At 41.6% G+C, this 120358-nt stretch overlaps 4 protein-coding genes, 1 long non-coding RNA gene and 24 other non-coding genes across 30 annotated transcripts; 6 read left to right on the forward strand and 23 right to left on the reverse strand.

The window, feature by feature from the left end:
• The first annotated feature begins 1003 nt into the window (after nucleotides 1–1003).
• Nucleotides 1004–22607, forward strand: ap2b1 (adaptor related protein complex 2 subunit beta 1). The gene is made up of 22 exons (XM_049593048.1): nucleotides 1004–1136; nucleotides 4440–4495; nucleotides 4643–4748; nucleotides 5326–5461; nucleotides 5956–6201; nucleotides 6715–6905; nucleotides 8027–8248; nucleotides 8353–8473; nucleotides 9300–9395; nucleotides 9553–9668; nucleotides 9796–9961; nucleotides 10249–10347; nucleotides 10543–10802; nucleotides 10989–11181; nucleotides 12730–12771; nucleotides 13812–13964; nucleotides 14128–14273; nucleotides 15715–15844; nucleotides 16032–16116; nucleotides 17154–17240; nucleotides 19347–19501; nucleotides 19859–22607. The coding sequence occupies exons 2-22, from the start codon at nucleotides 4459–4461 to the stop codon at nucleotides 19931–19933; spliced, it is 2862 nt and encodes a 953-aa protein (XP_049449005.1). The 5' UTR covers nucleotides 1004–1136; nucleotides 4440–4458; the 3' UTR covers nucleotides 19934–22607.
• Nucleotides 22608–25271: 2664 nt separating this feature from the next.
• On the reverse strand, nucleotides 25272–26303 carry LOC125898986 (uncharacterized). The gene is made up of 3 exons (XR_007450697.1): nucleotides 26195–26303; nucleotides 25462–25573; nucleotides 25272–25358 (listed from the first exon to the last, which is right to left on the reverse strand). It is a non-coding gene; the product is annotated as an uncharacterized LOC125898986 (long non-coding RNA).
• Nucleotides 26304–27371: 1068 nt separating this feature from the next.
• trnay-gua (transfer RNA tyrosine (anticodon GUA)) lies at nucleotides 27372–27460 on the reverse strand. The gene is given in 2 exon segments: nucleotides 27372–27407; nucleotides 27424–27460. It is a non-coding gene; the product is annotated as a tRNA-Tyr (tRNA).
• A 1146-nt stretch (nucleotides 27461–28606) lies between these two features.
• trnay-gua (transfer RNA tyrosine (anticodon GUA)) lies at nucleotides 28607–28695 on the reverse strand. Its single transcript is given in 2 exon segments — nucleotides 28607–28642; nucleotides 28659–28695. It is a non-coding gene; the product is annotated as a tRNA-Tyr (tRNA).
• A 323-nt stretch (nucleotides 28696–29018) lies between these two features.
• trnay-gua (transfer RNA tyrosine (anticodon GUA)) lies at nucleotides 29019–29107 on the reverse strand. The gene is given in 2 exon segments: nucleotides 29019–29054; nucleotides 29071–29107. It is a non-coding gene; the product is annotated as a tRNA-Tyr (tRNA).
• A 741-nt stretch (nucleotides 29108–29848) lies between these two features.
• On the reverse strand, nucleotides 29849–29937 carry trnay-gua (transfer RNA tyrosine (anticodon GUA)). Its single transcript is given in 2 exon segments — nucleotides 29849–29884; nucleotides 29901–29937. It is a non-coding gene; the product is annotated as a tRNA-Tyr (tRNA).
• Nucleotides 29938–30263: 326 nt separating this feature from the next.
• trnay-gua (transfer RNA tyrosine (anticodon GUA)) lies at nucleotides 30264–30352 on the reverse strand. Its single transcript is given in 2 exon segments — nucleotides 30264–30299; nucleotides 30316–30352. It is a non-coding gene; the product is annotated as a tRNA-Tyr (tRNA).
• Nucleotides 30353–31095: 743 nt separating this feature from the next.
• On the reverse strand, nucleotides 31096–31184 carry trnay-gua (transfer RNA tyrosine (anticodon GUA)). The gene is given in 2 exon segments: nucleotides 31096–31131; nucleotides 31148–31184. It is a non-coding gene; the product is annotated as a tRNA-Tyr (tRNA).
• Nucleotides 31185–31508: 324 nt separating this feature from the next.
• Nucleotides 31509–31597, reverse strand: trnay-gua (transfer RNA tyrosine (anticodon GUA)). Its single transcript is given in 2 exon segments — nucleotides 31509–31544; nucleotides 31561–31597. It is a non-coding gene; the product is annotated as a tRNA-Tyr (tRNA).
• Nucleotides 31598–31923: 326 nt separating this feature from the next.
• On the reverse strand, nucleotides 31924–32012 carry trnay-gua (transfer RNA tyrosine (anticodon GUA)). Its single transcript is given in 2 exon segments — nucleotides 31924–31959; nucleotides 31976–32012. It is a non-coding gene; the product is annotated as a tRNA-Tyr (tRNA).
• Nucleotides 32013–32335: 323 nt separating this feature from the next.
• trnay-gua (transfer RNA tyrosine (anticodon GUA)) lies at nucleotides 32336–32424 on the reverse strand. Its single transcript is given in 2 exon segments — nucleotides 32336–32371; nucleotides 32388–32424. It is a non-coding gene; the product is annotated as a tRNA-Tyr (tRNA).
• A 326-nt stretch (nucleotides 32425–32750) lies between these two features.
• On the reverse strand, nucleotides 32751–32839 carry trnay-gua (transfer RNA tyrosine (anticodon GUA)). Its single transcript is given in 2 exon segments — nucleotides 32751–32786; nucleotides 32803–32839. It is a non-coding gene; the product is annotated as a tRNA-Tyr (tRNA).
• A 322-nt stretch (nucleotides 32840–33161) lies between these two features.
• On the reverse strand, nucleotides 33162–33250 carry trnay-gua (transfer RNA tyrosine (anticodon GUA)). The gene is given in 2 exon segments: nucleotides 33162–33197; nucleotides 33214–33250. It is a non-coding gene; the product is annotated as a tRNA-Tyr (tRNA).
• Nucleotides 33251–33574: 324 nt separating this feature from the next.
• Nucleotides 33575–33663, reverse strand: trnay-gua (transfer RNA tyrosine (anticodon GUA)). Its single transcript is given in 2 exon segments — nucleotides 33575–33610; nucleotides 33627–33663. It is a non-coding gene; the product is annotated as a tRNA-Tyr (tRNA).
• A 738-nt stretch (nucleotides 33664–34401) lies between these two features.
• Nucleotides 34402–34490, reverse strand: trnay-gua (transfer RNA tyrosine (anticodon GUA)). The gene is given in 2 exon segments: nucleotides 34402–34437; nucleotides 34454–34490. It is a non-coding gene; the product is annotated as a tRNA-Tyr (tRNA).
• Nucleotides 34491–34816: 326 nt separating this feature from the next.
• trnay-gua (transfer RNA tyrosine (anticodon GUA)) lies at nucleotides 34817–34905 on the reverse strand. Its single transcript is given in 2 exon segments — nucleotides 34817–34852; nucleotides 34869–34905. It is a non-coding gene; the product is annotated as a tRNA-Tyr (tRNA).
• Nucleotides 34906–35231: 326 nt separating this feature from the next.
• On the reverse strand, nucleotides 35232–35320 carry trnay-gua (transfer RNA tyrosine (anticodon GUA)). Its single transcript is given in 2 exon segments — nucleotides 35232–35267; nucleotides 35284–35320. It is a non-coding gene; the product is annotated as a tRNA-Tyr (tRNA).
• A 322-nt stretch (nucleotides 35321–35642) lies between these two features.
• trnay-gua (transfer RNA tyrosine (anticodon GUA)) lies at nucleotides 35643–35731 on the reverse strand. Its single transcript is given in 2 exon segments — nucleotides 35643–35678; nucleotides 35695–35731. It is a non-coding gene; the product is annotated as a tRNA-Tyr (tRNA).
• A 326-nt stretch (nucleotides 35732–36057) lies between these two features.
• On the reverse strand, nucleotides 36058–36146 carry trnay-gua (transfer RNA tyrosine (anticodon GUA)). The gene is given in 2 exon segments: nucleotides 36058–36093; nucleotides 36110–36146. It is a non-coding gene; the product is annotated as a tRNA-Tyr (tRNA).
• A 326-nt stretch (nucleotides 36147–36472) lies between these two features.
• On the reverse strand, nucleotides 36473–36561 carry trnay-gua (transfer RNA tyrosine (anticodon GUA)). Its single transcript is given in 2 exon segments — nucleotides 36473–36508; nucleotides 36525–36561. It is a non-coding gene; the product is annotated as a tRNA-Tyr (tRNA).
• A 324-nt stretch (nucleotides 36562–36885) lies between these two features.
• trnay-gua (transfer RNA tyrosine (anticodon GUA)) lies at nucleotides 36886–36974 on the reverse strand. The gene is given in 2 exon segments: nucleotides 36886–36921; nucleotides 36938–36974. It is a non-coding gene; the product is annotated as a tRNA-Tyr (tRNA).
• A 327-nt stretch (nucleotides 36975–37301) lies between these two features.
• Nucleotides 37302–37390, reverse strand: trnay-gua (transfer RNA tyrosine (anticodon GUA)). The gene is given in 2 exon segments: nucleotides 37302–37337; nucleotides 37354–37390. It is a non-coding gene; the product is annotated as a tRNA-Tyr (tRNA).
• A 321-nt stretch (nucleotides 37391–37711) lies between these two features.
• Nucleotides 37712–37800, reverse strand: trnay-gua (transfer RNA tyrosine (anticodon GUA)). The gene is given in 2 exon segments: nucleotides 37712–37747; nucleotides 37764–37800. It is a non-coding gene; the product is annotated as a tRNA-Tyr (tRNA).
• A 4472-nt stretch (nucleotides 37801–42272) lies between these two features.
• hepacamb (hepatic and glial cell adhesion molecule b) lies at nucleotides 42273–59047 on the reverse strand. The gene is made up of 7 exons (XM_049593078.1): nucleotides 58878–59047; nucleotides 53068–53409; nucleotides 47142–47423; nucleotides 44704–44797; nucleotides 44499–44572; nucleotides 43825–43898; nucleotides 42273–43114 (listed from the first exon to the last, which is right to left on the reverse strand). The coding sequence occupies exons 1-7, from the start codon at nucleotides 59038–59040 to the stop codon at nucleotides 42965–42967; spliced, it is 1179 nt and encodes a 392-aa protein (XP_049449035.1). The 5' UTR covers nucleotides 59041–59047; the 3' UTR covers nucleotides 42273–42964.
• Nucleotides 59048–64777: 5730 nt separating this feature from the next.
• Nucleotides 64778–73765, forward strand: styxl1 (serine/threonine/tyrosine interacting-like 1). The gene is made up of 8 exons (XM_049593088.1): nucleotides 64778–65381; nucleotides 65516–65577; nucleotides 66975–67074; nucleotides 67262–67395; nucleotides 68690–68835; nucleotides 68920–69023; nucleotides 69331–69443; nucleotides 73582–73765. Exons 1-8 carry the CDS (start codon nucleotides 65279–65281, stop codon nucleotides 73711–73713), a joined length of 894 nt encoding a protein of 297 aa, XP_049449045.1. The 5' UTR covers nucleotides 64778–65278; the 3' UTR covers nucleotides 73714–73765.
• On the forward strand, nucleotides 71675–71763 carry trnay-gua (transfer RNA tyrosine (anticodon GUA)). The gene is given in 2 exon segments: nucleotides 71675–71711; nucleotides 71728–71763. It is a non-coding gene; the product is annotated as a tRNA-Tyr (tRNA).
• On the forward strand, nucleotides 72088–72176 carry trnay-gua (transfer RNA tyrosine (anticodon GUA)). The gene is given in 2 exon segments: nucleotides 72088–72124; nucleotides 72141–72176. It is a non-coding gene; the product is annotated as a tRNA-Tyr (tRNA).
• Nucleotides 72501–72589, forward strand: trnay-gua (transfer RNA tyrosine (anticodon GUA)). Its single transcript is given in 2 exon segments — nucleotides 72501–72537; nucleotides 72554–72589. It is a non-coding gene; the product is annotated as a tRNA-Tyr (tRNA).
• A 3193-nt stretch (nucleotides 73766–76958) lies between the features above and the next one.
• Nucleotides 76959–92947, forward strand: tmem120aa (transmembrane protein 120Aa). 2 transcript variants are annotated; one of them, XM_049593080.1, is made up of 12 exons: nucleotides 76959–77129; nucleotides 83572–83690; nucleotides 85682–85813; nucleotides 86029–86088; nucleotides 86182–86277; nucleotides 86810–86899; nucleotides 87931–87996; nucleotides 88160–88221; nucleotides 88921–89016; nucleotides 89712–89776; nucleotides 89971–90039; nucleotides 92418–92947. In XM_049593080.1, exons 1-12 carry the CDS (start codon nucleotides 77052–77054, stop codon nucleotides 92529–92531), a joined length of 1047 nt encoding a protein of 348 aa, XP_049449037.1. In that variant the 5' UTR covers nucleotides 76959–77051; the 3' UTR covers nucleotides 92532–92947. The 2 variants fall into 2 exon arrangements, with proteins under 2 accessions (XP_049449037.1, XP_049449038.1); XM_049593081.1 differs by having other exon boundaries at nucleotides 88924–89016.
• Nucleotides 92948–120358: the final 27411 nt, after the last annotated feature.

Consider the following 120358-nt stretch of genomic DNA (forward strand, 5'->3'; position numbering starts at 1 on the left):
AAGAGGCTTAGTTAGTTAGCTTAGCTTAGTTTAAAGTTAATTCAAACTTTTATTTCCTTGGTTTTCTACACCAAAGTGTTCATTTCTTTTAAGTTGTTTTCACGTCTTGTCTGTTTAAATTGTTGACATGTAAAGCACTTTGTGACTCAACGGAAACGACACTAGAGATGTCTTAAAATGGTGAAATGAACATTCAGTTCAAGGGCAACAGCTCTAGCTGACATTCCTGCAGCCAGCATACCAACAGCAACCTCCCTCAAAACTTGTGACATCTGTGGACGTGTATTGTGTGATCAAACTGCACATTTTAAAGCAGCCTTTTATTGTGACCATCCCAAGGCACACCTGTGTAGTAATGATGCTGTTTGATCAGCATCTTGATATGCCACACCTGTCAAGTGGATGGATTATCTTGGAAAAGGAGAAGTGCTCACTAACATGGATCTTAGCAAATTTGCGACCAAAATATGGGAGAAATGTATCTATTGAGTGCATAAAAGTCTTAAATCTTTCATTGAACCTGAAAGAAAAACAAAAAGGAGCAACAACAAAAGTGTTGCATTTGAATTATTGTTGAGTGTAGTCTGAACTCCGTCAGTCAGGACATCTGTGCAATCCCAGCCAAGACTTTCCTCTCGTGCTGCATTCACTGCTATGGAAAATTGTAGGAAAGTAACCAGTCACGGCTAAAATCCGTTGTATTTAAATGTAAGTCATTCTCACCTCAGATATATCTCTTGCACTTATTTATTTTTACTGGTGAACCTAAACGACAATGGACCTGATTGATCTGTCCACATCATCCACATGCAGTTGATCATGGGTGGTGTCACTGCAATGACCTTGCTGCGTCTGATATGTCAGGTCCTTTGCATACACGTGCTGTGATAGCTCGCAGATCAAAATGATATAAAATCGATCTGTAAAGCATTGGATCGGTCGAATTTGTCTGTGGTGCAGCACATCCTGGTGTGCAATACCTCCCTCAGTATCAACTCAAAAGGGAAGTTCCCTAGTTTCATGACAGTGAACGCACCATCACAATCCCGATTCTCCATCTTCCTCAAACCAGGCAAGGGACCAACCTGCGTCTGTCACCCACCGTAACATTTTCCCGCTGACATACACTCCACCAGGTATCTGTAATATATCACTTTAACATTTTGGTATCGTTGTTGTTCATTTTGTGTTATTTCGTTGCGATAATTTAGCTGCCGAGCTAATCACGTACACAGCTCCCTGACAGCAGCGGTTACTGGGCCGCTGGCCACTTTTCTGTTTTCATGTTAATGCTAATATTACCAGTCAAACCAGACTGGATAGGCTAATCAAGCTGGCCACCCCGTAACGTTAGCTGGCTGTGTTATTTTGTCCGTTAATTTGTCGTTAGTAGCTAGCTAGTATCGCTAGTCCAGAGGTAGCGTTAGCGCTAATCATTAAACTGGTGCATTTAAAGTTAGCATGCAGCAAGCTAACGTTAGCAGAGCGAAGCTGCTGTGATTCGGGTTAACTGAGGCTTTCTTAACGTCTGAGAGAGGTCAAACGTTTTCATGTCCGTCTGAATTATCACGACATATTGAGGTTTAATTCTGATGTAATGAGTCAATTGACAAAATTACAGTAACACAGGAGCTACAGTGTTAACGTACACACAACTAGCTAGCTTCATCTTTAACAGTTCCATTGCTTTAACATCAAGATACGTTAACGTATGTAGCGACTGCAGCAGATTTAAATAATATTAGCTAACTTACATTGTGTTGTATAACGTGAGCTAGCCACATAAACTACGCACACTTTGCTGTTTGTGTAAAGTGTGATCTTATTTGTGCAGCATCCTTCCTGCATCTTGGACACACTCAGCAAAAGCCAGAATTTTCTGTGTTGTGTGTTGTCCATATACGAGGACAAATGTGCAGATTTAAACAACCTGATGTGACATAAACAATATAGCCAAAAGTATGTGGACACCTGAACATTTCACCCATATGTGACTGTTGAATTTGACATTCAAAGCCACCGTTATTAACATGCATATGAATAGTTATAACCACCTCCACTCTTAAGGGGAGGGTGATACCACAAAATCTGGTTTCGATCAGATACCAATTAATTCAGGGCCAGAATTGCTGATATGATACCCGTACCATACCCTTTATATTTAAACTGGTGTATGTATTTTCATGTAGGGGAAAGCAGTGTGTGTCACGGCCCTGTAATAATATCAAAGGTCATATTAAAGGTTTGCAGCACTGCCCACAAAACTATATCAGTATGAAAAGATCAAGTTGGCCCAAATCCATTTTAGTTTGACACAATTGGAAATCTTTGTGGGGGGAGTTAAAAAGTAGTTTCCAATGGCCTCTCAAATGAATCTAGTGTTGCAAAATGATATACATATTTATTGATTCAGGCTATTAATCTTATAATGCACAGAGCATCAGCAGAGAGGCCGAGGGGGGGAAGGAGCAAGACTTTGTCGTCATTATATATGTCTTCTGTATGAAATGTCCATGTTGTTGCTGTCACACAATACACTCCAACGACCAATGATGCAGCTCACACTCAAACTAGCAAACAAACGCTCACCTGACACAATCAGGCAGCTCTGTCTTCCACACATGCAGCACAGTGCTGGATTGTACGTGTGCTACTGCAGTAAGTTCATTCATCTCACAGACTGATATAGTGTAGCACGTGCAACATATAGACAGATGTCATACTGTAGACTAATTAACAGTCAGATTAAACAGAGGAGCAGCTCTGTGTCTCTCTGAGTGCTGATGGAGAAACTGTGAGTGAGTGAGTGGGGTGGGCTTGAAAGTATGTCGATATATCGTACATAGTTGTCAAATGGCCCAGCCCTAAAATATGGTTGCTTCTGGTCCCAAAAAGCCAAGATGGCAACAGCTGAAATGCTGAACTCGAGACTTTTAAATGGGAGTCCACAAACCAGTGGGTGAGATTATGGCAGCTACGTCCATTATTGTTTATAGTCTATGACTGAAACAGGAATGAACAATTCCCAATCTGGTGCCACAAAGTTGGAGGCTCACTCTTGCCTAAAATATGCTGCATTAAGGTTTCCCTTCGCTGGAACTAAAGTACCTACAGTACAGTAGCCCCAAGCTCCAAACTGTAATTCAGTTCCAGCAACCTTTATAGTCGTCACTGTGCAGCCAGGCAGGTCGAGATTGCGATTGCATCCTGGCGATGGCCAAAGACTTTGCTTTATCAGACCGCCAGATCTTGAAGCCTGATTCATCTCTGCAGATATGACGTTTCCACAGCACCACAGTCAAGTGCTAATGCGCTTAACACAACTCTTATTATGTGATCTTAGGCCTATGTGCCTCTGCGTCACCATGGAGACCCATGTCATGAAGCTGCCAATAAACAGTGCTGACCTTGCTTCCTGAGGTAGTTTGGATCTCAGTAGGTAGTGTTGGGGATTTGAAATGATTCGTAATGCACTTGGTGGTGCTGCAAACTTGTGTGGCCTACTGCTTCATGTGAAGAACTGTCGTCGGTCCCGGAGACATTTCAGCTGAACCATAACGGCACTTTAGCTGACTGGGGCAAAAATAGCAGAGATTGTGATCTAATCAAGACGGTGTCGTGTGATAGTGCCACCTTGAAAGTCTCTGAGCTCTTCAGTGTGACCTATTCTACTGCAGATGTTTGTCAGTGGAGATTATATGGCTCTATGTTTTATGTTAAGCGCTTGGTGTACGCAGTAAAACATTCAAATTATGTCCACTTTTTACAATATAACTACGTGTGTTAGTAAATATACATGGAGAGATGCTATGTAAATGCACAGTAATCTGTATTTGCATTTTAATGCATGTATTGGAAAAGGCAATCCAAAATACCAGTATGGTTGTCTACTTTCTGTAACCCAGTCTGAATCCAGTTTGTATCTTTAGGTACTAATGGTAGATCTTATTAATGTTAATTAAAAATCCATTTCAGCCCAGTCAGGTAATGCTGGAGGCAGCACAGATAAACTAAATGACTGCACTTCTAATGGATCTAGAGTGTGGTTTGATCATCAGAATGCCACATAGTCAAACACCGGCTCAGGGATGAAGAGACACTGAATGAATTAAGAAATTAACTGTTATTGTACGCTGACTAAAAATCAGAATGTAACACTTTTGGTTTTTGCAGTTGAAACAAAGGATCTGAGACTTTTTAGATGCACACAAACAGCTTTTTTTCTCTCAGATTTTGTGCACAAATTTGTTGAAATCTGTGTCAGTGAGCACTGCTGCTTTACCAAGATAATCCATCAGACTGACAGATGTTGCATATCCATATGTTGATTAAACAGCATGATTATTGGGGTGTGCCTCGGGCTGGTAACAATAATAGGCCACTCTGAAATGTGCAGTTTTGCTGATGGCATAATAACGCAGTGTATCTCTTCTCTGCAGACTTTAAAGGACCACAGTCATGACGGACTCCAAATATTTCACAACAAACAAAAAAGGCAAGTAAGGAAGGGAGTGTGAAACATCAGTGGGGAAAAACCTGACAAGCCTGTTAGACTTTGCTGCTATTATTAATTTTCAGTCCATTTTCAGTGACTTCAAACTGTGTTGCTGCCAACACTCGCTGTGTGTGATTCATCTTACAGGGGAGATCTTTGAGCTGAAAGCAGAGCTGAACAATGAGAAGAAGGAGAAGAGAAAAGAGGCAGTCAAGAAGGTCATCGCTGCCATGACCGTTGGCAAGGATGTCAGGTATTTATCAAAATGTAAAGGAGTACTTTGTTCCAGGGTCCGAAATTAACACCTGCCAGGTAAACCAAGTAAACCTAATGCATAGCTATTGTGAGGAGATCTGCTTGAACTGTTTCTGGAATTACATTTTGGCATCGCTCAGAAACAGGAAGTGACATTAAATTCAAGTTCCAGTAACTTTCAGGCATTGCTGGCAGTGTTTTCAGCTGTGATTTATCAAGCAAATGAGTCAGTACAGTGGAACCTGTGCCAAAGCGTCACAAGGTTCTCATAAGTGAAAATTGAACCCAGACAGTGGTGGAAGCGGGAATGTCAGGAATGTGGAGGAAACTGTTTGTGGAGCACTTGGAGCTCTGCCCAATTTCACACCTTTGCACATCTGGACAGTCAGGCATGAAGTCAGGAAACTGTTTTGTTACGTTTACCACTTACGAGCTGGCTGAACGACACCTCTGAGAGAGTATATATCGGCTCTTAGGATGGATTGTTTACCACATTACTCACAGTATAAATGTAAGAATGAGCCTTGAAGCCTCACACTGTAATCTCTGACTGAGTTCTCTTGCTTTGCTGTCAGTTCTTTGTTCCCAGATGTGGTGAACTGCATGCAGACCGACAACCTGGAGCTGAAGAAGTTGGTCTACCTTTACTTGATGAACTACGCCAAGAGCCAGCCCGACATGGCCATCATGGCTGTCAACAGCTTCGTCAAGGCAAGGCCCTACATGAACATGTTTTTTCAACTGTGTATGACACTGCCAGGGTATCTGACACTGTGACATCTAACACGTCTGTGTTAGATGCATCCTTAATTGTCATGCTGTTTGAAGGTGTGTTTTCTTGACAAGCAAAGTCAGGAAGTTCAGGTTATGTTCTCTAGAGACATCAGGCAATTGTCTAAAAATATCTTTTTACAGGATATGATGGTTTGCACACTTGTGTTTACATTGTTATTACCTTATTCTTCAAAGATTTGTTTTGCTCCTCTGTAAACCTACAAAGCCAAGTTGTTGTATAAAACCTACTGATTACTAATATCTGGAAATTAATCATCTGTAAATTTGTGTTAAATACACAAAGGATATTTAAGGTTTTAGAATTAGTCATTGAACGTTAATGGAGTTTGACTTCTGTGTCCCTGAGGGAATGTAACAGTGAAATCTGACTTCATTAAAACTACACCTGCCTTTCTTGTCTTGCCCTCTAGGACTGTGAGGACCCCAACCCTCTGATCCGAGCTCTGGCTGTCCGCACCATGGGCTGTATCCGGGTGGACAAGATCACTGAGTACCTGTGCGAGCCGCTGAGGAAGTGCCTGAAGGATGAGGACCCGTACGTGAGGAAGACGGCAGCTGTTTGCGTGGCTAAACTTCATGACATCAATGCCCAGATGGTGGAGGACCAAGGCTTCCTGGACTCCCTGAGAGACCTCATTGCTGACTCCAATCCCATGGTAGGTGTCAGTTCCAAGGCAGTCAAGGATCAGAGTTTGATTCTAATTTTGGCATGTGTAACTGTTATCCACTCTTAAACACAACCAGTGGAATAAGGTTAAACTCCATCAAACTCAAACTGGGGTATGTCTGGGATTAGGTGGCGCTTAGAATGATTTTAGTGTAATTTAGTGACAGTGTACACGAGATAAAACGATGGATTCTCGCTAATGGCACTCATTGTCATTCACGGTCCGAGTCGACACTGTATGACACTCCGTCGGGCTATAATCGGGCTGATATCATGTAGTCTGAATCCGGCATACGTTAGAATGAAGCAAGACAAGCAGATCTGTCCAGGTTGTTTCTCTAAAGCTGCATTAATTGTGTTAAATGCTTTAACTACAGTTTGCCTGAGTTTTATTTGGATTAAAGTGATGATGAAGTGCTCCTCGCAACCTTTAAATATGTATTGATTTAATCCAAATGGCATGATGGCGACAGACTTATCACAAAACACCTATGTCCTTTAGGTTGTGGCCAATGCAGTCGCTGCCCTGTCTGAGATCAGCGAGTCTCACCCCAACAGCAACCTGCTGGACCTCAATCCCCAGAACATCAACAAGCTGCTGACGGCGCTCAATGAGTGCACAGAGTGGGGACAGATCTTCATCCTGGACTGTTTGTCCAACTACAACCCCAAGGATGAGCGCGAGGCCCAAAGGTGAGTATTGTTGATTGTTATTTGATAGGGCTGCACAATTAATCAAAATGTTATCGAAATCACAGTATGGCCAAGGACAGTGTCCGAATCGCAGGAGCTGCATTTTCTTGTGATAAAGGTAAAATGTGTCACAAATCATATCCCAGAACAGGAAACGTGCTTGTTAGGTACGGGCCTCAGCAAAATCACATCATCATTTTTATATTTTTTCAGTGAAAATGAAATGCAAAAATAACCATCCATCTATTTTAAGTCGCTTATCTGGGGCCAGGTCGCAGGGGCAGCAGGCTGAGCAAAGCATCCCAGACGTTTCTCTCCCCATTGACCCTTTCTAGCTGCCCATGGGGATCCCAAGGCGTTCCCAGGTCAGACGACGGGATATATAATCCCTCCAGCCTTTTCTGAGTCCGCCCTTGGGCCTCCTACCAGTTGGATGTCTGAACCACCTCAACTGACCCCCTTTGACATGATGGATATATGATTTTTTTTAAATTTTGTGCAGCCCTACTATATGAAGAGCACTAATTGTTGTTGCCCCTGCTGATTTTTAAGAAAAAAATAATTGTATTTTATCTGATGAGGAAAGTTTATTTATGAATACAATATAAAAATCCTGACCAGCACTAAACTAAAGATCACACTAAGAGTTCATTATGTCTCGTTTTGGATCTGTGTTAATGAAACTAGTTATGATTAAAGAGTCAGTTAACCCAAATTACGAAAACATATTTTGTCACTTACCTCCCATAGTGTATACCCATGCAGGTAGTTACTTCTACTGACTATCACTGTGCCAGGTCTGTGGATAAGTGAAACTGTTTTTGGAAAGAGATAAATTTAAAGTTTAGATTTTTTAAATGTTACTTTAAAATAATTTGCATAGAGAGATACCACTCGAGGGAAATTAGATGATGTGGGACAACCACCACTCCATCCAGCTTCATCTTCGTAAGGTGCTGGAAACATAAATAAGTCCAAACTGGTAGAAAAGATTTCGGCACAAAAGCTAAAATGTTGTAGGAACAGACACAGGCCCAACACAATCACTAGAACAACTTGATTCAGGTTCATGTTATGTTACATTTCCCTGACTGACTCTGATCTTTCCCTCCCTGTCAAAGCATCTGTGAGCGTGTCACTCCCCGGCTGTCTCATGCCAACTCAGCAGTGGTGCTGTCAGCTGTCAAGGTTCTGATGAAGTTCTTGGAGCTTCTGCCAAAGGACTCCGACTACTACAACACCTTGCTGAAGAAGTTATCCCCACCACTGGTTACTTTGCTCTCTGGAGAACCTGAGGTCCAATACGTGGCTCTGAGGAACATTAACCTCATTGTCCAGAAAAGGTGCGTGACCATAAACAGCAGAGGCTCTGTTTCATTTTTTACTGCTACTGCCCATTCTATATATCGATACAGGCGACAGTCTAATATGTGTTGCTTGTGTGCAGGCCTGAGATCCTGAAGCAGGAGATCAAGGTTTTCTTTGTCAAGTACAACGACCCTATCTATGTGAAACTGGAGAAACTGGACATCATGATCCGCTTGGCCTCCCAGGCCAACATTGCCCAGGTACCTTACATGACAGTGCTACATAGGGTTCTGCTCTCTTTCACAGTCATAGTTTAAAGCAGGGGTCTCTAAACTTTTTTGAATTGGGCCAGCTGTGTCTCACATCAAATGGGTTATAACAAATAAAAAAAAAACGCACAAACAAATGAGACAAATGCAGCTGTTTCATTTTCAGTGAAATGTGTTCAATTTCCGACTTTACACTTATCTGCTCTCGCCATGTCTGCTGCCTAGGAAGTAGGAAGTCTCTGTCGTTAGGTAACCGTTTATTTGCTTGGCCCCCTTGCTCAGACCATGCCTGTTTTTGAACTCACCCTTCATTTTGATCTCAGCCACGCATTTTTAAAGTTTCGTGACTGCATCTTGCTCAGTGCTCATTATCGTGCTGACAAAATCTGCTCACAGACATAAACACCTGGCGAAATACTCAGAACAGCCTCTGTGGTAGTTTCCGTTGTGGTGTCACTAGGACCACATTTCGTCGTGTTCACACACATAGACACACACACACTCACACACATGGTTAAAACAACACCATCAGAGCAACACTGTCAGGGTTAGTAAATGTATGTGGGAGTGAAATATATTGAAGTTCAGGATGATATTTGGTTTTTCAGGGTTTGAAAGATCCAACTCATGTGAAATAGATAATTTTTTTGTTGTGCAAATGATGTCTGTTGTTAAATGGAGTGTAATTTTAGTAAAGACATCAAACTCAAACAAAATCAGTACACTGAATCACATCTAAAACCCTTTAGACAGATCTCTATGGTATGGTATTGGGTACACATACAGTATCTTTCACTTGTGTCCTGTGTCACTTTAGGTGCTGGCCGAACTGAAGGAATACGCCACAGAGGTGGATGTTGACTTTGTGCGCAAGGCTGTACGAGCCATCGGACGCTGTGCCATCAAAGTGGAGGTAAGAAATGCTGTCAGTGCTGCTGATGTCTACGCCAAAGTCCTCTTGTGGGCATTGCAGCACAACAATCTTAATTCTAATCAGACTTGACACCAGAGCACTGTCATAGTAGCAAAATCATCATGGTGACACGGCGCCTCTGTCCTGTTCTCTCCAGCAATCAGCTGAGCGCTGCGTCAGCACCCTGCTGGACCTGATCCAGACCAAAGTCAACTACGTGGTTCAGGAGGCTATTGTGGTCATCAGGGACATCTTCCGCAAGTACCCCAACAAGTATGTTTCCCACTGAAGCGCTGGGAACTACTCAACAAATAATTATACAGACAGCCAGTCACATTTACAGCACTTCATGAAAGATGCTGAGTTTTATTCTGACCTCTGAGATACTGGTGTTCTTCAGGTATGAAAGCATCATCGCCACACTGTGTGAGAACCTGGACTCTCTGGATGAGCCCGACGCTCGTGCTGCCATGATCTGGATTGTTGGCGAGTACGCCGAGAGGATCGACAACGCTGACGAGTTGCTGGAGAGCTTCCTCGAGGGTTTCCATGACGAGAGCACCCAGGTAGGTTCTTCAAATAAGCCGACAGCATGTTTTGAAGCATGTACATCCAGAATCTTTCACGGTTACTGACGTCATATTCAGCACATACAAAGATAATAGGGGCAAATATAAAAATAGCGCTGTTACTCTCTTTGGAAACAGGCTTGTTTTGCAGTAAGGTTTTATGTTTTACACATCAGCCTGTCTGGCTGTTTCCACACTTTGCCTTTCACTCCTCCTACTGCGAGGATGGGTGGCATTGTAAACTGAACATATGATAATCTAACAGCATGTGCTTTGATGTCCAGGTCCAGCTCACTCTGCTGACTGCCATTGTCAAGCTGTTTCTTAAGAAACCATCAGAGACACAGGAGTTGGTGCAGCAGGTCCTCAGCTTGGCCACCCAGGTAAGTGTTGTTTTTTTATTCTCAAGAAGTGCAGACGATTATTGTTTGTTAATTTAATATGGACCCCTCTTAACTACCATAAACACAAATAACAGCAGTCCAACTGATCCACAAGATCTACTCCTTCACTGAATAAATAGGAAACAAAGAAATATGATTCACAGCACACGTGTTGAACTCTCTGCTCCTCTGCAGGATTCTGATAACCCCGACCTGCGTGACCGAGGCTACATTTATTGGCGCCTGCTGTCCACTGACCCTGTGACGGCCAAGGAGGTGGTGTTGTCAGAGAAGCCCCTGATCTCAGAGGAGACAGACCTGATCGAGCCCACCCTACTGGACGAGCTCATCTGCCACATTGGCTCCCTCGCTTCTGTCTATCACAAACCCCCCAGCGCCTTTGTCGAGGGCAGCCATGGAATCCACCGGAAACACCTTCCTGTGCAGCACAGCAGGTCAGACACACTGTGACAAACCAGCATTTCAGTTTTTCTACTGGCAGCTGTGCATCCCATGATTGCACTCACATGGTTTTGACTTCCTTTGGCTATCTTGCCATGTGCACTCTCTTAACATGTAGGGCGATGCGCCTTTCTAAATTACTTGTCCCTCACCAGCACTACTGTTTCCTCCTCTGACAGCATTGACACAGGTGAGAGCCCAGTGAGCGGCGGGCCAGCAGCTGCCATGGACCAGCCACATGTGATCCCCAGCCAGGGTGACTTGCTGGGTGACCTGCTGAACCTGGACCTGGGTCCTCCAGTCAATGTGCCCCAGGTCTCCTCCATGCAGATGGGTGCAGTGGATCTTCTGGGAGGAGGCCTGGACAGTTTGGTGAGCCTGAAAACACACACACACCAATTTAACTGTAGAGTGGAAGCATTGGCTAAGCATGGCTAAAGACTTGATCAGTGTTCTGTGCTTCCTCGTTTTCATACCAATGCTTATCTTGAACAACGTTTTGGTGTTACAAGTCCAACAAACTTGTGTGTATTCATCACTCAAGATTTGTTTTTAATCTTATTACAGTACATTTTTTGTTCTTTTCAAATGAAATTTTGTGTTTTGTTTTTTTTTCTTGCTCATAATGTAAATATGTTTGTGATTTAAACTGTTTAATAATTTTTGTTCTGAAAACTTTAAAATGTATGACTCTAATTGTTGTGAAAAGTTGGTATATTAACATGTTATTATATTTTCAACACAGAGCTACATTAAAGGCGGATTTATGCTTGTGCGTCAGCTCTGTGCAGAGCCTATGCCGTAATTTACACACGTGGCCTATGCAATTGCGAGCATTTATACTTGTGCAGTGGTGTGTCTGTGTCACTCTGCAGTAACACTTCCAAAACACTAGTCAGCAGCGGAGGTTTCTGTGAAGTGCTGAAAAGTTTAGTTGATTCAAAAAACACACATTAAACACACATTAATCACACATTAAACATGGCTTAATAGAGACAGTTTCAAACACAAGTACACAAATCAGCTTCACGATAACTCGAAGCATTCACAGACAAACACTTGTCTTTATCTGGACATATTTTCCCCACAAATACAACATGCTAACGTTATTAGCACAAGCCTATGGCATTTTAAATTGTATAAATTAGCCTAGCAGCTAGCAGATGTTTCCGCTGCTCATATGAAGCCAGGGACAACAGCAACATTTAACAAAGGTAACGTTACAAATTTCGGCTCCATATCAACTCACAACCTTCACAGACAAAACACCTGTCTTAAATTAAACACGTTTTCCAAACAAATACAACATGCTAACATTATTAGCACAAGCCTGTGGCATTTTACATTGTATAAATTAGCCTAGCAACGAGCAGAGATTTCCTCTGCTCATATTAAGCCAGGATAAATCACACACAAGACTTAAAATACTATTTTTGTGGAGGCGTTATTGTATTCACAATTTATTGTTTCTTATCTGTGAAATTAAAGTAAATAAAAGCTTTGTTTCCACTGAAGAAAATGGTTTCAGCTTACAATAATAGACAGGAGGTCTGCGTCACCACGACATGTAATTGAATTTCTGGGGAGGTGCATGTCGGGCTACGATGTAGTTACAGCGTTGATTCGACGCAGAAGTATAAATCAGGCTTAAGCCTTGTTGTATTCTTCCTCTGTTGATGGTCACTCCTCCGCTTCTCCAAGCTGCTGGAACAACTGGACTCCTTTATGATCTCCTTGCAGATTTTAAAGTCTTATTTAATGTCTAACATATGGTATGGAGTTGGTATTTTCCCAGAAGTGAGGGCTCCTCTTGATGGGTTGCGGTTGCTAAGAAAGTCTCTGTCTCTGTCTTTGTTTGTGTGTTTGGTCTGTCTGTGATGTTTGGATGCTGTCTTTGGGGAACTCTCTTCTCTCCTGTAGCTGGGGGGAGACCTGGGCGGAGGTGTTGGGGGAAGTCCAGCAGTAAGTCAAGCCCTTCTGTTCGGCAGTCTGCCTGTCTGCATGCTGCATGTTGCAATTTAACCCACCACACTCTCAAACTGACCTCTTCAACTTTTTAAACCTGGCTTCTCTGTCTCTCACACTCAAATACTTTCAGCTAGAAGATCACGCGGATATTTTGCACGTTTTAGCCCATTTTCTGACCGGGAAAAGCATCCCAAAATTTTCACTTGCGCTCATCTCCATCTGGAGAGGCTGCACATTTTACTCTAGGCCTGCCACCTAATAGTCAACCAAATGTTATTTGACCAGAAAGCTCATTAGTTGGCAAGATTTCATTGATCGTTTTGTCTCAGAAAAAACAAGCAAACAAACTAACGTGTTAAATAAATCCAAACCTATATGACTGGACCATGTGTGACTTTAATTTGAAAGGACAGACACAGGAAGTGTCCACACTCAGTAGTCAGACAGGAGTCAGGTTAATTTCCAGGGCTGGTACCTGCGGTTATTCCACAGGCTAGTTAATAACATGTCGGGCAGGAAATCCAAAGTGTGGGATCATTTTGAGAAGGTGAAGGACGAACCCAAGGTGATATGTAAACTCATCTTCATTGGTCGACTACAAACATGACGTATCATCTGAAACATGGAAGTAGCTACATGCCCATTAGCCCACAGTGCCATTAACAGGCGGCTCGCTCGTGGAAACTTGTGGAAAATGGGAGCAAAAACCAAAAGTATTGCGTTTGTATTTTTGGTCACTGTCACTTTCTAAGTAATGGGCTAAAACACACAAACCACAGGTGAGGCTCTCACCTCACATTTGAGCTTGTTCACACTTCCTCTGTCATAAGGGCTTTGGCTAATCACTTGCTATAGTTGAAGTGTTTTTTTTTTTTTTTTATAACGTTTCTTACTTTGGCATGCCTTAAGATTGTCTGTGTGCTTCTCTTTGTAGGTCAAACTGTGAAGTTGCCAGTGATGCATACTGAAATTATGGTTGCTTAGATTGTGTTTTGTGTGTATGTGTGTGTGTGATTTTGTTGTTACCGCTTTAGGTGGGACAGAACTTCATCCCTTCATCTGTCCCCAGTACTTTTGCTCCGTCACCCACACCAGCTCCTCAGGCTGTCAGCAGTGGCCTTAACGACTTGTTTGAGCTTTCCACCGGCATGGCCATCACCACTGGAGGCTTCGTATCCCCTAAAGCAGTGAGTTCACACAACCTCAGAACATTTAGCATTCAGTCAATTACAGCCACATTGCTCACAGTAAAATAACAAGATACACAGTAATGTGAGATCCTTCAATGTGAGGCAGCGTACTAAATATATACAATCTGTAGAACTGATGATGTTTGTATTGTTCTACCAGGTGTGGCTGCCGGCAGTGAAAGCCAAAGGACTGGAGATCTCTGGAACCTTCTCTCGCCGCCAGGGTCACATGTACATGGACATGACCTTCACCAACAAGGCCCTGCAACACATGACCGACTTCGCTGTCCAGTTTAACAAGAACAGGTGGGTGAGATGAGTGTTAAACAGTAGAGCTGCTTAATTATACCTCATTCACAACAATGACCAGAGTCGATCGGGGTCATCTGACCTGTCTTTTGTCTATTCAAGCCAAGCCAGCCAACATGGGTTATTTCCTGGTCATGACAATTCAGATACGACCTGGATCACAACCCGGAAACAATGCATACCAATTACCTCACTTGCTGAGAACTTATTTGTTCAGGCATTCTTTTCTTCTGTGTACAATGGATGCCTTTCTTATTTAGCAGCCTCCTTGTGTTCGCACACACTACCTTGTCCTTGTCTCCGTCCTGGTCATCTGCTACATAACTTCTCAAGGTCCTTGTGGAACCCTAAAAAGTCTTGAAAGTTATTGAAACCATTGATCTAAAAATAAAGCTTTAGTTTGTATTAAAATGTCTTAAATTGATGTTTCAAAAGTCTTAAAAATGCGAAGACATGGGACGTATGTTTCCTGACATGAAATTGTAAAATCTCAAAAATAATTGGTTTGATCTCTTATTTTTAAAGAAGGATTTACCGAATGTCTCTTGCATTAACGTCACTTAGATCAGGATAGTGGAACCAGCAATACTCACATTTTGTTTCCAGCCACAATGTTCAGAGCAGAGGATCTACCGTCTGCTAGCTCACTGTCACTGTACACTGGGCAACATGGCAAAGTGCAAATGCGATGAAAACTGGTTATTTAACCAAGATTTAGCTGCATGGCTGAAATCGATACAAGGCAGTGCATACTAGGCTCGGTGTATTGTGCAAAAAATGTTTTATAAACACAGCGGAGTGCCACATGTAGAGTGAAGAACAAAAAAAATCGCCAAGAAACCCCACCAACAAACAGCAGGTATTTTCCAGTTGGGTTCTATCCTCGTCTCCGCCACGCCTCCACCATATGTCATGCTTTTGTTTTTCTTCATTTTTTGTTATTGTAAAATTGGTCCTAAATTTAATTCCAAATAGCCTTAAAAAAAAGTCTTGAATCTAATTTGCCTTTTGCTGTAGGAACCTGTTCTTCCTTGCCAGGAGTTACTGCACCTCGAAATCTTGTCACATCTTCATGTTCAAATCGTAGCTGTAGCTAAAAAGATTCCTGCTGACATTGTTCTGTTTATTTCGGGGCTGCGGCGACCTGTGACAATTACGTCTGACCTGTGTGCCCCCATTTGCAACCAAATGACCCTTGTCTGACCCACCTGTCTACCTGGGTCACAAAGCCAAGTCGGTCAGCGTGGGTTCATCGTTTCAAAGAAAATGAACGCTGGTTGAGTCATAGGGAATTGATGAATAACACAGACGCTTTAACCTTTACAAGAAAGACAGGTATGAAAGGAGTATTAGACTGCTGTAATTCTAGTTTGATGTGTAATTGTATATATTATAACTGAATGCTGCCAGTGTTTGATTTTTGTTGCTTTCCACACAGTTTCGGGGTGATCCCTACCAGTCCTCTGCCCATTCACACTCCGCTGATGCCCAGTCAGAGTATTGAGATCTCTTTGCCTATCAACACCATTGGGCCAGTCATGAAGATGGACCCTCTCAATAATCTGCAGGTACAGGAGCTGTCACTCACCAAACATCTGAACAGCAGTGCAACACATTTGCAAAACTGTCACTTGTACTTTCTTGTTTGCGTCCTCTATTTTTTGGAGTGTTTTGTGTAATTGCTGATATCACCCAGCACATCTCAGCCGTGCAGAACAAGCAAAATAAGCTTTTGTTTTGTTTACTTGTGCCCAGGTGGCTGTGAAGAACAGCATCGATGTCTTCTACTTCAGCGTACTCATCCCTCTCAACATATTCTTTGTTGAGGATGGAAAAATGGGTACGATTGTCACTCACGACTTTATAAAACAGCATCACGTTTCTCTTTACACCCTCACTGTCACATTATTCAGTGATAAACAACATCTTCAACAACCACTGAAGCAGGGACAAAATGTTGCTGGTAACACGAGATGTGTCATGATTTCTAAAATATGCATACTGCAGAATTTAAGACAGGAAGCACTACTGTGCGATATCTGAAAACACAGCTATTTGTAGACAGTTTTAAAATCAGGTTTGTGCTCTGTCTTTGGAAGGAAATTATTGCCATAAATATTTGATTCTTATAAGTTACTGAAAGTATATTCTCGGAACCCATCGGCTGTATTCGGTGTCTGACTTCCGGCAGACGGCGATACAGCCTCTGGGGGCAGACCACTGATTTTTTGGCATTCCGGTTTGATTTGGGCGGAGGAGGCGAATTTCCATTTCCGACTTCCATTTATGTAGTAGTAAATATGCTGAACCACTGCGATGGATTCAGAGTTTGCAGTGACGCCAATTATATTATAGTTCACTGCACGGACCGTTTAACCTGGCAACAACTGCAGCTGGCTCAAACGTGATTGGTCAATATCACGTGGACTACAAACAGCCTACAACCGGAAGCCAGGGCTCTTTTCCTCTTCTTCCGGAGGCAAGATCTCTGGGGTTTGCCTACAGAATCTACATTCACTGAATGTAGAGTCTGTATATAGAGACTACTGAAAATATAATTGTGAAATTAAATTACTACTAAATCCTTAATATTTACATTTAAGATTTTACTTTGAAAATGTCTTGTCTGAATTCCTGTGGTGTGGATTCTCTCCTTATTTCAGTGAATATCTCAAGTTTAAACTCAGTTTTAGTCGTGTAATTTCAATTTGCTCCAATTCAACAGGCTTAAAATTTAAACAACAGCTCTGTAAAATGGTCTCCAATATGCACCTGTCGGCTACATAAATGCTATACTGAAAGACTAGAGAATAATGTGTCAGGTTTCTCCATGTGGAAATCAGCTCTCAGCTCAGTTTTTGTTTCTTCCTCCTTCAGAGCGACAGGTGTTCCTGGCTACCTGGAAAGACATCCCCAATGAGAATGAGCTCCAGTACCAGATAAAGGAGTGCCACCTAAATGCAGGTAGGCCAAGCTGGTGAATAAAGTCGCCCTCGGTTACAAAGCGATGATTCTAATGTCCTGTTTGTTGGTTAACAAATAAGAAAATCTCTCTGCTGGACAGTTAAAGTTGATCATTGATTTAGTGTATGTTTATTTGCTTAATCTCACTCCTTATATCATATCATCTTGACATTTACTTTTATTGAATGCAGTTGGAGAATCATCGGTTGTTTGGTTAAAAAATGCGGTCAAAGATTCAAATTTTTTTCCTGTCTTAATGTAAGTTACCATGTGCCTTCTGATTTATACATTATCTAAGTGAAGTTTCATACAAGCAGATCATATTTACGACACTTAGTTTTGGCCTAAGTGCATTTTTTTTCCACCTGATATGCCACCACTTGTTCTGTTCACAAAACATCAGCTGATCATTTCAAATTTATCTGTATGTTTCCATTTATCGTGAAACCAGTGAGATAAGTTTCTGTTGACAGTTGTTTCGTTGGCATGTTTGAATCTGTGAAGAGTAGGGCTGCACCCCCAGATTAAGAGTTTACCTAGTCGACCAGCAGTCACCATTACGGTCCATTAGTCGACTAGTCTCCTGCATGTTTCTGATATGAATGTAATGATTAAATGATATATTTTGGTGGTTTGAGTTGAAGGTGTGAGAAAGAATATTATCAGTAACATTGTTAACACTGTGCTACATTACAGAGAAATACAAAAGCGTACTAATGAACCTTCATTAATATAGGCCTATATTTTATCTACAAGTGCACGTCACACACTGAGCGAGCCGCCTGTTAATGACGCTGTGGGCTAATGGGCATGTAGCTACTTCCATGTTTCAGATGATACGTCATGTTTGTAGTCGACCAATGAAGATGAGTTTACATATCACCTTGGGTTCGTCCTTCACCTTCTCAAAATGATCCCACACTTTGGATTTCCTGCCCGACATGTTATTGACTAGCCTGTGGAATAACCGCAGGTACCAGCCCTGGAAATTAACCTGACTCCTGTCTGACTGCTGAGCGTGGACACTTCCTGTGTCTGTCCTTTTAAATTGAAGTCCCACATGGTCCAGTCATATAGGTTTGGATTTATTTTGACAAGGTGCAGCTCCTAATAGAGTTTCACTGTTGTTTTTTGTTTTTGTTTTTTTCTGTGACTAAGCGACCAGTGAAATCTTACCAACTAATGACTTTTCCCGTCGACTAATATTTGATTGACTGTTTGGAAGTAGCCTTAGTTAACAGCTTGATCAGACAGGACCATTGTGACATGAGCACACCTGAGTTTGCAGTGAAGTATCCAGGCTTCTCTCCTACACTTTGTCCTCCTCGGATGACCATTCATAATTTAATTCAAGTGATATTTGTGGAGATGTGTTCATCTTTGCGGTGCAAAGTTTGTTACACCACTGATGTAGGCCAAATAAAATAAAAATAATTAACATCTGTAAAGCTGAGTGATACACAGTTCAGCCTCCCAGTGATGTTATACTCAATATCAGCACTCAAAGAATGCCTCTTTTTGTAATGAAATGATTCGTTTTGGAAATTAACTGTTTTATGACTTTTTTACAAGTTTAACTTCACATTTTTAGAGTGGTGTTTCACTGTGACCAACCTGAGGCACACCTGTGTAGTAACAATGCTGTTTAATCATCACCTCACCCCAAAGGGTTGCCCTGGACACCATCTCATCCAAAGGCCTCACTCTTCTCTCTGTGTTTGCTTTCTCCACCCACATGCATATCTCTGGACATTTCCTCTTCCTCTGTACCTGAAGGACACTTCCAACCTGCCCATACTTGTGCCGCTCTTATCCTGGCAGCACAGTGGTTAATGACCTCTTAGCTTAGCCCAATGTTGTAGAGTACCCGGTCAGGTTTACTGAAATCTGAAGGTTGTCAGTCATAGTTTATTAAAATCCTCATAGAGCTATTTACCATCAGTTTCCCGATCAACCTTTTGCCAGTAGCAGTTTGCATTAGCTCATGTGAACATTAGCGTTAGTACCTGTAGTGATTACGGCCTTTTGTGCGTGTGTTTCATGTGGTTTCTCTTTGTTCAGTAACTCAGGTATGTGAATTACCTGACTTTGATTCTGGTCTTGCAGACACAGTATCAGGCAAGCTGCAAAATAACAACATCTACACCATTGCCAAGAGAAATGTAGAAGGCCAGGATATGCTCTACCAGTCCCTCAAGCTAACCAACGGCATCTGGATCTTGGCTGAGCTCCGCATTCAGCCCGGCAACCCCAACTACACGGTAGAGTATTCACCAATAACCTTTTGGCCCTCAGCTTTATAGTTGTTTGACGTTTTGTTATTTGCACATTGACTGTGGAAAAATCATAGGTGACATTGACAAGGTTGAATGTAGAACTCCAACGCAGGTGTGTTGGTCATAGAGGGTTTGGTCTGTAAAATGGTCAAAAATGTTGTTCAGTGTTAGGTAAAGCTCAAGATGGCGTCCTCAAATCTCTTGTTTTGCCTCAATCTAAAGATATTCAGGTCACTCTCATAGAGGAGGAAAGAAACCAGATGATCACTTGTACGTACTTGATTGTATGTACAAGTGAAGGTGTCTCCTGTCGTAACTCTGCGACCCCTCTCTGTCTCTTAGCTGTCTCTCAAGTGTCGGGCCCCGGAGGTTTCTCAGTACGTCTACCAGACATACGACTCTGTGCTGAAGAACTGACCTGCTCTCCCACTCAGCAACTTGGCTTCATCCTGACGACAAACTGCAGTGTTTTATCATTTTCTGCCATCTGCAGCAACCGCCAAAACAAAGGAATCCAAACAGTAAATGACGGGTTTCTAAATAATTTGGAATATTTGGTGTTTTTTCCTCTGAAGACAAATTTCAATACAAAAGAATAGTGTGTGTATATCATACTGGAGTTAAAACGTTCAAACACTGTTGATGTTCTTTATTTTGGCAGTTTGAAGCAGCATTGGATCCTGTTTGAACCCCCATTTAAATTTTTACCTCCCAGTGAGAACACGTCAACCATTCCATCCTTAACTTAGTGTCTTAATGTTGTAAAGATGTGACTGATGGTGAAACTGTCAAACGAGTGAAAAAATAATCTCCCCAGTTTCCATGAAGCCATTCTTTTGTACGGTGTGTGGCTCACACTCCTTTTGGTTGTCTTTTTTTTTTATCTTGACTTTGCTTCAGTTGCACCTTCAGAATAATACCAGTGTTGATTTGTTCTTTTTGCCATTAACGTGTGTGAACCAACAATGTGATCAACAGAAGCTACTAACGTCTGTGCTACAGCAGGTTTGCCTCCCGGAGGTCAAAGCTTACAGTTACTTACAGAGACATGCTAAATTAACCAACGTTATATTGCGCAACATACGTGTTCCTGTTCTTCCTGTCATGACTTAAACACAGCGTCTTGTATTTAATGGGTGATAGAAATATTACTATTTCTCCATAAGTATAACGCCCAGTTTAGACCAAAGATTGGCAGCGCAACAAAACCGGTTTAGAACGTTGCAGAAAAAAAGTGTCAGCGGTGTGAACTGGTCAGTCTGAGCTCGACTCAAGCTGGGTGATGGTGTGACCTGCAGATAGCTGGTCAAATCGCTGACGGCTGGCTTTAAAGCACGTCACCTGTTTCAACAGCCAATCAGCTTGTAGTGAAGCTCACTGGTCAAGTCAAAATGACTGCAGGAGGCGTGTTCACTTGCTGCAGCAGGTGCTCCGTCCCCATCAAGCCCTTTGTTTGCGTCCTCACCGTGTGCCGGTGTCAGACGGTGGCGATAATTGGTGCTGTTTTTAAAAATATATATATTACTGTGGCGTATTGATTATGAATACAGTCCATCTGATGCTGGTTTTGTTTCATCACTGTAGCCAGTATCTCACTATCACTATCCCCATTCAGATTTTAAGAAGCTACAAATTATATTCAGCCACAAAATAAACCTGAAAAGCTGCAAATCAGAACGGAGGTACAGAGAGTTGTTGACCAGAGATGATACACTGTCATCTAGTTGCATTGATGTGAACCAGCGGGTTTTTAGAATGTTTCAGTTGCCTGTTTAAACTCAGCTCATCTTGTCTTGAATCTTTGGTCTGAACTGGGCTTTAAATGTTGACCAGTAAATGAAAAACTTAAACTAACATTCCAAACGGGCGGAAACAGAAACGCAGACCACAGATTGCACGAGTGAGAGCACCAGTAACTCTAAAGTGACGACAAAATCCTGGCGTTTCATTTCGGCTCCCCACCTGTGAATTATGGCGAAAGAAAAACAAACTCCCAGTGTGGTGAGGTGTCTGCAGGCTATTTCAGTGGAGGAACACAAACCATCAGTAGGACAGACAGTCGGGAAGCTTCTGACTCAAAGTAACGCACAGTACATTTGTTTAACTTGTTTAAATATCCAGCTTGCCATTATTTTCAACTTGCAAGTCTTCACTTGGAACCACTACATAAATCACAGCAGCTATTGAATATGTGTTAACACACCAGTGCCACTCCGAAGATGATTTGCTGGTTCATTTCACATGTATCTTTTTGTAACAGCCCCGTTTACTGCAACCACTTAGTTGTACACCGCTTTATGCATCGTCATTCCTATTTATTGTGCATCTACCTCTGCCTGTTTCCTTTTTAACTGGCTTCACTGTACCTTCAGTTCTGTAATGTGCTTTCACTTTTTCATTGTGTTTTTGTGATCTCCATGTCATTGTTGTCAGGCCAGTCCAAACCTGTGGCAAATCAGCTGAACCAGTCTCACAGGACCAAGCATTCGCGCAAATTAAATGCCAAGCTTACGTTTTAGTACCCTAGTGTCAGTATAACCTTCTAATGTTGGCTTTGTGTGTGCTATAGAACAAACGCCCAAAGGCCCAGAGTTGCGCTAGTACAGTGTAGTCCAGTGATGGTGTAGTTTATGTAGCTGATAAATGAAAATGTTTTGGTATTAACCCTGAAAAGGAAATGAAGCCTTGCTTCTATCTGTTCAACAGAAAAGACTTTTTCGGTGTAGCAGTTGTGTTGGTGACACTATTTTCCTACATGTAAAGAAAAAAAAAAAAAAAAGTTTATGTGCCTGCATGAGCCCACTGTCCATTTTATCCTTTCTCATTTAGGTTGTGGCTTTGCTCCATTTCAAATCTAATCTCTCACCTTCATGTCTCTGTTGCAGATCTCATATGTTTTTTAAAAGCAACATTGTCTCGAACACTCCCACATATAGAAGCAGAACATTTGCCAGCAATGCAGGATGTTAGGTGAGAGCGATCATAGCATCTTGTGAAATGGAATATTTCTAGCATCTTTGCTGTAACCCTGCTGTAAATGATTTGTTATTGTCACAGTACCACACCTTATGTCATTAAACTGTCAAACACACGATGCTTCACTGTGTTCAGACGTCCAGTTACAAAACACAGCAGAACTGACTGAAGAGACGTGTCACAGTCAAGTTGGTGATCACAGAGGTTAGTGGAAATGCCAGAATCATCATCATCATCACCATCATCACCATCACTACCAGGAACCTGTATCCCAAATCAAGATCAGAGGGTCAGCTGACTGAAACAATTATTTTAGTTTACACTGTATTTAGATGGTGCATATTGCCAAATTACTCAAGCTGACGCTTACATAGAAAATTTAAGGCTTCTATGCTGGCATAGAAGTGCTGTTTTGTTATTTTGAGGGGTCACTGAGCAAATAATGAAGCACTCATTTACAGCTCGCTGTATGCACTGCACATAATGGGGCCTTGGAAGGGACGGTACATACACCATGCATTAGGGATGGGAAGTTGGGATAGACAAGAGGGGGCCCCTGACAGGTAAATCCACTTCATGTAAAGCCGCTGGAGTCATCACTCCTTTACAACAAAAGAGTAAAGTAACATAAACAGAGCAACATGTTAAGAGATTTTTATTGTGAACATAAGAGCATGGGGGCAATTCGAAAACAGTGGAAGACATTAATGGGAAAACCTTTGTCCTGTTTTGAAAAGAAGGTACGTGAACAGAATGCAGATACACAATTTAATGACTTATGCTTTCCATAATAGTTTAGAAGAGATGGATTTAGTGTTTGTGGCATGATCATTTCACTGCTCTCACATGATTGTGCCACAGAAACTTGACATTTTTTCTGATGAAATCAAACAATGAATCCTGCAACTCTGAAACCAAGGCCCATTAGCATCTTTTCATTTTAAACATTCACATGTTGAACAGCGTCCAAAAAGTACCTCCTTCGAGCTGGAGTTGAACCAGCAACCTAAGGATACCTGTTATGATTAACCTACAGTCTTCCGCTCTACCAGCTGAGCTATCAAAGGGAGCAAACAGCCCCAGGTTGTTCAGCCTGTGCATCAATGCTGAAATGGATACTAAACCAAAGTTTATTTTGAAAAGACTCAACATTATAACACTTATGACAAATTTAGAAAGCTCTTCCCTCAAATGGTTGGAGAACAACCACATAATAACTAAGACAATGGGTTTGACAAGCGGCTATGGTTGGACAAAATCAAGGTTTATTTTGCAATGACTCCACCTTACATAGTCATTTTGACAGATCAAACACCAATGAAAAATTCATCCTTCAAGCCGGAGTTGAACCAGCAACCTAAGGATACCTGTTAGAATCAATCTACAGTCCTCCGCTCTACCAACTAAGCTATCAAAGGGAGCATATATCCCTCAATGGATGGATAATGGATGGATGCTGGAACTGATGCTGAACCAAAGTTTATTGGTTGGATTGGCTGCCTCAATCTCCTGAGAATATCGCTGTCCACTTTTACATAATGGCAAAGCAAGTGCAGATGAAGTCTGACACCAACCACCATGCACTGTGCGGCATTTGGCAGTGTTCAATTCTGCACAGGGGCCTATTGCACAAAACTAGGATAAGGGATTAAGCCAGGATATCTTGGTTATCCTGGCTCAACTTATCCATGATCCGGTTGCACAAAAGCGGGATAGTGGAAAGCGGGATATGTTATGACATAAGTTACCATGGAGATTTATTCTGTGGAGCTAGCCTGCTCCAGACCAGGCTAAGTTCCAGGATCTATTCAATCTCATCCCTTATCTCAGTCAGCAGTCACCACAAACGGAAACCAATAGTTATTCCACTGCCCACTGCACATTGTTATCACATTCAACCAGACCCACTGTCATTATTTAAACATTTGTGATCATTAATTGCAATCATTTTAGATAAATGATGATTTTAGATGATTTTGCAATCATTAGATATTTTACAGTTTCCCATAGACTATATATAAAATACACATCCCATATAAATATAAATACACATCAAAGAGTAACATGATGTTCCTTTATTGAATAAGGATAAATCAAAGCAAGTAAACCATCAGCTCCTTTCAAAACTGAAGTCACACAGTGACTCTACAAGATTGAAAGCACAGAATCAAAGCATGTTATACAACACAGGAATAAATACACATTAAAGGTCTGTATATGATACACCCCGCATGTCTTCACACTGAAATAAATGCAGGACAAATCCATACACAACAAATGAACAGACAAATGAATGGATGCAGTAGCCTCCCTGCAAGCTTGTATACACACAGTATACAGCACAAACAACGTAAGAGGCCAAATCAATTTAAATTGAATTAAAAAAAACACACACACAAATTCCTCTGCCAATGCAGGCCATATTTAACTGAAATTCCCAGCATGCATCTCTGCCACTGCAGGACATATTTAACTTAAATTTAAAAGCATGCATGTTAACTAAAATAATTTAACACATATTAGTCTCTGACCAGCCGACCACTGTCGTCATCAGGGAAGATGGCAGGATTGTCCCAGTCCATGTGTGATGGCACTCTGGGGACCCTCTCCTTCCTCAGGCAGGCCACATTGTGGAGGACAGGACAGGCCACAGTGATGTCACATGCTCTCAAAGGGCTGACACTTAAGTGGTCAAGACAGTGAAAGCGTGCCTTCAGGAGGCCAAAGGTCATTTCGATCCTGGCCCTTGTCCTGGCATGGGCATGATTATAGGCATGCTGTGTTTCCTGAGGGTCTGTGTATGGTGTGAGGAGAAAAGGCTGGCAGGCATACCCCCTGTCCCCCAGCAACACACCAGAGAATTCACCTGTCAATACAAAATCTCATCATCACAACCTCATAAATAGAGTGACATTCTTGACACAGCCATGATGTAAAAAGTGGTTATTAATAGAGGTTGTGTGGCTCACCTTGTGATAGGCGCTGATAGATTCCAGAGGTCCGAAAGACTCGGGAGTCATGGACTGAGCCAGGCCACTTTGCCACAACATTGCTGATCAGATAGTCAGCATTGCAGACCATCTGAAATTATAAGATGAAGACTATTAAACCAATCAGTGCACATCACAAGCAATGCACAGTGTTCATTAATTGACAATATCAAAAAGTCATGTTCACCTGAACATTAATGCTGTGAAAGGATTTCCTATTCACAAAATCGATCGGGGGATTTTATACATGTATATATATATATATATATATATATATATATATATATATATATATATACACACACAAATATATATATATATATATATACACAAATATATATATATATATATTCTTATGATCAATCAGCATACACACGCACGCACACACACATAAAATAGCATACATATAATGAAACAGCAGAGAAGCATGGAGCATGAGGAGCAAACATAAGATAAGATAAGATAAGATAAGATAAGATGAACTTTATTTATCCCAAAGGGAAATTCAATTAAGTCAGTGAGCTCATCTATTTATCAAAGTCGATGGAGTTACATTTACACAATTTCACTCACATCTGCAGCCAATTTCACTTTCAATTTCAACTGATTGATAATCAGAGTACAACTACGTTTTCGAAGATGTTAATTAACTATTTGGATTGTAACTGATGGTTTCAGCGGAGCAGTGAGTGTGTATTTGTGCACTACTTACGCATTCAGGCACTCTGCAATACTTTGCCACGCTTTCTCTCGTTGTTTTATAACTGTGGCGGTGTTGCCTTTCTTTTTGATTTGATCCTTCACCTCTTCATAAGCCTCTGTGAGGATTTCTGCCTCCGACGGGGAAAAGTACACTGCTCTTGTTGCCATGGTGAATCGGTGAATCTGTGATCGATGGCGGGGTCTATTTGAGGAAGGCGCTTGCGCGCACTGATCCAGGATTGGTTTCACCTGGCTTGATGAATCCGTGTCTGCTCATCCTGGCTTGGTCTTTGTGCAACCAATTAAGCCTGCACACTTTTGTTTTGGATTCATTGAACCCAGCTCAGTCATTTATCCTGGATGGCTGAGAGGCCGTTTACACGTACACGGTGATTTTGATAAACGGAGACATCTTCCGTCATTTGTGCCCTTTGTTTACACGCAAATGGAGATTTCTCCTCTGAAAACGAATCTTTCTGAAAACGAATCTTTCCAAAAACTCCGGCCAGAGTGGAGATTTTGGAAAACTCCGGTTGCGCGTTTGCATGTAAACTGAAGTAAACGGACATAAACAGAGTTATAGGCAGCCCACGTCACAGTATGCGCCGGAACTTGCGCCTGTGTAAAAAGTGCGACCTATGTTGCTATGGTGACAATGGATACATGGAAGGCTTGAGCTTCTTGTTACTCTGCCACCTACAAGTTTGGCATGCTCTTGTGTATATATACACGGGTAAGTGTAAACGAAGATCTTTTTGAAAACGGAGACGGTGAAAAGTCCGTTTATGAAAATAGCCGGCAACGTCTAAACGGCGTCTGAATCCTACTTTTGTGCAACGGGCCCCAGGTCTGGCTCATCTTGATGACAACGATTACGCGTTCAACACGCAACCTTTTGTCCAATGAAATCAAGCCTTAATGGCTACGGTTACATGATGGCTTGTCATTCGGAATGAAATAAATCTGAATGATGTCCATTTACTTCAGTTTACATGAAAAGACTCAACATCATAACACTTATGACAAATTTAGAAAGCTCTTCCCTCAAATGGTTGGAGAACAACCACATAATAACTCAGACAATGGGGTCGACAAGCGGCTTTTGTTGGACAAAATCAAGGTTTATTTTGCAATGACTCCACCTTACATACTCATTTTGACAGATCGGACACCAATGAAAAAATTCATCCTTCGAGCCGGAGTTGAACCAGCGACCTAAGGATACCTGTTATGATCAACCTACAGTCCTCCGCTCTACCAACTGAGCTATCGAAGGGAGCACATATCCCTCAATCATCCATCCTCTGGATGGATGCTGGAACTGATGCTGAACCAAAGTTTATTGGTTGGATTGGCTGCCTCGATCTCCTGAGAATATCGTTGTCCACTTTTACACGATGGCAAAGCAAGTGCAGATGAAGTCTGACACCAACCACCACGCGGCATTTGGAGGTGTTCGATTTTGCACAGGTCTAGCTCATCTTGATGACAACGATTACGTGTTCAACACGCAACCTTTTGTCCAGTGAAATCAAGCATTAAGATTCCACTAAACTCTTTTCATTCTGAATGGTCACACATCGGACATCAATGAAAAGTCCATCCTTCGAGCCGGAGTTGAACCAGCGACCTAAGGATACCTGTTATGATCAACCTACAGTCCTCCGCTCTACCAACTGAGCTATCGAGAGCACGTATCCTTCAATCATCCATCCTCTGGATGGATGCTGGAACTGATGCTGAACCAAAGTTTATTGGTTGGATTGGCTGCCTCGATCTCCTGAGAATATCGTTGTCCACTTTTACACGATGGCAAAGCAAGTGCAGATGAAGTCTGACACCAACCACCATGGGGCATTTGGAGGTGTTCGATTTTGCACAGGTCTAGCTCATCTTGATGACAACGATTACGTGTTCAACACGCAACCTTTTGTCCAGTGAAATCAAGCATTAAGATTCCACTAAACTCTTTTCATTCTGAATGGTCACACATCGGACATCAATGAAAAGTCCATCCTTCGAGCCGAGTTGAACCAGCGACCTAAGGATACCTGTTATGATCAACCTACAGTCCTCCGCTCTACCAACTGAGCTATCGAGAGCACGTATCTCAATCATCCATCCTCTGGATGGATGCTGGAACTGATGCTGAACCAAAGTTTATTGGTTGGATTGGCTGCCTCGATCTCCTGAGAATATCGTTGTCCACTTTTACATAATGGCAAAGCAAGTGCAGATGAAGTCTGACACCAACCACCATGGGGCATTTGGAGGTGTTCGATTTTGCACAGGTCTAGCTCATCTTGATGACAACGCCACGTGTTCAACACGCAACCTTTTGTCCAGTGAAATCAAGCATTAAGATTCCACTAAACTCTTTTCATTCTGAATGGTCACACATCGGACACCAATGAAAAGTCCATCCTTCGAGCCGGAGTTGAACCAGCGACCTAAGGATACCTGTTATGATCAACCTACAGTCCTCCGCTCTACCAACTGAGCTATCGAAGGAGCACATATCTCAATCATCCATCCTCTGGATGGATGCTGGAACTGATGCTGAACCAAAGTTTATTGGTTGGATTGGCTGCCTCGATCTCCTGAGAATATCGTTGTCCACTTTTACACGATGGCAAAGCAAGTGCAGATGAAGTCTGACACCAACCACCACGCGGCATTTGGAGGTGTTCGATTTTGCACAGGTCTAGCTCATCTTGATGACAACGATTACGTGTTCAACACGCAACCTTTTGTCCAGTGAAATCAAGCATTAAGATTCCACTAAACTCTTTTCATTCTGAATGGTCACACATCGGACACCAATGAAAAGTCCATCCTTCGAGCCGGAGTTGAACCAGCGACCTAAGGATACCTGTTATGATCAACCTACAGTCCTCCGCTCTACCAACTGAGCTATCGAAGGGAGCACGTATCCCTCAATCATCCATCCTCTGGATGGATGCTGGAACTGATGCTGAACCAAAGTTTATTGGTTGGATTGGCTGCCTCGATCTCCTGAGAATATCGTTGTCCACTTTTACATAATGGCAAAGCAAGTGCAGATGAAGTCTGACACCAACCACCATGGGGCATTTGGAGGTGTTCGATTTTGCACAGGTCTAGCTCATCTTGATGACAACGATTACGAGTTCAACACGCAACCTTTTGTCCAGTGAAATCAAGCATTAAGATTCCACTAAACTCTTTTCATTCTGAATGGTCACACATCGGACACCAATGAAAAGTCCATCCTTCGAGCCGGAGTTGAACCAGCGACCTAAGGATACCTGTTATGATCAACCTACAGTCCTCCGCTCTACCAACTGAGCTATCTAAGGGAGCACGTATCCCTCAATCATCCATCCTCTGGATGGATGCTGGAACTGATGCTGAACCAAAGTTTATTGGTTGGATTGGCTGCCTCGATCTCCTGAGAATATCGTTGTCCACTTTTACATAATGGCAAAGCAAGTGCAGATGAAGTCTGACACCAACCACCATGGGGCATTTGGAAGTGTTCGATTTTGCACAGGTCTAGCTCATCTTGATGACAACGCTTACGTGTTCAACACGCAACCTTTTGTCCAGTGAAATCAAGCATTAAGATTCCACTAAACTCTTTTCATTCTGAATGGTCACACATCGGACACCAATGAAAAGTCCATCCTTCGAGCCGGAGTTGAACCAGCGACCTAAGGATACCTGTTATGATCAACCTACAGTCCTCCGCTCTACCAACTGAGCTATCGAAGGGAGCACATATCCCTCAATCATCCATCCTCTGGATGGATGCTGGAACTGATGCTGAACCAAAGTTTATTGGTTGGATTGGCTGCCTCGATCTCCTGAGAATATCGTTGTCCACTTTTACACGATGGCAAAGCAAGTGCAGATGAAGTCTGACACCAACCACCACGCGGCATTTGGAGGTGTTCGATTTTGCACAGGTCTAGCTCATCTTGATGACAACGCTTACGTGTTCAACACGCAACCTTTTGTCCAGTGAAATCAAGCATTAAGATTCCACTAAACTCTTTTCATTCTGAATGGTCACACATCGGACACCAATGAAAAGTCCATCCTTCGAGCCGGAGTTGAACCAGCGACCTAAGGATACCTGTTATGATCAACCTACAGTCCTCCGCTCTACCAACTGAGCTATCGAAGGGAGCACGTATCCCTCAATCATCCATCCTCTGGATGGATGCTGGAACTGATGCTGAACCAAAGTTTATTGGTTGGATTGGCTGCCTCGATCTCCTGAGAATATCGTTGTCCACTTTTACACGATGGCAAAGCAAGTGCAGATGAAGTCTGACACCAACCACCACGCGGCATTTGGAGGTGTTCGATTTTGCACAGGTCTAGCTCATCTTGATGACAACGATTACGTGTTCAACACGCAACCTTTTGTCCAGTGAAGTCAAGCATTAAGATTCCACTAAACTCTTTTCATTCTGAATGGTCACACATCGGACACCAATGAAAAGTCCATCCTTCGAGCCGGAGTTGAACCAGCGACCTAAGGATACCTGTTATGATCAACCTACAGTCCTCCGCTCCACCAACTGAGCTATCGAAGGGAGCACGTATCCCTCAATCATCCATCCTCTGGATGGATGCTGGAACTGATGCTGAACCAAAGTTTATTGGTTGGATTGGCTGCCTCGATCTCCTGAGAATATCGTTGTCCACTTTTACATAATGGCAAAGCAAGTGCAGATGAAGTCTGACACCAACCACCATGGGGCATTTGGAAGGTGTTCGATTTTGCACAGGTCTAGCTCATCTTGATGACAACGCATTACGTGTTCAACACGCCACCCTTTGTCCAGTGAAATCAAGCATTAAGATTCCACTAAACTCTTTTCATTCTGAATGGTCACACATCGGACATCAATGAAAAGTCCATCCTTCGAGCCGGAGTTGAACCAGCGACCTAAGGATACCTGTTATGATCAACCTACAGTCCTCCGCTCTACCAACTGAGCTATCGAAGGGAGCACGTATCCCTCAATCATCCATCCTCTGGATGGATGCTGGAACTGATGCTGAACCAAAGTTTATTGGTTGGATTGGCTGCCTCGATCTCCTGAGAATATCGTTGTCCACTTTTACATAATGGCAAAGCAAGTGCAGATGAAGTCTGACACCAACCACCATGCGGCATTTGGAGTGTTCGATTTTGCACAGGTCTAGCTCATCTTGATGACAACGCCACGTGTTCAACACGCAACCTTTTGTCCAGTGAAATCAAGCATTAAGATTCCACTAAACTCTTTTCATTCTGAATGGTCACACATCGGACACCAATGAAAAGTCCATCCTTCGAGCCGGAGTTGAACCAGCGACCTAAGGATACCTGTTATGATCAACCTACAGTCCTCCGCTCTACCAACTGAGCTATCGAAGGAGCACGTATCCCTCAATCATCCATCCTCTGGATGGATGCTGGAACTGATGCTGAACCAAAGTTTATTGGTTGGATTGGCTGCCTCGATCTCCTGAGAATATCGTTGTCCACTTTTACATAATGGCAAAGCAAGTGCAGATGAAGTCTGACACCAACCACCATGCGGCATTTGGAAGTGTTCGATTTTGCACAGGTCTAGCTCATCTTGATGACAACGCTTACGTGTTCAACACGCAACCTTTTGTCCAGTGAAATCAAGCATTAAGATTCCACTAAACTCTTTTCATTCTGAATGGTCACACATCGGACATCCAATGAAAAGTCCATCCTTCGAGCCGGAGTTGAACCAGCGACCTAAGGATACCTGTTATGATCAACCTACAGTCCTCCGCTCTACCAACTGAGCTATCGAAGGAGCACATATCTCAATCATCCATCCTCTGGATGGATGCTGGAACTGATGCTGAACCAAAGTTTATTGGTTGGATTGGCTGCCTCGATCTCCTGAGAATATCGTTGTCCACTTTTACATAATGGCAAAGCAAGTGCAGATGAAGTCTGACACCAACCACCATGCGGCATTTGGAAGTGTTCGATTTTGCACAGGTCTAGCTCATCTTGATGACAACGATTACGTGTTCAACACGCAACCTTTTGTCCAGTGAAATCAAGCATTAAGATTCCACTAAACTCTTTTCATTCTGAATGGTCACACATCGGACACCAATGAAAAGTCCATCCTTCGAGCCGGAGTTGAACCAGCGACCTAAGGATACCTGTTATGATCAACCTACAGTCCTCCGCTCTACCAACTGAGCTATCGAAGGGAGCACGTATCCTTCAATCATCCATCCTCTGGATGGATGCTGGAACTGATGCTGAACCAAAGTTTATTGGTTGGATTGGCTGCCTCGATCTCCTGAGAATATCGTTGTCCACTTTTACATAATGGCAAAGCAAGTGCAGATGAAGTCTGACACCAACCACCATGGGGCATTTGGAGGTGTTCGATTTTGCACAGGTCTAGCTCATCTTGATGACAACGCTTACGTGTTCAACACGCAACCTTTTGTCCAGTGAAATCAAGCATTAAGATTCCACTAAACTCTTTTCATTCTGAATGGTCACACATCGGACACCAATGAAAAGTCCATCCTTCGAGCCGGAGTTGAACCAGCGACCTAAGGATACCTGTTATGATCAACCTACAGTCCTCCGCTCTACCAACTGAGCTATCGAAGGAGCACATCCTCAATCATCCATCCTCTGGATGGATGCTGGAACTGATGCTGAACCAAAGTTTATTGGTTGGATTGGCTGCCTCGATCTCCTGAGAATATCGTTGTCCACTTTTACATAATGGCAAAGCAAGTGCAGATGAAGTCTGACACCAACCACCACGCGGCATTTGGAGGTGTTCGATTTTGCACAGGTCTAGCTCATCTTGATGACAACGATTACGTGTTCAACACGCAACCTTTTGTCCAGTGAAATCAAGCATTAAGATTCCACTAAACTCTTTTCATTCTGAATGGTCACACATCGGACATCAATGAAAAGTCCATCCTTCGAGCCGGAGTTGAACCAGCGACCTAAGGATACCTGTTATGATCAACCTACAGTCCTCCGCTCTACCAACTGAGCTATCGAAGGGAGCACGTATCTCAATCATCCATCCTCTGGATGGATGCTGGAACTGATGCTGAACCAAAGTTTATTGGTTGGATTGGCTGCCTCGATCTCCTGAGAATATCGTTGTCCACTTTTACATAATGGCAAAGCAAGTGCAGATGAAGTCTGACACCAACCACCATGGGGCATTTGGAGGTGTTCGATTTTGCACAGGTCTAGCTCATCTTGATGACAACGCTTACGTGTTCAACACGCAACCTTTTGTCCAGTGAAATCAAGCATTAAGATTCCACTAAACTCTTTTCATTCTGAATGGTCACACATCGGACACCAATGAAAAGTCCATCCTTCGAGCCGGAGTTGAACCAGCGACCTAAGGATACCTGTTATGATCAACCTACAGTCCTCCGCTCTACCAACTGAGCTATCGAAGGAGCACATATTCCTCAATCATCCATCCTCTGGATGGATGCTGAACTGATGCTGAACCAAAGTTTATTGGTTGGATTGGCTGCCTCGATCTCCTGAGAATATCGTTGTCCACTTTTACATAATGGCAAAGCAAGTGCAGATGAAGTCTGACACCAACCACCATGCGGCATTTGGAAGTGTTCGATTTTGCACAGGTCTAGCTCATCTTGATGACAACGCTTACGTGTTCAACACGCAACCTTTTGTCCAGTGAAATCAAGCATTAAGATTCCACTAAACTCTTTTCATTCTGAATGGTCACACATCGGACATCAATGAAAAGTCCATCCTTCGAGCCGGAGTTGAACCAGCGACCTAAGGATACCTGTTATGATCAACCTACAGTCCTCCGCTCTACCAACTGAGCTATCGCAGGGAGCACGTATCCCTCAATCATCCATCCTCTGGATGGATGCTGGAACTGATGCTGAACCAAAGTTTATTGGTTGGATTGGCTGCCTCGATCTCCTGAGAATATCGTTGTCCACTTTTACATAATGGCAAAGCAAGTGCAGATGAAGTCTGACACCAACCACCATGCGGCATGTGGAAGTGTTCGATTTTGCACAGGTCTAGCTCATCTTGATGACAACGATTACGTGTTCAACACGCAACCTTTGTCCAGTGAAATCAAGCATTAAGATTCCACTAAACTCTTTTCATTCTGAATGGTCACACATCGGACACCAATGAAAAGTCCATCCTTCGAGCCGGAGTTGAACCAGCGACCTAAGGATACCTGTTATGATCAACCTACAGTCCTCCGCTCTACCAACTGAGCTATCGAAGGGAGCACATATTCCTCAATCATCCATCCTCTGGATGGATGCTGGAACTGATGCTGAACCAAAGTTTATTGGTTAGATTGGCTGCCTCGATCTCCTGAGAATATCGTTGTCCACTTTTACATAATGGCAAAGCAAGTGCAGATGAAGTCTGACACCAACCACCATGCGGCATTTGGAAGTGTTCGATTTTGCACAGGTCTAGCTCATCTTGATGACAACGATTACGTGTTCAACACGCAACCTTTTGTCCAGTGAAATCAAGCATTAAGATTCCACTAAACTCTTTTCATTCTGAATGGTCACACATCGGACATCAATGAAAAGTCCATCCTTCGAGCCGGAGTTGAACCAGCGACCTAAGGATACCTGTTATGATCAACCTACAGTCCTCCGCTCTACCAACTGAGCTATCGAAGGGAGCACATATCCCTCAATCATCCATCCTCTGGATGGATGATTGAGCTGATGCTGAACCAAAGTTTATTGGTTGGATTGGCTGCCTCGATCTCCTGAGAATATCGTTGTCCACTTTTACATAATGGCAAAGCAAGTGCAGATGAAGTCTGACACCAACCACCATGCGGCATTTGGAAGTGTTCGATTTTGCACAGGTCTAGCTCATCTTGATGACAACGATTACGTGTTCAACACGCAACCTTTTGTCCAGTGAAATCAAGCATTAAGATTCCACTAAACTCTTTTCATTCTGAATGGTCACACATCGGACATCAATGAAAAGTCCATCCTTCGAGCCGGAGTTGAACCAGCGACCTAAGGATACCTGTTATGATCAACCTACAGTCCTCCGCTCTACCAACTGAGCTATCGAAGGAGCACATATTCTCAATCATCCATCCTCTGGATGGATGCTGAACGGATGCTGAACCAAAGTTTATTGGTTGGATTGGCTGCCTCGATCTCCTGAGAATATCGTTGTCCACTTTTACATAATGGCAAAGCAAGTGCAGATGAAGTCTGACACCAACCACCATGCGGCATTTGGAAGTGTTCGATTTTGCACAGGTCTAGCTCATCTTGATGACAACGACACGTGTTCAACACGCAACCTTTTGTCCAGTGAAATCAAGCATTAAGATTCCACTAAACTCTTTTCATTCTGAATGGTCACACATCGGACACCAATGAAAAGTCCATCCTTCGAGCCGGAGTTGAACCAGCGACCTAAGGATACCTGTTATGATCAACCTACAGTCCTCCGCTCTACCAACTGAGCTATCGAAGGGAGCACATATCCCTCAATCATCCATCCTCTGGATGGATGCTGGAACTGATGCTGAACCAAAGTTTATTGGTTAGATTGGCTGCCTCGATCTCCTGAGAATATCGTTGTCCACTTTTACATAATGGCAAAGCAAGTGCAGATGAAGTCTGACACCAACCACCATGCGGCATTTGGAAGTGTTCGATTTTGCACAGGTCTAGCTCATCTTGATGACAACGATTACGTGTTCAACACGCAACCTTTTGTCCAGTGAAATCAAGCATTAAGATTCCACTAAACTCTTTTCATTCTGAATGGTCACACATCGGACATCAATGAAAAGTCCATCCTTCGAGCCGGAGTTGAACCAGCGACCTAAGGATACCTGTTATGATCAACCTACAGTCCTCCGCTCTACCAACTGAGCTATCGAAGGGAGCACATATCCCTCAATCATCCATCCTCTGGATGGATGCTGGAACTGATGCTGAACCAAAGTTTATTGGTTGGATTGGCTGCCTCGATCTCCTGAGAATATCGTTGTCCACTTTTACATAATGGCAAAGCAAGTGCAGATGAAGTCTGACACCAACCACCATGCGGCATTTGGAAGTGTTCGATTTTGCACAGGTCTAGCTCATCTTGATGACAACGATTACGTGTTCAACACGCAACCTTTTGTCCAGTGAAATCAAGCATTAAGATTCCACTAAACTCTTTTCATTCTGAATGGTCACACATCGGACACCAATGAAAAGTCCATCCTTCGAGCCGGAGTTGAACCAGCGACCTAAGGATACCTGTTATGATCAACCTACAGTCCTCCGCTCTACCAACTGAGCTATCGAAGGGAGCACATATTCCTCAATCATCCATCCTCTGGATGGATGCTGGAACTGATGCTGAACCAAAGTTTATTGGTTAGATTGGCTGCCTCGATCTCCTGAGAATATCGTTGTCCACTTTTACATAATGGCAAAGCAAGTGCAGATGAAGTCTGACACCAACCACCATGCGGCATTTGGAAGTGTTCGATTTTGCACAGGTCTAGCTCATCTTGATGACAGATTACGTGTTCAACACGCAACCTTTTGTCCAGTGAAATCAAGCATTAAGATTCCACTAAACTCTTTTCATTCTGAATGGTCACACATCGGACATCAATGAAAAGTCCATCCTTCGAGCCGGAGTTGAACCAGCGACCTAAGGATACCTGTTATGATCAACCTACAGTCCTCCGCTCTACCAACTGAGCTATCGAAGGGAGCACGTAATCCCTCAATCATCCATCCTCTGGATGGATGCTGGAACTGATGCTGAACCAAAGTTTATTGGTTGGATTGGCTGCCTCGATCTCCTGAGAATATCGTTGTCCACTTTTACATAATGGCAAAGCAAGTGCAGATGAAGTCTGACACCAACCACCATGCGGCATTTGGAGGTGTTCGATTTTGCACAGGTCTAGCTCATCTTGATGACAACGTTTACGTGTTCAACACGCAACCTTTTGTCCAGTGAAATCAAGCATTAAGATTCCATTAAACTCTTTTCATTCTGAATGGTCACACATCGGACACCAATGAAAAGTCCATCCTTCGAGCCGGAGTTGAACCAGCGACCTAAGGATACCTGTTATGATCAACCTACAGTCCTCCGCTCTACCAACTGAGCTATCGAAGGAGCACGTATCTCAATCATCCATCCTCTGGATGGATGCTGGAGCTGATGCTGAACCAAAGTTTATTGGTTGGATTGGCTGCCTCGATCTCCTGAGAATATCGTTGTCCACTTTTACATAATGGCAAAGCAAGTGCAGATGAAGTCTGACACCAACCACCATGCGGCATTTGGAAGTGTTCGATTTTGCACAGGTCTAGCTCATCTTGATGACAACGACACGTGTTCAACACGCAACCTTTGTCCAGTGAAATCAAGCATTAAGATTCCACTAAACTCTTTTCATTCTGAATGGTCACACATCGGACATCAATGAAAAGGCCATCCTTCGAGCCGGAGTTGAACCAGCGACCTAAGGATACCTGTTATGATCAACCTACAGTCCTCCGCTCTACCAACTGAGCTATCGAAGGGAGCACGTATCCCTCAATCATCCATCCTCTGGATGGATGCTGGAACTGATGCTGAACCAAAGTTTATTGGTTGGATTGGCTGCCTCGATCTCCTGAGAATATCGTTGTCCACTTTTACATAATGGCAAAGCAAGTGCAGATGAAGTCTGACACCAACCACCATGGGGCATTTGGAGGTGTTCGATTTTGCACAGGTCTAGCTCATCTTGATGACAACGTTTACGTGTTCAACACGCAACCTTTTGTCCAGTGAAATCAAGCATTAAGATTCCACTAAACTCTTTTCATTCTGAATGGTCACACATCGGACACCAATGAAAAGTCCAGCCTTCGAGCCGGAGTTGAACCAGCGACCTAAGGATACCTGTTATGATCAACCTACAGTCCTCCGCTCTACCAACTGAGCTATCGAAGGGAGCACATATCCCTCAATCATCCATCCTCTGGATGGATGATTGAGCTGATGCTGAACCAAAGTTTATTGGTTGGATTGGCTGCCTCGATCTCCTGAGAATATCGTTGTCCACTTTTACATAATGGCAAAGCAAGTGCAGATGAAGTCTGACACCAACCACCATGCGGCATTTGGAGGTGTTCGATTTTGCACAGGTCTAGCTCATCTTGATGACAACGATTACATGTTCAACACGCAACCTTTTGTCCAGTGAAATCAAGCCTGAATGTCAAACAACCTCTTTTCATTCTGAATCAAATCAAATCAAATCAACTTTATTTATATGGCATTTTTCATACAACAGTAAAACAAAGTGCCTCACAGAGGTTAAAAACAACAAAGATCCAAACAGAAAACAAAAAGAAAAGAGAAAACCCAACCCTCCCACCCAACAAAAAGCTATTTAGCTCATAAAATTGAGTTACTAGCTAGGTAAGAATGATCTAAAACAGAGACATAAAATGCATCAAAACTAAAACCTATAGGCTAACTAAAATAACAAAAGATAAAGGTTAAATGAGATAAGAATGTAAAAAGAGGAAGGGTAAGAATATAAAAAATAAATAAAAAATAGATAATAGAAGGATAAATCGGTTATAAGTGGAATTTAAAATAGATAAATAAAGAGATCAGTTAAAAGCCTGATTAAAAAGATGAGTCTAGAGCCGGGCTATTCAACTGGCAGCCCCCAGGCCGGGTCCGGCCTGCGGGGGATTTTGTGCTGGCCCTTTGGGCGGAACATAGGGAATACATGCGGGTCGTTTCATATACAGCTCATGGCTATGACTCATGGTACATTATGTGGTGCAGTAAGTGGCGGTATGCACCCGTTTACACCATGGTGGCAATCTGCTATGTAATCAAAAGAGGAGAAAGAATATTTACTTGTTTTGGCCGGACACATATTTTTGGGGACCACAATGGACCAATCAAAGTCGCCCATGCGCGCTCTAGCTGCACTCTGCTCTGACCTATTTGTTTCTTCTTTCAAGCCAAGCACATAGCTCGACTAACAAGACAAAATGTCTCTCTCTACTTTAAAAAAACGAAAAGTTGACTCAGAGAATAGGCAGTTCAACAGTGAATGGACAGAGAAATATGTGTTTATTGCTGTTGGTGCGAAGCCTGTGTACCTAATCTGCAACGAGTGCCTCTCCGTGAGTAAAGAGTATAATTTGAGAAGGCATTTCAAGACAACACATGCTAGCTTTGACGCCACTTTCCCACCAGACTCTGCTGCTTGGAGCCAGAAGATTTCGGGGCTTACATCTTGTTATGAGCAAAGACGTCGCACCTTGTTTCGGGCCTGTACGGATCAGGAGAGAGCAACGGCTGCATCGTTAAGGGTGGCATGGATATTAGGCAAAAAGAAAAAGCCGTTTACAGACTCAGAGACTGTCAAAGAGTGTATGCTGGCATCAATCGAGGAAGTGGTTACAGATGAGAAAACCCGAAAAAGCATAATCGATTCGGTCAAGCAAATTCCAATATCTGACACGTCAAATATGAGGAGAGTGGAGGCCCTTGCATCGGACGTTTCCGAGACGCTTTTGGACAAGCTGAGGAAGGCGGAGGTGATGTCTTTGGCCGTGGATGAATCGACGGATAACAGCGATGTTGCACAGCTGTGCCTCTACGTGCGATTTTTGATGGGGAATGCTTTCGTGAGGATCTGCTTGGATTAATTCCCATGGAGGGACACACCACGGTGAGATTCTATTCACAAAAATTGCTTTATTCTTTGAAGAGAACAAATTGGATTTGGCGCGCGTTAACATGTTGGTGACGGATGGTGTGCCCTCGATGGCGGGCAGGGAACAGGGGCTCGCCGCGAGGATGACAGCCGTGGCTCCGCAGCTGAGATCGGTTCATTGCCTCATCCACCAAAGCCTCCTGTGTGCCAAGCTAAGTGGTGAGTTAAAAGAGACCATGGACTCTGTCATGGCAATTATAAACTTTATCCGTTGTACCTCCAGCTTACAGCACCGACTTTTCCGCAAGTTGTTGACTGACATGTTAGCTGAATACAAAGATTTGCTCATTCACAATGACATTAGATGGCTTAGCAAAGGAAACGCATTGAAACGATTTTGTGAACTAAGACAGGAGATTGTGGTGTTTCTCTGGAATTCAAAGCTGAAAAAAGCTGTCAAGTTTCGGTCTCTGATGGAAAATAAGGACTTTAATGCTGCTGTTTGCTTTTTGAACGATATTTTCCATCATTTGAACCAACTCAACATGGAACTGCAGGGCAGAGATAAAACAGTCACGCAACTTGTGGAGAGACTTCATGCTTTTCAAAGAAAGCTCTCACTTTTCTCTGCTGATCTTCGTCCAGGGAAGATGCTCCACTTCCCCACATTGAGGAAATCAGGCCTACAAATTACAAAGGTGATGTCAGGCTTTATTGACTCATTGAAAAACAACTTTGCCACTAGGTTTGATGATTTCAGCATCCCCCATGAAGTGATGAGATTTGTGAAGGACCCTTTCTGTGTGAATTTTGAGGCAGACTTTGCAATGAAAGCAAAGGAGCTGATAATCATTGGATGAGGCACCTTTACAACTGGAACTCATTGACATTCAGTCATCAGAAGACTTGCGACAGTCATTGCAGCTGGCAGGTTTTGAAAAATTCTGGACTCATGAAGTCAGCCAAGAGAAATTTCCACACTCAAGGGGTCTTGCACTTTTTCTCCTGACAATGTTTGGCTCAACATACACTTGTGAGTCGTCATTCTCACACATGAATGCCATTAAAACTCACAATCGCATATCTCTCACTGACCAGCATCTGCAACACTGCTTGCGCATTGCTCTGACAACATATACACCTAACTTCACTGCTCTTGCTAAGTCAAAAAAATGCCATTTCTCTCATTAGATGGCAAATGTTGGTAAACTACATGGAAGGTAACAGACATGTTAGTCAAGCAAGCAATGAGGACTGATTTTTGAACAGTATGATGCAGTTTACATGTTATTCACCTCATAATGCCATATTATGCACTTAATTTTTTTCTTGATGTGGTATGGCTCAGCTGGACTGAATATTGAGGTGTCTGGTGCAATTTCAACATGGACAGATAAGAATGAAAAGCCCTCACCAAATCTCCTTATCAGTGTATCTGCTTTTGGCTGAGTAGTTAGAGCAGAGGAACAGTTTAACATTGGTATTGTCAAGAGAGGTCAACTAAGGGACTGTTAAATTGATTCTTCTCATGTCTTAGCAGGACTGACCTGGATGAAGTGATTATTGTTGGATGCAATTTGAAACATTTTGCCTTGATAAAATACCATGCACTGTTAGTTGTTATAATTCTATTCAGTAGTATAGTATGTAGTCTTGTTTTGTATTTGTTGGTGCATTTGAAGTTTAGGTTGTCTGTCAATGCCATATCAGTTATTTAGAATTGTATTCATTTAACAGAGTGATGCAATTTGAAATACCTTGCCTTGATAAAATAGTATGCAGTGTTATGTTGTTATAATTCTATTTACTACCACACTTTGGTTTTATTTTTGTTGGTGGAGTTAAATCTGATTTTGCTTGTCACTCAAATTAGTGAAATATTAAATATATGTGATATGGCTCACCTAGAGCCACTCTACATACTGAGCTATTGAAGGGGATATGGTTCTCTCAATCGTCCATCTTGTCCATGGATGCTGAAACTGATGCTGAACCAAAGTTTATTGGTTGGACTGGCTGCCTCAATCTCAGTGTCCACTTTTATATGATGTCAGAGCAAATCGAGATGAAGTCAGACACCAACCACCATGCATTGTGCCGCGTCTGGCTCATCTTGATGGCAATGATTACATGTTCAACCGAACCAAACAGGGCTGCACCCTTAAACTAGTGGAAAATGAAAAAACATGACAATATGAATGAGTAAGAGCCCTGAGGTACAACTTAAATGACGTAAGAGTCAAAAAGCACAGTGAAAAAAATCACAAGAAACTTGTGAAACATTTCAGATTTTATTAAAGTTTGTATAAAATTTAAACACCACAACCCCTTCACCAACATGGCTTCTTCTGTCGTCTCACTGAAAGTGCTATTAAATCATCTAGTATAACTAAAATAGTAATTTACATTATTTCACAAAATATTACAAACGTGTGTTTTTCTTTTCAACAACACTACAGAAAAAATCACACACAACACTCAAAAGGAGTAAAAGAGGAACATTCTAAGGGTGATTTTTTTCCAACTTTATCCTTAATTTTTTTTTTTTAGCATTAATGACAAACTGTCTTATATGGTTGTGATTTTGAATTCACAATAAAGCATACAGAGAAGTATCTTCATCACATGACAGTTTACACCGACTTCACCTCAGCTTCATGCAGACTCTGTGCCATTCCCCAAATTTTGTAGTTCCCGTAACTAACAACAATGGTAGTTAATTGTAAATCCAAAGACAGGCTTCAGAGCTCTTTAAAAACTTCCCTAATGTCACACTGTCACCATATTCCTTCACAGACTGTGCCTCTAACCTTAAACGCAACTTCGGCTCAAGTTCCAGTTTACTTTTACATAAAACACATCAACAGGCAGTAATAACATTATTGTAAAACCCCAGGAAACCGTTTTGATATATTTCCCAAACTCCGGGCGGATGTGCAGAAAGTTGCCGTCCAGAGTCAGCTGGACACTCTGATGTCTCACATGGTGCGATGTGGAGACTTAAGCACGATGGGCCTTCAGGTATACCTGTGACAGGAGTGGGCAGGGGACCCATTAGACTGGGCATGAGGACTGGTGTATTTGGGGGAACTGGTGTAGCTCGGCGGGTTGTCAAGTTCAGAGGGAGATCCAATACTGTTGCTGGAAGAGTCATCCATGGACGGATCCTGCAAAACAAGATGGCTTCAGCTCAAATCCATTCTCCACCAACAGTTCTCCAGTAAAACAAAGTTCATGTCGTCACTGTCACTAATTCTGCTCTCTGAAATAGGGCCCAGAAGTACAGCTGCAGTGAACAAACACGCAATACATTTTATTTCAGTTGTTTTAAAGTTCCATCTTGAACAAAATGCTCTGACTTCTCTCCCCAAGCTTGGTAAATGAAATCTGTTTCAAGAAATGTTTCCTTCCTGGTTGCACAACTGGAGTTTTTCATGGTCACCCAGACAAAAGAATTCAACATAAATGTATATCATTTTACTAAGCACATTTCTTAATTCTTCATGGACAGTAAAACAAAAAATGAATCTCACTCCCAATTTCACCAGCTCACACAAGTCTGTCCTCCTCTGGAGTGGCATTAAACCTATAGTCTATGGGACTAATTGTAGTGTTACTGAGTGAAACTTAAATATACTTTATGAGACAGTAAGTTCATCATTTTTATTTATACCATATATCAACAGGCCATATTTCTCTATACATGATTACTATGCATGTTCTTTGCTTTGGACAGTCTTTACATCATAAGTTCCACTGTAAATAACCCTGTGTAAACAGAAAGCCTTCAGGGGATATTAGTGTTGATTAAGTTTTAGTCTTGCTACCTTTTGTTAGTCACAGAATAATAAAATCATAGTGGTGATGAAAGAGATACCTTTTGCTGCAGGATGTAAAGTGAAGTTACAGCATTTATTCCGTTATGCTCTGTCATTTTTGGGAGTACACCATCTGTGGCAAAGCACAAAACATCGGATTGTCATTCACATAAATTCTCAACAGGGAATCTTCTAGTCTCATAGTCGACAACACGTTCTCACTCCAAAGTCATCACACATAGCGGCTCGGTCAGTGGATCATCATGTCTACATTTGACGCACTAGATATCCTGGGTGCGTCTGTTGTCAGTTTACGCCTGTTGCATGAATTGTGTCTCTTCGAAATACACCTCTGTTCTCACAGGAAATGTAGTTTGCAGGAAATAGTTTGGAAAATAAACATACAACATTTTTTGCCTTGTGTAACAAACGCACATGGTTACGTTGAGAAAAAAACATCATGGTTTGGCTCTACTTTCATACCAAAGTACTTTTAGGAACTTTAAAGCACCATAATGATGTTGTTGTCTGGCGGCATTTCAAACTGACGCCGTCCTAAGGTGTTATAAACCAATATCGCACGGAAGCGTATCGTACCACTGCAAAAGGATGCCTTTTGATCACACTGCGGTATTTGACAACTTCGAATTGAGAATGGGTTGTCATAGATTAGCTGATCACTTTTTGTTCTTTCATCTCAGTGGAATATTAATTAAGGATAACAATACTATACCTGTAAGACTGATTGGTGAGTGATCAGAGTGGTCATAAAACCTGGAGAGAGGCTTTCTAGCTTGATGTCTTTGCCTAATAAAGACAAAATGGCAATGTATTAACATCATGTTATAATGTTTGTTTGTTTGCACTCCAGATCGACCTTTCTAAAATCACCTTTCTGCTTTTTAGGGTTGATTTAAAAGACTATCAGCAGTTCTTACTTTTTGGAAGGTGTCCAGCAGGCACATATCGTTACCAAGGTGATGAGGAGGAAGATGCCTCCAGTGGAGAGGATGATGTAGAGGGAACTTCTTCCTGGTAGGACATGCAAAATTAAAGTTAATGAATGTTGACAGACAACAGAACAACACAGGGACACACAAGGTACAATACACATAGCATCCAATGTTATAATATCATGCTGTCATAAGCACAAGCCTCTCGTCCATGAACAGATGCACACTTCCTTCTGTGCAGTGATTCAGTTGGTGGGTGTAGTTCAGTAGAAAGAAAATAGTTCCTACACAAAACTGCTTACAATGAGGTCTGTGGATTATCCTGAGTAACCAGGTCATGATATCTGGAAAGAGACATTGTTATTCATTCATTCATCTTCTAACCGCTTCATCCTCACGAGGGTCGCGGGGGAGCTGGAGCCTATCCCAGCTGACATTGGGCGAGAGGCAGGGTACACCCTGGACAGGTCGCCAGACTATCGCAGGGCTGACACATAGAGACAGACAACCATTCACGCTCACATTCACACCTACGGACAATTTAGAGTTATCAATTAACCTAGTCCCCAATCTGCATGTCTTTGGACTGTGGGAGGAAGCCGGAGTGCCCGGAGAGAACCCACGCTGACACGGGGAGAACATGCAAACTCCGCACAGAAGGGCTCCCACGCCCGGGATCGAACCGGCAACCCTCTTGCTGTGAGGCGAGAGTGCTAACCACCACACCACCGTGCCGCCCGAGACATTGTTATAATTTTTTTAAATGTATTTTTTGGCGTTTTGAGCACTACAAGCCAAGTGCCATCTAGTTCCACTAGACTGGCGAGAACCCAGCTACAGTGTTGATTTCGTTGACAAAAAATTTTCATTAACAACCTTTTTCCATGACAAAAACAAGATGATGACCTAAGCTACAAACAGATCTTGACAATTAAAACTAAGATGAAATCTATGTTTCATTTTCATTGATGAGACGTGACCAAAATGTTAGTGGTGGACTATCGGACGTTGAAAGCTGAGAACAGCCATGCTTATGATTATCTTCAAATGCCGCATGAGCAACAGGCTGGTAAATTCCAGGAAATAGTCTGTACCAGGATGTTTCACTAGCCAGCAAAAACACTCACACCGGAGCAGGGTCAGTCGCTGGTGTGAGTTGTGTGCTGTAATTCAACAGTAAATAATCAGCCGTGTGTGTCTGACTGTGGATGGTGGAGCTGCTGAATGGATTTGTGGAGTTTGTTAGTTGCAGTGGTGACTGTTAGCAGTTAGCTCCACTAATTAGCCATTGAACAGAAGCGGGGCAAGCAGCCACTAGGCGCCGGACTTCACAGCTGATCCAAAATCATCATTGCCTAGCTGGCCACCAATGTCACAGACATTGATTTTTTGTTGAATTTAGTTTGTGACGTTGGGTGATCAAATTTCACAACACATTTTCACTCCGACCTTGTCACATATCGACCCTTTGGTCATGGACTTTCCACATCCAGATACGATGTGAAAGGTACCCTGGGTGCGTTGGTGTCAACTTCAGCCTGTTACATGCATTGTCTTCTTTCAAAACACACTTCTGTTTTCACGGGAAATTTACCATTCGCATACAGTCTCTTTCACGTAGTCAGTAAAACACTGCAAATTGAGGTATTTTTGCCTTCAACCACTAACACACGGGGTTGGGTTTAGGCAACAAAAACATATGGTTAGGTTTAGGCAACCTGCACATGGTTGGGTTTAGAAAAAAGGACAGGGTTTGGCTTTATAATCTTACGGTACGCGAACACCCCAGATGGAGTTTCGTTGCCTTAACTTTCTTTCATGTCCCACTGCAAGAAAGTTAAGACAAGTTAAGTCATTGCAAAAGCACAGAATTTCGAGTGTGAGACCGGGTTGAATGGAAATATCAATTTGGCGTAGAATACTGACGACAGATGACGTTAACATTTTGTTGGTTCAAAGTAGTGTTGATAAGCAACCAAAAGCTAACGTCTTCTAAACGCCTCATGTCAACCTCATCTTAGAAGAATGACATTTAGTTGTAGGGCATGGAGAACAAAACCCAACACCTGCAAAATGTCATAATGTTAACGTCCATACAACATGAAATTCGAATGTCGTTAGAAATTTAAAATATCGTCAACCCAGTTTTCATTCCAACCAAAATTTTATATCTTAACGTCTTTCTGACATCATATTGATGTCAGGTGCCAGCTGAGAAGACAGACATCTCTACAGCCAATATCTCCAGCACTCGGGACCTCAAACCAGAACATTCTAGATTGATAAATAGCCCCACAGGTGAGAGAAGGAATATGTAATTTTGATTTTTAAGTGAACCGTCACTTTTAGCAGCTACCCGTGTCAACATAATGTGTTTAATTATTATTGGCGCTGCAGCCAATAACTTAGATAGTATCACTCACTGTAGACCGTCAGTCTGATTGGCAAGCTCGTCATGTTGCCCACAGGATTCTCCACTGTGCAGCTGTACGTGTCATCATCTACCATCAACACCCGTGTGATGGTCAGGAGCTTCTGGTCAGGTGACAACACGAATCTCGTCATATTGGTCAGTGGCTTTCCACCTTTGAACCACCTGTATGTAGTCCTGGTTCCATTGTCATGGGAGCAGTTGAGGATGACGTTTTCGCTGAGCTCCAGTACTGATGTCGACTCCATGTGGATATAGGGCCTGGATATAGACTCTGGATAAAGGCGACAGAAGATACAATGGGTTTCAGTTAGGCTTCAGATTTGAGTGCTGTGAATCTACACAAAGAATATTCCATCTATTGCAGAGGAAGAACCGAGTCATTGATCTGCAAAATATCTGTCAATATCTGTCAAAATAGCAAGTCTTTACACTCAAGTCCTAAATCTGAAACAACTCATATTGTCAATAGGTCCTTTAACCCATATGTCCACATAGGTCGTATGTTCCTGCTACTTCATACAAAACCCATAGGGTGTTTCCTTAATTAGCACACCTATTGGTGGACAGCAAGATAACTCATATATGATGTTCGCAGTTTTAAATGTGAGTAATACTTTTAGTATCACGTCTGTGTGCTAGATACCCCACCAGAGGGGGGAACAAAAATGGGGATGGTACGGAACAGTACCATCCACAACTTTTCACAGTGGAAACAGGAAAAATGCATACCGAACCGAACCGTACCGTACTGCTTGGTGGAAACGGGGTGTTACTAGTTTTACATGGGAGTAGAGTACTGATCTCCTGGATGAAAGTCTGGGTCTTGTTTTATCCACCTGAGCAGACTTTATCGCTCTTTATCCTGTGCTCTGTCACCTGACCTCCTCCTTGCTCCTGTAATAATTAGTATGGCCACTATAGGTCACTGCCTAACCAAAAAAAGATAAATATTGGGAGTAATTTCTGCTAGTAAAAATGTGGTTGTATTTTGGAGGACAGTCTTGAAATTGCGGTGCAGTGTTTGAAAATTGAGGAGAATTATTAGGTTTATTAAGTTAATATTTTGTGGGAAATTTCTGACATTCAGCTGATGGAGACATTGCACATTCATGTATTGTATATGGCTCCTGAGAACCGCGAAATCTTTGGGGCATCAGCTGGCAGGGGATTGCATTCTCAGCAGAAGCGTAGGAAGAAAATGTTCCCCCTGACACAGATTGGCTCCTGAGGAACGTTGTTGTTCCCTCCTACTCTTCTCCAGGATACAGGTGACCTTCACACAGGCCCCTATATGGGCCACAAGCACAACACAACTACTACTGAGCTGCAATATATCAGGAGTGTATTCTACTTGAATATCTGTCCCTGTTGCAGAGGTTAGAGGTGAGCATGTGCCCCAGATAGGATCCCTCGAGTTCTACAGAGGACAGAGTCCTTCAGAGAATTTTCAAGGATGCATGTGTATATCCTCAGCAGGTATAAAGTAAACACAATTCTTTGCGCACAATTTGCAGGAAGTGAAGGCGAGGCCTCTTCAGTGAAACTTGCGCCAGCAGAGCTCAGTAGGATCTAGATGCCATTTATTTGAATAATATCTCCAGTAGCTTTTTTTCATACAAGCATAAGATATTGACAGAAACCTCATAATTTACACTTTCAAATGTGTCCACTGCCGAATAATGAGATTTTTAAACAAGTGTGATGTAGATAAAACATAAACGTTTTTAGATTAATCATTACAGCAGTGATGGAAATGCCACAAGAGTTTCATTTAGCCTATCTGTTTGTTTTTTTTAAGTATAATCCCCACATATATTCTCCCTAAAAGTCACGTGACTTTGAAAATACTGTTGACATTTGTTCAAACTGTACAAAGCCATTTGAGAGTGCCAAAATGATCACAGTATCCTGAAACCCCCTCAGTCCGCTGAGGCTTAATGACGCACACCTGGGGGCACTCGGTAACCTGTTCCAATGTGTGTTCACTGAATGCTAGGAAGGACTCTTGCCTTGCCTTTGTAGGATCATTCCTTGGAAAGATTCATCCTATCAAGGAAGGATCCTTGACTTTGAGAAACGCCAATTATGTTACTTTAACAAGTTGTAATTTCTGAGGCTGAAAAATTAAGCCAGTGCGAAAGTGCCCAAAACTGTAGTTCATTAACTTGAAGCTGGCTCCACAGAGTGTAACTCACATACATTTGACCAGTGAAGTTAATTCTGCTGATCCCACACTGGTTGCTAGAGGGAGCTATAACACAGTGTAATGCTAATGGTTTTGACTAAATGGGGGATTTATACTTCTGCGTCTAATCCACACCATACCTACTGTGTGGGCTCTGCGTCAACGTAGAGCCTATGCCTATTCTACTCAGTAGCCTGACATGCACCTCCCCAGAAATGTAACTACATGTTGCAGCAACGCAGATGTCCTATTTCTGTAAGCTGAAACCATTTCCCTCAGTGGAAACAAAGCTTTTACTTACTTTAACTTCACAGATAAGAAACAATAAATTGTGAAGACAATAAAGCGTCCACAAAAATAGCATGTGTGTGATTTATCCTGGCTTCATATGAGCAGAGGAAATCTCCACGGTCACTAGGTTAATTTACACAATGTAAAATTCCATAGGCTTGTGCTAATAACGTTAGCATGTTGTAGTTGTGGGGAAAATGTGTCCAGATACAGACAAGTGTTTGTGAATGCTGTGAGTTATAGTGAAGCCGATTTGTGGACTTGTGTTTGAAATTGTCTCTATTAAGCCATGTTTAATGTGTGTTTAATGTCTGTTTTGAATCAACTAAACTTTACAGCACTTCACAGAAACCTCCGCTACCGACTAGTGTTTTGGGAGGTGTTACTGCAGAGTGACACAGACACCACGCACAAGTATAAATGCTCACAACAGCTGTAAGGCATAAAATCTTGCTTAATTAGTAGAGAAGAAGAGGCAGGAAGACACTGAGAAACACCACAGTTGCACTCTGCAGAGAAGAATCTAATAGAGAAAAGTTTCAGAGAGCTTCTGTAAAGCACCATGTGTTTAATTTTATTTTCTCCGTGTAACTGGGTGTAAAACCGGAGAATTATTTTGATGTCAATGTGCCTGTTTTGGTATTAATCCGAATCTCAGGTGAGTTGACGTACTGAGTTAGCATGGTAAGCTAGCGATTAGCTGTGAGTAAACGTCAATACTATGTTACTTGTTGAGACCACTGCTTTATTTTCTGTCACGTTTCTTTGCCTTAAGACTACCATAAACCAATCACAGACATCTGTGACTGAATGTAAAAATAGTTTTCTGAGTATTAATCTTAATCTTTATTTATAAACTAAATAGGTTGGTTGATTAGGCGGTTTGTGACATTTTGCTGTGACTGTTGGTTATGGAAGATTTAATGGTTGAACATAAAATGTGAATGCATGTAAATTCATATGGGTTAATATACAAACTGTTTTTCTGTGTGTCATGTTTAAACACAGTGGATTTCAGTTTTAAATCATATGAATGAAGTCGCTGATGCAGATAGTGAGTAAGAAGAAATATGGTTACTAATGATAATGTAATTGTTGTACAATAGCAATATGATATTTTTCCCTGCTGTGTGCAGGTTGGGGTTTTTTTCCTTCTTGAGTCTGAGATTATTTCTGAGAGGATGTGATCCAGGATTGGTGAGCCAGGCCCAGGACCCATGTCAGGGGTGTAAGAAGAGGATCCAACCTGGTTTGCCACAATACCAGGAGTGACAACAACCTCACTTCAGGACAGATCAAGCACATGAGATCTCAACAAACACACCACCTGGGTTGCAAAGATAACACTCACACACATGGGTGCAGATCCCAGGGGGGATGGGGGGGACATGTCCCCCCCAAATTCTGAAAAATACAAATTGTCCCCCCCAATTCTAAATAGCCTAAATGATTGAAATTGAACAAATGTATACAGTAGTCCTATATACTGGGAGAAAGGGAAGATGATGAGGAGAATTGGGAATCCGTGAGAGGCGAGACATGAGAACGTGAGTGGACATAATATGCCTGAGACCCTGAAACTAGAAGTAGCATTAACTAACAGCGAAGCAGTGAAAAGGAGGGGGATGGCTGGTTCCATGTACTACTGGCTGTTTAAGAGAAATAAACAGTAAAGGTAAGCATATGATTCTCTGTGTAGTGCTTTTTGAATGACTTGGTGATGGTGATGAGCCTCTATGAAATCATGAAATATGCTGGCAATTTCAAGCGCTCTGTGGGCATGATTTGCACGTGTGCAATTAAAAAAAATCACAAATTGTGTCCCCCCCAAACTTGTCATCAGATCTGCACCCATGCTCACACACCACACAAGGGATGCCCCCCAGACTAAGAATTTTCTTTGTCGACCAGCAGTCGAGTGTCCATCAGTCGACTAGTCTCCCACATGTTTCTGAATGTAATGATTAAATGATATATTTTGCTGGTTTGAGTTGAAGGTGTGAGAAAGAATAGTATCAGTAACATTGTTAACACTGTGCTACATTACAGAGAAATACAAAAGCGTACTAATGAACCTTCATTAATATAGGCCTATATTTTATCTACAAGTGCACGTCACACACTGAGCGAGCCGCCTGTTAATGACGCTGTGGGCTAATGGGCATGTAGCTACTTCCGTGTTTCAGATGATATGTCATGTTTGTAGTCGACCAATGAAGATGAGTTTACATATCGCCTTGGGTTCGTCCTTCACCTTCTCAAAATGATCCCACACTTTGGATTTCCTGCCCGACATGTTATTAACTAGCCTGTGGAATAACCGCAGGTACCAGCCCTGGAAATTAACCTGACTCCTGTCTGACTACTGAGCGTGGACACTTCCTGTGTCTGTCCTTTCAAATTAAAGTCACACATGGTCCAGTCGTATTGGATTTATTTTGACATGGTGCAGCTCCTGATAGAGTTTCACATTTGTTTGTTTTTCTTCTGCAACTAAACAACCAATGAAATCTTGTCAACTGATGACCTTTTTGGTCGACTAACGTTTGGTTGACTATTGGGGGCAGGCCTACACCACACACCTGAATTGAGGAGTTGAACTGAAAAGAACTGAGGAGAAAAAAAGACAAAAAAGGACTGAGAAAACAGCATTTGTGCTGTAGGGAGACAAGTTGGGGATAATTAATTATTTTTAATGTTTATTTTTTTTCAATGTTGCAATAAATCAAGTCGTTCACTTTAAGCTTTTATTAGCTGTGTATCATTTGCTCCTGAGTCGAAACCTAGAGAAGATGGGCCCAAATATAATAAAAGATCTTAGTCTCTAAATTCAATACACTGTGTTATAACACAGCTCCAACCTCTTGTCCATATATGGTCACTTCTGGCTCCAAAGAAACAAGATGTTGACAGCTGAAATGAACAAACTAAAGGTTTTCAGAACGGCAGTCTACAGACAAATGGGTGACGTTAGGGTAGCTACATCTATTATTTATACAGTCTATGTATTTTAACAGCCCTTTAGTCAAAGTCAGAGTTTTAACCTGAGTCTAATCATCACACTGGGACTTAAAGGTCTTGTGTGCAGGATTAAGTGGCACCTCGTGGTAAGGCTGCAGATTGTAACCAACTGAAACTTCTGTGAGCCAAGCGTGTAGGAGAATTATGGTGGCTGATGCAAAACACCAGTGTTTGTTTCGTTCATTTGGGACCACTTTAAAACAACATGGCGACCTCCATGGAAGGAGACTTGTTCTGTGCGTAGATATAAATGAATCCTACACACTGGACCTTTAATTTGGACCTGAGTCTAAGTCACAGATAGTAGTATGTCTCTATGACACTAGTTCAGAAAAACAGGTGTGACTTTACCGCCACATTAATCTTATAATCATACAGTAGAAATCTTATAATCATACAGTAGAAGTCATCCTCCTACCGTCCACAGTGAGCGTGATGCTGCCCTCTCCTGTAAAGGTGTCATCTGTTATGGAGATCTCCACGTCATAAGTTCCGTCATCAGAGAGTCTGAGGTTGTGCAGGAGGAGAGTACCGTTCTCAAATACCAGGATGCGGTCACGATACTCAGGCCTCAGGGTCCCGATGATGTCAGTTCCAATCGACTGGACAACAGTGACAGACTTTTCCCTCTTGAGCTGCCACTTGATGACCGGCAGGTCAAGGCTGAAGCTGTTGTAGCGAACAGACAGCAGGGCCTCCCCTCCCATTGCGCCTCTAATGAGAGTGTTGGGTATAGTCATGTTCACTGCCAGCACCCCACCTGCAGAAAAACACATGGGAGAGTTTGCTTTTTTATGTCCACACCACTCCAGCACAACAGTTTCACAAGTTAGATTTTGTTATAGAGAGTATTATGATTAGTTCATGGGTGCAAATTTTCCTGCCAGTAAAAACACAAAAGCAGCAGAGGACTGTTAATTTAATTTGAAGAACAGAGGCCTGTGCTATGAAGCAGGATTTGGAGTTAGTGAGGTAACTTCAGGGTTAACACTGGTTTTAAAACAGAGCTTCTATCAAACACATCATTTTAGCAGAATTTTAACTTTTGCAAAGTTTATTTTAGTCCACAGTGACAGCATTGATATTATTAGATCCTGATTCATCACTGCAACTCAAAAGAAACAGTCTGGCATCACTTTGAAGTGTTTTATGTGACATTTTCAGTTAGTTTTATCATCATCCAACTCGACAGCAAAAAATATACTTATGTCACATTTAGCCTTGTGACACCTACACGTACTTTGAGTGTCGGCCGGCGGTGAATTTTCTGAATACTGTGTTCCATGTTTCAATGTTAATGTTTTTACAGTTTCCGTTTTAGTAGTACAGAGTATCGTTTATATCTCACACCACTGACATTTTCTTGTCTTGCAGTCTCAAACACTTTCAGTATCGTTTTATCTCATCTGATATGAAGTAGCCTACTTCATTCATGGGTCTGATGATGTCACTCGTAACGAACAACCCCGCCTCTTCGCCCTCGTGGCTGGATAGGAAAACCCAGAGCTGACTGAACTAGTTGACTACAGGTTTATAGTACAGGTTAGCACAGGCCTCTGCTAGAATGTGACTCACAGACATAACAATGCCTTTGGTAAAGTAGGTTGTGGCTCTCTGCAACCTCAGAAAGCAACAGCTGCAATCTGCCATAAAGGAAAATGAAGATGAAGCAACTATAGTCACATCTGAAGCAGGAAGTGTCATGACAAGTTTGTGTTCGAGCTACTTTTTAAATCTCCTGCGGTGGGTCGCACAAATAACATGTAGTCAAAATATCACACATGTGCCGCCCATGATCCCGTCCTGACGGCTGTATTTTTTATACATTCGGAGTTCCACCACTGTTACTACCTCCAATGGTGCCTTCAAGACGAGACAACTCTGTCTTCATATTTAGCAGTTGTACCTTTTATTCAGAACTGCAAGGCATAACAGCGTGAAACTCCCACCTTGACGAGGCATTGTAAAAGGGGCTAAAGAAACACCAAGGAGAATCTACCTATCACCCAGTGTTGTCTGAGATGTTTATAGCTGTTATAGCTATAGTTATAGCAGTATTTATAGTTTCACAACTTTTTAACTATCATGGGGTGGCAGCAGACAGTCCACAGGGACTTGGCTTGGGAACTGGACGGTCACTGGCCTAAGTCCCGTATGGACCAAGTCCCGTATGGACCAAGCATGGTGTGTGGACTGGTAGCTAGAGAAGTGCCAGCTCGCCTCCTGGTCCATGGGCAGCCCCCTCGCTCTGACATCTCTCCATTTAATGTATGTATAGGTCCTGTTTGTGCATGTGTGTGTATTTCGGGCCTGTGTGTATATGACAACAGAGAGAAAGAAAATTAAGTATATCTTCTTCTAAATCTGCAGAACAGCCATCTTTATTTTTACCTTGCTTGTAATTTTATTGCAACTCCAAACTCAATGTTGATATGGGACAATTCTGCAAATGTGCACCGTATTTTGAGATTCAAAAAACTTAAAGATAATATATTTATATACTGTCTGCACATGATAAAATTAATTTTCACAGAGCCATCCACCACTCCGACCTCCACACTCTTACATTCTGCCTTGCTACATGAAGGACACACCACTTCCTGTACTAGCACTGAATGTTGGCGTTGGACATAAGTACATTATGTACAGTGGAATCATGCAGTATGAATGTAATCTTCATGGATGCCGCTGTGTATCAGCTTTACGAACAATCAACAGTTTGTTGCACACAAGCAAAATGTAAATAGTTGTCATTATTCACTGTCAGTTTTATTGTTTTTTCATCTGCAGTGAGCAATACATAGTGAGCTGAAGGCTAGTGTGGGCATCACGCCCCATCTCTGCTGTATACTGGGGCCAGTTTGCATGGAAGATCCACATTACCATGGGAACAGCTGTCAGTCCTTGGGATGGGCCAGCATGAGCCAACAAAAGTGGGGATTGTTTGTTCAAATTTCCTTCTTGGCAGTTCATGAAAAGAACGCTGGGAGCAGTCCAGATGCCATGCTAGCTCTGCAGAAACAGAGCAGCTCAGTGACTCTGCTGCTAGCCACAACAATAGCAGGACAGTGATGAGACACGGCCACAGCTGAAAATAACTGAACATCTGAAAACACTGCTTCTGAGTCATCCTCTAGGCACAATTACTGTATTACTTACAAAGGGTGGGCACAAGACTGTAAAAGCACCCACACGGTCCAATGCAATCCAACACCAGAACAACAAACACTACCTTTGTGATGCCTATAATGTTTGGTTTTCAGAGATTCGTCAATTCAGCTGACACTGAACATGTTGTAATATTACAACACAGTCTCACAGAAATACAACCCCTCAGCCAGTGGTGGAATGTAACTAAGTACATTTACTCAAGTACTGTGCTAACATACTTCTGCTCCTCCACATCTCAGAGGCAAATATTGTACTTCTTACTTCACAACATTCATTTTGAAGCTTTAGTTACTAGTTACTTTGGAGATTATCAATACAAAATATAAACCAACTAATAAATTATGATATAATTTTACAGATTAACTACCCAGCAGCACATTAATTAATTAAAATGAGCTCTGCCTTTACCAGCTGCAACATGAAATTGATGAACACATTAATGCATCAATATTGTAATCCAATAATGTAATTTATCCATAATGAGTACTTTTACTTTTGTACGTTTGCTTAAGTAAATATTTGAATATAGGGCTTTTACTTGTAACAGAGTATTTCTACACTGTAGTATTGCTACTTTTACTTAAGGGAATTACATCAGTACTTTTTCCACCACTGCCCTCAACAACACATTAAGTGGTCGTGGGCATGAAATGTCTAAAAATTACATGCTGGCAACAGGAAAAAAATGACAATGTAAAGTCTATTATGAATTATTGAGGTGTTTTTGTGAGACAGTCGCAGTTTGGTTAGGTTTTGGAAAATAAAAACACTTAGTTTGGTCTAGAGAACAAAATGTACTTTCATAAATTTAGGAAAATATTGTGGTTTTGGTTAACTACGTTTGGGACGTCAGTGACATAAACTCGCATACTGTACGCAGTTACATAGAGTACCTATGTAAAGAAGTCTACCTTGTGTGGTAACATAAAGTACCAACATCAAGTACATTGCGTTGGTATGTAAAGTACCTAGGTAGTCACACAATGACTGTAAAGTCCATAAAGTCATGTAACTACAGTGCCTTTTGGTTTCAAAAGGGACACAAACAGTGGTCTCCTGTGTAGAAAGTTTTTAAGGAGATGTAGTTTACCTTGACATGTTTCGACTGTCACTTCAGTCTTCTTCAGAAGCGTCATCTGACGTGCGTCAGTCTGAAGAATACTGAAGTGACAGTTGAAACATGTCAAGGTAAACGACATTTCCTTAAAAAATCATTGTCTGGAAAAAGTAAAATTTCTACATTTAATCTATTTTGAGTAGACAAAATGAACCTAATTACACTATTAAGTGGTCTCCTGGTTGGAAGTTGAGGTTTGTTTGGATCTGGACCCCATGGATGGACATTTCGTACCCACCAATGCATTGTCCATTTGTCGCTGGACACAAAATGGACAGGACAAAGTTGCCGTTGATGTTGTCGTGTCCATTTCACGCAGTTCTATGAGACTGGGCTGAATATTAAGTGTAATACTGCAGAAATTACTACAATTCATTGGTCACAATCATTAACTGTAGAAATAATGGACACGGCCACCGTGACTTCACTCTTCAGTTTGTGGACTCCATTTTTGAAGCCTCGAGTTCGGCATATCGGCTGCAGCCATCTTGTTATTTGGAGGATCTAATTGAGAAGCCGAGGACACTATCAGTGGACAGCCTGTCACTCTGAGCAGCTTGCCCTTAATTATTGCTACATTAAACCTTAATAAAATGTAAACACATTATATAAATATTCACCCCCTGTACAGGTGTCATGAAGGGGGAAATGAGCTATAGAGACCAAAACTGTTTTTGGTACAAGGTTGTAAACATGTTTAATTATGCTTTGAAGTTGGGCATTTTAACATGGGGGTCTATGGGGATTGACTGGTTTCTGGAGCCAGCCTCAAGCGGCCATTCAGGGAGCTGCAGTTTTTGGCAGGCGGGAGGGTTGGTGGGTGGGTCCAACAACCACCGACTTTCACTCTGGAGGCCATTCTTTGCTTCCTGTAAGACTTTTACAGCCAAACCATGTTCTTCTGTCCTAAACCTAACCATGTGTGTGTTGGCAAAACGTAACCACGTGCATTTATTGTTGAAGGAAAAAAACGTTAATTCGCTTTGTTGTACCGACGTAGTGCTTTTATTTTGAAAGAGACTGTATGCAAACTGTACATTTCCTGTAAAACAGGCGTATTTTGAAAAACAACAATGCATGTAACAGGCTGAAGTTGACACTGCGTCCCAGACTGTCAAGAACTAACACACCCAGAGTACCTTGCACATCATATCTGGATGTGCAAAGTCCATGACCAAACGTCAATATGTGACAAGGTCGGAGTGAGAAGTGCTGGAGAAATGCATTAAGTAGGAAGAGGAGAGGGCAGTAGGCCGACTGATGATGTCATGTTATTGGAGGACATGTTCAAATGTCACAAAGTCTTAAAAAAGTAAAAGAAGTTTTAATTTAAGTGTTATTTTCTAGTAAACAGTTCAACTGAACATTTTTTACCTGCCTATTTGTTCGGCTGACAGTTTTTCTGATCCCTTTTTCTGATTTGACATAAAGTAAGAAAATAAAAATAGCTTTGCAAGTAGCAGACTACTCATTTTCCAAGTAGCTTGTGCAACATTAGTCAGAACAAACCCTGTACATGCTCTGTTTGCATTTGTATTAGGTATGCAACTTTAATATCGTACACCAGTTAACTCCTGTTGTTTGTGTTTTCTGCTAAACCTCAGCTAGTACTGTGAAAGCATGGTAAAAATTTCTGGAAATGTGAGTATCTACTGGGAGGACTCTCTGATAGTTTCATCCAGCAAGTTAGTCAAGCAACGCTGCATTTGGAAAATCATATCTGCAACTGATTCCCTTGTTCTGACACCAACAAACAACTAAATTAAAAAACAAATTTCAATAATCAGCTTTTGTTTGCTCCAATATAAACCAAATCTTAACAAAATCCTTCAGACACAATGTATAAACATTTCAGTGAAAAATCAGACTGTTGCGAGGCAAACCTAAGAGATCTATTTATATCAACTAATTTTAAAGCAAATTCCAAAAATGCAACGTACCTGAATTGAAGGAACCGAGACACACGAGCAATAAAATCTGAGAAATTATTTTAGCCTTAGAAGGAGCTTCCGTCTCTGCCTTCATCTTGGGTCTCAAGCTTTGTTTTCCTCCCAGACAAACAGCATGATTTGCGACTCTGGGCAGGACGGAGAACACAGTCATTCTTTCAGGCTCAGCTGGGACTGAGTACATGTTGTTCTCAAAAGCCAATGTAGAAGCAGGACAAAAGTCTGTGTGTGTGTGTGTCTGGATGTCCGTTTTGTACGCTCAGTAAGCTTAATGTTTTTATTGCAACAATAACTGATATATTCATAAACTGAACAGAAGCGTCAGTGTTCATCACGCCTCATCATGAGTGTGTCAGTGTTGTTTAAACTTGCTTGTCTTTCAGTTTTAACAGTGATGGAGCTGCATAGAAAACAAGTGTATCCTCTTGGAAATATAAATGTACTCAGTTAATATAATCAGCGCATAAGACTTTTTATATTTGCCGTGTACAAACTGATAGTTTGGTCCAATGTTGTCGATATGTGGATTAATTTTCTGGACCATGAATATCTAGTTATACTAGTTTTCAAGACCAAGTGTCCTGGACTCAAGAGTTTCTCAAAGGGAAATTTTGTCCCACTGTTAGTGGAAAGGTCATGGGGGTCACCAAGGTTATTAGCAATCATCCTCAAGGGAAAATAAACGTTTAAAGCCCAATTCAGACCAAAGATTTGCGACAAGACAAAACCATTTTCGAACGTTGCAGAGAAAAGTTGCAGTGATGTGAACTGGACGGTCTGAGCTCAACTCAAGCTGGCTGATGGTGTCACCTGCAACTCAGCTGGTCAAATCAGTGGCAGTTGGTTTTTAAAGCACGTCACCTGTTTCAGCAGCCAATCAGCTTGTAATGAAGTCCACTGGTCAAGCCAAAATGACCACAGACGGCGTGCTGGCTTGCTGCAGCAGGTGCTCTGTCCGTGCCAAGCCCTTTGTTTCCATCCACTGCTGCTGCTCGCTGTATGTACTTATGCCCCGCCCACACACACACATTCTCATTGAACGGTTAATTGGTCAACCTATCTATTATTTCTATTATTATCTCTGAATACAGTCCATCTGATGCTGGTCTTGTTTCTGTTTTTCACCGTTTCACATACAGAATATGGGCAGGGGGACAACATTTTCAAAAGTGGGCCCCTCATCCACAACCTTACTATTTAAAATTGAACTGAAAAGTGAAACTCATTTGTGCTCTCCTTAAAACCAGACTCCAGTACTGAGGGTTTTTAAGTGAAAATTCATGTGTTTGAGAAGATAAGAGCATACGACTATTCCTTTAATGATCCATATGACTTATCAGGTAGAGTCTGCACTAATTAAGAGTTAGTACCTGAAACATCGACCTCTGATTCCTGCTGTTGAGCCATTTTTCTCACTGTGATCTGAGTCTGTACATCTTTTCATGCAGTTAGTGAAAATTATTCACAACAAACTGATCAACTGTGTTTTTTCTCATTCGCAGAATTCAGCAGCACCATGTCTGAGGAAAGTACATCGTCTGGAAGTGAAGGCCTTGAAAGGAAGGCAACTCCCCATATAATGACCCTCAGGAAGAGGATGAGGATCTCAGAAACAGACAGCCCGTGTACATCTGAGGAGGATGTCAGTGTTAGAGTGAAGAGGAAGGTCAGAAATGATGGGGACGGACTTGTTAAGAGGAAGGCTAAGAAAAGAAGACTGGACCTTCTCAGATGTGACGAGGAGGTGGCGTCGTCCTCAACAGACATGGACACAGGTAGGCTGACCAGGTTCAGACAGTGGTGGAAGCAGCACTCAGACCAGCAACACCACAGTGTAGAAATGTTAGTCCTGCATTTAAAATGTCATCTGCAGCTGGCTTATTTTTACGTCTCAGGGCTGGCGACAGCCGTGGGCTGAGGCATTAAGTTTTTGGCTGTCCATCCGTCCCATTCTCGTGAATGCAATATCTCAAGAACACCTTGAGGGAATTTCTTCAAATTTCGCACAAATGTCCACTTGGACTCAACCATGAACTGGTCATGTTTTAGTGGTAAAAACGTCAAGGTCCATGTGACCTTGTGTACGTCTCATTTCATGAATGGGATATCTCAAGAATGCCTTGAGAGAATTATTGTGACTTTGGCACAAATGTTCACTTGGATGTAGGGCCTGTGTCCACACAGCGTTTCTCTTCGGCAGAAAAGCAGTGACAGGACACAATCCCATTCTCCAGTAATGTACCAGTAACTCTGGAATAATGACAGCCTGTTCAGTCCTTTAGTTTAGAGGACTGTTTGTCCACGTTAGTGTCTGTCACTGTCAACAAGCTGATGTTCTTGTGTGTGTTTTTTCTCGTCTGTAGAAAGCAGCAACATCTCTGTGGAGGATGTGAGGAAGAAAGGCGTAAAGAGGAAGGCCTCTGCCGATGGAGAAGCACCAGTGTTGAAGAAGACGAGGAGCCAAGACCTCAAAGAAGAGACAAAGGACGAGACCAGGGAGGATTTGTTGGTTGAAGCCCTAAGAGGTCAGTAGATAGTGACTCTGGCTTAACGTTAAGTGTAAATGGACGTTTTTCACAAATGTATTAAATCAAAATATATGTGTGTGTCTTTTCAGCTGAACTTGAGGCCAAATATCAAGAAGAAAATATGCTTGGAGAAGGAGGATGTGGATCGGTCTTTGCTGGATATTGGAAGGCAGATCATTTACCTGTAAGTAACACATTCTCATACACACACACACACACACACACACACACACACACACACACACACACACACACAGTATCATCAGATGTTGCTAACCAAAGTGCTGTTTGTGTCTTGTAGGTGTAGGTGCCATCAAACACATTGCAAAAAACATGGTCTACTTTAAATATGTGGTGAGTCAACAACACTTTCTGCTGTTGCAACACATTCTCACTCCGACCTCGTCACATGGACCTTTGGTCATGGGCCTTCCACATCCAGTTACGATGTGCGAGGTACCCTGGGTACGTTGGTTATTGACGTTCTGGGACGCCATGTCAAGTTCTACCTGTTACATGCAGTCTCTTTCAAAATACAGTGGTGGAAAAAAGTTTTCGGACACCCTTAAAATTTTACACAATCTCAAATATTATCATGAAATATTTGTGGAAAAATCTTTTTTGTGTTTCAAAAGGTGTGGCTGCATTGGACAGATACAAACAAATACAAATTATATTTTTTGTTTATTGTTTACAAGAAAAACTAACAAAACTAAATTCTTGACAGTTTCAATATGTCAGTTCTCAACATTGTCGGTATCAAAGTCAACAAGTAACAGAGAATGTGTTCAAAACTGAACAAAAAATAAATAAACCATCACATCATCAAATTAATATTCAGTAGTCCTGCCACTGGCACGTAGTAGAGCTCTAATCCTGGCTGGCATGTTCCCCACGAGCCTTTCACACTGTTGAGGGGTAATCTTGTCCCATTCTTCTTGAATCACTGCTTTTAATTCTTCTAAATTTGTTGGTTTATGCTTTGAAACAGACCTTTTGATAATCCACCACAGATTTTCAATGGGGCTCATGTCCGGGGATTGAGCTGGCCACTCTAAGACCTGGATACTGTGCTCCTGCAGCCAAGTTCTACTGGCCTTGGATGTGTGGCAAGGGGCATTATCTTGTTGAAACATCCAGTTTTTACCTCGACAGAACAGTGCACGCGCAGAAGGGAGCATGTGGGTTTCGAGAATGGTACAATACTGGGTAGAGTTCAATGTGCCATCACAGACAGTGAGATGACCAACACCAGCAGCACTCATGCATCCCCAAACCATGATACTGCCTCCACCATGCTTGACAGTAGGTACTGTACATGCTGGAGATAATGCTTCGCCTGGCCTTCTGCGTACCCTCACATTAGTAGGAGGAAGATAAAGCTGGAAACTGGACTCATCTGACCACAAAATCTTCTTCCAATTCCTGGCTGTCCAGTTCTTGTGTGCCTGGGCCCAACGACGCCAGGCTAGCCTCTGTCTCTCATTGATCAGGGGCTTCTTGATAGCCTTGTAGGACCTAAAAGTCGGCCACGTACAGTGCGGGTGGAACACTGGACACCAGTTTGGTTTGACCACTGCTGCTGAAGCTCCTGTGATGTCATTTGGCGGTTTTGCCTGCACATGCGGATCAGGATGCGGTCATTTCTTGCTGAAGAAACCCTTGGACGCCCAGATCTTGGTTTGTCTTCCAAGCTGTTGGTTCGTCGGTATTTCTGCAGAGTGTATCCAACTGCTGAAGGACTGCATCTGCACTTCCTGGCTATCTGGCGGCAGCTGTACCCTTCCTGGCTGAGAATCTTTATCTTCAAGCGTGTTTCCTGCGTTAGGTCCCTTGTTTTAGCCATTTTTGTGTCTGAAGAACTTTCAAATGTGCTGGCTTTATGTAGACACGAAGCTTGGCAACAAAAATTGTGTCTTTTAATAAAAAGAACGACCTTCATCACTGGTACCAAAATGAGCCAATACTCAAAATTTCTTATGTATTTTTATGGAACCAATCAATTTTAAGTTTTTAATGGCTTTTTTAGGATTCATTTAGTATTTTGGCTGTGACTGTACTAAAAGAAATTGCACTTGAAGACCTAAGAGTGATTCTTAATGCAATATTTCACAAATGCATGGGGTGTCCGAAAACTTTTTTCCACCACTGTAATCACACCATGTTAGTGTCACAGTGCGAATTGACTTTTTTCCTCCAACAATTAACGTACGTTGTTGGGTTTCGGAAAAAAGGACACGGTTTGGCTTTATAATCTTTCGGGATGTGAATGCCGCTCTCCCGGGTGAAAGTTGGAGTTTGTTGGTCCCATCCATCACCACTTCCATCCGCTGTACTTGGGACTTTTAACCGGCTTAACTTTTGTTCTTGTCCTGCCTTGTTTCCCCCTGACGCTTGTGGTGCCGTTAAACTATAACGGCAACCAGCTGCGTATCATGTCAACGTTAAAGGATGGCTTTTTTGGTCAGTGTCTGATGCTGCAAATCACTGCCTATGTGCCGGATTTTGACGTCCACGGAGTGAGACTGGGTTGGCTGTTGAACTCTCTGACGGAATGTATCCTGCTATCCTACTATTAAATGGAGAAACCTCTGTCCCTCCGTCTGTCATCATCTGTTTTCCTCCTCACTGCTTTGACCTGTGTCTCTGAACTTGCACATAGGCTTTCATCTTGGTCATGTGCAGACAGCCACGATGCCATTTTTGCCTTTTTCCCACATTTCTACTGTTTATATTCGCGTTTATTTCCACTACCCATTCATACTGTCAGCACCATTAGCAACACGAGCTGCGCATGCGCAATGAACACCTGCGCTCAGACCACAGTTTATGGCTGGGACATGCAATTGCAAGCACCAACACTAGACTAAGGTAATTATTTTACTGAACGAATGCACATCTGTGTCTGTGTGCGTGAGCCAGCCATTACGTATTTTCACTTTACTGACATTGGCCTACAAACATTACAAACTGAACATTGTGCTGTGCACTTTGCACTGTTTCTTTCATTCTTTCTCCGTGTTGCGTTTGTATGTGTGTACCTGTGTGCTCGCGCACAATCCCGCGCACGCGTGTGCCTCCGTGCCATCGGCCAAAACTATGTTGTGTTTTGTTTTACATTAATATTTATTACATAATGCATTTACAGTGCTCTGATTGATTTTTTATTCCTCTATACATAACACATCCCCAGGTATGGACTAGTTGTTATTATTTAGAAACCTTGTCTCTGCTTTGCCCTTTGTGTCAAACTGGTAAAGAGGACCATCTGAAATGGTCCCAATTCTCACCCCTGAGTCACATAAACAAGAGAAAGAGGAACAAAGTAGGTTGAAATAACTTGTTTGCTTGTTGCTTGAGGAGCAGGTCAGACTGAAAGTGACTGCTGAAATGAGACAATAAATATAACTTAAACCTTTATTTATACTTACATTGTGTGCAATGACTTTATTCACTTATTTTGAGACTGCTTGTTTGTGCAAATGTGTGCATGCATGTGTCTTATCCCCCGCTTTTATTATTTATTGCTTTTATTAGTTCTGTTTTATTCTGTGCATTTCATTTCATTGTATTTATTCACAAGGACAATAAAATAGAATTGAATTAATTTACATATTTGGATTAACGGTCATTTACATGGTCAAGAAATGGACACTTGTGACTTTAAGGCTTTACATCATCACCAACCACCAATGAGGGGAGATGTTGAGTTACTTAGCGACAAGCAAACAACTGTTCCCTTTGAAAACATCTGAGCTAGTTGGACAGGATTTGTAGGCTGTTATATTTTTTCCTTCAGGTCAAGCTCATTATAAGTTCACTCTACTCTTGATATATGTGTCTGACTAACTGTGTCTTCCTGTGATGGCTGACATTATGATGTGTGAGCCATTTGAGCTCTACAATCTCCTCAACCAGTGCAGCCGTGTGTCAAGGCTGGCAGAGATCAACTACCTCTGTTTGACTGGTAAGAGATGAGATGTAAAGTTAGCTGTGTTGTTAATGTTGGAGCCTGTGTTATCACTTGACTTGGATTTGTTTGATTGCTTTGCTTTAATTCAATTTAACTTTAGTTTTATATATTATGTGTTTCTTTTCTAGATGCTCGTGAAACTCAAGATTACAGAATGAGTCACATCATAACTGCTAAAAATGTCAAAATGGTGCGGATGTTATTGTGTCCACAGTTTTGTGATGTGTCTTAGCAGGATCTATGTAAAGGGATAGTTCAGATTTTTTAAAGTGGGGTTTTATGGGATACTTATCCATAGACTGTATATTAGTTTGTTAGTTTTATCTCATTGTGTGTCATTAGATGTTAGATGTTGTGAGTTCTGCATTAAAATATCCAAGAAGAGAGACTGATGTTTTTAGTTTTAGTTTAGTTTAGTTTAGTTTATTTCTATCATTTTCCAACTGATAAAACAAATCAAACACACTGGTATATTGACAAAAAATAAACATGAAGTGAGGGAGGGATTAACATTCATTATTTTTAAATAGAGCAATAAAAGAAAGTTACAGAAATTAAGTGTTAAACACATTTCATGTGCACTCTGGTGTTCATACTTCAGTTTTATATTTGTTGATCATCTTGTATTTTATATTTTTTTTAATCTTTTGTTTCAGCCGTCTTTCTTTCTTTCTTTCTTTCTTTCTTTCTTTCTTTCTTTCTTTCTTTCTTTCTTTCTGTTCTAAACCATTTCACAAATTGACTCAACACACTGAAGCACATATTTGTTTCACATTTGTTCTGCTTTTTGTTTTTGTGAACATACAATTTCCTCTCAGTTCATCATCATACTAACGACCTTGCTAAATTTGATTGCCCATGAATTTATGAATAATTTATTTGTGGATTGGCAATAATCAGCACTGTTTATGATTCTGATGGCTCTCTTTTAAAGCAAGAAAATCAGACTCATGGTTGTTTTGTATGTTTTTTAACCCAAGAACAATGTTTTTTTGTTTTGTTCAATATTGCGATGGACTCTGATATTTTGGTTTTAACATGATTAACATGCTGTTTCCAGCATAGTTGGTGATCTATGACAACTCCCAAAAACTGTTCTCATATATTCTTTTTATTTCAATATTATCTGTCATAATATGTATTTGGTTATATTTTTTATGACTTAATATTATATATTGGTGGCACGGTGGTGTGGTGGTTAGCACTCTCGCTTCACAGCAAGAGGGTTGCCGGTTCGATCCTGGGCGTGGCGTATAACCACAAATGTAACCCTCAACAAGTCAGACTTATTGTTGTTTATTTGCACACATTGATGTGTAGTTTTCAAGGTAGTTATTGAGCCATATGTGGGCTACTCCTCTAATCCTGTATTGTTCCAGTTTGCTCGTTAGTAGTCCATGGTCAATTGTATCAAATGCTTTTTTTTCTTCTTCTTTTTTTTTACATCTATGAAAATTACTGTCATTACATTTTGGAAACAAACTGTAAGACAAGCCTTGCAGTGCATGTAAATTTCTTAGTTCCTTAATTTTATAGGATTATTTCTGTTGTGTTGAATATTAGAAATTCATGGGTGACTCTTTCCAGGACTCAGAGAGCACGTTCCTTCTGCCTGTGGCTGTGGAGGTCGACAGTATGCAGCATGTGGTGGTCTATGACAGCAAAACAAGCTGTTTACAGGAAAAAGGTAACTGGCTATACAGAACATGATTTCTTCACAGGGGCGTGTAAAGTGTTGAAGTCTGTTTTTTCCACAGTTCCCCTGAGCTGCTCCAGCAATGACAAGCTAAAGCTCCCTTTAAGCAACGCTCCAAGTTTGCAGCCACAAATGTATTAATTGATGTTTACCAGTTGGCATCTGACTGTGATTGCAGGCAGAGCAGTTGAATGTGCCAAGGCTTTAGCTGAAGTGAGCCTCTGTCCAGTTCACATAGTGAGAGGAGGCTTTCAGAGGTTCTCAGCTCTGTACCCTTTTTTAAGGACTGAGAAAATAATCTACACCGTCACGGTAAGATGAACAGACCATATATGCCTGAGGGCTCAGTTAGCTGCATATATATACAATTTGAAATACACTGAGCACAAATTTAAACAACACTTTTGTCTCTCATTTTCTACAAGTTTAAGTTAAAGATCTAAGACTTTTTTTAACGCAATCAATGACATTTCTTTAAAAGTTACGTTGCAAATTTGTTAAAAATCAGTGTTTTGGTGAACACTTCTCCAGCCACCTGACAGGTGTAGCATATCAAGATGCTGATTAAACAACATCATTACTACACAGGTGTGTCTTGGGGTGTGCACAATAAAAGGACACTCTAAGTGTGCAGTTTGATCACAACACAATGACACAGAAGCTGCAAGTTTTGAGGGCGGTACCATTGGCATGCTGACTGAAGGAATGTGCACCAGGGGGCACCCGGTGGCTTAGTGGGAAGAGCAGGCATCCCATATACGAAAGCAATGTCCGCCGCAAGTCATTTGTACTTTATGAAACCCAATAAAAGATTAAACATTAGCAACAAAAGCAATAAAACAGATACACATAACAGAGTAAAACACACACTAATAAAGCAGTTAAAGTCACCAAAAGGCAATTTTTAAAAAGTAGGTTTTTAGAAGTGATTTAAAAGATGAGCCCTGATCTCCTTGGGCAGGTCATTCCAAAGTCATGGTGCTCTGACTGCAAAGGCTCTATCACTTTTGTGAATTAATCTAGACCAGTGGTTCCCAACTGGTCCAGCCACAAGGTCCAGATTTCTCCTTCATCATTTCTTTTAAGGTCCACAGAGTTTAATACATTTAGCGTCATACTTGCGTTTGGCCATGTCGTCAAGCTAGTTTACTGTTTCTGTCAAACAGCTGTCCGTTAGTCACTCAGGAAACAACGTTTCAAAATAAAAGCTCTGTGCCGGAAATTTACTGTATTTTAAAATAAAGTATGTTTTCTACAAACTTGACATGTTTGCGTGTCACTTGTGGTCCATTCAGGAAGGACCTGTGAGCGGTGAGAGGAGAAACGTAGGGCAATGCTGCTGAAATCACATAAACAACATTATAGTTCTCTCATGGTAGAGAAATGAACATTCAATTCACGCTCAACAGCTCTGGTGGACATTCCTGCAGTCAGCATGCTGATGGCTCGCTCCCTCAAAACTTCTCCTTGACCATCCCAAGGCACACCTGTGTGGTAATGATGCTGTGCAAGCAGCATGTTGATATGCCACACCTGTCAGGTAGAGGGATTATCTTCAACTAGTGTTATTTAAATTGCTGTTCAGTGTATTAATGTACTGTCTCAGGAGCTGGAAAACCTGAAGATGTATCCAGTGGAGATCATGGCAGGACTTCTGTACATGGGTAACGAGAAACAAGGCTCGGACTCCAGCATCCTCAAGGACCTGAAAATCAGCACTATCATCAGCATCACACAGAGTGACGTTCTGGAGTAAGAAGGGGCCGGGTGTTTGAAATATCAGAGAAAACTCTGAGTGTCGTGTGTTTAGTTTGTTCTGAAATTATTTAATTTTAGATCCAGACCCACGAAGGAGAACCAGACCGTCCTTAACATCCCTGTGGCCGACTCAGTGGCGTCTGATTTGTATTCAAGTTTTGAAATGATTTGTACTCTTATTGGTAAGTTGTACTTTACATAATATGCTATTTAAAACTCTTCTCAGTAATCTATATTAAAAGAAGTGAATAAAACATGCATTGTGCCATCGCAGTCTGAACTTAAAAAGGTCAGAGGTCATTTTGTGGGGTTTTATGAACAAAAGTTGTAACGAGATTAGATACAGTCCATCCATTAGATTTTACGTTGATCAAATCACAGAATTAACTTCTGGCTAGATTTGTCATTATATATAGTTGCTGTTAAAAGATGAACTTGATAGTGCAATTTTCTGTGAAGTGAAATAGCCATCTATGCTCTTGTTTTCAGATTCACACATCAACATGGGCTCTCGTGTCCTGATAGTGTCCAGGCAGGGCCGAAGTCGCTGCAGTGCTGTCACCATTGCTTTTCTCATGCACCATCTCAAATACACACTGAAGGCAAGTGGGATGCAAAATGCAGTAACCTATGTGCCATGCAAATCGTAGTTTCACTGTTATAACGACATGGTAACAAGTGTTAAGTAACCGAATATAATCTGCTGCGAGTGTCTTGAAACGTAAAGATACGGTGTTTTTGTTATAAGGTAGAAACAAGCAACCAGTTAGTATCTTGTTTATTCACAACATGAACTGAGATGTACAAAGGACTTTTTGTGGTTCTAAGAGGAGTTATGTGTGGGAACTGTGTCAGCAATATGTCCATAAGCTTTACAGATGTTGGATAATCTCTTAATTTTCGACAGAGACTAGCCAGCTGTCCCAGCTCTGCACTCTGATTGTAAATTTGTCATGAATGTTTTATGTTGTGTTGTTGCAAAATAAACTTTGGTTACAAATCAGTTTCAGCATCCATGCATGGGCTGAACAACTGAGGCTTGTTTGCTCCCTTTGATAGCTCAGTTGGTAGAGCGGAGGACTGTACATTGATCATAACAGGTATCCTTAGGTCGCAGTATCAACTCCGGCTCAAAGGATGGACTTTTCATCAGTGTCCGATGTGTGACCATTTAGAATAAAAAGAGGTTAGTTTGACATTAATGCTTGATTTTGTTGGAGAAAAAACGTTGCTTGTTGAAAAGGTAATTGTTGGCATCAAGATGAGCCAGACCTGTGCAGTGTCGAACACTGTCAAATGCCTCACAATGCATGGTGGTTTGTGTCTGACTTCATCACAACTTGCTTTGCCATGATGTAAAAGTGGACAACAATATTCTCAGGAGATCGAGGCAACCAATCCAACCAATAAACTTTGGTTCAGCATCAGTTCTAGCATCCATGGAGGAGATGGATGATTGTAGGACATTTGCTCCCTTCGGTAGCTCAGGTAATAAAGCTCATAACAAGTATCCTTAGGTCGCTGGTTCAACTCCGGCTCAAAGGATGGATTTTTCATTGGCGTCAGATGTGTGACCATTCAGAATAAAAAGAGGTTTGTCTGACATTAATGCTTGACTTTGTTGGACAAAATGTTGCTTCTTGAACACGAAATCGTTATCATCAAGATGAGCCAGCCACTGCCAAATGCCGCGCAATGCATGTTGGTTCGATAGCTCAGTAGGTAGAGCGGTGGACTGTAAATTGATCATAACAGGGATCCTTATGACGCTGGTTCAACTCTGGCTCAAAGGATGAACTTTTCATTGGTGTCCGAAGTGTCACCATAAAGAGGTTAGTGGAACATTAATGCTGGATTGAATTGGACAAAATGTTGCTTGTTGAACAGGTAATCGTTAGCATCAATATGAGCCAGACCTGTGACGAACCAAACACTGCCATATGCTGCATGTTGGTTGGTGTCAGACTTCATCTGCACTTGCTTTGCTATTATGTAAAAGTGGACAACGATATTCTCAGGAGATCGAGGCAGCCAATCCAATCATAACAGGGATCCTTAGGTCGCTGGTTCAACTCCAGCTCGAAGGATGGACTTTTCATTGCTGTGCGATGTGTCACCAGAAAGAGGTTCGTGGAACAATAATGCTTGATTTAATTGGACGAAATGTTGCTTCTTGAACACAAAATCGTTGTCATCAAGATGAGCCAGACCTGTGACGAATCAAACACTGCCATATGCAGTGCAATGCATGGTGGTTTGTGTCAGACTTCATCACAACTTGCTTTGCCATTATGTAAAAGTGGACAACGATATTCTCAGGAGATCGAGGCAGCCAATCCAACCAATAAACCTTGGTTCAGCATCAGTTCCAGCACCTATGGAGGAGATGGATGATTGCAGGACACATGCTCCCTTCGGTAGTTCAGTTGTTAGAGCGGAGGACTGTAGATTGATCATAACAGGCATCCTTAGGTCGCTGGTTCAACTCCGGCTTGAAGGATGGAGTTTTCATTGGTGTCAGATGTGTGACCTTTCAGAATAAAAAGAGGTTAGTGGAACATTAATGCTTGACTTTGTTGGACAAAAGGTTACTTCTTGAACACGAAATCGTTGTCATCAAGATGAGCCAGACCTGTGACGAATCAAACACTGCCATATGCCGCACAGTGCATGGTGGTTGATGTCAGACTTCGTCACGACTTGCTTTGCCATTATGTAAAAGTAGACAACGATATTCTCAGGAGATCGAGGCAGCCAATCCAACCAATAAACTTTGGTTGAGCATCAGTTCCAGCATCCATGGAGAGGATGGATGATTGAGGGACATTTGCTCCCTTCGATAGCTCAGTTGGTAGAGCGGAGGACTGTAGACTGATCATAACAGGCATCCTTAGGTCGCTGGTTCAACTCCGGCTCGAAGGATGGACTTTTCATTGCTATCCGATGTGTGACCATAAAGAGGTTAGTGGAACATTAATGCTGGATTTAATTGGACAAAATGTCGCTTGTTGAGCAGGGAATCGTTGGCATCAATATGAGCCAGACCTGTGACAAATCAAACACTACCATATGCCACATAATGCATGGTGGTTGATGTCAGACTTCATCACGACTTGCTTTGCCATTATGTAAAAGTGGACAACGATATTCTCAGGAGATCGAGGCAGCCAATCCAACCAAAAAACTTTGGTTGAGCATCAATTCCAGCATCCATGGAGAAGATGGATGATTGAGGGACATTCGCTCCCTTCGATAGCTCAGTTGGTAGAGCGGAGGACTGTAGGTTGATCATAACAGGCATCCTTAGGTCGCTGGTTCAACTCCGGCTCGAAGGATGGACTTTTCATTGCTGTGCGATGTGTGACCATAAAGAGGTTCGTGGAACAATAATGCTTGATTTAATTGGACGAAATGTTGCTTGTTGAGCAGGTAATCGTTGGCATCGATATGAGCCAGACCTGTGACGAATCAAACACTGCCATATGCCGCACAGTGCATGGTGGTTGATGTCAGACTTCATCACGACTTGCTTTGCCATTATGTAAAAGTGGACAACGATATTCTCAGGAGATCGAGCTAGCCAATCCAACCAAAAAACTTTGGTTGAGCATCAATTCCAGCATCCATGGAGAGGATGGATGATTGCAGGACACTGGCTCCCTTCGATAGCTCAGTTGGTAGAGCGGAGGACTGTAGGTTGATCATAACAGGCATCCTTAGGTCGCTGGTTCAACTCCGGCTCGAAGGATGGACTTTTCATTGCTGTCCGATGTGTCACCAGAAAGAGGTTAGTGGAACATTAATGCTTGATTTAATTGGACAAAATGTCGCTTGTTGAACACGAAATCGTTGTCATCAAGATGAGCCAGACCTGTGACGAATCGAGTACTGCCAAATGCCGCACAATGCGTGGTGGTTGGTGTCAGGCTTCATCTTGACTTGCTCTGTCAGTTTGTTAAAGTGGACAAAGATATTCTCAGGAGATAGAGGCAGCCAATCCAACCAATAAACTTGCAGCATCAGTTCCAGCATCCATGGAGGAGATGGATGACTGAGGGCCACTCGCTCCCTTCGATAGCTCAGTTGGTAGAGTGGAGGACTATAGCTTGATCATAACAGGTGTCATTAGGTGGCTGGTTCAACTCCGGCTCGATGGATGGACTTTTCGTTGGAGGTTCGTGGATCTTTAATGCTTGATTTCATTGGATAAAAAATGGCGATGTTCAACACGTAATCGTTGTCATCAAGATGAGTCAGACCTATGCAGAATCTATCACTGCCAAATGCCGCGCAATGCATGGTGGTTGGTGTCCGCCTTCATCTGGACTTGCTCTGACATTATGTTGAAGTTTGTTTCTTGGAAGTTCCTTTGCATCTCTTTGTGGTCCTTTTGTGAGTTTTTGGGGTCATTTGAAATCTCTTCCTGGTTGGTACGTTTTAATTTAAGTGATATTTTGCATGTGAAGGCCAGGGGGGCCCTGGGGCCTTTGCCTTGTATGCCCGTTCAGTAATCCTACCATGCCCTCAGGAATAGATGTACATTTTTGGAAATATGATTTTTCAAGTTCTTGCCAAGAAGTTTGATATTAGTTACGTGTGGACTTCAGTGTCAATCTCTTCATCTAAATCTCTTCAACAAAGCAAGTAGATACTGATCATGGAAATAAAGCATGCTATATGAAATGTAATATAATAATTAACAGTAAATAGGCTGATGCCGTTGGTGTGACTCTTTTTCAGGAGGCCTGGACGTACACGCTGAAATGTAAACCTGACATGAGGCCAAACACGGGGTTTCTACAGCAGCTGTCTGACTGGGAGCTAAACACCATGGGGACAAAAATGACCGATATCTCTGAACCTCATTTTTAACAAATAAACCAACAGCTCCCACAATGATATCATGTTATTTTGTACATTTCAATAAAAGGGTGAAATTAAAGTGAAAATTATGAGGTTGCGTGTTTGGTACATTATATGGCATCTGCCTTTTCAAATCTCTCAGGCTATATCATTCAGGTAATCCATAAATAACTCTTTATGAGGGATAGTCAGCTTAAATTAAAAACAGAGGAAACTTAAGTCTTTGAGGGTTTTATAAAAACCCTCAAACTGTTGAGATAAACAAATAAAACCTCCTTACATACACCAATCCACTAGTTTTTCCTTTGATTAGCTTCAGTTTGCAGCTTAATTGAAAAATTCGGGTCCTTTAAGGTACAAATTAAGGTGTAGTCACCTGTAATGTTATTTTGCACATTTTAAGGGGTTTTGCTATTTAGAAATAATCAATTTCTGTTTAAGATGATAGTTGTAAGATCTTCCTTTTTGAGTGATTTTTTTCTGTAGCGATTAAAATGTACCAGAATTTAGTCGTATCCACAGTTAGTGACCTCCCACCTGTGTGCATATCAGTCTCTCTGACATAAAGTTGTGCTGAGGTGAAACAAAGAGCACTTCCTGGTTCAGAATTCATCAGTCTGCCTTATTGTAACATTTGAAAACAACTGAGCTTACCACAAAATATAATAGTATAGTTTAATGAAATCATTAAAAAAGTTCTAAAAATTGTAATCTCTTATTTTTATTTTATTTTTAACCTGTGTATCTGTATTTATTTCTGTATTTGTGTTGCCTCAACACCCAAATTTGCCCTATCAAATCCTGCTTAGCTTTTTCTTTTTAATGTTTTCTTTAATTCAAAATGACTCTTAGAGGGTGTTCTGTAAACGGACAGATACCAAATGTGAGGAAACAAAATCATAAAACAAATGGACAGTGCCATCTAGTGTTTTTTTTTTTGTTTTGTTTTTGTTTTGGGTCCATAAACGAAGTTATTTATAAATAAAATGTCATTAAAATGTCTTCAGTTGTAGTAGAGCCCTTACATGGGTCTGTTAGAGGAGTTCACAATATTGAAGATGACAGGTTCCCCTCTCCACAGTTACATAACATCAGCTCTAAAAATACAGGCCACGTGCCAAATAGTGAGATGTGCTGCCTTCACAGTTTCCTGAGGGGACAGAGCAGAGCACCCACCAAACAACCTGTGTGACTGTAACACCTGTGTTTCTGTAACAGGTGACTCATCAGAGTTATAGTTTGTGGTTTTATGATCAAACTCTGATAATAAAAACTCTGATACTAAAAGAGAGTTAATAAGAGAAAACACAGCTGCAGTCATGGGAGCGGCTGTTTAAAAGTCCTGCTGCTGATTGGCTGAAGCGAGGAACTAACGGGACATCTGATTGGTCCAAGCATGAGCAAAACGGCACGACGCGCCTTTTGTAAAAAGCGTCATCGTTAGCTATGAAAAAAACGGATGTTGTGCGTGTCCTTAAAAATAAATGCACAAAAGCTGTAACCCTTCAAATGTGTTTCAAGTTGGGCTGCAACACAGTTGATTTAACTCAGTTTAACTCAACCCTGTTAAATCACAACAGTGTGTATGTATAATATAACAGTACTATTAATATCTGTGACCCGCCCAGGTAGGGGCTAAGGGTACTGTTTAAACCCACCCTGAACATGGATACCCAAGACTTTTTTAATCTTTAGGTTAACACACAGATAAGTGTTTCATATGCAATTATACAATATTTATTTTTAAAATAATATCATTATGTAATATAATGATCCGAGATGTAATGCTGGTTCTGGGCAGGGACTATGCAGGTATACATGGGGAAATAGAGGAAAAGTCTGCTACATATATATTATATTTTTTCTCTGTAATTTCATTTCACAATTCAGAATGATTACAAGTGATAGTAAGGGTCAAGTGGCATTTAATTAGAATATTACCAAAATATGACACAACACATGCAGATAAAGTCAGTTATAAATTGCTTGACAAAGGGCAGGGATAAACCAACGAAATATTTCACATTAAGAATTTCATCTCTGCTTTTCATAGATGAGCTTTCAATTTACTGGTCCATCTACGTCCCAATCCTCACCTATGGTCATGAGCTCTGGATAGTGACCTAAAGAATGAGATCGCCAATACAAGCGGCTGAAATGAGTTTCCTCCGTGGGGTGGCTGGGCTCAGCCTTAGAGATAGGGTGAGGAGCTTGGACATCCCGAGGGAGCTCGGAGTAGAGCCACTGCTCCTTCGCATCGAAAGGGGTCAGTTGAGGTGGTTCGGGCATCTGACTAGGATGCCTCCTGGGCGCCTCCCACTTTTGGTGTCCCGGGCGCGTCCCACTGGTAGGAGGCGCCGGGGCAGACCCAGAACATGCTGAAGAAATTATATATCTCGTCTGGCCTGAGAACACCTTGGGGTCCCCCAGGAGGAGCTGGAGAGTGTTGCCAGGGAGAGGGACGTCTGGGTTGCCCTGCTCGGCCTGCTGCCCCCGTGACCCGGCCCCAGATAAATGGATGAAAATGGATGGATGGATGGAATATTTCACATCAAATGTTAAGAACAAAGGACAAATCAAAATACCAGCATTTTGTCCAGTATGTTTCATATTTAACCTTCTGTGCATTTTATATTATATTTTTCTTATTTTCCATATTTTCTTTATCAACAGAGTTTTTACTTTCAAGCACATTGTACAATAAATAAATGCATTTGCAATGGCATCTGTTCATATATTTATGTTCTACTGCATTTATTGCACTCTAATTTAATTACCTTACACTGCAATCCCTGCACTGACAACCACCTAAATGTGCACCACCATCATAAGCATATCTACTGTAGTAACAGTTCTCTGTAGTAGTCCTGGGACAAGACTTTCATTTTACTGCTGTGTGTTTTCATTCTTAGACTTATATTCACTATCCCTGTGTGTATCTGTGTTTTTCTATGTGTTGTGTAATAACCTACTGGGTGCCTCAATGTCCCTCTGGATTAAGTATCAATGTATTTTTATCAATCTCACATTTTCTTTTATTTACTTTTAAGTCATCAATAAAATATTTTTTACTTTATCATTGAACAATTATTGATTAAATAATTAAACAGTGACAATTTCTCTGAATACTTCTTTTAAGTCCACCCCCGACGGTATCTGCTGAGAAAAATTCTGGCCCCTGCCACAGACACTAAAAACACTTAAGGCTTTTATTGTGGAGGCTGTGACCGGAAGTCACTCTTGTTCGTGTGTTTCTTTTGACACAGGACAGCAGCAGCTCAACTGTTGCATAGCGGAGCCTGAACATTACCCAACTCCTGGAGGTTTCCTCATGTCAGAGTAGAAAAATGTTGTTCAGTCCGACGGGTTTGACTGAGTGTTTACGAGAATGGGAAGATTTAGAGAAAAACTACCAACAAATTCAGGTAAGTTTATGAATCTGCCGTCTGAGCCGGTCCGAGCTAACACCCGTTAAAGTGTCGCCCTGCCCGGGAAGCTAACTGTCAGAGGAGGGTGGGAGGCGGCGAAGGGATCCGCCCTCAGCACACACACACACACAGATAATTGTACCGAGAAAAACAAATAACTTAGGGAAAGTTAAAGTAAATTAAAGCGTCAACAGCCGCCACCGGAACTGTTGTGTCATTGTCCCAGCACGACTCTGTTTTGGGGCAGCACCACTACAAACAGCCTGTGGACACGATACATGAAAACTTCTGTCCTGTGTCTCAGAGATTGTGGTTATTCAGGAAACAAGTGATCACTGAAGATGAATTATTCCAGCGTTTATTAGCTCTCATGTTCTGTTTTATAAGGATAACTTGACTCAATCTGTCTCTGACACAATATACACACTCACCGGCCACTTTATTAGGTACACCTGTACAACTGCTCATTAATCTCTCAAGACAGATTCTACAATTTACATTGTAGTAGGAAGGAAGAAAAAAAAATCCTTTTTTTCTTAACCAATGGATTTCCAGATTGACTGCTCATTAACTCAAATAACTAATCAGCCCATGACATGGCAGCAACCTTAGGCATTTAGTCATGTAGACATGGTGAAGACGACCTGCTGAAGTTCAAACAGAGCATCTGAATGATGAAGAAAGGTGATTTGAGTGACTTTGAACGTGGAATTGTTGTTGGTGTCAGACAGGCTAGTCTCAGTATTTACTGGGATTTTCAGCACAACCATCTCTAGGGTTTACAGAGGATGGTCCCAAAAAGAGAAAATATCCAGTGAGCCATAATGCCTTGTTGATGCCAGAGGTCAGAGGAGAATGGCCAGACTGATTCAAGATGATAGAAAGGCAACAGGAAGTCAAATAACCACTGGTTACAACCAAGGTCTGCAGAAGACCATCTCTGAACCAACAGCACGTCCAACCTTGAAGCAGATGGGCTACAGCAGCAGAAGACCACACCAGGTGCCACTCCTGTCAGCTAACAACAGTAAACTGATGCTACAATTCACACAGGCTCACCAAAACTGGACAATAGAAGATTGGAAAAACCACATTCAGATGGAAGCATGGATCCATCCTGCCTTGTATCAACGGTTCAGGCTGCTGCTGGTGGTGTAATGGTGTGGGGGAGATTTTCTCAGTACCAACTGAGCATGGTTTAAACACCACAGCCTACCTGAGTATTGTTGCTGACCGTGTCCTTCCCTTTATGACCACAGTGTACCCATCATCTGATGGCTACTTCCAGCAGGATAACGCACCATGTCACAAAGCTCAGATCATCTTTAAGTAGTTTTTCTTGTCACTGAAAAAATGAACTCTAGCAGGACTTCAAGAAAGGTCAGTGTCGACCCTTCTAAATTCTTGTCATTTTGAATTACGATCCATGTTGTTAAAGTTTGCATGCCCTGTGCTTTCATTCATAAACTTAGCTTTTACAATTGTTATGTATTTATTATAGACAAATCTCTGCCCAGTCTATTTGGTTTTGTTTATTCATATAATATATGCTTTTTCCTCATCTTCATCAAGGTTGACCATTATTCTGCTTTGTAGTTTTATAATAGGCACTTCCCTCTACGAGTGTGTTTTTGTATTTTCTATAAATGTTCAATTAAAAAAAGTGTGAGAAGCCCTTTAATAAAAATACAATTCTGAGCTACTTGTACTTCACTTGAGTGTTGTTCATTTTGAGCTACCATATTCTTCTTCAACTTTCAGAGGGAATATTGTACTTTTTACTCCTCTACACTTGTTGGGTACAAGGAGTTGCTATTTCCGTTGCAGATGATTGTTGAAATAAAATTTAAAAAAAATGGTGGAGTGTTAAGATCTTCTAGCAATACCACAAATGTAAAATACAACTAATCCCCAACTAATTTAGCCATACAGGCTAATGCTCATCTGCAGTCCCCAGCAGGTCGATGGTATATGTGTATATAAGAAAACCACATTAAAATAATGCATAGAAGCACAGATAAAAGTGGAATGATGGCACATCCATAGAGGGGCACGTAAGCACAAAGCAAGCATATTACCATAAACAAAAGCACTATTAATAAAACAATGACATGACCATATAAACAAAAACATTAAGAACGTACTGTACAAAAGAACAACATAAAATTCAAAATCATACTCAAAGTATAAATAGTAAAAGCACTCACTACAAGGCCAAAATGGGCTCTGCTGTTACATTATTACCGTGAAACTTAAACTTACCGTTAAATTCCAGTCCCTTTTAGGAGCTGGGTGTGGCTGCACATTTTGACAAGTTAAGACCTGTCTCAATTAAAGGCCTGGCCTGGTTGCCAAGCAGTTTATTTTTATAGAAGTTCTTTGGATGTATAAAACCGGGCTGTTGGTGACCCACTTGAGCTATTGTTAGATAGCTGCTGTGTTCACACACACATATATAAATGTTTTATTTTTGTCAATATGGAGATGCTACACATCATTAGCTCAGTTAGATTCTCTACAATTAAATCTGTCCATTCAATTCATTGAAATCATGAGCACCAGAGCAGACTGTAATTAATTCAGATTTACTGGCATGATGAAAAAAATGGTGACTCCCAACATTACCTCTGAAGCGGTCATAAATTCAGAATATGTGTCCATTCCTTGATTACCTTCGTAAGTTATTCATATTCCTTTAGTCCGTAAGGGTCCTCTGATGACAAGAATGAAAAGAGTTTTTCATAAAAAGTAATATTCACACTGGTTCAAATAAGTAATTTGAGAATTTTTCTCATCTTTGCTGAGAAACAGTTTTACATAAAAGGAATCAAATGCCTCTCCTATGTAGACGTCTGTCCCAAATATAGGCCTGTTGACTTTTAAGCAAATAATAGCCTGGGCTACTAATTGAAGTTTTACTGTATAATATTAGATTATAATTATCATCAATGGGTGATTTAATGTACTGTTAACAATGTATTTTCTCTGCTCATTATAGGTTTTAAAAGCCCTAATCTCCAGAGTAACTAGTAACAGTAACAGATACCTAACAAATGTATAAAGTACAATGTTTCCTCCTGAACTGTTGTGAAGTAAAATTAAAACACTTTACAGTCCAGGTCAGCTTTATCGTCATTTCGGGCAGAATGAGAGAGCATTTCTCAGAGATCTTAAGTGCAGAAATAAATATCATCATAACAGGACGGTCACACTAAAAACAAACACTAAAACACCCTAAGCAATAAAACTACTGTGGAAACAGACACCAGCAATAAAAGCAAACACTAAAACTAAGACAGTCCCTAAAAACCAATAAAATCAGGCCAAATGACGTGCAAAAGTGAATGAAGTGTCCAGTACAGATGTGGTAACAGTGCAAATAAACCCTGAGCAGCAGAGTCAGGTGGATCAGCTGTTTATCGGTCTTGAGGTTCTCTGGGGACCCCAGTGATCTCCTCAGCTCCCCTGACTACCCTCTGCGAGGCTGCAGTGTTACAGCTGGAGTATCAGGCGGTGATGCAGTATGTCAGCACACCACACACACACCACGGCTCTGTAGAAAGTAGTGACAATGTTTGTAGGGGGTGATGCCTGTTGATGTTTCCTGAGGTCACGCAGTCCCTGTTGGGCCAGTTCAACAATCCCAGTGATGTTCACTGACCTGGTGATGTTGTCCGATAACTGAACTCCAAGGAAATTGTTGCTCTCCACTGTGGAGCCGCTGATGCTGCTCAGGCTGTGCTCCTTGTACACTGTTTCATCATGTACGCTTAAGTAACTCAGGACTGTACTGAAAGGTCCAGTGTGTAGGTTTAAGGGAATTCATTGTAAGAAATTGATTTTAATATCCATAACTATGTTTTCATTGGTTTATAATTATCTGAGAAGAAGAGTAGTTGTGTTTTTGCTTCCTTTAAGTGAGCCATTATATCCACAAACAGAGCGGTTCCTCCTCCACTAGAACTTTATACATTACTTGAGTAAATGTTAGTTTCTACCACTTATTGTTAAATCCAGTAATGAGTGTGTAAAGTGCAATACGCTGTTATATAGTACATTGAAGTTCTAGTCTGCAGGCCAGCAATACTCAACTTGGATTGCACTTGGGCCGCTTTTGCAAAATGACAGGAGGTTAGGGGTCAGTCAGCAGCGCTGCACATGTACGCAGGGGTGGTTCTGGGATTTTAGGACATTTGGGGCTGAGCCCAGATGGTTGGCAGGGGATCCAGTGGATCCTCACTTGGTACTTTCTTTGACAAACAAGCTCTGTTTTGATGCTTTTTAGTTCAGTTTAGTTCAGTTCAGAAAACGTTATTTATCCCGTGTGGGCAATTCAGTTTACAGCTCCCAGTTCAATAAATAAAAGCACAAACAAATACAACAATCATTCATAGACATACAACTTTTATCACTCAACTCTCAGTTGTCAGTGAATCAGTTGAACTAATGGTTTCCCAGCAGTGATACCTTGTACATGTGCGAATATGCGTAAATAAGTATTCAATCAATAAAAAGAATGAATAAATGGGATAACTGAAGGGATAAAAAGAGTTTGAGTATTTGTCTTCCTCAGGGGTACATAGTAGCGCCGCCCTGAGGGCATTAAATTAAATCCACTGGACATGACATGGTCTCCCTGCTTCATAATGCATTTTGCTTTCTGGACCACACGTTTCTTCTAGAGTACACTCAGTTCTGTTCTGGACTCCAATAATCTTGGAGCAGACTCTAATTATCTGATTCAGAGTGTTCTTGTCCTTCACAGACAGACCATTAAACCAACAGAACCAACAGATAAAAGAGAACATTATAAGACTCTCAATAAAAGAATGATAAAAGGAACATAAAATGGTTTTCGAAACACTAAAAGAGTTGAGCTTCCGCATCAGGTGGATTCTTTGTTGTCCCCGTTTGACAAGTGACTCTGTGTTCTTGTCGAACTTGAGATGAGAGTCAAATGTGGTTCCTATGTATTTGTAGGTTTCCACAATTTGCACTGGTTCACCATATATCAGGCTGTTTTTTGGCTTTGCACTATTATTTCTAAAATCAATGATCAACTCCTTTGTTTTTGTTACATTAAGAAGCACTGCTGCTTTCACACCGCTGTGTGGTAACTCACCTCCAGTCATGTCAGTGAGGGGAAGGTGGCAGAGGGGAAGTGGTTTCAGACATGGCAGTAGGTATGAAGCAGTTGCCATCCACGTGAGTGCGCACAGACTTTGCTGTACCTCACAGAGTTTACCGCGTTGAACTTCTAGCAGTAGCTGCCTGGCTTTGGATGCTCACATAAAAAAGGGGTGGGCGAGCTGATAATGTTGGTGTCTGAATACCTGGAGTTGTACAACACAGCGGTAGCAACTTAAAAGGACAACCAGAAGAAAAACTGGGCTTGGGATAACATATTCACCAAATGACAAATTGTCCAAATACATGGAAATCTTTGGTATTTTCACTGATTGTCGTTGTTTTGCTAGCTAGCTTGCACTTCCGTCAGTGATGCTCACCGAAGCACCTGCCCGTCATCACAGCCCTGGACTGTCGTGGCAGCAGCTGCTGTTAAGAAGGCTTTGCTTTTTTGGGGAGCGCTCTTTCAGGTAGACGGTTGTCATGGCGGTTGCCACAAGGTGATGTAAATGCAGCTTCCTGTCTATTAAAACAGCAACAAAAGAAAGAAAATCCCAGCATGAATCAATTTCTTTTCCTGTGAGAAAAGAGAAGAAAAGGGTTTGAGGGGCCACCCAGAACCGTGGGGGTCAGATTTGGCCCCCAGGCAGCAGGTTGAGAGCCAGTGTTAAGTTTGTCTGTTCTGAACTGCTGGCATAATTTCATACAAGCTGTTTTTTCTATATCGTGTGTAAATTCTTAATCTTCAAAGCAGCTTGTTTCTATAGCTGTCAAACATATGCATTAATAAAACATGTTATTTCTAAAAATGTACTTAAACTTGTACCAAAGCAAAGTACTGAGTAAAAGTACTCAGTTACATTCTACTGTTGTTGCTGGAACCCAAGTGACTGATCAGATGGTTGAATTATGACTAGGAAGTGCTCTAAGGCACCCTGAACTCAAATATCATTCACCACTGATGTCAAAACATGATCACGATTACAACACAGCTAACTGTGCGGCAACTGTCATCAAAGGTCACATGCTCAGTGGGAAACAATTAGCCTCTGTGTGTAAATACACCAGAGCAGTCACAGCTCACAGACAGCACATAGACACATAAGTAAGGTTATTATCATGGGAAATGTAAATGATATCACTGTCTAATGACAAAAACAAGATCAAGTTACTCATTAAAGGACCTTTCTGTTATTTTTAGCCGGTTTAGTCACTGTTTCAGCTTCAGAGGAGCCTGCGCCTGTTTAATTGTGGCATCTTGACCTTCGGCACGGCTCAACACAACTGTATTTATTTCTTCTTTCACCTCCAGGATACACATCGTCTCTATAAACAGAAGCTGGAAGAAGTGACCAAGCTGCAGGACAGCTGCTCCGGCGCTATAGCACGTCAGAGGAAGAAACTGAAAGAGCTCACTGTGTCACTAGAAGAGTGAGTATTGGTCAACGATTCATTGGGTCACAGTGCGGTGACGAGCTGCAGCATCACTGAATGTCTGAGTTGACGCTGGACAAGGTCGGGGATTAGTGCAGTATGATAATGATAGCGATGTCATTCTTCTTGGCCTTCATGCATTCATTGTAGGGGTGTGCCGTATCATCTTGTGTACAATAATACTGGTATAGTTTTTAATCTGAAATGAAAAATTCATATTGTGATACTCATAATATTTCAGCTTGTTGACATATTGATGTCATACTGTGCCAGCATCAGAGGTAGTACCAGTGCTGAAATGACCTCTGTATAAATCGGACAGCCAGCAGGACAGGTTAATGATTAGACCCATCTATAAATATGTGTAACTTTGCCTTAATAAAATGTGAATGGGTGAGTTATTGAGTTATAACGAAAGAAATTTACTGCTATACACTTGTGATCAGATCACCCAAGGCGCACCCCACAGACTTATGTCCCATTGCCACCAAGTTTGTCGTCCACAGAACGAGGCTGCACGCCGACATTTTCAGAACAAAATAGAACAGGCCGCAGTGAGAGTCTTTCTCCATGGGATATTTAAAAATAGCAGCTTTGTGCATTTAGTCCTTCTCAGGCAAGCTCAGGGGTTTAGTGTTGCTGGAGCCCACAGGAACGATGCTCCACAACACTTTTCTTTCCCTCCAAGTGAGGATTAGAATATATACAGTTCACATAATCCGGTTGAAATTAATATATATTTTAGACACTAACTAAAAGTGTCTGTTGTCCAAGAAAGAGAATAAAATCTTTAGTAATGGTCAAAGTTGTCACAGTGAAATTTAAGGTGTGTTGATGGATTCTTGTCATCACCTCATGCATTGAGTAACATCACAAGTTAACATTCCACCTTAAAAGTTGCCGGCAGTCGGCCCAGTGAATGAAGTTATTTTTTCTCAGACTCCAGCTGCTGTGAGAGGCAGCAAAACATCCTTTCATTTTATAGTTACAGTTTACTAATTAAACTCTCCACAGTATGAACAGTGGTTACATGAGCCTCAAAACCAGACACAACTCAGCCCTGAGCAGAGTGACTGTCCTCTACTGACCAATCAGACTGCAGTGATCCTCCTGGGCACCTCCTTTTAGAGGTGTTCTGGGCATGTCCAACTGGTAGGAGGCCCCGGGACAGACCCAGAACACACTGGAGGGATTACATATGTCATCTGACCTGGGAACGCCTCAGGGTCATCCAGGAGGAGCTGGAAAGGGTTGCTGGGGAGAGGGATGTCTGGGGTGCTTTGCTCAGCCTGCTGCCCCCTGCAACCTGGCCTCAGATAAGTGGCTGAAAATGGATGTATGGATGGATGGATGGACACCTGTTCCGATGTATTTTATACCCTGATGAAGACTCTTTAGTTGAAACGCGACAGTCGGTCCATGAATCAGTAAAGGATTTTTAACCACAGTCACAGTGCCTTGGACGCATTTTAGACTGAGTAAACTGGCCAGTCGTTGTATCCTTACAAATGGTAAATTGATTTTTTGTAGGTGTTGACGTAGGTCTAACATGCGCTCATGTATGACGTTTTCTTTACCATCGTGTGTGTCCTCATTCTCCTCCCCATTCCGTCTCTCCCTTCATGTGTGCCAGTGAGCTGGAATCATGTTTGAATAGAGTTTGAATGTGATACATTTAAATAAGAAGAATAAGAATAATGTTGTGACAGTGTGATTTAACGCGTAGATCATGAATTCCAAAGTTTCCATACCTGTGTGTGCTATGCCCCTCTGCTGCTTTGAAATTGTTCTGCATTTTGGAGATGGGGTCATTTTATAAATTGTGTATGGTCGAAGAAATGTTATTTTAGGTCGCTGAAAGTCATGAAAAACTTTAAAATGATGCATTTGAAATGTGTGGGAACCCTTTTATTACTTTTGGGTCTATGCTGTGTTATAAACATGTCATAATGTTTTGGGTTTTTTTTGGTTTGTTTTTCCATGATTAGATGCAAAGAAAATCATCCAACACCCAAATTAAGTCCAGAGGATGTGGAAACCATTGCTGACATCCAGGACTCCATCAAAGACAGAGCAAATGCTTTCTCTGAGATGGAAGCTTTTCTGCCAAAGAAGAACGGGTATGTTTCTGTCATATGATTTATTGTGTCTACTCAGATGACAAAGAGGAGTTTCATATTGACATGTCTTTTTTGTACATAGTGCAGCAAACATGGAAAATGTGAAACTGTTCAGAGTAGCTGTAGTGGCACAGTAAATGTGTTATAAGAGCTCTAACAGTTCCAAAACAGCAAGACGTCAGCATCGTGAATGACCGACATCTCTCCCTGTTTAGGTTATACCTCACTCTTGTTTTAGGAAACGTGAATGTAACACTCCTCAACAAACAGTCCAAGTAAGTCACACTGATATTCCATTCCTTACAATCTCCAAAAATGTCATTTAAAAAAGTACAATACATGTCAACATCACATTTACATTGTTTCAGATTTGCCTACAAAGATGAATACGAGAAATTTAAACTGGTCCTCACGGTCATTCTCTTCGTGTTCTCCTTCACGTGTCGCTTCTTGTTCAGCTACAGGTGAGATTTTTTATCAACACATTGTTTATGTATGCAGAACTTCTACGGGTGACATTTTTGGGTGTAGCTGTGCACAATTTAGCTTTTTTCCTGGATTAATACACATTTGCCTCTTTAGTGAATATTTACAGCAGCAGGATGGTGTATGTGGGATGACTGAAAATAACGAGCGTTTATCGTGATGAAGGAACATACATGTTAATAAATTTGCACTGTAAAAGCTCTAAAATATTCGGTTACATTAATATAACAAAAAAAATTAAGCTGCAAGTCAAACTTTGTAGATAAATCTGAGATAATTTGGTTGAGGGTGCACACATAGCAGAGTGGAGGCTGTTGTTAGCTCAGGAATTGCTGCATTTTGCAGCAAACATTTTAAACTTCAGTGTCACAGTCGATCATATTCATTTCATTGTGGGAAGCCAAATTTGTGATCGTGATTAGTATTCAATTTTTATTGTGCGACACTATTGTACGTGCGAATTTGGTTGTGTTAAACCTCTTTATGTGCCTTTATCTGTCTTTGTCATAGAGCCTTAGATGCCCTGTTCAACTTCCTGTTGGTGTGGTACTACTGCACGCTCACCATCCGGGAGAGTATCCTCATCAGCAACGGCTCAAGGTCTGCAACAAATTTACTGTCTGCACTGTTTTTAATATCATGATAACAGGAGCTTATCACATAAAGGCCTTATCAGGGCCCTGTAATGTAGAGTCCTCAGTATTATTCCCTTCATATTTCAGGGCTCATGAAATGTGTGACACACTGCTTATGACCATGTTATTTAGTGTTATGCAACTTTATTGGTAAAAGGTTGCACAAACTTAAGCCCTATTGCCACCAAACACTTTGGTATGGTACCTTTGGAACCAACAGTAACCCCTCAGACATGGTACCTAGACCCTCGGTCTGTTTAGTGTTTCCACCACAGACAGTCCTCTTAAATGTGGGCGGGGTTGTTGTCACTCACTGCTCCGTCCAGCACTCGCTGTATTTCCTCATCAGCGGTGAGATGGAAGTCTGCACCTGGTTTATCGTCCACAGAACGAGGCTGCACGCCGACATTTTCAGAACAAAATAGAACACTAAACAAGCTTTTTTTCCACAAAGACCGCCTCATATCGTTAGGATAAATGTCAGAGAATATATAAACGTGTTGTCTTACCTTACCGGTGTGCTGCCATGTTTGTTTATCCCTCTAGCTCTGTTTTCCAAAGCGCGGCCGAAATATCGCGAGAACAAGCAGCGATCTCATAGCGTACCTGAACAAGCAGCAACAGCTGGAAGGCAGAACCGGACAGTAGCCTGAAAAGTTCATTCATTTATTTTATGGAAGATTTATAGAATAATGGCTGACTTTTTGTCAGACTTCGACTTTGTGGAGGAGGAATTTGATTTTGCAGAGTTTGATGGCCACCCATATTTATTTGAGCCAGAATACACTGACGAAGAGCTTCGTGAAATCGAGGGGGGGGGGGGGGGGGGGGGTTCCAATGGTACCATCCACAACTTTTCACAGTAGAGACGGAAAAAAAAGTGTACCGTACTGCTCGGTGGAAACGGGGCTTTAGTTTGTGTCTACACGTAGCATAACATCCTGTTGGTCTAGCCATACGTATCCCTTAGTGTCACTGTCCTCCATGTTGTTTCAGGATCAAAGGATGGTGGGTTTTCCATCACTACGTGTCGACCTTCCTGTCTGGAGTCATGCTCACCTGGTGAGTGATGTCATCCACTTTTAATTTAGAGGAAGAGTTTTACACTTTCACCAATATATTGACTGAAACATTGTCATCAAAATGCTTTTCCTTTTTCAAGCTTTAATGTAATAAAAGTTTGTGTTTGTGCTTCATTCTAACCAGATGTTGTGTTTGTTCTCAGGCCTGAAGGTGCTCTCTACCAGATGTTTAGGAACCAGTTCCTAACATACTGTCTATACCAAAGTAAGAGACTCAAGCTGCACTACATCCTTGCATCTTAAAATATACACATGGTACTAATCGGGATAGTATACTGCTCAGGCCTGTTCCCAGTGATTTTGGTTTGTAACGCCTAATTGAATAAATCCTACAGGACATGTGACCCCTGAACACAGTATGTGATGATAGCCTGATATATAAAGCTCTATTGATAATCGTGGGCTTCCAATGAGTTTTCCTCCTCATATAATTTCATTTTAAGGGTTTTTGAGGCTCAAAGAGATAAAAGTATATCCAGTATTTTAAAGCTGAAAAACACAATTTTGTTTAACAGGAATCATTAATAAGAGTAGTCCTCTCAGACATCTGGCTAGAACTGATCAAGCTTTAGTGGCAGGAGATTACAAACTTTTGATGATGTGTGAACAAGGCTTGCACCAAAAAATGAGAAAGCTTCTGCCAGTTTCAAAAGGAAAGTTCAATTCAGTTCAGTTCAATTTTATATATACAGCCCAATATCACAAATCACAATTTGCCTCAGAGGCTTTACAGCATATAACCTCCCTGTGTTCTTGGAGCCTCACAGCGGATAAGGAAAAAAGCCAATGTTTTCTGAATACACTTATTTTAAAGTGTGTGTAAATAACACACCACATGCTATATATCTACTATCTTGGCCAACAATTAATTCTTTTTTAATTTATTTGCTCTCTGTTTGCAAAGTAGGCTTTGTCCAGTTCCTCCAGTACTACTACCAGAGTGGCTGTTTGTACAGACTGCGAGCGCTGGGAGAAAGACATACCATGGACCTTACAGTGGGTGAGTGCAGTTTATATTCATAACTGAATGACTCTGAAGTAATGCAAGGAGAAGGGGCACAAATGATGTACACATGGTCCGAGGGTCGGTCCACCACTTGGGTCCAGACCGAAATATTTCAACAACCATCAGAAGGATTGCCAAGAAATTTGATAGAGACAAACAAGTGCCGTCTCCACTGTGAAAAGTTGTGGATGGTACCAATAGAACCGTTCCTTACCGTCCCCATGTTTGGTCCCCCCTCTGTTGGGGTACCTAGCACACAGATCTGGTACTAAAAGGTGGAGCTGTGAACACTGCAGTCTGATTGGTCAGTAGAAGATGGTCACTCTGCTCAGGGCTGAGTTGTGTCTGGTTTTGAGGCTCATGTAACCACTGTTCATACTGTGGAGAGTTTTATTAGTAAACTGTAACTATAAAATGAAAGGATGTTTTGCTGCCTCTCACAGCAGCTGGAGTCTGAGAAAAAATAACTTCATTCACTGGGTCGACTGCCGGCAACTTTTAAGGTGGAACATTAACTTGTTACGTTACTCAATGCATGAGTTGATGACATGAATCCATCAACACACCTTAAATATCAATATGACAACTATGACAACTTTAGTTTCTATTCTCTCTCATGGATGACTGACACTTATAGTAAGTGTCTAAAAATATATATTAATTTCGACCTTATTTCTCCTGGCGTTCAGAGGGTTTCCAGTCCTGGATGTGGAGAGGTCTGACCTTCCTCCTTCCTTTCCTGTTCTTTGGTCATGTGAGTAGCCTCTCTTAATAATGCTCGCTGCTTATTTACACCAAAGGTTCATTAATTAGCTTTTTATTAAATAACAAAGCAAAACATGTATCATTGCCTATTCTGAAGATTAAAAGGGGAAGAAATTCTGGTTTAAAATGAATAATAAATTCTTTTAAAGCGCTCCTGACTGTTGGCTTTTCCTCCTTTTACAGTTCTGGCAGCTCTACAACAGCATAACACTCTTCCGGATGTCTCAGCTCCCGGAGTGTAAAGAGTGGCAGGTTTGTACGGCAGAGAGCTTCAACGTTCCCTCATCATCTGTGAAATTTTCCAGAAAGGTTTTTTAAACCACCTCTTCTCAGAGTCATAACTCTCAGTCCTGGCAGTGGTGGGAGGATGTCTGATGTCCATTTAGGATAAACATCTATGAATTGTAACCTGAGATCTTGGCTCAGGATCATAAAATTCAGACTGGTTTAATTCAGTAAAAGTAATACATCTGTACAGTGCAAACACATTAACTGCTCGACGCCCCAACAGCTTTCAGTGACTCAGATTTGTCAAAATGTAAACAAATAAAGGAAAACGCTTAAAAAAAAAAAAAAAAAAAAAAAAAAATTACACCTCATGTTGAAGCCCAGGACTTTTCAGGACTTGACAATAAGCAAGATGAAGTTTTTTTTTTTTAAATTTCCATTTACCAGTTAAAGCTGGAACTTCTCTTATTGCATGTGCAACTTTTTTTTTTTAACCCTTGAAAACCTGAAGTGACATCACTTTTCCCGTGCTGCTTTCAGACGCCTTTCACACGTATGTAACCCTTTGAACTCTGAGCTAATTGGTGCATTGTCTTTCAAAAACATGGGAGAAAAGACAACGAGCAACTTGGTAAGAAATGAAATGAAAGGGGAAAAAAATATAGATTTAGAAAATTAAATTCAAGAGTCATTTCCTTCTTTTTTTCTTGTTTTTGATTTTCTATTTTACTAATTTCTTGCTGATTTTTTGGGTCTTCTTTCGTTGCTCATTGCCCTCTTCCCATGTTTTAAAAGAAATCAAGCCAGTTTGGATTAAAGAAAAATGCAACATGACCCAATAAGCTGTTATATTACTTTAAAAAACAAGAAATCATAGACACACCAATTTAACAACAGCACACAACCTCAACCTTTTCTTGTGTTCTATTACCACAATTAATTCCCACTCAGACCATTAACGATAACAAGATTTTGTTGAGACTTGTGCTGTGTCCAAAATCACACACACACACACACACACACACACACACACACACACACACACACACACAACTTTTGTTTAAATAGACAGCAGTATGCATCTTGTCGGACACACTGAGCACACTTCCTGACAGCCTCCTAGCCGGTAGCCGGTTGAAGACATGTAGCCATGGTAACCTGTGCCAACTTAAGCTAAAAATAATTTATTAACTATATTAGGCTTAGCAAAGAGAAATTTTACACTTCTTACAAACTTAGACTTAAATTAAAGCATTATTAATGTTACAGAGTGATCTTTAACGCCGTCCGTTGTCAACGTTGCTCTCTACTGCATTGCATTGTGGGATATGTATGCCAGTATAGTGTCCAGTGTTTGCATATTGGCATATGTTGCCAGAAAAACTATGCAGTTCACATACTATTGGTTTCCCACAGAAGGCTCTGACACACCAAGCCGACAGTCGGCAGTTGGTCAATATCGGGCTGTCGTAAGTTTCAGTCGCCCCAGTGTGTCCCGCACCGTTGGCTCTTGTCGGCTTGTTTTTCAGCTGACTCAGCATGTTGAATTTGGTATCTGAGACGGCAGAGCCCGTCAGTGAATGAAATCACTCTGATTGTCAGTTCAGCTCAGCACAGAAGAGAAACAGAAGTGAGGAATGTAAACAGAGAGCTAAAGTTGAGAGGGAGTGAGACCAAAATGAACTTGTTATATGAGGTAAGATTATTTTTCTTTTTCCATTTAGCTCTCTAGCAGAAACGTTTCCTGATGATTTGTGTTATTGTTTACTAGTGCACGGTAAATATGCTCTGTTCTTTAAACACTGTATGTTGTTGTTAATACGCTAACTAGCGTCAAAATGATCTTCCAGTTTCCTTTTTTGAATGACAAATACAGTCGACTGCCATCTGCTGGTGTGGAGAGTTATTTCCTCTCACACAGGCACAGAACGTACATGCTGGCCGGCTGTCAGCTAGGCAACGTGAGACGACGCAACAGTCGGCTTTTGACGCCGCTAGCTCTATTGAAGTCAGTTGGGTGTTCCTTGGCCTTAAGGTTTTGGACATACGAAAAATCTAAAACACTATTTGGCGCACTAACAGCCTAACTTTTGTTCAAATATAATAGTAATTTGGGTACACAGTTAAAATATTGCTATTGTAAGATTGCAACTGCCAGTAGCATCAATAGAATAATTAATGCTATGATGTATTTTTTGTTTTGTATATTTCATTGACACCTAACTTAAACTTAAAAACATGTACCTGTGACGAGTATACACGGCAGGAGAAAACAACTTGTATCCAAAAATGGATATGGCAACAAATATTTTGGGACAGATAGCAGCTTGTGTAACTTCTGTATATAAAGTTCTGTATTTAAAGATCCTCTCACTAAGCTTTGTTGTTTTGCTGTGGTGCAGGTTGCGATGTGCGGCTGCTCTTACATGGTGCTCTTCATGGGAAACTTCTTCACCACACTGAGAGTGGTTTATCAGAAATACATGAACAACCAGGACAAACCCAAGAGCCTATAAGGACTGGAATAATGAGTGTGGAAGAATCACCAAAAATCCTCCTGTTTATGAAATGTGCAAAATTACCAATCGCTCTAATATTCTCTTTAGAGCTCTTTATCAATGTTATGATTGTTGTCTTGTGGATCATTTACATGTACTGCTACTTTTATCACTGTTGATTTCATCTGTGTGTAAAGCATGTCAGAGCAGTGTCTTATACGGGTAGGTCACAGATGTTTTCACACAGACCTGTCAAAGTAACAACTGGGTACACAGCAGGTGACACTGTAAGGTTGTTATAGTGGGATCTTCTATCATGGTTACTTTGATAAGAAAGCGTTACTGAATGAAAATAACCATGTTATTTGCATCATATTTATTTTAGCGTCTGTTACTCAGCAGCTGCTTTGTGCTCAATAAAACACTCCTGCAAATCTCCGCGTGTTTTTGTTTTATTGTTTCCCTTCCAAACAAAAAAGCAGAGACAAGAGAAACTTCTAGAAAACTGATACAGATTTGTGAAGTAGTGTGAAGTTTGTTATTTTAGTCACCTCACGGCCCCTCAGGTTCATATTGTGATCCTGTGGAGGGACCTTGACCCAGGTTGAGACCTGCTGGACTAAACTGCCGGACTGTATATAAAGTATATTAAAGGAGGTCTACCAACTACAACAGTACATGCACATGGTTGCATTAGTATTAACAATCTAATATAAATATAGTATATTGTAATATAGATGGTCATGGGGGCCATTTTACTGCGAAACCAGTACTTGTTATACTTACAGTAGATTTGGCTGCTAATACTTTTATTGAGTAGGGTTATAAATGCAAGACTTTTACTTAGATCCATTCATTTTCAACTGCTTATCCGGAGCCGGGTCCGCAGGGGCAGCAGGCTGAGCAAAGCACCTCAGACATCCCTCTCCCCAGCAACACTTTCCATCTCCTCCTGGAAGACCCCGAGGTGTTCCCAGGCAAGATTAGATATATTATCCCTCCAGCGTGTTCTGGGTCTGCCCCAGGGCCTCCTACCAGTGGGACATGCCCAGGAGGATCCTGATCAGATGAACCACCTCAATTGGTCAGTTTTGATCAATCCCCCATTCTTCGGCAGAGAACCAGGGCTTCAGATTTGGAGGTGCTGACTCTTATCCCAACCGCTTCTCACTCGGCTACAAACCGCCCCAGTGCACGCTGGAGATCAGGGTGTGATGAAGCCAACAGAACCACATTGTCTGCAAAAACCAGAGATGCAATTCTGAGGTCACTAAACAGGACCCCTTCCTCCACCCTTGCTGCGCCTTGAGATCCTGTCCATGAATATCACAGACAGAGTCGGAGACAAGGAACAACCCAGACGCTTCCATCAGAAAAAAAACCTAACCAAATATGATCTTAAAATAGTGATATTCATTATGGTCGGTCTGGCAGTCGACAGATCTCGCTCTAATAAAATCTACAAAATCTGTACCATGGAAGAATGCATTGAAAAGTTTGTGAAGCATTTAGTGCATTACACCAAAGTGATCACTAGATGGAAGCATTGAGCTATAGTAGCTGACAGTGAACATGCTGTTTGTGTCAACACACTGAGGAGATTTCATCCTTCACAACCTTGAATAGTTTCTTTATTTTTAGTCATGATCACACTGTTCTTTATTTGAAGTCTGGGACTCATTTTGTCAGACAGATAACATCTCTTGAGGGTGATCACTGTCACCCTTCTGGTGCTACAGGGCTCTGAGGAGGATGCGGAGGTGTTGAACTGTAGAGCTGATAATTCACAAGCCATCAAGATCAATCATGAGTTTCACTGAGTGAATGTTATTAATCAGGGAATAGTTGAAAGTCATTGCTGTGGATCAAACAAGACAATCACCAGGTGTCGGCGGGAAGGATGGAGTCCGGGCTCAAGGGCCACATCTAGAGACAGGACTGGGAGGATCCCTTTTTGTAATGTTAATCTGGCCTCTTTTTTAAAGGAATTACTATTCGTCAACTAAAACCAGGCAATCACCAGGAAGCAGGCAGACATTGTGATATCTGTGGAGGTGCTGGGTAACAGCTGTCTGCCCAGAAAAATAAGAACAAAAGAACAAAAAAAACAAAAAAGGTACCCATAGACTGCTGTCTCACTTCCATACTCCTTTTATCTGACTGTGTCACGATGTGGACTAAAATGTGCGTCACATGTTATCTGTGATTCGGATAATTAATGATACAACTCAGGCTCAATACAGAAATGTTTCTCCATTACCGTGAACACAACCACAGCGGTTTATTTAAAGACAATCCCACATACACAAAGCTGCTGCTGTAAATACGCAGGAGTGCATCAAATGTGTATTAATCCACCACTGAAAATAGTCCTCTATCGCTGCTGTTTCTTCCTGTTTGAGTGAGTCATCTTGAGTTTGCAAAAAAAACCCGCAGTGCCCAGCAGTTTTAATAAATTATTTTGCCTGATATAAACATTAAAATTTGTATTTGTGACCCGTCTGTAAAGATTTACATCTTCAGTAGGACTAAGTGAGTTTTTGGTAAGGAAAGTCTGTTAATCAGACCCGCAACATTGGAATAAGGATTGGCTGGATCTGGGAAAGACTGGGTCAGTTGAGATGGGTTGTGAAGCCTGGCTGAGCGCTTGTCTGTAGTGCTTCAGGCATGGGGTTCAGGCACAGCTAATTATTAGCCATGAATGGATTCCAACAAGATTCCCATTGTTCCTACCTACTATCTAGCAAAAGCAGTCAAGCAGGTAAACAAGCCCCCCTTGAGCTTTCCAGCTGCACCTCAGCCCGTTCTCATTTCGGATTTCAGCATCAGACACCAACACCAAAAGGCACCTTTCGCGGCAGTATGATATGCCGGTGGCATTAGTTTGAAATGCTGCCATTAACAATGTAATAAAAGGAGCTGAAAAGTCCTTATAGGGTGGGCCAGAGGGGAGGTAGATGGGTCCAACAAGCTCCGAACTTTCACCCAGGAGCCTGCTGTTTGCTTCCCGTGTGAATGTTGAGCCAAACAGTGATGTTTTTTCTAAAACTAACCACATGCTGTTGTTGCATCAGGAAATAAATGTAAATATGAGGTGGTTTACCAACATTTTAAGTTTATTTTGAAAAGACTGTACAGTATGCATTTAATGAACACAAACTGTACATTTCCTGTGAAAACGAGAGTATATTTTGAAAAGACACAATGGCTGTAACAGGCACAAAAATTGACACACTGCCCCAGAACGTCAGCAGCAGACACAGGAAGATACCTAGCACATCATATGTAGATATGAAAGTCCACAGACAAAACAAGTTGGGATGAGAATGCATTGGGGTTTTTGTGGTTGGATGGTGACAAATGGAGTGTGGGAACATCTAAGTGACTTATCATAATGTTTAATGGCCTTTAACATTTAGAGGTCCAGTGTATAAGATTTGGGGGGGATTTAGTGGCATCTAGTGGTGAGGACTGCAGATTGCAACCAGCTGAAACTTCTCCCGGTTAGAATTCCTTCAGTGTTCATTGTTCAGGAGGTTTTTACCAGGCACTGAATTATCCTCAAGGTCTCTTGCTCTTTAAAACAAACATGCCAGAGGCCTGTACTACGATCCAGTTCAGCTTACCCAGGATATCTTTTCGTTATATAGTTAGACTAACCAGAACATTGGCCATCTGGATAAGCAGTACTACTATGCTGGTTATCAACTAGTTCAGTCAACTCTGGGTTTTCCGATCCAGCCCCAGGTGCGTTCATGTGAAAGAGGTGGGGCTGCGACATCATGGCAGTGCAAAATTGCATTGTCCATAGACAAGCCGCTCCCTATATAGATAAAAATCTCTCATTTTAAGGTGACGAAAACACAACAATTCTTATTTTCAGGTGATTATACACTAAAGAAAACATACTTGCAACATTAAATTCCATTTCTGCCAATATATCCCCTGAAATCTTCACACTGGACCTTTAAGATGTTCCATATCTACAGTCATCTTGGACTCTCTGTCCTTATTGTCACATTACTTTTCCTCTTTCTGCATGTTTGCTTTTAAAATATTTGGTAACTCAAAAGCACATGAATCTATGAATATGGAACATGAGTCGAAGAATATATTTACATTTCTGTTACATAAGTCTGTATGTAGTTATGTATAAAGAGAGACAGGAGACGTAGGGAGAGGAAGGGGGAGGACATGCAACAGAGGTTCCCAGCTGGAGCAGAACCATGCACGTTGCAGTTATGTGTCATGCACCTTAAACATTCTGCTACCAGGGGCGTCCCATTGTGTGCGAGTTTAATGAGAAATCGTTAATGGATGAGATAATGAGTCAGGAGTGTCTGTTTTTGTCTAATTCAGCAGATTAAGTAGCAGGAGAGTAAAAGCACCTTATCACGTTGATCCAAAAAATAGAAACCCTGAAATAGAATTTGAATCGGCTGTTTAGTTTTACTGCAACAGCCTTTAAAAGAGAGCTTTATTTAATTGATGTGCGGTGTCTTTTGAGCACATGTGGACATATAATATGCATGACACCATAATAAAAACTTTACCATTATTATTGACTAGGTTTCAATAAAGCTGCGTTTCTTGGGCTTTATGATTTAAACATATCGACAGCAGAGCCACAGTGGCAGAACACAAAGAAATGTGGGATGGAAAGAAATTTGCACTTAAGATCAGAGGGAATAATACCTGAAAAATTTAAAATGGAAACCAGCCTCACTCCCAATTTATTACAGTAGAACTTCCCCCACCCTTGCAAAAAAAGTCCTGGATGAGTTAGTGCTGCAGGGCCAGCGAGAGCGAGGCTGGGCTGAACAAACGGGACGAGGAGCAAAGTGAATGGGGTGGTAGAAGGGGAGGAGGAGGGCTGGGTATTCTCCCAGCCTGCACCTCTTTCATCTTTCTCATTAAAGCATGGAGCAGTGGGGGCCATCAAGAATGAGCCCAAGGACATGGGGATCGGGGACTGAGTCTGAGCCTCGCATCAGGAGGTGGAAGAGGAAGGAGGGAACAGTCACAGCGAGCAGCCGGGCCGCCATGTCAAACCTTCACCTTAAACTTAACCCACCTTCCCTCTGGGACCCAGATAAAGACCTCTTATCTGCACTCACCTTCTCTCCCTGCCTGGGAACGAGTCTGGCAGCAGCAGGGAGGGCGAAGGAGAGGGGGTGTCTTTGGTTGAGTAGGTCCAAAATACACAAGCTTCCTCTAAGTGAGTGCGTATGAAAGAGAATGGCAGCTTCCATCTGGGATGGACTGATTAAAAGAGAGGTGCAGTGAAGAAGTAGCTCATGATAGAAGAGGTGATTCTGAGGGAAGCATTGGAAAGCTCACTGCGATATTGAAATCTTTGGATTTATGTTGGTGATAGTATGTATTTTGTGGTGATTAGCTTTGAAAGGTCGGTTTTACACAGCTTGTTTATGTTTTATCACTTTTTCCTCAAGTAGTCTGAAATTAACAGTTGAATTTGGTTTTTGTAGCTTCTCATTTGATACATAAACAAAGTGTAAAAGAAACAGTTTGACATTTTGTGAAATTACCAATACGTTAAATTCGTATATTTCATAGATATCAAATCAATGTCTCAAAGTGACGTAGTGTGTGAGTTGACTGTCATCTGGAGGTTGAGGGGTTGGTGGATGGCGAGACAACTGGCTGACATGCCTGTAAAGCTGTAGACCACCGTTCAAGAACAACAGACACCAAAACCGTTTGTTTTTTAGCGCTGTGTTTCCCGCAGCTTTTTAACCACCAAACATGTTTTTTTTTTGTAGTGATCTGTTGCTGTTTCCACCAGCGATAGTGCCACGAAATGTGGTTGTTTTTCACCGAGACATCGCTGCATTTCCAGCCATGATAGTTCTAAAAGAGTGACAGCTAGGGTAGTGCCAAAAAAAGCAGTTGTTTTTTTTACCGGGATATTGCTGCTTTTCCATTAAGGGTAGTGTAAGAACAGTGGTTGTTTTTTACCTAGATATTGCTGTGTTTATAGCTGGAATAGCACCAAGAAATGTGGTTATTTTTTACTGTGATATTGCTGCATTTCTAACTGGGATAGTGCGACAAAAGGCAGTTGTTTTTTACCAAGATATCCTTGCATTTCCAGGTGGGATAGTACAAGAAAAGTGGTTGATTTTTATCAAGATATCCCTGCGTTCTCAGCTGAGATAGCAACAAGAAAAGTGGTTGTTTTTCACAGAGACATTGCTGCATTTCCAGCCAGGATAGTGCCAAAAAACGCAGTTGTTTTTTGACTGAGATATCACTGCATTTCCAGCCAGGATAGTGCCACAAAAGCTAGTTGTTTTTTTACTGAGATATTGCTGCTTTTCCAGCCAGGATAGTGCAAGAACAGTGATTGTTTTTTACCTAGATATTGCTGTGTTTATAGCTGGAATAGCACCAAGAAATATGGTCGTTTTTTACTGTGATATCGCTGCATTTCTAACTGGGATAGTGCCACAAAAGGCAGTTGTTTTTACCGAGATATCCCTGTGTTTTCAGCTGAGATAGCAACAAGAAAAGTGGTTGTTCTTTACTGAGATATTGCTGCATTTCCAGTTGGGATAGTGCAAGAAATGTGGTTGATTTTTATCAAGATATCACTGTGTTTCCAGCAGGGTAAGTGGTTGTTTTTAAGGAAATATTGACAGCCTTTCTAGCTGTCAAACTAATGTACAACTGAAATGTGTTCGAGACGTTCAGTATCAACATTTTTTTTAGCGAATGGGTTCAAAACAAAGGATTGATACCATTCTTCTTTTGTTAAAAGTAAAACTAAAGCTAGCAGCTGGGTCACCTCACACAAAGACCAGAAAATACAGCTGGCCTAGAACAAAATGAACCTTCTAGCACATCTTAAATAAAACTAATTAGCATTTTATATTGTGTTCGTTAAGTCTGTACAAAACCCGAAGTGTAGAAATAATATTACTTGGTTTGATGTGGCAGACTCTTCTTTGACCAGTCACTTTCTGACTGCCTAACGAGCTCATGGACTTCCTGGAGTCGCTGCTTCTTGTCAAGAAACAGCTTTGGCATATCCTCTTAAAAGATGACAACATGTCAGTGCTGCCCTAAAGTGGCAAACAATTTTGTTCATGCAGGTGGAAGGTGAAATAAAAGGGAACAGTGGATGTTAAAGGATTAAATTCAGTTTGTAGACCTCAGTGGAAAACTTCAAATGTCTGCTCTTGTGCAGGCTGTTGGAAGAATATGACACCATAATTGGTTGTTTATTAAAATATTGATAGTGTCAGTAGATTATTGCAGCAACATTATTAAATGATTTTTGCTGCCAGGTGTTTTGCAAGTTTGCCCTAAAACAAGTGTTAAAATAAAGTCACATGTACTGTCAGAGAAGTCCTGCAACACAGACATACATTTTGCGCAGGACATCAAAGTTTATTGTAGTGACAGGCGTTAACAAGTCACTGCCCAGTTGCCAGAAGAAAATGTTGTGCATTTCTGCAAACCACAAATACTTTTCACTTACACATTTCACACATATTATATCAACATATCAACACAGTGACATAGTATATGAGCTGACTTTGTCATTTGGAGGTGAAGGGGGTGGATGGCGTGAAATCTTGTCTTTTGAGCCCCTGAACGTGGATGTTTTTCAGCAACCCATCGCAATGTTTCCTGCAGGTTTTTAGATCCCAAATGTGGGTGTTTTAGCAACCTGTCCCCTGGATAGCACCACGAAAAGTGATTATTTCTTACAGTGGGGATTGTGCCCCTCAGACTTTTTTTTTTTTTTAAACCAATGAGTAAGTGTTTTTTGTGCATAAACCTAACCACATGTTAACCACAGCGCTGCTAAATTTTCAACATAACTGCTACATAACATACAGCTGTACAGTACCTATGGTTTGTAGAAATGTACAATGCCAACATTTTTTTTCCTGGTGATTGAGTCACAAATCACACAGAGTTTAAATGAGTTCATTCATCACCAAGGAACATTTCAGTGTTTTAGCATCAGGCCGTACTGTAGCTACTGTAGCTATTTCATTTTGGTGCACACTTGATTTTGAATGACTCATCTCCCCAAATGATTAAACTTAGGGTGCTTTCACACCTGCCCTGTTTGGTTCGGTTCAATCGAACTCAAGTTCGTTTGCCGCCTCAGTGCGGTTCGTTTAGGCAGGTGTGAACACAGCAATCACACACAGGTGTGCACCAAAACAGCCGGACCAAGACCTTCTTGAAGAGGTGGTCCCGGCGTAGTTGTCCCTCCATTGTAACATTAGAAAGTGTCACATTTATCTTGCAAGTGTACTCTTCTTCAGTGTTTGGTTTACTTTCTGGATTTTTCCCACATGGAAATTCTGACCAATCAAGAGCAGTGTTCTCACACAAGGCATCTGATCTGGTACTCTTGTAAATGCTGCCGTGAGAACACGACCAATTCTTGGCAATTATACAACTTTGTACCATTATTAGTCCCTGATTCAGACCAAAGGAGACGACCCTAGGTCCTAAGACCCTCACCATGTACCTGAAACAATCTATGTTTAAATCTGGCCCACTGACTTTTACATGTCCTGCTGGAGAGTGGGAGTCACAATTCACACCAAAAGCACCCAGCAGTATATCTCACCAATTAGCGGAGGGGAAGTAAAATAAGTGTATGTAATTTAAGTAAATGATTCAACAAAATAAGGGGCAAAAGAAAACACAGCTCTGTGCTCTTGCAGATCTTTCCCCTCCTCATTAGTAAATGAAGTCCCACGACAGCCACTCCTTCACCTCTTGAAATATGAACTGAGAGCCAAATTAAATATGCATATTTAATAAGAGGGGAAGATGATTACATCCACTTGTTAAATGGGAGCGTATGATTGAGGAAATCTGAGCGAGCGAGAGGGAGTGAGTGAGTTCTTCATGGCCTGCAGAGTGTGAAAGAAAAAAGAGAATTCATCTTTATTTTAACACGGCTCTTTGGGAGTAACCCTGGTAGGACTTCCCCCCGCTCTGTAGAGCTGATTACACACATTCTGGCTTTCTGGGGGTTTGGACTGCGGGTTCCTATAGCAACCACAAAAAGCAGACTGTAAGGAGTAGACTTGCTTGCCATGCGCCTTAACATTTCTACCTTCTTCTTGAACCATCAAACGGCATTTTGGAAGAGGCTCTGTGCTGCCAAGTGTCTTCTTCTGCGCCTCAAAGTGTTTCTTTGTCAGATCCCAGTCAGGCCTTAAAATCCAGCCAGTGCTGTGCTGATGAAGAGAAGATAACTTAAAGACTATATCGTATACAATACAATGTAAAGTTACAGGTCTGCTTTCATGAACGTCAAAATCTTTTACTCTGCATAACAAATAAGTCTCTGACCTTTATTTTTATAGTAAGTACAACACATTTATATAAATGACATGGGAAAGATTAATTAGAGTGACATGTAACAACACAAATCACTTCCGATGTTTAAGGTCTCTGACACAACAAGGTGACGGTCAGCTGACGATCAGTGTCGGGTCGTCGATGAGCGTCTGTTGCCCTAGTTTTTGCAGAGCGTCCGGCACTGTTGGCATTACTTGGACCTTGTCTGCTTTCTTACAGCTGATTCAGCGTATTGAATCGGAATTTCAGGCGGCAGGGCTCATCATGAAATCACTCTGATTAGCAGTTCAGCTCAGCACACGAGCACACAAAACGAAGTGAGGAAAGCAAATAGATGACGAAAGTCAAAAGGGCGTGAGCTCAAAACAAACAGGACAAATATTTGGTCAGATCATTTTTTAGCCACTGAGCTCTTTAGTAGAAATGGTACATGAATGTTTGTGATATTGTTCACTGGCACCCGCTATATCATTTGGTCTTTCAGTTCAGTTATATTTATAAAGCCCAGTATCATAAATCACAATTTGCCTCGAAGGGATTTACAGCATACGACATCCCTCTGTCCTTGATCCTCACAGCAAAGGTCTTCCTGTCTCCCCTTTTTGAATCATGAGTCCTGCCACCTGCTAGTGTGGAGAGGTATTTCTTCATGCAGGCGCAGAAGGTATGTGCTGGATAGTCTGAGTGGGCGGAAGTTCACTCCATAGATCAGCCTCTCATTGGGCAGAACGAGCCACGTGCTGAAGTCCCGCCCTACCACCTCCGGATGTGTAGCAGTTTTCAACTGTTTTCAACACATCCTTTACTAACTTTTGCGGTGTTTGATCTTGCGGGGATGAAGCCATTTTTCTGCCATGGTTCGCATCCTGTACACAATATTTTTGTGGGTGTGTTACACCAAAACTGGTTTCCCTCTGCAATATTTTTGCAAGCGCACCATTGCTGTGGCACCACCCAGAACGATTGTGATTGGTTGAAAGAAATACAAGCAGCCGGGGAGTTTTTTTCTCCAATCTTAAAGTGAGAGTCGGCCCAGCCAGACCTTTCTTTTCTTGAGAAAGGTCTGGTGAGCGAGACTAGTGCTGGGTGGCTGTCAGCTGTAGCAAAGACGGTGGATAGTAATCCAGTATCTTTGGCTGTAGTCTTAATGGTGTGTTTGGTGGAACTTTTTGGTTGAGACACAAGAAACATGAGGCAACGCAACAGTTAATTACTTTAATTTTACAGTATGAAACAATAAATTGTGAAGACAATAAAGCCTTCACAAATTAACATTTTAAGTCTTGTGTGTGATTTATCCTGGCTTCATATGAGCAGAAGAAATCTCTGCTCGTGGCTAGGCTAATTTATACAATGTCAAATGCCATAGGCTTGTACTAATAACGTTAGCATGTTGTATTTGTTTGGAAACGTTCTTTAGTATAAGACAGTTGTTAGTCGGTGAACCTTGTGAGTTCTAATGGAGCTGAATTTTGTAACGTTACTTTTGTTAAATGTTGCTGTTGTTTCTGGCTTCATATGAGCAGAGGAAAAATATCCTAGCCACAAGGCTAACTTCTACAATGTAAAATGCCATGGGCTTGTCCTAATAATGTTAGGATGTTTATGTTGCAGGGAAAATGTGTCCAGATAAAGACAAGTGTTTGTGAATGCCTTAAAGGAATAATTGGGAGTTTTTGAAGTGGGGCTGTATGAGGTACTCATCCATAATCAGTGTATTACCTACAGTAGATGGTGGTCAGTTAAAGCAGCCCGTTCTCATTCCCAACTTGTCAAATACCGTTGCTTTGTCAGTGACCAACACAAACAGGCACCTCTTGTGGTGGCATGCTACACTGCCGGACAGGGTCAGACTCGACGGGTAAGAAAGTATTATAAGGAGCTGGAAAGTCACTATAGGGTGGGTGGGAGGTTAGGTGTATAGATCCAACAAACCCCGGACTTTCACCCGGGAGCCTGGTGTTTGCTACCTGTGTGAATTTTGAGCTAAACCATGATGTTTTTTTTCTAAACCTAACCACTTGCGTTTGTTAAATGAGGAAATTAACATAAATACGAGGTGTTTTACCGACATTGTAGGTTTATTTTGAAATGACTGTATTCATCTAACGAGCAGAAACTGCACATTTACCAGCACTTGGTCGGTGACTTCTAGCTTCAGACACAGACGAAAAAAGCTGTCCTTCCAGGTTGGCATAATATAACAACATAAATCAAGAGGGCGAAAGTCCTATAAGGGTGGATGAGAGGGGTGCTAGATAGGTCTTTCAACCACCGACTTTTACCCAGGAGGCCAGTGTTAGCTTTCCAGTGCATCATATGTAGACGTTAAGTCCAAAAACAGCGATATTTGACGAGTTGGGATGAGAACACGTTGCTTAAAGTGTACACTATATTGCTGTCAGACAGACCTTTCCTTTGGCGCTACATTTTGTCAACCACATACAGCCCCACTTCAAAAATCCAAATTGTCCCTTGGAAAAGATTGAAGTCTCAAGCCATGTTCGCAGCTCTGTGAGGCCGTACTTAGGCACAGCAGTGCTTTGCGCTAAATGCTAACATGCTTAATGCCAGCGCTCCGATGTTTAGGAGATACAATGTTTACCATGTTCACAATCTTTATGTATTCACATGATAACATTTATTAATTAAAACTAAACACAAAGTACAGCTGAGGTTAAAAACTAACTTTCAAAGGCCTAAATTACAACAACAACAGATTTCCTCACTTCCCCTCAGTAGCATCCATCCATTTGGTTTTATATTCATCCAGGATTTGAGATATGTGTCCCTGAGATTTCTGCTTCCACAAGCATTTAGCTGCTGGTTTTGCATTAGTGCTTACTTTGCTTTAAGCATCGAGGAATTACATTTAAATATTCAGCAGCAACATATCTTTCCAGAAACAGTGTCTCTACGAGGCTACTCTGCATAATCTATGGACCCGACTGTAAACAGGGGTTTTATTGGAATTACTTTCTTTCCCAAGAAAACAGTCTCTGCTCGCACTGAGGTCTGTGGATTATACAGAGTAACAGACTTTGAAAAGTATGTGAGTGCATCCCAGAGTTTAGGGGCCCTGAAAGCAAACACCTGATGCCTGAAGGTGGATACCAGAGCTGCGACCATGAGGCCACTCATAGAGGATCTCAGCTGTGTTTTGGAGTCTGGCAGTTGTGTTTTTAGCTGAAGAAAGACCATTCTCTAGAACTTCTAGACTTTGAGATTGAATCAATGTGTAAACTAAACAAACAAAGACCAAAAAAATGTTATTTGGAAATTGAAAATTTGGTTACAAAAGTGTGATACTGGATCACAAAATCAGCTGGAAACCTCAACTAAGTCACATTCAATCAAAACTGACAGGGAGGAGTGCAGTTATGGAAAATCAAGACACATACTGGAGCATAAATCACTATCATCTTATGCTTACTCATTTTACTGCATCTTAATCACTGTGTGGAGGTCTGGGGTAACACCTATAAAAGCAATTTATATACATTACACATATTGCCCAAAAGAAGAAACCATTCGGATTGTACATAGTGTCAGATATAGAACACAGTGTTTTTAAAGACACATGCATTGAAATTCGAAGACTTGGTTCAATGTAAAACTGATTTACAAAGCAAGAAATAATCGATCTCTGGGCAATGTTCAAAAATGTTTTGTGACAGGGAGGGGGATATGATTTAGGAGGAAAATTTAATTCTGAAAAACATTATGTTTGTATAACCTTGAATAGTTTTTGTATTTCAGTGTGTGTGTGGTGAATTTATGGAGCGGGTCACACGAGGAGTTAAAGGGAAGCACAACATTTTAAAAAGATGTACAGATGGCATTTTTAGGAGGTATGCAGACGAAGAGGGGTTATGTTGATGGGTTGGTTTATTTTTATTTATCTGGGCTTGGCTGAGATGGGGTTTGTACATTTAATATCTAAGACTGTTGTTCATTTATCTACATTACTGGTTGTAAATACATTTGGGATAGATGTTGACAGTTTTTATATTAGACATGAATACTGAGAAGGGGGTAGGAGCTGTCAAAATAAATTTTACAAATCAAAATGAATAGATTAAGTCAGAAAACAAGGACCAATCAATATTCAACAGCCAGTATAGACAATTAAAAACACACTGCAATCCAATATTTATATATACTTAAAAATATATGTAGTCAGGAATTACATATACAATCATACACAACTGCCTCCCACAGAGTCCTTGACCCACATATAGGTAATATTTGGCCCTGAGGGGCCAAAGAATGAAGAATGAAGTGGGTCAATAGGCCCACTCCCACACACTCTGTGTGCTCTTGTAAGCCAGATGGCCAATTCTGTCTGAGCCAAGAGAAAATTAATCAGAACACATTTTGTCCTGTGTCTGATTGAATACAATCAGCCGTGTGCCGTGCAGAATAAACACCCTGCAGCCTCCTGCCGAGCTCAGGCAGCACGTCAGGTGCAGCACAGAGAACATGTATCTATACACAATGGTCCAGTGTGAGTCACAGGAGGAAACACTTTCATTGTCAGTGTAATGCTACAGCTGTCAGTTTGTGATGAAGTGTTTAATTTATTTTTTTAAGTATGTGCTCTTAGTTTTGTTAAACATGGCTCGTAATGGCTTCAGAATTTGTTACATCGATCAGGGTTTTTACATGTACAGCCATAGGTGCAGATTTCAGGTGGGGGATGGACAAGTGCATTTGTCTCCCCCCCCAAAAAAACATGAAAAAACAAATTTAAACAAAATTAAAATTAGATACATTAACCCTGTAAATTCATTCAGAAAAATTCTCATTTCTCAATTCGCATCCCAGTCTCACTCCCAACTCACCACACTTGGTGAGTTTTCTTCGGTGTCAGACACCAACTCACAGAGGCACCCTGACGGGCAGTATGAGACAACACATTCTCACTCCGACCTCGTCACATAGTCGTCTTTCCACGTCCACATACAACATCCAAAGTACCCTGGGTGTGTTGGTTGTTGATGTTCTGGGACATTGTGTCAACTTCAGCCTGTTACATGCATTTTCTTCTTTCAAAATACACTTCTGTTTTCACAGGAAATTTAACTTTTACATAGAGTCTCTTTCAAAATAAAAGCACTACGTCGGTACAACACTATGAATTGACTTTTTTTTTCCTTCAACAACAGACACACGTGGTTAGGTTTAGGAAAAAAGACCAGGGTTTGGCTTTAGAATCTTACGGGATGCGAACACCGCTCTCTCGGGTAAAAGTTGGTATTTGTTGGACCCATCCACCACCCCCCTGCCCCAGTCAAGTTTTCACCGCCTTAACTTTCGTTGTTGTCCTGCCATGTTTCCCCCAGATGTTGCCAGGCCACATATCATGCTGATGTTAAAGGACGCCTTTTTCGTTGGTTTCTGACGCCGCAAGTCACTGCCTAAGCAGATTCAACAATTTTGGAGTGAGACCGGGTTGGACAGGTCAAACAAACTCCAGACTTTCACCTGGGAGCCCCCTGTTTGTGTCCAGTGTGAAACTAAAAGTCAATCCATTTAGTTTAGTAATGACATATGACAGATGGCATGTGTTGTATGTCACATGACGTTACATTACCTTAGTAACAAACATACTTGTTCTTTTTTTTCTACACCTAACTATGTACTTTTCCTTAAATCAAAGGAAGTAAATCTCAAACGAAGTGTTCCACATATGTTGTAACTTTATTTTGAAAACAGACTGTATGTCATGATCCTAGTTCTTGTCTTATATATTCTGTTATCTGATGGGCTTTGTTTTGGGGTTTCGTGTTTTTGTTCCTTGTTTCATGTTACTCATTCATGTTTTATTTTGTAGATTCTCTCCTCATGTGTCATATCTGGTTTTACTTCCTATCTTTGTGTCTTCGACTGTTTTCTATCACACCTGTCTTCATCAGCCTCGTTAGTCCTTCCCTGTTCCCAGAGTCTTCCCTTCACACCTGTCCTGTATCAGTCTTGTTTGCTCCACACTAGTGTTCCCCACCACACCCTTGTTGTCAACCAATCCTCATTTCCCTCCTTTTGCTCATGTCCACCTACTCCAGCTGTGTCACGTTCTTGTGATTAGTTTTCAGTGTTATATACCTGTGTGTTTCCCTTTGTTCCCTGTCAGTTTGTCTGTGTTTGTAACTGTGTTCATGGTGTTGTTTCCTGCCTGGTCTCTCGTGTTCTGCTTTGGATTTCTTCCCTGTGTTCATCATGTTATCCTGGTTGGTTTTCAGTTTAGTTTTGCTTCTTCTTCTTTTGGACTTTGAGTAACCTGCCAGTTTTGGATGTTTTTTTTTATCAGCTTTATTAAAGCTCACGGGAAGAGAACAGCACGCTCCCGGGTGAAAGTCCGGAGTTGCTGGACCCTTCCATCCACCCTATACAGACCTCCCAGGTACCTAAATTGTGTTGTTGTCCAGAGGTGTTTCAAACTGACACTGTACGGTGACGATTTTGGCTGATGCTGCCTAATGGCGTATCATACCGTCACAGAAGGGATGCCTGTTTTTTGTTGGTGTGTGACACAGAAATCAATGACCAAGCGGTGGTATTTTTACAATTTCGGAATGAAAACAAGTTGAAAAGATCTCCAATATGAGAGAATTTGCTGTAAAAACAAAATTTAAAAAAAATACTTTTTGAATTAACAGAGTTTACCCGATTATGAGCCACCAGAGTAGCTTCAGTGCTCCTTGGCACAGATTCTCCAAATTTCTCCAATACTCTAATTGTATTTATTCATTTAACTGTTTAATTATGTATTCTGTAAATTATGTTTTCCTCACGACAGTTGAAAGGACCTTGAAAGGTGCCTCCACACTGCCAGGAATTTAATTGTGCTGAGAGCCATTGAATCGCTTTATTAAAATTTAGTCCAATTTAATAGTCATTGCCTTAAGACAGTGGAATTTAAAAAAACACTTGTCCTGATGTCGTTAAACCCCAAACTTTTCAGAAACAACAGAGTCACAGTGGTAACCAGAACATCACACATCTGTAGTGAGGACTTCACTGAAGCTAAGAAGTTGCAGCAGAAACTAATTTGAGCAGGTACTTCACAATGAGGACTGTGATGGAACAAAGGGGCTGTAGGGCACTGCACACGCTGGAGGGCTGAAATACTCCCATTCCCCCCCCCAGTGACAGGTTTAAAATATCACATCACTGCTTGTGTTGCCCCGTTGAAAAGCTTTTCTTCCCAACATCCGGTTTATTGCCTTTGTTTCCATCTTTTCAGCACAAAACAGAGTAAAAAAGGCTTCTAAAGCTCCATTTGCCTCAGCTGTCATTGTTACTTTCACTGCAGCCATTGTTGGTGAGTGCTGGTCGCTGCTATTTCCAGTTTCCCCTGGTTACCGTTTCTCTTTCAAATCATCACGAGCCCCCACACTGAGCTGAGGTGTAAACAAGCAAATAAAACAAAGCTGCAGTGAGTATACACACATTTGTAACACAGCTCATGCTCTGTCTACCATGACCGTGTGAGTTTATACCTGTGTTCAGTCTGCAGAGGCAGAACTTTTCTTGTCGTACACAACTAGGACAGAAAGGAAAGAGTGTGTAAAATAAAACTGAAATATTACAGTGGTATGCAAAATTTTGGGTGCTCCTGGTCAAAATTCATTTACTGGGAATAGTTAAGTGAGTTTAAACAAAGATCAGTGTATTATTTTTGTTGTTTACAATTTCAGAGTGGACCGCCATGCAAACGTTTGGGCACCTCAAGACATTTGAGCTCTCAGACAACTTTTACCGGGGTCTGAGCTTATCAGGACTCTGGCTTGTTCACAGTCATCGTTAGGAAAGGCCAGGTGATGCAAATGTCAAAGCTTCATAAATACTCTGACTCCTGAAACTTTGTCCTATCAATCAGCAGCCATGGACTCTTCTAAACAGCTGGCTAGCAGTCTGAAAACTAAAATAACTGATGCCCACAAAGCAGAAGAAGACTATAGGAAGATAGCAAAGTGTTTTCAGGGAGCTGTTTCCTCAATTAGTCATGTCATTAAGGAATGGCAGTTAACAGGAACTGTGGAGGTCAAGTTGAAAACTTTCTGAGAGAGCTGCTCATAGGATTGTGAGAGAAGAAGTTGCAGCCAGTGGCATGGGGACCATTTCACGGGTAGAGGGAAGAATGGATTCATTTGAATTCCAGCAAATTCTGGAAGCAAACATCTCAGCATCTGTAGAAAAAATGAAGATGAAGAGAGCATGGCTTCTACAGTACAACAGGACAATGATCCTAAACACACCTAGAAATCCACAATGGACGACCTCAAGAGGAGCAAGCTGAAGGTTTTGCCATGGCCCTCACAGTCCCCCGACCTAAACATCATTAAAAATCTGCGGGCACGAAGACGACCTAAGAATTTCATAGTACTTGAAGCCTTTTGCAGAAAGAATGGGTGGAAAATCCCACAAACAGGAATTAAAAGACTCTTAGCTGGATACAAAAAGTGTTTAGAAGCTGTGATACCTGCCAAAGGGGGTACTACTGAGCACTGACCATGCTTGGTGCCAAACTTTTACTTGAGGCCCCTTTCCTTTTTTGTTGCTTTGAAAATGTTAAAGATTGAAATTAAAAAGTAATCTTGCTTAAAATATTGAAGAAATGTTTCATCTTTACCTTTTTGCCTTCAGAAATCAGGTCAACTTTTGCTTGGTCAGCTATACACAGTGAACCAAATTTTGACAAGGGGTGCCCAAACTTTTGCATGCTACTGTAACTTTGTCTTGTCATAGAATAAAAAAGAAATACCCTCAGGTAATGGTCTCACATTGATTTTATATACAGATGAAAGCTTAAAGTTGTTGACAATGGACGGCTTGTCTCACACGCTGATACTTCAGTATATTTTGATGGGATGTGACAGGTAGAGATGAAAAGAAAAGCAGCACAAACTGAATCAAGTTTTCTGTAATTACCACAAAAATGGCCTTTAAGAGCTTAAAATGTTATTTAATTATTATTTAACTTTTTCTGCCGAGTCACAGGATTTCAGGGAGCAAGTGTTTTATGGCCTGGGGGGTTGATAACTGAGGACTGAATTTACAATATGTAATAGTTTTTTTCTGTTTTACACAGGTTTGATTCATCAGTTAGGACTTGGTGTTGGATCAGTTGGAGTTTCAGCATGCTCTGTACAAGAGCATAGGTGTTTTGGCCGTGAACATCCGGCAAAGCCACCTCCCGACACCTCATCAGCTGTGCACCTCAACATCATCAGCCTTTATCACAAGACACCCTCCACTGAGGCAGGCCCACCACAGGCTGATCAGGCCTGGGTGTGTCTCAGAAGGTTGCCTCCTCCGTAGTCACCCAGAGGCCAAGATGGGATCCTTTCTCTTCAGCCGATGGCTGCACCTCTCAGCTGCATCGGACAGATCCTTCACCACGTTCCTCTGGGCCTGCCCATGAATCCCAATTTCCTTGAGGAGCCTAGCGGTGGATCTAGCGAAGAAGCCTCTGTAGCCCACCTCAATCGGTTGCACCTGGATTCTCCAGGCTTCAGGGGAGAAGATCAGTAAGTGCATCACTGACATTACAAACAATTGTTGCCCTTCCAATCAATGAATCTCAATTAAATGACAATCTAAAGCAATGGTTCTCAACTGGTGGGTCGCAGGTCTATCTTGACTGTCAAATGTGTCAAGTTTGTAAATCACACTTTATTTTAAAGTACAGTGAATTTCCAGCACAGAACTTTATTTTCAAGTGCCATTTTCTGCTGAAGAGTGAGTGACTTCAAACAGCAAACTAGCTCAATGATACAGCCAAACACAAGTATGACGCTGAATATATTAAACTGTGTGGACCTTGAACTGATGACTAAGGAGAAATCTGGACCCTGTGGCTGGACCAGTTGGGAACCACTGGTTTAGAGAAAATGATGATAACATGGATATTGAGATAGAGTTAAAGACAACCTACTCTCATTTAAAATAAAATGATTTGGCAGTAAAAGGTTTCTCTAAAGGGTAAATGTACTCAGCACCTTGAGCTGCAATCTACCCATTACATTTTGAGATATCTTCCATGAGCAGTTGACCTTTCAGCTTAAGAGGGGGATCACTGGGGAGCTCCAAATTGGAAACAACAGGGGGAAATATAAATGTGTGTCAGTAAATCTCATGGCCATTAGAATCTGATATTCCATGTAGAAATGGATTCTGCTTCCTGAGGACCGGTCAGGAGAGGCCAGCAGGTCACCAGGAACATCAGGATTTATCCTGTGGGGGGAAATATGATTACCACAGCAGATTTAATGGCAGTGTGGTCAGTAAATATGACAGGTCAGCTGTCTGTCCAAGCTTCTGATGGACAAGAACATCTGTATTGGATGATTCTGCAAAACCATAAATTATATTCTTCATGTCCAGGGCCAGCATTTTTAGAATTCTTGCTTTCCACGTATCTGTGCATGGAAACAACAGTATTGTTGAAGTAAAGGAAAGATTATCGTACAGGAAATAGAATCTTTGTTCGGTGTTTTTTAGGTTAGGCAGCTAAAACACTTGGTTACAGTTCAAGAAAGATTGTGAGGTCAATGAAAAGGCAAACTGTAATTGCAGGGTTGTGATATGAAACAAAGTCTTCACCTCACTACACTTCCTGCACTGGCACTGAATGTTGGTTCTGGATGTAAATCGTGATCAGGGTTGTGATTGACAGGATTACTGGGTTTGTCTGTCACTATCGTTTAAAGGTCCAGTGTGTAGGATTTAGGGGGATGTATAGGCAGAAATGGAATATAATGAAATAAGTACGAGAGTATGAGAAAATAAGAATAGCCATGTTTTTGTTACCTTAGGGTGCTTTCACATCTGCCCTGTTTGGTTCGGTCCAATCAAACTCAAGTTTGTTTGCCCCCTCAGAGCAGTTCGTTTGGGCAGGTGTGAACACAGTAATCAGTCCAAGACAATCAAGTGGTGAGAACGTGTTCCGACCTGGATCTGAACCAACTGCAGTCACATGACACATTGTTTGGGTTAAACATGGGCATGCTACAGTCCTGGAGGATTATTAATGTGCACCTCCTCCTGTACTGCCTTAGTCTGAGTGGGCGGAAGTTCGCTGCATAGATCAGCCTCTCATTGGGCGGAACGAGCCAAGAACGATTGTGATTGGTTGAAAGAAATAAAAAAAAAAGCGTGTTTTTTTTCTCCAATCTTAAAGTGAGAGTCAGCGCAGCCAGACCTTTCTTTTCTTGAGAAAGGTCTGGTGAGCGAGACTAGTACTGCCTTAATATGCACATTCAGCACATCCAATGCATCAAAACATTGTTTTCTAGTTGGAGCCGCGCCTCATTTTCAAACTGTATGGTTTGACTAAAATGAACAATGACAGCAATATAGTCCACGATGAGCAGCGCTAAAATCAACCTGTGTAGTTGTCCCTCCATTGTGACATTAGAAAGTGTCGCATTTATCTCGCAAGTGTACTCTTCTTCAACATCTGCTTTACTTCCTGGATTTTTCCCACATGGAAATTCTGACCGATCAAGAGCAGCTATCTCTCACAAGGCATTTGATCTGGTCCTCTTGTAAATGCTGCCGTGAGAACACGACCAACTCTAGGCAATTATACAACTTAGTGACAAAATTAGTCCCTGATTCAGACCAAAGCAAGATAACTCCAGGTCTGAGAGCACCCTTAGTATGGATTCTATGCATTGTTTTATAAATGAGACCCCTGGTCTGTTTGTTTTGGAGAGGACGACACATCTGCAGATAATCTGGCTCCCAGTGAAAACCTCCTGAACAACGAACACTGAAGGAATTCTAACCAGGGAAAGTTGTAGCTGGTTGCAATCCTCAGCGCTAGGTGCCACTAAATCATCCCGAGGCCGACTGTCAGTAATACATTTAGTACATCTTAAATACTTAAAAGACAAAAGTGTATAAAATTACAGAGTGCAGCTAAAGCATTGCTCACTCCCTGTAAACATGCTGCTGGCAGCTGCAAGACGTGGCACACTATAAAAACCACACTGGACAATGCGAGCATGGGGCCACTGCTGTGTCACGGCTGTCTGTGGTGCACAGGAGGGGAAACAAAACACTGCTGCAACACTGAGCTGATAGCACAACAGTGTAACAATAAAACAGCACAAAACAAGGGGCTTTCACTTGTAATAAATGTCAAGAATAAAAGCTTCTTTCAGCCAACCCAATAGGAGGTTAGAGAGAATGTGTGCTTGCTTGCAGAAGACAAACAGAAAAACAGTGGCTGACTGTTTTAATCATACACACAGTTTTGATGTGCACTTTGAGGGGAAGCTCGTACCCTGAAATCGACCCCCTAATTTTAAAATGTGAACATGGCGAATAGTTAACACCTCTGGGAGCACTACACACTTGACTTTTTTATGTGATTGGATGATTGAATGGCTTAAGGTTAATAGTGTTAGCCGTTGCACTTGGGGTTGTCAGTCAAGTTACAGGGGGCCAGTTTCAAGGGGCCAGTCTCGACCCTGTGTGACATACCTTCAACACATAAACAAGAAACACTATCTCACATTAGTATGAGAGAAGCTAAAAGGTCTGTCACCGCCTCTGCTGAAGACGTTGCTTACATTTGTAAATTCTAATTTTAAGTGTAGGTTTCTCAGCCCGTGAGAACCTCCCCAGAAAGGAGCAGTGAAGCTCTTATTTCTTGTCTGCGGAGCTGTAAACAGCTGAAAGGCGCTGCCGTCATAATGCGGCTGAGCGGGGGGAGTTTAAAGCTGCCTTATCAGAGCTGCCTGAAGGCTCCGGCTCTTCAGTTCAAACCCTGTTTTTTATTTCTGAATTAAATTTCACCAGGATTACTGAACATATGTAAACATTCAAGAGCCACATCATTAAAGCGGCTCTGTTTATTGTTAGAGAGAAATGTTCAGAGAAAAATCCTCTCAGTTTACACGATTTATATTGTAGTTAGAAACTTGAATTAACAGAAGGAAATGTTAAACTGGCATTATGTGATATTTTTCATAAAAATACTGAATCAACCTGCAGTGCTGAATCCACTGAGAGTCATCACCCAACTTCTGGCGCCTGTACAGTTTTTAGCCGCTTTCAGCCTCTTCTTATGTTTATAGATAAAATATATTATACTTTTAATGGCAACAGGAGGAAATTAAGTTGTTGCATCAACAGAAATGACCTTTCCCTAAGCCCCACCCCTTTGTGATGGTCCAACAAGCTAAGCATGGAGCCCACACTGTAACTAACTGCACTCCCTGAAGAAATATGATCATATTTTTATAAAACTGAAAGAGTGATTCCAGAGAGAAGCAGACAGAGGGGTCTACAGTCTGTGTTTGAAGGATATATCCAGGATGTCAAACTGACTCAGCAGCAACAACAGGTTAAAAAGACAAAGATAGTTAGAAGCTAAAGCCGAACTATAGGCTACAGATCACAGTGTAAAAGTGAACCACCACATCACAGCTGATCGCCACAGAACACAATGAATATAAAGGGAAACTTTGCTGATATTCAACCAGCTGTGTGGCATCGCAGTGTGTGCTGATGAACGGTGTTTGTTGCACCTGGACCTCCGCCGCTGGACTGGCATGGATCTCTGCCACCAGGGCATGGATCTCTGGGGGAAGTCAAACAATGTTCATCTGTGCATAATGTGATGACACACAGCTGGTTCAATATTAGCAAAGTCTCCCTGCTTCCCCTCACTGGTTCCTGTACAGCAGGGTCGGTCTTTTTTCACTGTTATAATCATTATAAAGCAAAAGCAGCATGTGTATACATTCAGTAGGCTGTATCTTCAGTAACTAGCTAGCCAGGAACTGCCCATTGGTCTGACATTCCATTGTTCCGACCATATCAAACCCATTGTTCGGAAGTCTCATTGTTCCGAAATCATCATGATGCCCTGTGGTTAAGGTCTGGTTAGGTTTAGGCACAAAAACCACTTGGTTAGGGTTACGAAAAGATCATGATGTGGGTTAAAATGAAAAAGAAAGTGACAAACACATAAGCCGTGAGCCTGCTTCGCCTCAAGCCTTTCCCAGCTGACCCAGAGCCGGTCGCGGCGCACCATCAAGGCAGAAATACGCCCGCTGGGAGCCATTCAGCACTGCGGACCGTTGGACTAATGGGATGTCGGACCAATGGGCTGTCGGACCAATGACATGGACCCAGCTAGCTAACCATACACTTTTCAGGTATCTTTTTCCTACCTCTCCAGGTAACGAGTATCATTAATACACAATGTGCCCCAGACACAACATTTAGCTCCAAATCCAGAAAACCAGCCTGAAAATGAAGGAAATCTGAAACGTTTGCATTAGAGTCAATGGAGTACAGCTGTGTTGTTGAGCTGCCCGAATGCTACATTATGATTAGCCAGTCTGCGTCTGGGGGGCGGGACTTAGCGAAGGGTCAATTCAGCAAAAAAAAAAAAGTCTAACTTATGATTTAAGTCACCGACTTGAATCTGAAATGTATAATGTGTTTATTAACGTTAAAAAAACCCATAATGTTCATTATTCAAGACAAATAATGAAATCTGGATTATATTTTTAGACCTTACTGTTTCACTTCACCACTAACATAACTTAATCAAGTGAGCCCTCGTCCGACTCCCGCCCACAGCAGCTGGTGAATAAACTGAGCATACAGTCAGAATGAATCCTGAGGAATAAGAAAAAGAAAACCATGCGCCTTCACCTCCCGTCAGCAGAGGTGAAAGTTACTGTGCTAGAGGCTGGAACAACAATCATCAGATATACTACCCAGAATTTCTGATTAAATTATAGTTGGAGCAGTGTGCGTTGTGGAGGAGTGTGTTTGTGCACATTTGTGTGTGTTTTTGTAAGGCAGAGGGCATAAATGGGTTAAGGGACCTCAGGATGTTTTTGGGGGAGGGGGTAACTGATTGTACCTCCTGCTATTGCTCAGATCCTGTGACAGGGTTTGCCCTGAAGGAGACTGTCACGTTACCATTGACCCCTTGGAAAGATTGTTGCCATGGCCACAAGACGCCTTAATGAACTAATGAATCACTCTGGCACACCTCAGCTCAGACACATCAGTGTCTCGTTGAGGGCACAGAGGGAGGGAGGGACGGGGCGGGGTCGGGCTCCGCGCAGACACAGTGCAGGGTTTGGTTAAAGCAGTCCAAGGGACCCAGGTGGCCAATTGTTCCCAAATGTAGTGAATCAAAATTTGGTCAGGGCAGCTCTTAATCACCGGCAGACAGTGCACTTCACATCCATTCTTCTCTGATTACATTAACAGGACGTCGAGGACTGTGCCATCTATTTTCTACTCACATAATAAAGAGACTGGAACCACTTTTGTGTGTGTACTGCTGCGGCATGTGGAGATCTTCTTTGACATGTCAGAGATGTTTCCCTTTTATCCATCTATCACATTAATTATTCAGCCCTGCATTTATAATCACATTCCATTTCTAAGGAATGGTTCGACATTTTGGGGGGAAAAAAAGAAGCTTGCTTGCTTTCTTTTTCCAAGAGTGGGATAAATGGATCAATACCACTCTCACAACTGTGCTGCAGTGAGGACATGGTGGGCTTAGTTTAGCATAGAGACAGGAAGCAGAAGGAAAGAGCTCGTCTGTTGTATTCAAAATAAAAATGAATCCAAGCACCTCCAAATGTGAAAGGACGGCTGTATTCGTCTGTGTCTGTTACCAGAAGTCACTGCCCAAGTGCCTGTATTTGACAGTTTCGGAATGAGACTGGGTTGGCCAGGTGTGGAGGAGAACTGCAGCAGCCAATTCAAGAATCTGAAAACACGAATGGCCCTATGTTGAGCTGATGTTCAGTTTGTCCATTCTTGGGTACTGGAGAAACAAAATGGTGGACTCATGGAAGAAGCCTGCTCGGTACAGTATGTAGATGTCAGGTCTTCCAGGTCACATGATGCCCTGCAGCCCAAAATGACTTTTCCCATAGACTAACATTGTAAAGAGACGTCTGTAGATCAGGGTTTTTTTTTTAGTGTCACAGCCCCCATGAAATGATTCATGATTTATGTGTCACTATCAGATGGTTTGATTACATTTGAATGGCTGATGTGCAATACTGTTTTTTTTTTTGTTTTGTTTTGTTTTGTTTTGTTTTTAAATTTACATTTTTATGGTGTATGCTTAATTTCTTCTGGGCTATAATAGTCCATAGTAATTATTGTAGGGCAGCTCCAGAGTCCAAGACAAATAGCATATCGTATCGTATCGCATCGCATCGCATCGCACCGTATCGTATCGTATCGCATCGCATCGCATCGCATCGCATCGTATCATTTTGAAAGTCTTGAAGAGCAGCAGGATTGATTCATTTTATCCCCATTCAAGTTAGCAAAGCACTAAAGCAGAAGTTAGCCATTCAGGTCAGGAAAGTCTTTAGTGCATCTGATGCAAGATATTTCACACCCAGTCAAACTTTTTTGGCTTCATGCGCGACAGAGCAACTTTTATAGGAATAAACAGGGCCCCACCTCCAAAGCTGTATCCAGGTCTCTTTATACATCCATGGTAGATATAAATGGCTCATTCTAAGGTCACAAAAACTACGATAAAACCACGTTCCTACACAGTTGTACGCTTCTAAATACAATTACTTTTAATACGTCACATATGTATGCATTCTTGTTAAATGGACTGCACTTGAATACTGCTTTTATATTATATTTAAAAAGCAAAAATAATGCTTGTCCTGTTAGAGGTGTTTTTGAGGGAATAACTCATGGCAGTGTGAAAATAATGCAGAAAAGAAACTTAAGTGTTTTTCTTTTCTGTTTTAGAGTTTAATTGGATTTTCTCTCTTCTGTCACGGGCAATTACAGTAATAAGAAATCTAATTTAACAGTGTTATAATAACAGTGATGAGGCCACGGCATCACAAGGTCTTTTCACTTTGCTATAATCACTACAGCAGTAAACATAACCAACATGGTAATATACTGTATAATCAAATGTCCAGCCAGGCAGATTTTTATCACATCTCTCTCCGACTGTCTCCGGCCAAACTTTTAAGGTCTTCCTAGGTGATGCATTGTGCTGCCACAAGATGAGCTTTGCTTGCATGATTTGGAAATGTGGCCTCAGCAAAACATTGTGGACCTGATAAGACAGAGTTTAATCAAAATGTTTCAATGGCCCCGTTCATACGCTGCAGTCAGAGTGATAAGGATGCAGAAAGTGCACTTTTTGACTCAGGACTGCAGTCTGGGTGAAGTTTATGAATGTTACGCCGGCCTAATCACTGCATCTTAAAACTTCTTACACTGCTGCAGGACAAGGAGGATTTCTGCTGTCCTCTCAACAGTGTCACAGGCATCTCTGATGAGGAAAAAGACTTCAGGAGTCACAGAGGCTTTTTTAAGCAGTACTGCAGCTGGCCACTAGGATAAATCGTATGCTCAACTCAGGTGAAACTCTGCAAAACTGGACCAAAACAGCCTCTTGTTTTTTTTGTGAAACGTTTTTGTAGTTTGAATACCAGCTTACACAGGTAAATTATGAGATAATGGGTCCCTGGGCAAAGATAGGAACAAGACACACAGACTTTGTGGTGGTTGTTTGTCTCTTTGTAGTGATTTTGTATCTCCTTGTTGTTGTTTTGTGTCTCTTTGTTTTGGTCGTTTTGTAGCTATTTGGGTCTCTGAGGTAATTTTGTGTCTTTTGGATGTAATTTTGCATCTTTTGTAGTCGTTTTGTGTCCCTTTGTAGTCATTTTATGTCCCGGTGGAGTCATTTTATGTCCCTTTGTTGTCATTTTATGTCGCCTAGTTGTTGTTTTGTAGTCGTTTGGGTCTCTCTGACGTAATTTTCTGCCTTACTGAGATAATTGCATGTCTCTTTGTTGTTGTTTTGTTTTGTTATGTAGTGGTTTGGGTCTCTTTCGGGTAATTTTTGTGTTTTTTGTCGTTTTGTAGCTGTTTGGGTGTCTGAGGTAACTTTGTGTCTTACGGATGTAATTTTGCATCCTTTCCTTTTTATGTCTCCTGGTTGTTGTTTTGTGTTGTTTTGGTCTCTTTGAGGTAATTCTCTGGCTTACTGAGATATCTTTGTGTCTCTTGGAAATAATTTTAGGTCCTTTTTTTTAGTTGTTCTGTGTCTCTCTGTCGTCTTTTTGTGTCCCCCTGTTGTTGTTTTGTGTAATGTTGTAATCATTTTGGTCTCTTTTAGATAACTTTGTGTCTTACTGAGATTATTTTGTCTCTCTTTAAAGTCATTTTGTGTATTTTTTAGTCGTTTTGTGTCTCTTCCTAGTCATATTGTGTCTCCTAATTGTTCTTTTGTGTTGTTTTCTAGTGGTTTGGGTCTCTGAGATAATTTTGTATCTCTGTAAGGTAGTTTTGTGTCTCTTGGATGTAATTTTGCATCCGTTGTAGTCATTTTGTGTCCGTTTGTAGTCGTTTTATGTCTCCTGATTGCTGTTTTGTGTTGTTTTGTGGTCGTTTGGGTCTCTCTGAGATGATTTTCTGTCTGACTGAGATAACTTTGT

This window comes from Epinephelus fuscoguttatus, linkage group LG12, assembly GCF_011397635.1.
Source record: "Epinephelus fuscoguttatus linkage group LG12, E.fuscoguttatus.final_Chr_v1".
Lineage (NCBI taxonomy): Eukaryota > Metazoa > Chordata > Actinopteri > Perciformes > Serranidae > Epinephelus > Epinephelus fuscoguttatus.

Bases quoted from the DNA above. Each gene is read 5' to 3' on its own strand.
- ap2b1 (XM_049593048.1), top strand. From the start codon at position 4,459: ATGACGGACTCCAAATATTTCACAACAAACAAAAAAG. The intron at 4,496-4,642 runs GCAAGTAAGGAA...TTCATCTTACAG, and splicing joins TTTCACAACAAACAAAAAAG to GGGAGATCTTTGAGCTGAAA. The intron at 17,241-19,346 runs GTAGGCCAAGCT...CTGGTCTTGCAG, and splicing joins GGAGTGCCACCTAAATGCAG to ACACAGTATCAGGCAAGCTG.
- hepacamb (XM_049593078.1), bottom strand. From the start codon at position 59,040: ATGACTGTGTTCTCCGTCCTGCCCAGAGTCGCAAATCATGCTGTTTGT. The intron at 44,573-44,703 runs GTAAGAACTGCT...TGTCTTTATTAG, and splicing joins TGCTGGACACCTTCCAAAAA to GCAAAGACATCAAGCTAGAA. The intron at 43,899-44,498 runs GTATAGTATTGT...GCTTTGCCACAG, and splicing joins CTCACCAATCAGTCTTACAG to ATGGTGTACTCCCAAAAATG.
- styxl1 (XM_049593088.1), top strand. From the start codon at position 65,279: ATGGCTGACATTATGATGTGTGAGCCATTTGAGCTCTACAATCTCCTC. The intron at 65,382-65,515 runs GTAAGAGATGAG...TTTCTTTTCTAG, and splicing joins CAACTACCTCTGTTTGACTG to ATGCTCGTGAAACTCAAGAT. The intron at 69,444-73,581 runs GCAAGTGGGATG...ACTCTTTTTCAG, and splicing joins ATCTCAAATACACACTGAAG to GAGGCCTGGACGTACACGCT.
- tmem120aa (XM_049593080.1), top strand. From the start codon at position 77,052: ATGTTGTTCAGTCCGACGGGTTTGACTGAGTGTTTACGAGAATGGGAA. The intron at 85,814-86,028 runs GTATGTTTCTGT...CTCCCTGTTTAG, and splicing joins TTTCTGCCAAAGAAGAACGG to GTTATACCTCACTCTTGTTT. The intron at 90,040-92,417 runs GTTTGTACGGCA...GCTGTGGTGCAG, and splicing joins CGGAGTGTAAAGAGTGGCAG to GTTGCGATGTGCGGCTGCTC.